The sequence below is a fragment of the Lissotriton vulgaris genome, chromosome 7, assembly GCF_964263255.1.
Source record: "Lissotriton vulgaris chromosome 7, aLisVul1.2, whole genome shotgun sequence".
Lineage (NCBI taxonomy): Eukaryota > Metazoa > Chordata > Amphibia > Caudata > Salamandridae > Lissotriton > Lissotriton vulgaris.
The window spans coordinates 153206284-153350462 of NC_141695.1; the positions used below are offsets into that span (position 1 = coordinate 153206284).

General features: G+C 45.2%; 1 protein-coding gene across 1 annotated transcript; it reads right to left on the minus strand.

The window, feature by feature from the left end:
• Positions 1-7802: 7802 nt before the first annotated feature.
• On the minus strand, positions 7803-116030 carry LOC147701037 (phospholipase A2 inhibitor and Ly6/PLAUR domain-containing protein-like). Its single transcript, XM_086929297.1, has 5 exons — positions 115964-116030; positions 102768-102887; positions 100917-101072; positions 93597-93746; positions 7803-7933 (listed from the first exon to the last, which is right to left on the minus strand). The coding sequence occupies exons 1-5, from the start codon at positions 116028-116030 to the stop codon at positions 7803-7805; spliced, it is 624 nt and encodes a 207-aa protein (XP_086785423.1).
• Between the last annotated feature and the right edge of the window lie 28149 nt (positions 116031-144179).

The window sequence follows — 144179 nt, forward strand, 5'->3', positions numbered from 1 at the left end:
GTTCATTATGTGAATACGAAAAGTAGTAAGTGCAATCTGTGAATACCAAAACAGTAGTAAGTTTAGGATTGAGTTTTAAGTTCATTCTGTGAATCGGGCCCAGTGTGTATTAGGATTGAAATGTTACTATCTCCCTACTTTAAAGAAACACATGACTGCTTTCCCATCACACACACCTGTGTGTGTCTATATCAGAGAAATTAAGGCAGTGGCCCAACATCTCACCTTATTGATGCACTTTACTAGACTCACAACAGCATGCCTCATCCGTCTTGGTGCAAAATGGGGGGTGAGTCCACAGACCTCAGTCCCTCAAGCTCACTCTCCCCGGGTTCAAGCACAGCCAAACTCTGGTCCTTGCTTTGTGAGCATTCGTGCTCCTTGGGTGCTTTTATTTTTTTATTAGTGTGCCTGCCCCACTTTGTGTGTTTATTTCACCTTATTGTGCCTGCTGCTGTTAGTTTTCCTCTTGTTGTTCCCTCATCTTGTTTTATTTTTCTGCTGACCCGTGACTCCTCTCCCTACTGCCTAGCTCCCGCCTCCCAGCTACACATCCCTCCCCTTCAAATGGCAGCTGCTGCGCGATAGTGCCACTGGTGCTCCAAAGGCACGCCTAAAGCATGCCTGTCTGCACCTGTCGGCTCCTGGACCGTGCCCAGCACCAGACCCCCTTGCCCCCGCGAACACCAAGGTGCCAGACGGTGCTACAACACCAACACACTCTGCGCACTCAACGCCGGCCGATCCCTCACCAGCCTCCAGGCCACCCCGAAGTTCATCAATGTACCCTTCACCTGCCGAAGCTGCAGCAACACCTGCCAGTACACACTGACACATCCCGCACACCCCACCAAAGCAGACCACAACCACCTCAGATGCATACTGCTAAACACTAGCGTCATCCACAGGCACATGGTCGAACTCTGGGACCTACTTGACACATCCTCCCCGGATGTTGCCTTCCTGATGGAGACCTGGATGAACCCCTCATCGGCACCCAACGCTGCCATAGCCATCCCGGTTGGCTACAAGATCACCTGGAGGGACCGCACCAACAGACCAGGAGGAGGAATCGCCATCGTCCATAGAAACACCGAAGATGCCCTCAGCACCAACGAACACATGCTCTTCCAGATCCACATAGATCCCAACACCACACTCAGAGGACCCTCATGTACAGACCCGGATGAAGATCAATGTTTATCGACTACATCACAGACACCGTCAGCACACACGCCCTGGCCTCCACAGATTACATCCTCCTCGGAGACCTGGACTTCCACCTCGAGAACACCAACGACAGCAACTCCACCACACTATTAGACAACCTTGGCAACATCGGGCCACATGCAAATTGCCACAACACCCACCCACTCTGCTGGACACACGCTCGACCCCACCTTCGCCGCCAGCAGCCATGACTCCATCAGCCATACCACTGAACTCCACTGCACCGACCACCGATGCATCCACTTCTCCTTCAAGAAAACCACTGCACATAACTACCAGCAAAGAATCCCCGGCCGCAGCTGGAACAAGGTCACTGAAGAACAGCTAATCACCACCCTCACCCGAGACCCACCAACACAGCCGCCCACAACCTCAAGAAATGGATTGATGACTGCACCAACACTCTCGCCCGATCAAAAAACCCACAAACAGATGCACTGACAGAAGAGCCATCTGGTTCACCGCCGACCTTCAAACATCCAAGCAGACCCGCTGGAGACTAGAGAAGAAATGGCGCCACGAGCAAAACCCAGACAACCATGCAGCCTTCATGAACCCCAGCCACAGACACCACCAACTCATTCATACGGCCAAAACGACCTCCTTCAAAGAACGCATAAACAAAATGCACACAATAGCAAAGAGTTCTTCAACATAGTGAAGGAACTTGCCAATCATGGCTCCAAAGACATCCTGCCACACAAGACCTCTGCGACTGTCTATCTACCTTCTTCCACTGCAAGATCTCAGACATCCATGACAGCTTCAATACCCACACCTCTCCGACAGCTGCCGACACCCCAGACTCACCTCCCCCCAGTCACACAGGCCGCCTGACCTCCTGGAACTAATTCAACGACGAAGACACCATCAAGACCATAAACACCATCCACTCCGGCTCAACATCTGCCCCCTGCCTCCACTACATCTTCAACAAAGCGAGCTCCATCATCACACCCCAACTCCGCAAGATCTTCAACAACTCATTCGAGACCGCCACCTTCCTGGAAAGCTGGAAACACGCAGAGATCAAGCCCTGCTCAAGAAACCCAAGGCCGACCCAAAGGACCTCAAGAACCTCCGGCCCATCTCCTTGCTCCCGTTCCCAGAAAGAATCATCGAAAAAATTGTCAACAGACAACTGATCCAATTCCTCGAAGAAAACAACATGCTGGACTCATCCCGATCTCGATTCCGCACCAACCATAGCACTGAAACCGTTCTCATCGCCGTCACCAACGACATCAGGGCCCTGCTGGACAACGGCAAAACTGCGGCTCTCATCCTCCTGGACCTCTCGGCTGCCTTTGGCACTGTCTGCCATCACACCCTTCGCACATGCCTCTACAATGCAGGGATCCACAACAAAGCCCTGGACTGGATCACCTCCTTCTTCACCGACAGAACCCAGAGAGTCCGGATCCCTCCACTCCGATCCAAAGCCACCATGATCACCTGTGACGTACCCCAAGGATCATCCTTCAGCCCGACCAGCTTCAACGTCACCGCTCGCTAACATTGTCCGATCGCACAACCTCAAAATAATCTCCTACACTGATGACACCCAGCTGATCCTCTCCTTCACCAAAGACCCCGCCACCTCCAAAACCAACTACCATGCAGGGATGAAGGCTGTTGCCAAATGGATGAAGAGCAGTTGCTTGAATCTGCGCCTGGACAAAACAGAGGTCCTCATCCTCTGCTCCACCCCTTCTGCCTGGGAGAACTCCAGGTGGCCAGCCTCGCTGGGAGCTTCACCGACACCCACCAACCAGGCACGCAACCTGGAGTTCCTCCTCTATCATTGACCCAACAAGCCAACACCGTCTCCTCCTCCTGCTTCAACACCCTCCGCATGCTTCGCATGATCTACAGATGGATCCCCACCGAAACCAGACAGATGGCCACCCAGGCCCTCCTCACCGGCAGGTTGGACTACGGAAACACCTTCTACGCAGGAACCACAACCAAACTCCAGAAGAGACTCCAATGCATACAAAACACCTCAGCAAGCCTCAACCTCAACATCCCCCACCACAGACTCATCACTGCCCACCTGAAGGCCCTACACTGGCTTACCGTCAAAAAAGGATCACCTTCAAGCTCCTCACCCACGCTCACAAAGTACTACACAACGCCGGACCAACATACCTCAATATACTACTCACCTTCTACACCCCCAACTGCCAGCTCCGCTCTGCTGACCTCACCCTCACAACCGTCCCACGCATCCACCCAACAACCACCGGTGGCAGATCCTTCTAGCACCTCACCACCAAGACTCGGAACACCCTCCCTATCCACCTGCAACAGACCGAGGACCTGCTGACCTTCCGGCGACTCCTCAAACCTGGTTGTTTGATCAGTAGCTGCTCCCCTTTACCCCCAGCGCCTTGAGACCCTCACGAGTGAGTAGTGCACTTTAAAAATATCTGATTGATTGAGTGCAAAGTCATTGTACAAAACTGGATACATGTGGTGCTATCTCCTAGGACTTACAAATAAATTAAATGTGCAGCTTAGTGGTATACCAATTCTAACATTTTTAAAGATGAGATCACAAGCACTTTATATGTATCAAAAAGTACTTGCTACGTTTGACTTGTATGGGACTCTGAAAAGTCATGTCCAGTGGCACCGGTTGGGTGTCTTCATGAAGGTGTCAGGTGAAACCCAAAAGTGGACTCAAGATGAAATGTACCTGCAAGCCGAGGGTATAGAGTCTATGCCATTCAGGAGTGACCAGGAAGCACAGAAGACAAATGTCCACCGATGTCAGGAGTTGCAGAAGAATTGACGGTGATCTTGGAGCTTCAGATGTGAGGACAAAGCAGTGCAGTGGAAGACCAGGAGCTGTTCACAAGCTGTCCCATGTCTGATGTTGAGAGCTGAGGGGTCGGTGTGTGTCGGAAGCACCAGCAAGCCTTGGCAGCAGCAAACAATGTGGAAAGCAAAGAAGGTGTAGTGTCGGGACCAGCAAGGTCCAGGTGACTCACCACAAGCAGGGGAGTCAGGACAGACCCTGAGCAATCATTGGAGCCCACAGAAATCAAAGAAGAACCTCAAGAGGACCCAGAGGTCAGAGGCACTGGAGGCGCTGGAGGACCTTGAGCAGCTCACCAAAGATGCAGGCTCACGGTGCAAGTGATGTGGTGAGGATGAAGATCATGGTCACAGGAGATACTTGAGGTTGGGGCTATTTGGAGCCCGTAGGTCGTAAAGGAAGGAAGCCAATATGTCTTTGTAACGGCAAGTCGACACGGAGCACAGGGGTTCCTGCAGCTCCGACAAGGAACACTGGCCTCAAACTTGGTGAGAAGAGAGGGCAGGCCTCAAGGGATGTGAAGGTCTACCACCAGTGTTGCTGAGCCTTTCGGAGTCCAGGGGAGCCCAGGATCAGCAAAAATGTCAGATTAGTTGCAGTGCCTGCAGATAAATGGAAGTAACTCCTTCTCTTCAAGTGAGATCCCTTCAGGTGTCTTGGATGTCTACAGGACTTGTAAGGTTCCTGTATGGAGCACAGGCACAGAGATTACAGCAGACTAGCAAGGTGACAAGACCAGAAGCAGCAGGAGTCGTTCTAGTTGCAGCGAAGTCCAGAGTGCCCAGACGGAAGAAGTGGTGTCTTGAAATTAATCTTGTGTCACGATAAATCTAGGGACCTACCTACAGGTAAGCTCTTAAGTACCCTAAGGAAAGTGCTGCGACGATTTAGGAATCCCTCTCAGGGGAGGGGTAGGACAGTGGCGAGGATAATCCCATGTACTGATCAATAAAGGACTAGCTTTGTTGTGTTTATAGGGAGACTCAGTACGTAAAAAGTACGTAAAAAGTGTCGCACACGCTAAGGTGCTATACGTGTGTGGAGGGGGATTCCCTCCGCTTTAACTCGCTATTAGCTGTTAAAGCCTCATGGGTCACCTGGCAGGGGGAGAGAGGACCGAAATTGTCGGTCTGCGAGCTCTGTAAACCTGTAGTCCTGCTGCGGTGTCTACACTTTTTAAACAACACGTATCACTTAATTTAATTTATAGTTTTTTCACCCACACACTCATTGGTCCTTAGGAAAGCCAGATGTAAATATAAAAGGCCTGGCTGAAACATGTCGACCACATAGGACGTGGGAGTTCATAATTCACTCCACTGCGTCCGTTTGCCTTTTTATTCGCTAGCGTGGGCCCAGATATTAAAGTTTTCTATACACCCTCGGGAACTGGGACCCACTGCATAGCTTTTAAATCACTTTCTTACACACCCCCTCACAGCACACTCAGAGAAGTATACCAGCTCCTCAGTAATCTGGAGTCGAAGCACACCCGGGACACATTCGGTGTCACTGTGGTGGGCCCGATGATGAAGCATGCCACCAACTAGGTTGGTGGGTGAGGGCTTAACAACCAAACCAAATGGTTTGCCATCATACGTACTGAGTCTCCCTATAAACACAACGAAGCTAGTCCTTTATTGATAAGTACATATTAACTTGGGGATCCGGACTGGCTTACCTAGTCCTCTCTCTCCCTTTTGATTTGCTGAGGATAATCCCATGTCATTTGTCCAGTTTCACACCGGAGCGGGAGCCAATGGCTCCCTGAGCTGGTTCGAACTGGGCTATCCAAGGAGGGCACCAAATGAGCCCCTCAAGCAGACTGAGTGGCGCTGGCAAGCTCTCCCACCGGCCCCAATCCACTAAACCCTATCTGGGAGGTGGTCACACCTCCCTGTGACATTGTGGAGAAGTGTGGCTCACTGGTTAGAGCAGGCAGACCCTGAAGCAGAGGTCAGACCCGGGACCAGGGTTCAATTCCCGACGCGGCAGGGTCTTGAGCTCAAATGTCCATGGGCTTGATAATTCTTGCTTCGGTGCCTGACCTAATCATGGGGTTCACTCTGGGCATTAAGCTTGCTTAATCTCCACAACGGCCCCCGTGGCGGGATGCCTGGCTTTCACCTTGAGGATGCCCTGTAGGGGTTATCTCACAGGGAAAAGCCAGGATGGGTTCCCAAGGCAAGCGCGGAGATACCCCTTCGGGGGTCGATTCTGGCACTATATAAGAAACATAATAATAATAATAATACCTATTGTTCTGCCTTCACTTGCTTGAGTTTGACTCAGCAGTAGGAGGTAAAAATTGTTTCTCTGGTCAGCAGCAACCATGATGTGCTATACGGGTCTAGAGACTGGCAATGGGAGCACTGGGGGCCTCCCAGAGGAGCTTCACAGTGCATGGAATCATACGTGGGGGGGTATGATTCCAACATGTTTGATACCAAACATGACAGGGTTTGTTACACCCAATTTAACAATGGTCATCACGTAATGATGCATGGCCACTCTATGTTTTATAATGGCTGATGCACTTACAAACCAGGAAAATGGACTCCAAAGTTTGTAGAGGTGTCCTGCTCATGCAGGGGCACCCTCACACTTAGAACCGAGCACCCTGCCTTCAGGATTGAAAGTACTGCTTTAGGGGTGACTTATAGATTTTAAGTACAGAGACCTCAGATATATGGAAACCTATATCTGTTGTAAGACAATGGCAGGTCTGTAGTTACAGTTTGTGATCCCCCATGGATGGCTTAATGCATGGCTTATTAGGGTACACCATTGTCCAATCTGGGATGTACCTAAGTATTTACCATACCAATTTAGGGGAGAAAGCACAAAGACTGGGGTCCGGATTAGTCCAGTCAAACTAGTCAGAAACAGTATAGCACCAGGCAAAAGGTGGGGGAACCATAAAAGCAGATCCTACTTTCCTACAAGAGTCCTCTCAGAGGTCAGTGGGCCTTTCTTGCTAGTCCTCATAGGGGCTGTTCAATTTTGAGATGATACTGGGAAGAAAGTGATGCATTAGATAGCCATGCAGCCTGCACCATATTGCAAGGATAATCATTATCAGCCATGGCATCCCTCTTTCAAATTCTCATTTGTCTCAGATACAATGTCAGTAGGGAGTTAAACCACTTTGAAGTCTGGTTCATTGGTCAAACCTGCCCCAGGCATCCTGCCTCTGGGACTAATGACATAAAAAATGTTGGACAGTACTAAAATAACTTATACTTAAGTTTTGACTAATCATATAGATGTTCAACATAATGCTCATGGTGGCTATCATCTTTGTAGGTCTTCAAAGTTCACCACTCAGAGCTGTATCCTTGTTCCAAAAATTCCATCTCCTCTATGTCTGCCCGCTCTGTACTGTCAAACTCTATCATCCACATCACTCCATTTCCTCTCTATAAGTGACATACATATATACATAAGGATAATAAATGCTAAATGCGTCAATTTGCCTGCAGGTGGAACCCCTCCTACAGACAAAGCTGGCCCAATGGAAATGGGATTGGCCCACAAACAGCATGGTGTATTTAGAATGTGCTTCACTTTGGCCTAATTAGTCACCAGGATGGTGATAAGGAGATGTGGTTAGTTCAAACTGTGGTCCTGTTCATAAAACCTGACTCTTGGCATCAGATGGTTCCGGTGGCCAGAGTAAATTATCAATGATGCGACGTATGATTAACAAGACTGAGGAAACAATGGATTGTACATTTCAAGGGGTATTTTATTCTTTATTGGAAGGAATACACTTTACATCATAATGATATATTTTAGTTGACGCTATGTTGAAGTGTCCACCATCACAGGCATCCGGGGTAGCACACCCTTTAATGCTGAGCTTTTTCACTGGTTTACCTGAAACACAAAGACAGCACACCTCAGTTTCTCATCCTCTAGTGTATTTTGTAAGTTGGTAACACTGTAGAACTGTGCATAACATGCATTTTTTGACTGGGTGAGATAATGTGTGAGTATGAAAAGCTGTACATCACATAGTTTTCATGTTTGATGATTGAACTGACACTTGTTTCTACATAAAGAAGACACAGAACAATGGACTTATTTCTGTTCAGGTATGATACTAAGAACATAATAAGAGAACATAATGTGCTTTTGACTGCACTTGTTCGGAATCTCATACCCAGATGGGTAAATTTCTAAGGGCGAAAATAACACATCTCTAGAATGAACACTTTTGCTGCAATAAGTCACTTCAGTATTATATTATTTGTTCATTATTTGTTCATTGTAGCTTTCTAAAGGGTGGATTGGGCAATAAAACAAGAAATCAAAAGTTTAAACAAATAAAAACCTCTTTCAAGAGTTTATCCTATATTTTCTCAGGTATGCAGTAAGTATATTAGTGGAATTAAGGCATCATTTGCTTAGCTAACAATACATTTTAAGAGCGCATACTTCCACAGCAATAAGTGCAAAACAGCCAGGACACTGAGATATAAGGATAGCAGTGATGTATATTTTATTGGAAAGACAGCAGGTGCACTTAGAGGGGTAATAACTTGGTATGTGGTTATCAAAGCATAATGTTTCATACATATGTGTTGTAATATCATAGCTGCTGTGGCTGTTCAGGATAGCATTTACTTAACCATTGTGCATTTTTATAACTGTTCCCCCCATTGTACATATGGGGGCTCAACAACTTTTTATCTTTTACAGTTCATGGTAAGAAGAAGCTAATCTTGGGGATATTCACTTTGGTTTTCCAGGCAAACAAAAACATTAGCATCTCACACCGGTCTACTGATGACTACATGTTTGCCATCCCCAGGTCGTCCATGCCAAAGCTGTTCCTACTGGCTATCCCTAGCCATTGAAAATGGTGCAAGTGCAGGTCCTAGTTCTGATTGGGTGAATGCTTCTTAAATCTGATTCTTCAACAACATGATCTTTCAAAAATTCTGTATGGGCATGTTTTCAACCAATTACTAGATATTTCATACAGTTAAGGTGATTCTGATCTGGCTGCTACTGATTGTTTGTGACTGGGTGCAAAACCTGCATTGTCTACCTTTCTCTAGTCTGCTCTTGGGGCGTATTTTTTTGCAGTTTTATACCCTGTGATCTTGGTTCACAAGGAGGGTTCTACATTAGACTACGTTAGATATATACATGGGTCTTGTAGGGAAGCCTAATGTAAAGATCTACATTGGTGGTCTCTAGTTGGGGGATAGGTTCAGAAAAGAGAAGCCAAGTAACTGTCAGTGGTGAGGTCTATATGGCCCAGAAACATAAGATCTTCAATAACCAACACTTGCTCATATGGAGCCAGTAAAGGAGAGTAAGATGGACAGGAATGCTAGTTTTTCCTGCTCAGCCCCAGAATCAGTACTCTGGTTAAGTTGTATTTTTTAGCGGAGCTAGATGACAGTTCTACAAAAGAGAATTGCAATAGTCCAACCTAGTGATGATGAGGGCCTGAAATTGGTTTTTTCTAGAGCAGTTCTCCAAGAACTGAGTAATTTTCCTGATTACTTTAAGCATAAGGAAGCAGGTGGTAAGCTTCTCAATATGTAACATAAAAGAGTTTGTCATAAAAAATATTGAACGGAATTATTAGACTTACCTGTGAAAAGTAATTCTGTAGACCCTAAAAACAAATCACTGCGCCCATTATCCCCTACCTATGTAAAACAGTCAAATAGATCCTGGAGAGAAACACATACTGCATTTTTTTAGGGCAATGCATTTGTCAAATTTTTTAGGCTAATGCATTTCGTCACATTTTTAGATGATCTACTTGAAACAAATGCCTTTTCTTTCAAATGGCTGCAAGTGCTGTAGTATTAAACTAGACAAGATGTATCACAGAATTTCACACCTCCATTATTCTCCCACATTTAAAGGTAAAGCATCATAAGAGTTTGCACCCAAGTGACTTATAGTAAATGTGATACAGTGTTCATCACTTGTATACAGAATATGTCACATACATCAGCATTCGGGTACACTACTCTACTCACAAAACCTCAATACCTCACTTCCACCACATTTATAAAAACTGTACAAAACGGCAGACACAATAGGCAACCTTCAAAAACTGAACACACACTAGGCAACCTTCAAAAACGGTACACACTATCGGAAATCTTCTTAGGACAACTACAAGAAGATATCACCACCGGAACATTACTTTCAGCGATGTTCTTGTGGTGATATGCCCTTCTCCATACTTACAAAGTAACAATAAGCCACTTCTTTTGGCTTAACACCGCCTTGTAAATACTACCCCTTTACAGTTAGCGTGAAAGGGGCATGCAGTGGGTGTATCTGTGAGCTTTCCACTGCAACATCCATTGCTTTTGACGCTGCATGAGATTTATAAGAACAGGCATTAGAATGGCGAAATGAGGAGAAATAGCCTCCAGGTGTACATCAAGAATCATGAGGAAGAGAACACTGCATTATCTGGTAACACTTCTTACAATTCAGTATGCAGTCCTAAAATTCCCAATCCGCAAGTTGCAGAAAATCCTATTTCTTCTGATGCTTAGGTATGTTGAAGAGAGAAATATGACATGCTCAGTCGATTCTACCACCTTAGGGCAGAACAGGCAGAATATGTTACAATTGCTAGAGTGACAATTCCATTTGACTGTAAAAGAGCAAATAGGCAAGATCCCCTTGCAGAAGTTAACATAGGAAGGCTTTACAAAGTGGAATTTGATCTCATCCAAGAATGTTTCCAGGTGGTAATCTACTTTGAACTCTGAAAAAGAAACAGTACGATAAGTGGCCATAAGAGGGTATAGAGTTTGTTGTCCGTATACCCGCCAATAGGTGCCTTTTAGCTCAGATTTCAAATGAACTAAGCATCTGTCGGGAAAACCAAAGATTCTTGTACCCAGTCCGGCCCAGCCGATCTTTCCTTTTCTGAAGCCAAGCAATCTTACAGGTCCTCTATGGCCATATGAAATGTCATGAGCTCTGGGGTAACTCAGTCTCAACCTGCACAAAAGTGGCACTCTCCCAGCAGACCCTTGTGTTCTTCGCTCCAAATGCAACTGGTTGTACTAAGAACCAAGAAGAAGTGATGGGAGAGAGCATTCTCAGTGGCAGCAAGCAAACTCTGGAACTCCCTACCCCTTGCTCTCAGATCTATCTCCCTTCTGCTCCCCTTCAGAAAAGCTCTTAAAACCTGGCTTTTTGTGTCTAGCATCTAGCTGGAGAATCTATCTCTTTCTATTTCCTGTGTGTGGATGACTGGTATCTAGCACCTTGATGCCTTAGGGTAATTGCTGCGCTTTCTAACTCTCAAATCAAAAGCAGTATTAACCCAGCTGTGACACTGATGCATCTAAGACCATAATCTGAATGTAGGGGGACAAGCGGGGTTCTAGCTGGCAAGCTACTTAGGTTCCTCATAAAAACTATTATCTATATTCTCTAAGGGTCTAGTGCCCCCAAAGACTATATGTTCTCCACTGTACAGAGTGGCTCCTAGTGCCTGATTTATCAAGGACTGAAGTCACCAGATGAAAAAAAAGGAGCCGCGGTGAGCCCTCAATATAACCCCACAATGTAGTTTGCGTCCACACATCTGCATAATCAATCAGATCATTATGTGAGTGAAACCCCCAGATCATGGAATATCTGAACACTCTTAAGAAGAGCCACTCCACTGAGAGTCGGTTTTGCATGGGTAGTTGGGCAGGTGTTGAAAGCCATGTATTTTGTAATGCTGAGGTTAATCATCAGCCTCTGCTGCTGTCAGAAGGACCGATAACAATCTATGAGAATTTAGAGTTTTATCGGAAATTTTGTTAATAAAAGGGTGTTGTCCGCAAACAATACGGTTGGGATGTTAACCCAGGCACAACGACGGGCGTCACTCTCACATTTCTCAAGCTGTGATACTAAATATATATATATAAAAACAAAAGTATGCCTTTTTGTCCTTTATGCATTACTAAACCATTCATCCGATTGGCATGAAACTTTGGGAAGTTGTTGAGTACACTCCCGCAAAGGTTTCTGGCAAAATAATAATAAAAAAAAAAAAAGTGTTAAAAGTTGATGACAACTGTATATGGCCAGCACACGTGTCGGAAAACCTTCTGATTTATTTGTGTATGCACCAGACAGAAAAACAAAAAATACCGTGCATCCACAAGCACTTGAATAATAAACAGAATTAAAACAACACTTTAAAATGTTTTCCATATTAAAATGAATACGTTTCAATAAAAATGACACATTGTAAATTAAATGTTATCATAACAAGTTTCCTTAAATTTCCTTTCTTCTGAGATCGCAGCAAAGCGCGACGGGTAAGCTAGTCATTAATATATAAGAGAAAGAGGATAGGAGCCAGCACACACCCCTGCCTTACTCCCTGATTATATGGGATGGGATGTGTTAGTTCACCCTGGGGCCCGCATCTGACCTGGGCATAATTGGTTGAATGTAGTTTAGTTAAAACTTCTATGAGATACTCAGGGACCTCCATCTCTGCCAATACCTTCCACAGAGATTCTCTGGGGGCTAGATCAAAAGCAGACTGAAGGTCCAAAAATATAACATAAATTCTGCCACCTCCCCCAAGTGAATGTATATTCATCTCAAAATGCAGCTTTTGGAAAGGTAATTTGAGGACTTGAGGCAGCTTTGTAAACTAAAGAAAATGAAAGAAAATTTGCCTGTACTGTGCTGTTTAAAAGAAAGGAAGGGATGAAGGAAGGAATACATTAAAGAAGTCAGCAAAAAATAAATGCAGGCAGGAAGGGGAGCACAGGAGAGAGGAAATCAATACGTAATGGATGAAATAAGAAAAGAATGTGAAAGAAAGAAATTATGGGGTAGAGGTTGAAAGGAAGTGAACAAAGTGTGATGGATGAATTGAAAGGAGGTAGAAAAGCACAGGGAAGGGTTAAGGATAAGAAAGGAAGAAATTAAAGAAGGGTCGAATGAAGGAGCAGGAAAAAAGAAAGTAAGTAACAGATGAAGGAAGAAGGAAATATTACACTGAGGGAGGAAGAATAGAGAATGAATGAGGAAAGAATAATGGAAAGAAGAAAGTAGGCACGGAGGTACTGGGTCACTGAGGGACAGAGAGAATAAAAACAGTGTAATAATGCAAATAATATTAGAAAACAAAAGATTAAAAAACATTTCTGTGTCCTTAACATGCCATGTATGCTTGTAAAGCACATATATCTTGACACCAAAATAAAAATGCTCTTATCCAACTCAAAAACAACAGTTGATGGACAGAATGCAGAGCAATGTCATACATTCACCCCAGTACAGAGATCTGGGCCTAAATCCATCGTTTTTGTGCACTTCACACCACCCCAGTTCAGACATGGCCATATGCAAATCAGCCTTGACCCTGTGCCTCATGGGAACAGTCCAGTCCGAACTGCGAAGCCATGTCTTTCTTGGATCGGAATCAAGCATCCTAGGTGGGAGTTCTAAAACTCCCGCAAAGATTTTCGGCATATGCGGCATTAAAAGTTATTCACTGGCCTCTGCTGCCAAAGAGAATTCTTAATCCTCCTAATCATCTATAGAGCCGGGCTTAAATTGGGACCTAAGTATCTCTCGGCACGGTTCACGGTCCTCATCAGCCAATCTCCTTAAACCACCCATTTTTAGATGTAAAACTAAAGGAGGAAAACACTGCTGCCTTGGGGACCAAAGCCTGGAACCTGCTACCACCTCAACTAAGATTGCTAAAAACAGAAACACAATTCAGGAAGGCTCTGAAGACTTGGGTATTTAGCACCCCAGACAAATTATGCCTTTCTCTTATTTAGTATCCTTGGGGCCCCTCCTACCTCCAACCAACCAGTGCCAGGATGCTCCTTGCGGAGTGGCAGTCAGCGCTTTACGAATACCAACTTACATTACATTACAAATGAGCCAGGAGGTACAGGGATGGAAAATGACCAAGAGGAGACCAGGGACTAAAACATCCTCTATTTAAAACCAACACTGTGAGAACGCCATCTATAGAGACTCAAGCCCGTCTCAAGTCCACCCCGGTCATACATTCAAACTCCAGTGTCATGACAATCTGCAAATACTTCAGGCCAACACCTGCTGCACTGAGAACATTAGTTAAAGGGGAGCCACACAGTAAGACTACTCCTAGCGAGCCATCCTTAGCAAATCAGGTCAGAGTCTGGAACCTAACTCGCACCATTGTGAGAAGCCGGCCAATGGAAGTACTTCCTGCCCCTTGAAAAGTGGCGCTAATTGCCTCTTGATCCAGCAATCCCCGCAGGGCGAGACCGGGCAAGGACAACCCAAAGTCCTAGGAATATCAACAGCACTGGACTCCCCGAAAGGTAAAATGCAAAAACCCAGAAGGGAAAAAGCAAGGTGACCCAATGGATGAGTGGCAGTGGCCCTCATTACGATCTGTCACTTTCAGAAATTATGGGCCTCATTAGGATTGCGGTGAATCCGCATCCTCCGGGCCGGCGGAAGCCACCGTCGGCCCAGAGGATGCGGATTCACCGCTGCGGTGAAAGGAAAGACCCCCCGCCTGATTAGGATGGCAGGATGGTCATCCGCGGACGTGAAGACCGTCCGACGCTTTTCTGCCGCGGTCCCGCGGCGGAAAAGCTCTAATATGGTGGCGGTGTCTATCAGACACCGCCAGCCATATTAAGATGCATGCGGGAACATTCTTTTCCATGGCGGGTGTTCCGCTGTGGAAAAGCATGTGGTCTTTGGCGTTTGGGGGCCCGTTGCGGGCCCCCAGGGTGTTGGGGGTGGGGGTGCACATGGGGGGTACCTATGGTACCAACCAGCATTTACATGCACAAAGCGGCAGGCACCGCGCGTTGCCTGCCGCTTTGTGCATGTAAATGTAAAACTTGCATTTTAAACCTTGCAGCGGGTGCTGCTTCAAGCACAATTAAATATACAGGATGTGACCGCCAGGGTGGTGGTCACATCCTAATTCGCAGGGAGGGACCGCCACTGCCCCTGCGGACGGTCCCTCCACCTCGGGGGTGGCAGACGGACGCAGGTCCATCCGCCATCCCAATGAAGCCCTACACTCTCAACCAAAGTTCATCTCTTTTTGGACTGGGAAACAATAGTCCCTTGGGGGACCAGAACGCTTACCATCTACTTGACGAGAAATAGCTCACAACTCAATCTGACTGCTCCCACCAAAGTTCTCTCTTATCCTCAATGCTCTCACTCGGCAAACACAGAAACTTGAAATTCAAATGGACACCAATGCAGGCAAAAGCAACAGCTATAAAGAACATAGCAGCCAAAATTGATAACTTAGAAGGAAAGCTGGAAATGTCGAAGAAGCGGTGTTCATGCCTTCCAATCGATGACAAGCTCAGCTCTCTGCCAGACTTTTTTACATCAGTAGTCACAGAATTAAAACAAAGACAAATAGTGATCACAGACAATCATGATCATCGCATAGAGAACAGGGCTCCAACCAAATTAAACACCAACCATCCCACAGTCGATAACAATGAAGATCCCAAATCATGCTCCACATAATCAATGAGTAAAAGGCAAGTCTCCTACCCACGTTAAAAACCAAGCTAGTTACCTTATTGCAGGCACAGACACCCCTCCTACCTCTTCGCAGCAGGCAACTGCAATGACTCAAAATAAAATCCCTTATAACTCAACAGCAACGGGCAAAGCCACGCTTAGGAGCAAAGATCAGACGGACAACCTTGAAGAGAAAGCAGAACCTATTAAATTGCTTTCCAGAAGGGCAAACAAAAACCTCAAGAAGCATTCAAAAAACAATAAACGCTGTCATTGTGTAAAGGAACTACAATTGCGCCTGGAAGCATTAGACGTGGACCCTGGTGCAAAACAGACCCAAAGGTTGACCAAACATGCAATAAGGGACTTTGGGAGATCAATGCAGCCCAAGCAGACATCAGAGCAAATGTAAGAAATAGATACTGGCCGGAAACATACGCCGTTACAATATGGCCAAGGGTCCACACCGGAAAGGATTCAGAAAACAACATCATAGTGCTTATACCTGAATATACATCTCACAGAGGTTTAGATATATTAAATAGGGCTAATATTTTACATGTTCTCAAATATATTCCAGAGTTAATACATCGCACAACAGAAGATCTTATCCGCGTTCAATTCAAGGCCCTGAACAACAATACAACAAGAGAATCAACAATAGCAACATGAAAAAACCAGCACAATAGCCCAAATGATTATGACAGAAAAGGCCTGATTTGCAAAATGGGGCATCAATGTACATGAACCCGAAGAGGAAAAATACCCACACATGCTAACAGGCAGGCGCAGCAACAGAAATACACAGTCACAGAGAAAGTTCATTTTAAGAGGCACAACTCAAGCTGCTTATCCTAAATCATTCTCCAACTTGAGAATACATTTCTCATCTATCTCCTCTGCAACAGGCTGCAAAATAATCAAAAGTGGAAAAGCTGAGCTGCATATATATGATCAGGATGGAGCAGTATTTACACTGTCAGATCGACTATGAAACTGCTCCTAGCCGAAAGAGATCCAACTCGCCTGCGAGCAGACCGAACAAGACCATAAAAATTATTTAATCGAACATGTATAGGCTGAAAACTATGCTACAGAACAGAACTGCCTTAGAATTTTTACAGACAGCGGACCTTGCTGTGTATCGAGGAAACCTGGCTTCTCGCCCTGTGAGGAATTTCAACAACCAGGCTAAAAAGGCATGATGTATTCCGAAGACCATAGGGGGCCTATCATTCTAAGTAAGCTTGGGTACTACCATAACGTCAGCAAAATCCCCAATAAGCACCGACATGGTCCAAGCCTAACACTTGCAAGGCCTGAAATTGAATGTGACCCCAATAACAATCCTGCTCTTGAATGTTTACTTCAATTGCAAAGATCACCCGAGACATGTCAAGATGAGGCAACTGGTTGACACACTTGAAGAGATATTCTGCAACTACCTGAATTGTGGAATAATAATGTTAGGCATCTTCAATACTCATAACCTGGGAACAGAAATAGACATCCTACCACAAAGGAATTGAGCTAGTAATTTGCCTACTAAATTTCTAAACACTTACAGACTAAGGTAGGTACAAGAGGCACAAGCCGCAAACCACGGTACAATTAAAGATTCCAAGGGAAAACCCAAATCAACTATTGATCACATTTTTATGAGCTATTGCCTTCAAGTAAAAGTGGTAGAATTTTCAAAACTAGTACAGCAGACCAGTGATCATATCCCACTGTTCACAGCTATTTCTTTGCAAACAGTTAGCCTGCAGCACATTATTCCCCTGTGCGCATCTAATGGGGAGGAAATACACACATTCCTAAGTCGACTAAAGTAAAAATTGGACAATACTCAACATCGACTACACTAAGGTGAATATATCTGCAAATTGGTCAAAACCGGTGCCCGAGCTGTACCACTTTCTACTAGGCACAAAACCAAACCATTGGTCAGAATACAAAGAAAGGGTGTACTGCCAATTTCAGACAATTGTAAAAAAATCCAACAAAGCAAGACGGCACTGAGAGAAGCCAACTGCAACTACAAACGTGTAAGAGATGAAACTCCAAAAACCGCTGTCAGCCAGGAATACGCACAGAAGAAACATATGGAACTTTAGAAGATTCCCAATGGCTGTATATCCACAGTCTTTCAATGCCAAGTAGACAAGCAGAATTTTGGCTTTACATCAACACGCTGTTCAGGCACAGTGACAACCGGCAAAACGGAGTTTCAAGTCACACATAGATTACCATGTGGAAACACTCTACTGCAAGACTTCTTACTATCCTTTCCAAAGTCTCCTCTTACAAGATCTAATAATGATGAGCGAACACAACCAGTTTACCAATCTGGCTTGAGGGTAGGAGAATCAAAATTGGATAATATTCTAGTCCTAGCCTACCTGGTTGAACAGTCCACCTGGGAAAAACAGCGCTCACTTTTTGCATGCTTCATTGACTATTCTGCGGCATTCGACTGTGTCAGTAAGAATTTTTTTGTCAAAAACTACAAAACTGGGGGATCCCAACCATGCAGTTAAATGGCATAATTTCCTTCTACACCAGAACCTGGGTACGCGTTAAACTAACACCGGACACAGCAACAAAGAAGGTGTACACGGACCGAGGGCTGAAAACAAGGTTGGGTATTGGCATCTTTAATTTTATCTTATATACTGCATGCCTTGGCAAATCAATATCAAAAGCATATTGTTAGCACCATAAATTGGGCTGACCCAACAGTTCTTAATGTTATACGCTGATGGCATGGATTTGATGGACCACACGAAGATGGGCCTGCAAAGAGCACAGGACACAGTAACCACCTACAATGAAAAAAATGAATTGACAGCAACTGCTAGTAAAACAAAGGTAGTGATCTTTGGAAAATATGCTAACAAACTCAAATACCAATGGAGAATGAGCAACCTTAAAATAACTACAGCAACTAAGTATAACTATCTGATTGTTTCGATCATGTGCAATGGCAAGCGTACAGCACATATTGCCTCCATAGAATCAAAAGCCAAGGTAGAGACGTACGCCCTCTGCAAACTCACCTCCAAACTGCGCAGCCCAACAACCGAGCGTATCCAAAAGGTTATAAAAGCCAAGTTACTTCCCTCAATTTCTTACAGGCAATTAGTCTTTCCTGGGTCACTAATTAACACCATGAAGTATGGTTTAGTGTTGCTGGAATTCAGACTAAGCAAACAATCTTATGAACACTGGGCATTGATCATCCGTTACTACCAAGGGACATGTGCAGCCCCTTTAACACAAAGAAAGCAACCCTGAAAGAAATGTTCACCAAAGGCAAAAATACTTAGTCAGACTCTCTATCTACTGGGTCCAAGTCACAAGAATCACAATAAATCTCCAGCAGCAGCTTCTACTAATAAATGTTTACATACATCCCTATCGAAAAGCAAAAATTGAAAAAATGGGAATGCTAACCACACTAATCAAAACTCTGCAAAAAACCAACAAACAAAGCTCGTTGATAATATCAGGAGATTTCAACTGTAACCTACTGATCTCTGACAAGGGTAGATCTAATAAGGTGAAAAGAGCTGCGAATGGGTCCAAACAAGCTCCACTGCGCAATTTACAATCAATGGGCTTAACAATTCTAAACAGTAAAAAAAAACGGTTATTCTTTGCCAGCACCTACCTATACGAGTGGCAAAGTTAAGTCTACTATACACTTTACAATTGTAGGTACCAGCATAATAAACTCTATTGAGGAATACTCAATAGTTCAGCGCATAGAAAGTGACCACTTCCCCCAAATCATACGGATGATCATCGCAGTTCCCAGGGCTGAAAAATTGTGCTCGTTATTGCAAAAACCAGAAAAATTCAATCTCCAGAAAATAAAGTGGAAGGGAGGAGAAACAAAGAACATCCAGTCCACAGATAGCAACTTTGTGACAAAACTCTGGAGTTTAGAACACGGAGACCGTGTAAAAAGCTGGGAAAACCTAATAGAGGACCAGAAGGAAAAGCACTCTGTTCTACTAGGGGCAAAAAGAAACATAAAAGTAAAGCCTGCACCTTGGTTTAACTCCGACTTAAGACTTGAAAAGAGAAAAATAGCCAGGGCGTTAAAGTTCCAACAAAGAATGGTCGCACAGGGAAAAAAATCAAACAATAACATCATCAGAAGTATGAGGAAAAAATACTGGAAAAAGCTGTGGACGGCAAAGGCACTACACAAAAAATCGATCTGGGAAAAACTGTTATTTACGAGTAAAAAATTTAACTCTCGAGACTTTTGGGGCATCATTAACGATTTAAACATAGGTGTAGCACTGCAACAGGAATCCGGAATTGGGGATAGAGTTTGGGGAGACTATGTGAGGTACCTCATTTAAAAAAGGAACCACATAGAAACAAAAAGAACCGAGGTCCATCAATCAATATCGAACAAGACAATTTAAAAGTCATACGCGCCAGCGAAAGAACGCACGAAGACATGAACCTCGAAAAAGATGTTTCCCAACAATATACTCTGACTACCCGCCATATTTAAAAAAGCTAATTCAAAAACTCAAAGCAGAGGGGGCTCCTGGACCAAACGGTCTTCCAACCGCAGTATTTTAAAACTAACGAAGAGTTCTGGACCGAACATTTAACAGTGCTATTTAATCACATTTTTTTAAAAGGAAATATACCTGCTTCTTGGAAAGGAAACATCATCCACCCGATTTATAAGAAAGGAGTTCCAAAACATCCGGGGAATTACAAGTTGATTTCCTTAATTGAAACCAAGATCTACACCTCATGCCTCTTGGAAGAGCTGCAAGATTGGGCAAAATCCAATAACATAATCTCTAGTTACCAAATTGGATTCAGACAAGGGATGTGGACGTTAGCAAATCTGTCCATCTTGGGACTGCTAACGGAGAACGCCCCAAAAAAAACGTCTATACGGGTGCTTTGTTGATATAAAAGCAGCCTTTGACCACGTAAGTAGGACAAGACTATGGGGAAAGTTAAGAAAATGGGGGATGCCGGATAACCTACTAAATGCTATAATTTGTCTGTACAGCGACACATGGGCAAAGGTAAAACATGGGAACGAGTCCAGCCTAACAGAAAAAATTGAAACCCAGGACGGACTAAAACAAGGCTGTGTCCTAGCCCTCAGTCTATTTAACCTATATTTAGCAGACATTGGAAGTAACCTAGAAAAAATTGAGAGTCACGCCCCGAAACTTGGCAATGTTTCAGTTCCAATTCTGCAGTATGAAGACGACATAGTACTACTAAGCAAAACACCAATAGGTCTGCAACGCCTAATGAACATGTTATCATCTTACTTAGCACAAGAAAATTTGGAACTGAACAAAGAAAAAACAAAAGTGCTCCGGCTATTGGAGGGGAAGAAATTAAAATGTAAATTGTCAATCTACGACTCAGTCTTAGAAGAACAGGACTCATACAAGTATTTGGGGATAACCCTTGGAAAAGGCAATTCAAAAAAGAAGCACTCTCTGGCACTTAAAGGAAAGGCACAATCATTAACCTACGCGTATAGGCAACTACAATAAAAAATGGCCGGCCCGAATTACGCCCACCTACTAAAAGTAATGGCGTCACAAATTTTACCTACTCTGTCATACGGGTTAACTACGTGGATAGGAGGGGAGGCAAAAACTTTAAACAACCTACAAAACAAAATCTACAAAGTAGTGTACAATCTGCCACACTCAGCCTCGCCCGCACAAGTCCGCCTTGAATTTGGCCTACAAAACCAAAAATTCCGGTCAATGTCCAACTTTGCCAAACTATGTCATAAAATTCATTCCACCCCAAGTGAGTCAATGGATAAAATCTGCTGGAAGGAAATACATCATCAGGCAAATCAGCCAAATACCAACTCATGGGGAAGCTACCTCAGTACCTGCTTGACCAAATTGGACCTACTAGAAGTATGGAAAAAATAGACCAGGTATCCTTCTGTAAGGTAGCCAACGGTTCAGCGAAAAGGAAATCTCTGTTAGAGGACAAAATATCTCTAATGAAACGGCACCACGCACGGACAGTAATCAGTCACCTCCTATACCCATCAAAAACCATAGGGATACTTAGCCTCACATTTTAGTCTACATTTAAAGAAAGCTTTTGTTGCTTACTGAATGGGCTTGCACTATTCAAAGGATTTAAGACCTTCTTGGAAACATCAAAATGAAAGCCCCCACTGTAGACTGTGTGGTTATCAGAAGGAAACTTTAATGCACTTGTTATGTGCATGTCCAGCTCTATTGGCTTTAAGAAGACAATACCTACGGGCCATCTTTATCACGTTAAAGATCCGCACTTGCCGGCAAGTAATAACAAGCTGGCTAGGAGGCATCTCCTCCATCTTGGCATGTCTTAGACTCAAATTTATGACCAAGGTAACAAAACGGCAACAAGAAATTTAACTGACAAAGGGCTTTTAAAGTCTAACACAAAGAGCGGATCGAGGCTTGAAGGCCGCTGCGGCATAAACAACATTATCAAAGTCTTGCTAAAGTACTTGACATTAACAATATACTGGATTGGACTAAATAAGATTGGTGTTGTCTCTTTTACCAGCGACAGAATATTTATTCTTTTATATTGCACAAAACTTTGTAATTTTAATCTGTTCGAAGATTATAACGATTTTTATTAATCACACAATAAAATTAACTTGAAGACTCTCTATCTACTGCCCCCACTGAATTTCACTTTGACTTGTCACTTGGGGAATTTTATTAATCAACCGGGATTTCTAAAAAACAGTTTAAGGAAATGAAAAACACCATTATCCAAGCGAGATGACTTGGGGTTTATAGAGTCCTTTAGTAGCAACATTGGGATTTTAGCCAGTTCCTACAAGGATAAATTGAGGCAGCCATATCTTGAATCCGTTCTGAATGAATCAATTCTAAAGAAATCCTGCCAGTCAGACTAATGGTCATGCCAATAAAAAACATAAATATTCACTGGAAATACCTAGAGGCAGTCACCTATTGCAGATTGTGTCATCGCTACGAGGAGTTTTTGGCCCACCTAGTTTGTATTTGCCCTCGACTGAGTCATGCATGCTGTACTTTATTGAAACCTTTGTTTTATTATAGGGCACCTGTAACTGCCTAGACACAATGAAACTCCTTTTTAACTTTGAGATCCCTGTGGAACGGGCCAAATGAGCACAATTTGCATTTAAACTTAAAGAACTTAAGCCTTGGTCTAAAGGCAGACCTTAGGCCCAATTTTGCTGCATGTATTACATTTTCTGGATTCCTATTTTTTTTGCCCTATGTAACTGGTCGAAATTTACTAAATGAAATGATACAAGGTTGTTTTTATTAACGACCGAAGATTCAGGCTTGTGTGGACGAGATGATCCTTTATCATCGAATAGTACTCCCAGATATTTGAAAGTTCTTACCTGTTCTAATGGCAAGTTTTGGAGGAACCATTTATGCTGATACTTTGATTTTAGGTTTTTGTTAACCTCCATAATTTCTGTCTTGGCCTCGCTTATAACCATACCATTGTCTTGGGAGTAACTTGAGATCTTATTTATCAGGCATGTGTAGCCCAGCCTTTGTTAGGCTTAATAGGATAACATTGTCTGCATATAACAGATTTGATATATGAGTACCAGCTAATGTTGGTGGATAGGTATTCATTACATCCATTGCTTGTGTTAGGTCCAATAGAAACAGATTAAAAAGCAATAGGGCCAGACACACTCATGCTTTAGGCCACTGGAAGTTGGAATTTCCTTAGATACATACAAGCTATCACCCATCCGAACTCTTACCCAGGTCTCTGAACAGAGTAGTTGGACCGATTTTAAGAGGGAATTGGAATTCTTTGCTCTTTCAACTTCTGCCACACTAGTTGCCTTTGGACAGAATCAAAAGCCAATTTAAAGTTCACATAGCACAGATACAACGGTTGTTTTATTTTTTGCAGCATATTTATTCATTAATACGAATAACACCAATATGTTTGTTGTGGTTCCTAATCCTTGTATGAACCCCGTTTGTTTCAGAGGGATTTTCTGTTTCTCCATTGTCCATGTGGTTAATTCTGCGAGTAGGACTCCAGAAAATAATTTAGCTTCAGTATCCTGTAAGGCAATTAATCAGTAAATACCAGGGTGTGCCCAATCTCCTTTTTTATATATTGGTGATATTAACAAGCCCTGCCTTATCTTCAGATATTGTTGATGTTTCGACATTTTCCTTAAACACCTTTGTGAGATATTCTGCCTATAAAGCCGGACTTTTTGGTATAATGCGAATGGATTGCCATTGGGACCAGAGGCACCATCTTCATGTTTTTCAATTACTTTGCGTACTTGATTGGGTGTTATATCAATTTTGTAGTCAAGATCCTTTATTAACACATCAATTACCTTCATAGTGTAGTCCTTTTGGTGATTTCACAGTTGGAGCTAAGGTGTGTTGTCAAAAATCTGATCTAATCTTGTTTACTTAATGTAGATGCCACAGCTTTTTCGGAGGTTTGTGATAAACCATTTATCATTTTCCCAAAATCCCTGGACTTTGCTTTGTTTTGTTCCTCCCAGATTAGCTTTTGCAGGTTACAATTAATACTTTTAAAACGTAGAACCATAACATTTAGGCGTTTTTTTTATCTGTCTCCGAAGTCTATTACTAGATCTTCTCAGTATCCGCGTCAAGTGTAATAACTTGATTTTATATCTCGGTTCGCCATGTCTATTTTGGAACTTCTTATAATGAGGTTTACATTCATATGTATTTACTTGTTTTTTATGAAGTTCACCCATCTTTCCATTGCAGTCAAACGTTCTTTTTCAAAGCATTCTTTAACCAAATTTCGAGCCAGCTTGTAAGTTTGTTCCTTGGAGTCTTTTTTCCAGTATAGTCTCCTGTAATTAGTTGTTCCCATCTTGCCAGGGACCGTTGCACACATTTTATGTTGCATATAATGCAGCTTTATAACAAATATTTGCTGGCTATGGTTGCTATCAATCACTTTTTCCATATGGAAAGATGAAAATTTGTTAAAAATATTCAAAGATGGGGGCGTGGCTTGGAGAGCCAGCATGGCGGACGTGCTCTCGACGAGCTCCCTCCGGCCCGCCGATTATCCGCCGATTATCCTGGTCCCCACAGCCATTTTCGGCTCGAAGTGTTGCCTGACCCTTGCTGTTTCCCGGCCCGGGGCTCCAGTGGTGTTTTTCGGTGCCCGTACTTGTTTCCTGGAGCCTGGTGACCCGGGTGCGGAGGGGCCTGTCCGCGGCTAGTGACGCCGGGGCCTGGAGTATTGCGGCTGCCCGGCCTTGTGAGAGGGCAGACCTTGCCTCGGGGTGACTTCTGGGGCCCAGTCTATTTTGGCTGCAAGCGGAGGGGGGAAGCCTCGGCTCTGCTGCTGCTGACTGGCGGTGACGGTGAGCGGAGTGGCTGCCTCGTCAAGGAGCGGGCAGCCGGTGGAGTTTGGAGGCCCCACTGACAGCGGTGGTGACTGGGCCTGGAGAGAAATGGGCTGGCGGCCGAGGCGCGCCGGGCCCAGTGAGCGGAGGCCCCCGCTTCACTTGCAGTGCGTGTTGGGACCCCCGGCTCACTTTCTCCTGTTGGGAGTGGGCAGCATGGGCAACAGGGTAAGTAGAGGCCCAGGAGCCGAGAGCTGTGGCACCGGTGCGCCTGGTGAGGCAGTGTTGCCGAGCGGCCTGCTATGATCATCGGCCCCTGCGGCGGTCGCGCTGGGAGTGCCGCCGCCTGGCGGAGACAACGGACACGGGGCGCGACGAGTCCTTGGGGCCATTTGGTGGATTGTGGCACCGGTCTGCCGGGTGAAACGGTGTGGTGGAGTGGCCTGCCCTGAACTTCGGCCCCCGCGGCGGGCGCGCTGGGAGCACAGTCGCCTTGAGGAGACCACGGACATGGTATGTGGTGGATCCCTGGGGCCTTTTGGTGGATTAGCAGTGGAGCCAGGATCGGCATGGGAAAGCCGGCTGGGGCCCAATGACTCTCCTGAAAATACCTAGGGCCGTCCCTGGGAGGCCTTCCATTCCTTGGCGGGGGGTGCGTTGGTGCCTGGCTGTGGTGGGCCCTTCCCCGGCTCGGCTAGACTCTCAGTTGCACCTGCTGCGTGGCCACTGGTGCTGGTGGTGGCGGTAGAGTGGGTGCCCCCTCTCCAGGTGAGTGTTGGTTGGAACAGTGCCTAGTGGAGTGGCCGGCCTGAGACCAGTGGCCATGATGAGAGGGAAGGGTGGCACGGCGCTCCATGGGCCCATTGACAAATACACTGAGCCTGGTGGGGGAGCTGGGGCACCTGGGGGATGGCAGGAACCCGGGCCGGACAATGTGGCCCTAATGGCGGCGAGCACGCAGTCCCGGGACATGCTTCAGGCGGGGATCGGAGCAGTGGGGGCTGATGTGTCGTTCCTGCGTAATGCAGTTTCCCGCATCTCTGAGGCGAAGGGGAGAATCTCAGGAGTTGAGGACAACGTCGGTGCCCTGAAACGGCAGGTAGCCAAGATGGAGGGGGTCCAGCAGGGGCTGGCCCTGCGGGTCGAGGATGCAGAAGGGCGCTCGCGGCGCAATAATTTGTGCTTTGTTGGCTTTCCGGAGGGCTGCGAGAAGGGGGACATGGAAGCCTTTTTGACCCGCTGGTTGGAGAGCTGGCTTCCCCCTGAGGCTCTGTCCCGTTGCTTTGTAGTGGAGCGGGCTCACCGGGCTCCCATCCAGAAACCACCGTAGGGGTCCCGCACGCGAACGGTCATTGTGAAGCTGCTGAACTACCATGACCGCGATGTCATCTTGAAGCAGGCTAGGCTTCGGGAACCGATCTTATTTGAGAACACTCGCATTATGGTTTTCCCGGATTACACACGTCTAGTTCAGCAGCAGCGTCAGTCCTTCCAGGCAGCTAAGGCCCGTCTTCGTGAACTTAAGCTCCCCTATGCTCTCTTCTTCCCGGCCCGACTGAGAGTGGTGTTCCAAACTTGCACACATTTCTTTGATACACTGGAGGAGGTTTTTCAGTGGACTGATGAGACCGTGCAGGTACGGCCACATACACCGCCTGGACTGCATGCTGACTCCTCAGCTAGGGGAGCTCCATCTGGGAACGCTAGGGGCTCCCGCCGAGAAGGGAACTGTCGGTCCAGATCGTGGCAGCGCTCCGGCCCTGGTGGGGCAGATGATCCGTGACCCCCGGCATCCAAACATTGAGCAGTGACTTTGGGATTGGCTTGCTATATATGCTCTGTGCTGCTCTGCTTAGGCCCTTCTGCTGATATGGTTTGGCTCTGACTTTGAGTGGTTGGCTGTGGGGAAAGGTTTCTGATGTGGGCCGCTCTCATTCCCCCCCTTTCTTAGGGTTTGGTGGTGGAAGGGGGTAGGTCTAGGAGGTATGGTTTGTTGGGAGGGGATCCATTGGCGTGGGGGACCCCGGGACCCGCGTTGAGGCTGGGGTACCCACCAAGCCGCGACAGATACTTCAACAGTTTTGAGGTATGGGGGTGGGGGGTGGGGGTTGGGAGTTTCTGGTTGGGGATGGTGTGATTTGCACAGCTTGGGGGGCCCAGAATTTCACTTTTTGTTCTGTCCTTTTGTCCGTATGTAAATGAATTCCTTGAAGCGACTCTCAGATGATGCCTTGTGTTAATACGCCCAGGGGGGCCCGGGCACCCTGCGTGTCCTTAGCTGGAACGTTCGGGGTGTTTTGGATAAAATCAAGCGTGGGGCTGTGTTGCGACAGGCGAAGCGTGTAGGGGCTGACATCCTTCTGCTCCAGGAAACACACCTGTTGGGCACTAAGGTATTGTACCTGCAGAGATTTGGCTACCAACAGGTTTACCATGCTGGGTTTGCGCTGGGGTCCAGGGGCGTTGCTATCCTGGTTGATTGTAGGGTCCCTTACACCCACACAAAGCTCTGGCAGGACATGCAGGGGAGATATGTAGTGGTATAGGGGGTGGTGGGAGGGACTCCCATAGTCTTGGGCTGTGTATATGCCCCGCCGCCTTTGCAATGGTCCCTCATAGAGAAGCTATACACTGTGTGGGCTGATGTCCCTGATATGCTGATGGTGATTGGTGGTGATTGGAATGATGTTATGGATACTGTTAGGGACAGGTTCCAGCGGGGGGCGAGGTGCCGGTGGGCCGCCCCACAAAGCTCCAGGGTTTGGTCGCTGGTATGGACTGGATTGATTCATGGAGGCATACTCATGGCGCTGCGTGCGAATATACATACGTTTTGGCGGTGCATGGGTCCTTCTCAAGACTTGACTACATTTTCATTCCCAGGGCAAGGGTGGGCTGCCTGGAGTCAGCGATGATCCATCCCCGGGGTCTCTCGGATTATTCCCCGGTGTCAGTGGAGCTGCAGCTAGGTTGGGGGAGACAGCCGTTTCGGTGGCGCATGTCAGTGTGGCATTTTCAGCAGGAGGACTATAGGCGACGTATGCGGGAGGCTGCTGTCTGCCTACCTTACATTTAACATGGGCTCTGTTGAGGGGGCCACCACGCTATGGGAAGCCCTGAAACCTACACTGAGGGGAGTGGATATCGCCTGGTGTGTGGAGGCGTGGAAGTGCAAACGAGAGGCATTTGTGCGTGCGGAGGTTGAGGTGGGGGACTTGGAGCGCAGTAGTAGACAGACGGGTGAGGATTGTGATGTGAGTCAACTCCTGATGGCGCAACAGTCTTATGCTGCGTTACTTATGGACGAGGCTCGTCAGATGTGGCTTGCCACATGTAGTAGAATCTGCCAGTGGGGAGATAAGTCCAGCAAAATGTTGCATAGGCTCTGTCAAGGGGTCTTTCATGCGCAGCAGTTACCAGGGCTACTGGATGATGCAGGGGAACCATTGACGGACCCCGGTAGCCTGGCCGACAGCTTCGCGCGGTATTATGCAGAGCTCTATGCCCCGCTGGAGTGTCTCCTGCCTGCCCAGATTGATAAGTTCCTGGCGGATCTGCCTCCCAAGGCTGTGGCGGATGACGTGCGCGACAAGTTAGATCTTCCCCTGTCAGCTGAGGAACTTGGCACTGCACTGGAAGAGCTGAACTCTGGGAAGGCCCCTGGTCCAAATGGCTTCCCCAGTGAATTTTTAAAGAAATATAATACCCAACTGGCTCCTCACTATCGGGGGGCCATGGAGGAGGCTAGGGATCAGCGTAGGCTTCCCCTAGACTGGAGGCATGCGGAGGTAGTGTTATTCCATAAGCCGGGATGGCCCCCAGAGCAGCACTCCTCCTATCGCCCCATCTCGCTTCTCAATGTGGAGGCCAAAGTGCTGGCCAATAGGCTCCTTCCATATATATTAGACCTGGTGAATCCCGATCAGGCTGGCTTTATGCCGCAAAGGGGGACCATAAACAATATTAGATGAGCCCATGTGGCGATGGAGGCGATTAGGGTAATGGGCAGCAGGCGGGGCTTCACCTGGCCGATATTGGCAGAGCATTTGATAGGTGTGGAGGGTATACTTGGCTTGGTAGTTTAGTCATCCCTGTTCCCATGACGCACTGGGAAAGGGACAGACTGATTTGCATATAGCCAGGTTCTGAGCTGGGATGGTGCAGTGAGATAAATAACGGTGATGGATCAAGCCCTGATCTTAGGACTGGGTAAGAGTGGTCTGCTTAATTCAAACACTCTGTTCATCACCACCCCCTTTTCTGAATCATTTACCATTTATGGCAGATCGGCCATCTTTAAGATGGTGGCGCTCCCGCGCCTGCTTTATCAACTCCAGAACCACCCCTATCCGATTTCTCTGAGCTGGTTTCGTCAGGTCAGTTCTCACTTCTGACAGTTCTTGTGGGATGGGGGTGCGGTTCGGGTGGAGCTGTGCATGTCTTTCCTCTCCACTTACTGTGGCGGACTTGCCACGTCAGACGTTCTCTTCTACTATCAGGCCTCTCATTTATTGGTGTTGAATGAATGGTGGTACGGTGACCGTGCGGATCCGGCTTATGCCATGGAGCGCTTCTTGATGGGCTCCAATACGCTTCATACTATCCTTTAATCTGAGCCCCTGCGTAGTGCACTGCCCACAGTTACTCAGGTGGTATTTCTCATCTGGAAACAGGCCCTGCACCGCGTGGGGCGGTGGAGTGTCCTGACAGCAGAGACGCCTTCATGGCACAATGGCCGCTTCCCAACTCTGGTCTCCCTACAGGGTTTTGCGGGGTGGGACAGAGTGGGTATCTCGACCTTAGGGGATGTGATGCGTGACACAACAATGAAATATTTCCAAGAACTCCGAGATGAATTTGAAATTCCCAACTACCAATTTTTTCATTATCTTCAGTTTTGCCATGCCCTATCCCCCAGTTTGGTGGGTTTGGAGACGTTGCCAGACTTCAATCCCCTGGAGGCGAAAGTATTTATGGGAGACCTGATAACAATAAAAAAATTGCGCATATATCAAACACTGGTCATTCATAGTTCTCCTACACTTTAGAAACTCAGGGAACACTGGGAGGGAGATGTGGGGGAATCGGAGGAGGAGGACTGGAGGGAGGCACTGGCTTCACCTAGGGGCGCTGCTGTTGCGATGTGCCTCCGCTTGGTCCAGTTCAAATACCTGCATAGGATCTATTATACAAGAGTTTGTCTGTTTCGGACGGGCCTGATTGCCTCGCCGGTGTGTCTTCGCTGCCAGAGTGAGGAGGGGACATTCCTTCATACTGTATGGAGTTGCGGGATCGTAGCGCGTTTCTGGAGAGGAGTTTTGGCCTGTTTAGCGGAGGTGTTGGGGTGGGAGCTCCCGAACACGCCACAGTTTGCGTTATTGCATGTCATGGATGGGGTGGGGGGGCAACATATACAACAGACACTTGATGTTACTAGGCCTTACCACTGCTAAGAGAGACATAGCCAAAGGGTGGAAAGATCCCTGTGGCCCTAAGATGACAGTCTGGAAGAGGGCCCTAGATTTTTATATGGGCCTGGAGCGCCCGATCTTTGTAGCTAGGGGTTGCCCTCTTACGCATTTTAAAATTTGGAAATGCTGGGTAGATTACAGGGGTGTGTGGTTGGAGCCTCCAGCGGAGCAGGATGATCTCCCACCGGATGGGTGAGGGGGGCTGAGTAAGAGAGTCTGGAGTATGGTGGGGACGGGATGCATGGACTACATGTGTATGATTATATCTATGGTGTAATACATGTTCGGTGTGGTTTTCTTTTCCTAGCTATTTTTCCCTGGTCCTATTGAAATCTGTGCGACTGCGGGGGGAGGGGTGGGGGAGAAGGGGGAAGAGGGAGTTGGGGAATGGGGGGGTTGGGAGGGGGGAGTGGGTGGGGGTAAAGTTGGGTGGGTTGGGGTTAATTCATGTTTTCTTTGTAGTGTTTGTCTATACAGTGGAAAAGTCAAATGCTTATGATATTGTGATGTTTATTGTGACAGGCTCCCCTGGGAGTCAGGGCCATGTGCTGCATCTGCAACTATGACAGTAAAAATTTTGTTTTCAGAAAAAATATTCAAAGATATTATTGTATAATCAATTTGTGATTTAATGCTGTGTGAATGATATGTCCATGCTGGGGGTGTATCTTGTGGAAACCTCACTTTTAAAATTCTTGATCCCAATACTTCTATATCTTTAAAGAAAGTTAGTCCTATTTTACTTTGTGTAATACTCATTTCAGCAGGTAATATTTGTTGAGGAATTGCCCATGATAATCCTGTTTTACGATTGAGTCATCTCTAAAATAGGGCACTAATAGATTTACATTAAAATCCCCTAGAATATATATTCAATAAATGGATCCTCAATTGTTTGCAGCAGTAAGAAACTAATAAGGATAGAACACATGTTCTTACTTGAGGTTACTGTAGGATGTATATATAAGTTTATAAGCAATAATGGCTTTATTTCTTGTTTTCCATGTACCGTAGCCTTACTATTAGCAAGTTGTTATAATTTAAAACAAGTGCTCCATTTTCAGATCTATAGCTATAAATGTTGGTGGCCCAACTAGGGCCACCATATTTTTTTAGTTTAATTGGCTGCTCAAAGTATCCTTTATAGCCTTAAACCATGCGTGAGTTTGTAGCCCAAGTTTCCAGTAAGAATATAATATGATAGTTTTTTAGCACTGAAGTTAGATATGCATTTTTTATTTTTGAGCGTATCACATTTATGTTCCAAGAACAAAGTTGTATAGATTCACTAAATTTATTTATTTCCTCCTTAGGCCTTTTAGAATTATACTGTCAAGGTTGATTTCTCCTGTGAAGTCTGGCTGTAATCCATCCTTAATTTAACCTGATTGCCATTTCTTTTTTGGTTTCATCCTTTTTTCCTATAGAGATTTTCAATATTGAGAAGACCTGTTGATTTATATTTTCCTGTTGATATTTGGGGCTCACTTTTGAATTAAACGGACATGGGTATGATGTTTGGTAAGGCCTACTAGTTTTTGTTCCCCAACTTAGGAGCATGGACAGAATTCCGAGTTATCAATGTAATTTCTTGGGTACTTTCTTTATTTGAAAGAAATTCAATAACATCGATGTTCTCACTTGTGATATTTTCTAGGGAAGGTATAGCTAGGATATTCTCTCAGTTTAATATATCATGTCTTCCCGTTGAGCAATATTCAGGATTAAATATGAGTTGGATATTACCATTGATTGTTGATTTCTCACTTCCATCCTTTACAATGATTACTTAAATGTTTCCCTTTTTGATAAGTTCCAGTGAGCATTTATTGGCTCCATTAATTCCTTTGGTGTCGGCAATATACTCTTATTTGGGCGGTTTTGGTTATGATATTGTTTTGAACTTTGTCTTAGACTTTGGTTTAAATTTTGATGTGCCCGGATTGTTCTTTGTATTGGAAGCATTGGATAACTTTATGTTTCATGATTCTCAGGTTCTTCAGTTTTTACCTGAGTCAATGAATGCTTCAATATTTCAGCCTTTTCTAGCAGTATATCTGCTCTAGCAACTGACATCTTCTCTAGTGGTTTATGATCTTCCAACTACACTACTACTTTTTTCGTTTTGTTTATATGAATCCCTTCTATGTCTGGTTCATAAGGATGTACTCCACTTTTTTCTTCCTTCAAAGGTGAATTCTGTTGATCACATGATTCAGTCTCCACTTTACTCATTTTCTTTAGCTTTTTTTTTTCTTTTTTACCCTTATCCAATAGAGAAAAGTACTTCATGCTTTTTTCTGTTAGATTGAATAGACTTTTTTTCGGTGTGATTCTGTATTCTGATTTCCTGATGGTTCATTACATTGGTTTTTACTGATTGTTCTAGTCTCCTTGCCTTCCAATTTCTTGGTTTTTGTATACTGTTATACGAGTTACATTTAGCCTTGTTTCTCACTGTACGTAGCTTTTTGCTATTTTTTTGGACAATGTAGAAGTTAATTGCTTGTCCTCGATGTTTTCATCCCTATACAATTCTATGGGTTTTTGATGATTGTTTGGCATCAATCCTTCTTGTTGTTGGTCTTGTCCTATTGCCAATATTGTATTATGCGTATTTATTCTTTTTCCCCAGTGAGTTCAATTGCACTACATCACTTTGTAGGTTTATACTTCTGATTGATTCAATATCCTTTATTTTCCTATTTTCCAGTTGTTCATTCGACCTTTCTGTTTAAAAACTTAGGGGCATATTATCAACAACGAGCAATATTTCTCACTAAAGAAGCTTAGTAAAAAAATGTTTATCGTCAAGCATTGCCGGATTTTATTGCAGAGATAAGGTGCTATTAGCAAAGTTTATCTCCAATGCGATAAAATAACCGCCAATAGTGGCGAAATGCGTGAATATCACTGGAAAACCAGCGATATTCACGCATCATCACCAATAGGGTCTTAGCCAGAATATCCACCTCACATTGGATATAATGACTAATAACCGGTCTGAGCAGGCGTTAGTTTTTAGCGATATTTGCGCTTAGCGCAAATTTTTCTATCGCTACTTCTGCCTTGCTAATAGGTGATAGCGACATTAGCGACTGCTTTCAGTCGCTAACTGGTTGGGTACGCCCGCTTTGCATGTCATTAGCGATAAATATCACTCAATCAGCAAAGCGGGCCCCAAACCGCTCGCTAACACCTAAAAGCTATCGCTAACTGATGTTAGTGACAGCATGCTAATAGGGCGATGAAATTATCGCCACATTGCGGCCGAAAGCGGCCGCAAAAGTGGCGATAATTTCATTTCGCCTGCCTTGATAATATGCCCCTTAATTTCAAGACTTTGAGGATAGTATTCATCACATCTGGTAATGTTGCCAATTTATTGATTAGTGGGGCACATGTACATTCTAAATAGGAGGCAGGTGCTTGTGTTTGAGCTCTAATTATCACGCTGTTTAGCATTGCTAGTTTCTGACCTTTTCCGGCCACCGCATTTGCCATGACATTGAGTAAATCAATTTGTACCTCCATTTTATTTTATTGAAGCATAAGAGCTTTTAATGTTAAATGTGAAGTTCTATAAAATATGTCCCATATTGACCCTAAATCCTGTTTACCCAAATTTTTTGAGTTTTGAGTTTGCTGGCATTCAGAGTCACATAGTGCTGTATTTATGGAGTCAACTAGATAATTTAATTGCTCATCCTCTTTCTTTTTTGTCATACTTGGACCCTTGTCTTTGTCCCTGTAGGTATGATTGTTATTTGGAGTACTCGTGAAATGGGTATGCTGTTCCCCGATCTGGTCTTATCTCTAAGCTAAGAACCAAGGAATTCTTACTGCCACTTTTAACTCTGTACTGGAGATCCTGAGACTCCACTAGTATTGGCTCTTGGTTACCCTGTTTTTGTGGACAACATGGCTCCAATGGGATCTTTCATAAACTCAAATTTGTGTGGAATTTTCAAAGATTTTTCAAACATGCGTTCAATTGGATATAGCGATTGATTTCCTCCTAAAGTATTTGCTTTTACTTTTATTGATTTTATTGAATCCTGCAATTTCTTTGTTCTTTTTGTGGGGGGGACAGGAGCTTTTTCTTTACCTGAGCACATGCAACCTACTATCAAAGTGGGTGCACCGATCTGTAATCACATTTTGGAGTCTCTTAAGGTTCGATGAAGTACCGACCGCAGGGAGTACAGTTTGGTGCCTTAAATGACTGGTATGGGCTGTACTTGACTCTCCTCTGGTCACGAGAACATGCGTTCCCAAACACAGCACTGTTGATTGTACCCACAACCATGGTCTTGAGAGTTAAAAAGATAGCAACGATAATAAATAGCAGACAAATGGAGACTCTTTTGTGTTATTGAGAAGCAGTTACGAGTGGAGCGACCTGGGAGAGCCACAGGCTGCACCCGGAACTAACCGGGCCACCTCCGTGGCTCTCTTCGGGCATCACTTCCCAGCCTCTGTCTAATGGCAGCTGCACTCGTGTTCACAAGCCATATCCAACAACGTTTGTGGCAACTAGTGGCAATTGACCTGGCAGAGGTACAGGAGTACCAGAGTCACTGGAAGTCAGCAGAGAGGGGGTGAATACCAAGACCGTACCCCCTGACTCACCGGCTTAGACGCTTCTTCAGTACTTATTCCTTAATCCTTGGGCCATTGTGCCAGAGCTGTTATGCCAAAGCCAACACAAGAATCCCCACCATAAAGGTGCTTGCAGCTCAATGTGATGTTGCCGCAGGTGCGAGATTCTTGGATTGCAGCTGATTTAATTACCCTTCCCCCGCTCCTAAGACCAATTTGCCATGAGCCCCTGCTGACACGGTTAACGCAAATGGAACAGGCTACAGGCTGCAGGAAAGTGGAGCAGCAGGAATGTGGCTGGAATACAGCGGCTTCAATGGTCGGGGGTCCACTGCAGCCTTTTTCCCACTCCCTGCTTCTCTACCACCTCCAGTGTCTCAGGAGCAGCGTGGGAGCTGGTGCAGGTGCGGGTACGGGAGCAGAGCGGCTTCTGCTCTGCCGCTCTCTAACTCGCTCCCTCGCTCGCCCAGCTCAGATCAGAGTCAAGCAGTCGACTGTCAAAAAGCATGAGCTGTGCATTTGTGGAACAACACTGATCATACAAGAGATTTCTATAGACAGTAGAGAGTGTTACACACAAAGTATAGTAGTCTTGGTTTTGAAAGAACAACACTATCCTGCACTAATAGGCAATGACTTTAACTAGCAGGTCTATACCAAGGTAATATAGAATCTACATAGATCGGCTTTGGTATGACACAGAAGCATTATGGCCCACATTTACTAAGGCTTTGGACTTTTGCAATGTGACACAAAGCGATGTATAGGTATTCATTTTCTATTACAAGTTATGTTTTACACAGTGAAGGTGCCCTTTTCTGACAAAAAAGCTTTTGACTGCTTTGCATTGCTTTAGTTATCTGGGTGGATCAGTGCAAATCCCCTCATACGTTTTTACGTGGAACTTCACCTGCCAAGATGCCAAACTTGTCTTCGCATAAAAAAATAACACAAAAAATAACAGCACATTGAAGCAGGTGTTAACAAGGGGAAATGTGTTTATTCCTCAAAACACCCATGCAGGCATGTGCGCTGAAGTGCAGAGCACACATCCAATGCCAGGGGCCTGTTCGAGTTTGTCTAGGAACAGAATTTTGCACTAGAAAGGTATGGTTCTGGTGCAAAAGCTATGCAGGACAATGCTCACACACCCCTACGCCATAGTGTGTCATGCAAGGAAGTTTTATTAGAGTAACAGTGCTGAGCAACAGTCCAATCTTAGTAGATATAGGTCTCTGCTGCTTTTTCTGCATTGTGCGATGCAGCACTGCAAACTGGGTTACTGTGCTATCAGCCTGATTCATGAAAACCGGAATCTGCGATTCTCAATTTGCGAAAAAATGCAAATCGCAATTGAGAAATCGCAGAACGGAATTCATGATGTTTTGTGATAAAAAAGCGATTTGCACGCGGCCGCAAAAGCCGTTTGCGATTATCGATAATCACAGAAAAATCGCAATTTCCGGCTAAATCCATGTCGGAATTGCGATATTGCAAATAGCGATATCGCTAATTGCGAGATTGCAAAAAGCGAGATCGCAAAATCGTGAGATCGGGAAAACGGGAAGTCGCATTTCGAGCACAGTGATGACATCACAACCAGGAAGCAGCCAGTTCCCACCCCCATTCACCACAGTGAGGCAGACCTCGAGTCAGCAACTGGGAGAGCTCCTGCAATTCTGTGTGGATTTGTACTCTGAAACCACAGTGCAGCAATGTCTGAGGATGCAGTTCCTGGGCCCAGCAACACCACAGGGCGGAAGAGAAAGTTAAAATTCTCTGAGCAGGAGCTGGAGCATTTAATAGAAGGGGTGGTGGCCAACCACTCCAAACTGTTTGGGAAGGACTCTAGGAGGGTGCCGGAGCAGGAAAAACGCAGGATCTGGCAGGGTTTAGCGGCCACGGTGAACTCTGTGGGTGTGGCTGATAGGTCACTGGACGAACTCAAAAAACGCTGGTACGACCTCCGAGGTCGTGCCAAAGAGAAGGTGGCTGAGAGGCTCGGAGAGTCATCGGGCACTGGAGGGGGAGGACCTACAGTCCCTCCAAACACCCCCTTGTAGGACCAAGTTGAAGACACACTTGAGACTGAGGCGTGCATCGGAGTGACTCGTCTGGACTCATCCCGCCTCACACAAGATATCCAAGGTAAGTGGCATGCGACTGCGACCCTGTCCCCTATGAATGTCCATGACCATATAGCCTCCCATAGTGTTCCATAGTCATGCCATTGTTGCACATCAGGTAATGCCCTGAAGCATTGTGGGACATGTAGTGTGGCCACAATGTAGAAGTACCACAATGCAGCCAGACAGGTTCCAAAGTACGCAAAGCCATAGCCAGTCAGGGAATGTCACCCAGCATGCATGTAGCAACTGCACGTGTGACAGATACATGCAACTAATGAACGTCCACTTACCCTCACAGGTGGCGCAGACAGCAGCGACAGCGAGAGGCTGCAAATAGATGAGGAGGCCCAGGATGAGGAGGAGGTGCCGCCACATACACAGCCACCAGCCCCTACCGCAGCAACAACACCAGCAGCCAGGTCTACCAGCAGTGTGCCTCCTGCGTCTGGCGCAGCAACCACTGCCGCAGCCAGGCCCACAACTAGTGTGCCCCCAGCCTCAGCCACAACTACTACTGCCGCAGCCAGGCCCACAACTAGTGTGCCCCCAGCCTCAGCTGCAACTACTACTGCCAGGCCCACTACCAGTGTGCCTCCAGCCCCTGCCGCACCAGCAACGCCTGCTGTGACACCACCATCAGCTGGTGCTTCTACATCAGGGCCAGCGACAGCGGCAATACAGCGGCCACCCACTGTGTCAGGCCAGCAGAGCAGGCGTGGCAGGTCTCGCCTGCAGACCAATGCAGCTATCAGCAGGAGGGGGAATGGACAGCGGCTGGCGAGAATGAGCGTGGAAAGACGCATGCTTTGTATACATCAGCTGCAGGCACGCTGGCAAGGTGCCATACAGCTACAGCTGTACAACATTGAGCACAATGTGGCCGGAGTGGGGGACCGGATGGACCGCATGACGGCAGCCATGGCAGGTGTGGGGTAGGGAATGGCCCGCATGACTGCAGCCATGGAGGCCAACACTGCAGCAATTACATCTCAGCGCAACTCAGCACGCCGGTGCCACCATCAGCTATTGACCCGGCTGACGGCCTACACCAGGTCCAATTATGTTATAGGCAATGCCACATCACAGTTATCGCGGCGGTTCCTTGCACAGCAGCAGCAGCTCATCCAGTGCTGCGAGGATGTGGCCAGGGTCCTTGAGCACCTGACCACTGCCTTGACAGCACTACACCCTCCTGCTCTACCTGCCACTGTTGGGGGTGATGATGTCAGTGAGGGGACATTGAGCGTGAGCAGACACTCTGCCTCACAAGTAGGGGCACTCAGGCGCAGCACCAGGCCCACTGCAGGTACACGTGCCTTGGATGAGGATGAGCCGCAGAGGCGCTTGGGTGGTACACGCAGGAGGCGCACTTGACTTCATATGACTATTTTAGGCACAGGCCGAGTATAAGCCTGCTCTGTCCTTTCACACAGCAGTATGCTGAAATACGGTTAGCAATGACAACATTTAAAGTGGTACCATTATTGTGAATGAAACAATAATATTTAATTTTGCAGCACACATTGGCGTTGTGTCATTATTACAGTTTGCATGCATTTGTGATTTGTGGGGTGAGGGTAGAGGGTGCACTAGAAACTGTTCATTGTGATGTGGTTGCGGCGTCTGTGGCCTTCAGCTGGATTCTCCCCGCGTGCATGGCGCGCATGTGCAGGTGGCTGGTCGTCCCCTTCCGATTCACTGCCAGAGATGTCGACAGGTATCCGGCGCTTGGTAGCAATGTTGTGTAGGATAGCACACACAGCCACAATGCGACAGCACACTTCAGGTCTGTAGTACATGGCCCCACCTGTCTTGTGAAGTATGCGGAATCTGCTCTTCAGTAGGCCAAATGTTCTCTCTATGCAATTCCTTGTGCGTATGTGTGATACGTTGTAACGCCATTGCTGTGGTGTATCAGGGTTGAGGTATGGGGTGAGGAGGTATTCACGCAGGGCGGAGCCACTGTCACCTGAATGAGAGGAGCAGAGGGTGAGTGCCTGTGCAGCGCAGCTAGTCATTCACAATGTGTCATTGAGGGCAAAGTGTACTTACCAAGTAGGTGTCCTTCCCCGAAGTCTCCCCTGACCAGTCGTGTGTGGAGGCCGCTGTGCCGGAATATGAATGAGTCATGTGTACTCCCCTGGTACTGTGCCACTATGTCCGTCATGTATGTCTTTGCATTGCAGACCATCTGGATGTTGAGGGAGTGGTAGGACTTGCGATTGCGGTACATGTGCTCCGTTGCAGCAGGTGGGCAAATGTGGACGTGGGTACAGACATAGCATCCTATCACGTGTGGGAAACGGGCAACATTGTAGAATTGTAGCTTGGTCTCATCCAATTCTTGTTGGCTGGTGGGAAATTTGATGTGGTGGTGTAGCTGGGTCAGCATTGCGTCAAGGAAACTACGTAGGCAGCGGGACATGGTGGGCTGGGATATCCCCCCAGCTACCGCAACTATCCCCTGGAAGCTCCCAGAGGCCAGGAGGTGCAGGCTACACAATACCTGGACATGTGTTGGGACGGCATTGGTCCGCCTTGTTGGGTGCTGCATCGGGGGGTCAAGGTCCTGTATTAGCTTGATGATCATAGCCCCATTGAGCCGGTACTTTGCGTATTTTTGCTCTCTGGTCTGGCCCAGCAGGGTGACCCGCTGGCGGAATATCCTCTCCTGGATTCTGCGTCTCCTCCTTGCTGCTCGCTGTAGCCTTCGCCGCCTGACCACCATGTACATTCCTGGCATGGTGAAACTCCTTCTGCTGCTGCTGCTTCCCCTTAAGTGTGTTTGGTCAGGCCTGCACCAGTTACTGATTGGCCAACGGTTTTTCAAAAAAAAAAATCCTATGGGTTTGATGGTTACCACCTGCTTTGTGTTGTCCTTAAATTGCACCTCGCAAAATGCGATCTTTGGCTTTTTCGCTATTAGCGATTTTTCATGAATACCGATTGCGAGTAATGTGCGATTTCGCAATTATTTTCGCAGAATCCGTGCTTTCTCGCTATTTCCGAATCGCAATTGGTATCCTGCCGGCATTCTGCGAATATTTTTGCGATTTCGCAAATCTGTGTTTGCGATTTCGCATATTTAATGGTGAATTGCGATTATGGGAATTGCGCCCGCGATAGCATTTTCGCAGCTATTGCGGGCGCAATTTTGCTTCATGAATCAGGCTGTATGTTGCTTGAAAATAAGCAAATCTGGTCCTGTGTCTCAGGTTACAAGGAACTGGGCCAGTCCCCTTAAAGAGTTGTTGCTCAACAAACAACATAAACCTCCAGGTTTAGACACCAGTCTAACTGTCAGGTGACAGATATGGGGCAATGTAGCTAATCTTCCAGGTACACTGCTCTCATTGCATGAGGGTGAAACCTAACATGCTCCTCCCGAGGAGTACATAAGTAGTCTCTTTATAAAGACAGGCTCTGCTTTCCTGCCTTAGACCCCGTGCGTCATTCCTCATTGGATACTGCACCACTCACTGTGCTGTACCATGCATTCTGGACTCCTTCCCACTTCCTCAGCCAGTGCTGTTTGCCAATACATCTACTTACCCTGAACTCTGTGTTGCCCTCTGCTACTGGAACCTGTGCTCCCAACTCCCAGTGAACCCAGTGTTTCTCTCTGCCCACTCTAAGGTTCCCTGGTCTTTTCAACCTGTGCTCCTCACAACGACTGTTGACTTTGCTCTCTCCAGGCCCTCCTCCTCTAAGCTGCTACCCTCGCTTATGCACCATTCTCATACTTGCCAACATTTTGTGAATCGAAAAGGTTGGATCAATAGGTTTTAAAATTACTAGTGAGAATAATGATCATGTCACCACAAATACATCAATTGATATTATCTCCTGTGATGTCACTACAGAGAAGGAAACACATGGGTTGTGGAGAGAGCTTTACCAACTGACTTCCCAGTACATGCAGCAGGACTCAGTTGATTAACAGGGTGATGCACGACAGTGGTTAGAGACACAAAGGCCCACCATGAGGACACATGGTGAGCACTCAAACACCCATCTTTTAAACGTACTGCTCTCCAACCCTTCTTTACCCTGCAATGCTCTTTTTGCCCATTTTCACCCTGTGCTGGCCTTCCAGCCCTTGGAACCCTTTAGTGTTCTGTCCCCTCCACCGCCCTAGGCCTGGCAGTGTTCTCTATTTTCTTTAGACCCTGTGCTGCTCTTTGCAGCATGCTAGTGTCTGCCCTCTGAGCCTTCTTGGCACCCTGCGGCTCTCTGCCAGTCTCTGCTCTTCTCTGACCCTCTGTGCTGTTCTCTGCTCCTCTTTGTTGCTCTCTGCTCCTTTCTGCCACTCTCTGCTCTTGTCTGCCCTCTGTGCAGCTCTCTCTGCTCCTCTCTGCCCCGTTCTGCCACTCTGTGCTCCTATTTGCCCTCTCTGATCCTCTCTGCTGCCGCTCTCTCTGTTGCCCTCTGCCCCTCTCTGCCAGTCTCTACCCCTCACGCTCCTGTCTGCCCTCTGTGCAGCCCTCTCTACTCCTCCCTGCTCCTTTCTGCCCTCTGTGCTACCACTCTCTATGCTGCTGCACTCTGCTCCTCTCCTGTGCTGCACGTTTGAGTCTGAGCTGCTCCGCCTTTCACTCCTTTGTACACTGCACAGCTCCGTCCATCCTCCTCACACCCTAAACTGCTTTCGACCCAAAGCCTGACTGCAGTACACCCACAGAATGTGGCAGTGAATTAGCCTTTGTATAGTGATGAGATATTTACCAAGCTTCACTAACGGAAAATTCAGGCATTGAATGGGCAGCATCAGTGGCAGTTGCATTATATGAAGATCACAGTGCCTTTACTGCTTCGTGCTGCCTGCCGACGGATCTATCACCCACCATTCACCAACTGCTGCATTCTGAACCCAAGCCTCCCCACCGTAGCGGACTCGCTGGTGTGAGCGTGTCCTGCAATCGGCAGGACCCGATATCGCTCCCAGCTTGAGTCCTGTGGGTTGAAGGCTAGTGGCGAGTCTTTGTGCGATGGGCACCGACCGGGGGACTACGAGGACCAGCATTCCACAGGTAGCCCAGCTGGTGCCTCTTCCCCCGGCGGCCACGCCCACCGCCTACAGGTATTTCATTGACATCACCTCTACCGGGACGCGGGACGCGCGCGGGACGGAGCTCGGGGCGAAGACCGGGCAAAGAGCGGGCCGTTTGAGGCCGTTTGAGAACGTGAGAGATCGGACCGGGCCCTTGCCCTAAGCTTTGCTCAAACGGACCACAACTGTATGTACTCATTTAACTTATCGACTTTGAAATTGCTCATTCATTCTTTAGCTACCCACTAAGTCTTAGTGAAACTCCCTCACCAAAAATGAATACGAGGGGTAGTAAATCTAAGAAGGTAAAAAAAGTTGGGGTCGGCGAGCAGCTGTTAGGGCCCATGGACGACTTCATCACTAAGGCAAACACCTTCATCGACCAAAGTATTAGTCTGATTGAGGGCAGAGTATCTACTGATCTTGCCATTGCAAGGCGATCATCCATGGGGCTATTGGCTGTAGCAAGAACCCCCGTGACAGAGGGTATTTCAGCACAATCATAACAAGGTAATAATAGACTCAGCCTTCCGAATGTCGTAGACCTTTCAGCTTCTCAACTTTCCCTATCAATCTCAAATTCTGACTTAGAAAAACCCCCTGAAATTCTACCTGATCACACCCCAGAGGAAGTAAGACAAGCAAGAGGGAGGAGGGAGGGGGCTGTTAAGAAAAGAAAGGAAAAGGAAAAGGTAGATAAAACCGCAGTCATTGATATGGCTGACTTAACTGATCCCACTATAACTTCAAACCCGGTAGGGTCAACCCTCCAAACAGCTGATATTACTGACCACCACGTATTGATACATCATCCCCACATAATATACCAGATACTATTACTTCAGATTCACCTGCCTTTCTATCTCCTAGTAAAGAACCCGATACTCTGGAGTTGGTAAATAAAATAGCCTCACTATTAAACTCCTTCTTCCTTCCCTTAGAAAGCAGATTATTAAATATTGAGACCCAATTGTCTAAACTTGTAAATCCTATAAAACCTAAGTCAACTCAAGAACCTCAAAAAAAGGGGACAAATAATTTGGATGCACCTATCCCACAGAAGAAAACTACAACCTTAGTCTGCCCATCTCCCAAACAACAAATAGCAGCAAAGGCTCCCATAGTGGTGAAACCCCCCCCCCGAAAGCTACAACGCTTACACTTCAGACCAACATGGCTCCAAAAACACCAGTAACAAAAACACCAGTCCTAAAAACGCCAGCCCCAAAAACTCCTGCTCCCAAAAAAACAAATCCTTTAGCAAATAAAGGAAGCACGAGAGGAGCACATGAGGGCAGATTTCCTGTTAATTTGCCACCTGAGGCATGCCCATTCGTGGTAGTGATGACTGGTGTACCTGAACTAACGGGAGAGACTGTAGAACCTAATTGGTCCTTAAAAAATAAGGTCCAATACTGGTTAAATACAAACCAACCTATTCCCTCCAATTGGTCAAGCAGGATATCAACGGTAAGCAGGACCCCATGGGTGGGACACAGCAAGAAAGTAATACAGGGAGACTGCATTGTGATCACCTTTGAGGATCCAAGAGTAGTTGAGTATATTTGCTCCTGGGAACATCACAGCACAAGCGGTGGGATTGACACAAAGTGTCTCTCCTTTTTCTACCCTAAAAGACATCAGAATAGCCACTTTAGTGAATTCGATAACATCTGGCGCAAAGCAGTCCCACAGCCCTGGGAATTCGACATCCCCAGGCCAAAAATGGCCCCGCGACATAATGATTATGATAGCCTCTGGTAGCCAGTGGATCCCAACTATCAGCATCATGAGGGTTCATGGCAGATCGCGGGAGCTCGGAATAGAGGTAGAGAATGGGAACAGTGGGGCGGACCTCCACAGCGACCATATAGACCTACCTATAGAGAAACGCCACATTGGGAAAACTGGTCGGGTATACCGACCACGAATCGGTTCAGTGGCCTAGAAATGGTCGACTGACCATCAGCTGAAATTCCAACTCCCGAACAAATTACACCAGTCCCAGATCCCTCACGGACGATGACCGCAGGGCCAGAGAATAAAATACAATTTTTGTCTGTTATTTTCTGGAATATCGCAGGCCTCCGCCCAAAAATAGAGGATGGCTCCGCCGCTCTCTTCCTTGAGGAAGGCAAGATAATATGCCTACAAGAGACATGGGCCATGAAGGAGTTACACCTTGTGGGTTATAAAACGCACTTCTCCCCAGCCCTTCCAAGTAATGCGGGTAGGCCTAAGGGGGGTATGGTTACTTACATAGCCAATACAATACTAAACTTGAAGATACTAAAAATAGAATCTGCCCCAAACTTCCAACTGCTTTGCCTTTCGGTAGGGAAAAATGCCACCATCATCCTAATAAATTTCTATAATAACTTAGACGACGACCATTGTACCAACATCCTTTCAATAATCCAGGAAAAAATCGCCCATTACAGACAACTGTACGGAAAAAAGGGTATCGTCCATTTATTATGGGGAGGGGACTTTAATTTACACCCTTGTCCATGCTCGGGCAACCAGAGTTGCGGGATAATGGATGAGTACAATAACCCTCTCGTGCACTTTCCCCACGTACGAACGGGGCAGCTATGAATAATCTTCTCACAGATCTTGAACTGTCAATAATAAATAAGAAAGACCCTATCAAGAACACACTAGAACCAACATACCTAGGGAGGGGGCATGAGACCACCGTCGACTACATTCGATTGGATTGAGACTCCTAATCAGGGATTTCACACTCTTGATAAATACCCTAAGCGATCACTCCGCACTTAGGCTGGATCTCGACCTGAATATTCTAGCAACCCATACAACAATAATTGCACACACCCTATCCCAAAATAGGCTCGAACTGGGCAAAATAAATGGGTTTACTATAAAATGGGAAAAGATCGATCCCATCCAACTAACCAATAAATTAATAAAGATAACATACCCCAACATAATAAAATGTCTAGATCTTTCAATTGACGATGGGACGGTCCTCGAAAACTTTAAGGCTATATTAGAGCAAATAAATGTACTGTTGACTAGAAAATTAAAGCAAACTAAGTCAACTCCAACAGGATGGTTCAACCATGACTGTACTATGATGCAAACCAAGTTAAAAAAGGCCCTTAGACAACCAAATAGAGATCAGCAACAGATCCAGCATCTCAGGCTCCAGTACGATAAGGTTAGGAAACTAAGAAAACAAGAGCTGAAACAGGCCGTATGGGACGACCTTCATAAAAGTGCACTTACGAGAAATAGCGAGTCCTTCTGGCGGATAGTCAAGTCCCCATTTTTTATCCGATTCTAACAGACCTCAGATTGATGTGGCTATAGAAGAGGAAACCTGGGTAAATCATTTTTCAAAAATTTTTAAATTAACATCCCCAGCAGAAGAATTACACCACTTTCTTCCCCCAGTTGAATTCCCAATTACCCTACAATTCGACATACTCGATGTAGTACAGGCATTAAAACTAAGTAAAGGTGGTAAGGCACCTGGACCCGATGGGGCGCCCGTAGATCTGTTCAAACATCTTCCGGATCTTAGGGCCCCCATACTCACAAGAGTATGTACTGCAGCAGCGAAACTGGGACTGACGGAGTCCTGGTCCAACCCCATCATGGTGCCAATCTTCAAAAAGGGGGACCGCCAGGACGTCAAATGTTACCAACCCATTTCATTGTTAGACTTTCTGGGAAAGGTAGTCGGTAGAGTAGTCTTAGAACAACTTCAGCAATGGGCAGACGATAGGAAGATTCTATTGGACCTACAATTCGGATTCAGGGAAGGTTTTGGAACCGTAGAACAGGCCCTCAATTTAAGCATGATTGTATCTAAGTACATTCATGCAAAGCAGGGGACAATGTACATGGTATACATAGACTTGTCCTCTGCGTTTGACTGCGTATCTCATGCGAAGTTATGGACCCTCCTGAGAACCATGGGCGTGGATCTCCCCCTCCTGGATTTTCTAAGAGAGTTATATGCGGAAGCCTCTGCAAGAGTGCGCTATGGGACAAAAGTGGAGCTCACCGCGTCTTTTAGAGTAGAGCGAGGAGTCAGGCAGGGGTGTGTCCTGGCCCCCTTCCTCTTCTCGCTGTATACTAACGGACTGGAGGAGAAGATGCTGAGGGGGGGCAGGACCTCCCCAGACTAAAACAACGCCTAATCCCCGCACTGCTCTACGCGGATGACGCGGTCATCCTGGCTCGCACACCAATAGAACTCCAGAAATCCCTGACCAAATATGCTGAATTTATGAGCGCCTTAGACCTACACATAAATGTTAAAAAAAACGTTTGTCATGTCGGCTGGTGGAGGGCGTAAACGTACAAAGAACATCTATTTAAATGAACAAAAACTTGAGAGTACTCCCCAGTACCCTTACCTGGGTATAATGATAGATGAAAGATTAAATTGGAGGGCAGCCATTGAGTCCAGGAGGCATCTTTTTAAGAGAGCAATTGTTGCATTGATGAACTTCTCACAACGACTTGGAAGGAGACAACCAGTCGAACTGCTAAAAACCTATGCAGCAAAATGTCAAGCTATTGCTATGTATGGGGCCGGGGTATGGGGCATGCTGATGTTGGCTCTCTCCAAATAGCAGAGAACTCCTTCATGAGATTCCTTCTATCTGCTCCAAAGTGTTCTTCCATCTACGCTTGCCATGCGGAATTTGTTATCCCTTACATAGAATATCTGATAAAGGTTCAGCCATTGTTACTTTGGAGACGCATTTGGCTATCGGATAAGAATGTGCTGACCAAAAACATCTTAGAGGATTCCATGGCACTGGCCCGCGTGCACAAAATAGCTTGGCTTACCTATGTTAGGCACTTTTTCTCAGACTTGGGACTAGAAAAGTATTATATTACACCAGAGACCCTAACTGAAATAACTAAGAAAGAGTTGAAGCAAATAGCTATGAACCATCTAGAGTCTCTCAGAATCACCCTGCTATCGACTAAACAATCTGTACTGCATGCAAATATGGTACAGCTCACCCCGCAAATCCAGCCCTACCTTACACTAGAAATCAGCACATACGATAAAATGCTCCTGACAAGGTTTAGACTCAACCTTTTTCATAGACTAGTGGCCTTCCCAAAAAAAAATACTTGGGACTTAAATCTGGCTCATTGCCCATGCAACGACATAACCCCACAGTCATGTATGCATACGATACTGTTTTCTAAATATTTTCATACCCATAGAAAGATTTGGCTATACCCACTGTTAAAGTGTTGGGGTTTTAGACAGTGTCGTTCAGCTATGCTAACTTTGCAGATGTTAGACTCCGAACGCACCTGTTACCATGTACTAAACTTTTTAAAATGCATTGACAGGCACAGGAACAACCTCTAAAAACTGAACTATTTGTATGAATTGATTCCTCTTTCTTTTTAAACCTTGGAATTTTACAAAAGTATATTATTTTGACATATCTGACAATTTTTTAACATATAAATGTATGAATTTTGCTGCTGCTTTTATGGTTTTGCAATGTCAAAAAACCGAATAAAGAAATGTATATATTATATGAAGATCAGAAGTATCCATTACTGCCACCCATGTGCTGCTACCCGTTATAAGTTGGCAATATGTAAAAACCAGAACGATTGGAATCACAATGTGAATTAGTGAAATACTTCTGAGCCTGGCCACGTTCTAGCACTCCGAGCTTTGTTAGATATAAAATCAGAGCTACACTGACACAGTTGACCAGGCAGGAAAACAGAATTCGATAAAGTGGGATCAAGAGCCAGCATCCTTTCCCAGCTTTGTAGATTTCAAAGTTGCGAATGGGATAAAAAAAAACAATCACAATACAAATATTTATAGGTGCGTCTCACACTGGCACTTTTACATAGTAATCTGTACAGCAGTTGAGTGGCAGTACAAATCGCAGTTTTTTCCTATTATTATACAACTTTTAAATACACATGTATTGATCCTAGATGCATGAAAGGCTGTCCTGGCACAACGAGATTCAACCGTGTGACCTTTCGGCTGTCCTCAGCAAGCAGTACAGTGTGCCACACATATGTATCTGTAGAAGACTAGCACAAAGGGTAAAGTCCCATTGCAGCAATTGTACTACTTCTGTATGAAGCAGGTCTCTGCTCTTCTGGTATTATAGCTAGGGTGGTTCATGTGCTTCCTGTATGTACCTGTGTGGAACCTGCTGATCACAGGTTTACAACATCATAAAAAGCCCTGGAATATTAACATGCCGGCTTGTAATAACTGGGACTGTCCACAGTTTACTTGCTTGAAGAAGAAGTTTATTTCCAGAGTAGTTCACCCACGAATAACGGGGCAGATTTATGAGTTCTGGCGCATCTCTGCAAATCAGCATGGATGCGCCAGAACTGATGCGTCACGCAATTCCCTCCTTGCGGCACCACAGATGTGCCGCATTTACAATGCGGCGCACCATGGTGCAAGGAAGGGCAGATGCGTGACGCATCTTGTGGTGTACGGGTGGCGCATTGCTGGAGTAGCGTCGCAAGTGCGACGCAACTCCTGCAATGTACAGAGGCCACCCATACATAACATGGTGCGTCACTCCTTACGCCTGCTTCAAGCAGGCGTAAGGATTTGACGCAGTAGCGTCGTAAAACTGACTCAGTGAAATCTTGTAGATTTCACTGCGTCAGTTTTACGGGGCTTTCCTACGAGGGAACACCCACCCTGCGACAGAACGCCCACATGAAACCTGACGCAGGTTCCATTTGGCGCAGGGCTTTACAACGTGACGCATCTGCCTAGATGCGTCACGTTGTAAATCGGTCGCAGGGATGCGCCACATTTCCGCGCCATTGCGTCACGCAACGGCGGCGTAAACGTGGCGCAAGTCCGACATAAATCTGCCCCATAGTGTCCTCTCAGCCCGGAGTTCACTCAGCAAATGCAGTCACTGAGCGAACCACGAGCCAGGAACACACACATACATTTGAAGGAACACAATAATAATCACGAGCTCATCAGGAGCCCCGAGCAACTAATTACATAACAATCTACTACACTGCTGCTGAGCCGTGTGAAAGATAATGTCACGCGCCATCATCCAAGTATCATATCTTAGCAGGTTCATGTGCTTGCTGCTGGGATTCATACGTAACTTTGAGCTCACAAGGCATACAGTTTAATCTTTGAGGTGCTATGTCAAGCTTTCATTCTTCGATTTAAATGTAAATGCAGTGAGCTGGAAAGCAAATACCAACCCTCCAAAAGTGGAAACAATAGTGTGGCCTGAACATCTACTTCTCCAGACGCACAAACGTGTTCTACTGTTGCCCTACTGACCCTGACTGAGAATTAAAGTAAAGGTAGACAGAAATCCCATGCTAGAATTAGTAGAGACCTTTTCATATGACATTTTTCCTGTCCAGTCCTCTGTAGAATGTTAAAACATGAACTGATGATCTTTACTTTTCTCTGGGAAGGTTGGCAACACTAAGCACAGTCAAGAAACATAAAATAACAAAAAGAGGCCAGCAGGACAGAGCTGCCTTTACTTTGAATTACCTTATTTCAAAGCAGGAAGGGGGGCACAGCGTCTTGCAGCACCTCTGAGTGCAGTGAGGATGGAAAGAGGGTCCATTTGATTTACTAGCACAGCCCAGCTCAACAGGTCACTTCATCCACTGAACCAAGGGAGCCCCAATTCAGTCCTGGAAAGAAAAGTCCTGGCCTCCAGCCTCATGATTAGATTCATTTCTGTTCCAGAAATGACATCACGAGCAGGGTCCAGCCTGGCAGCAGCAGCTGCAAATAGTTTTTCATAATATTGTTGTAATACAGAAGGCAGGCTGAGAGCGACCGCTCTAGGCCCCCGCCACCCCGCACTGCAGGGTTGCGAGCCCTTATGTCATGCCTCTGCATTAACCCCTTCCATGCTGATGACGAACCCCAGCCATCATGCACTACGGTGCTCGTGTGCTGATGACGGCTGGGGTTCGTCATGGCCCGCCCCTGTTCTTTGTTTACCGCACAACGGCGAAAACGGGCCAGCAGGGAAGGGGTTAAAAAAACACTGATGAAATGGACCAAAGCTTTCTCCTCTCCCTCGCCAGTGAGCTTGGCCTGAATTTACAGTGTCCAAGCAGCAGTACTTCTCTTTTCCTCTCAGTCACACTGCAAGTTACCACTCAGCTTCCGCTTCCGTTGTGAAGCGGAGATAATAATGTAGCATGCGAGAGATAGAACGTGGAATATGAAAACATACACCTTAGATGCCGTCAAGCATTGGCAATCACAACCAGTGTCCTGAGATTCAATAGACCCGGCCCTGTGAAATTAGTGCCGGTGCTTAGCACCTGAAACTACTGGCACAAATTAAGCACTGTACCCAACCAAGTTGAAGGCATAGATGCACAGATTACCATAGATCCAAAGAACAGAGAAAAATAGGGACCCCATACATCTCTATAAGTCTTGAAAAGATCACCTGGCATATTTTCCAAACCTCTGCCTTTATTTGGTATGATCCGATCTAATGCTTTAGAGATCTCAATGTTGGAAATACTGTAGGCTGTTTGCGCCACCGACTCAATGAAATGGTCAGCCATGAAATTACGAAAGGGGTTTATACTTGCCACCCCGGTGGCTTGGGTATAAAGGGCGGCCTGGGACATTCCCTGGGCAACAGCTCTCGAATATAAATGGGATAAATGCTAAACCCAAGCAGCAGCAAATTGTTACTATCCAATGGGGCATGGATGCCAGAGTACACATTGGGGATGATGGACCAAAAAGAACGATAATACTTGCATTTGATGGTACATAAGTAGTTATTTTTTATTTTATTTTAAAGGTTTTATATAGCGCTGGATAGACCCAGAGGTATCAGGGCGCTTTACATGAGTATCAGACCATAGTTGCAGGTTACATTGCTATAAAGGTTACACAGTTGTTAGAGCATGCAACATAGTTACATGTAAGTTTGAGACAGACAAAAAGGACAAAGACGTAAGGGAAAAAGCAGGCAAGGGGAGAGATTCAGGGGAGGGGTGGGAAGAAGCAGGGGATGTAGACAGAGAAGTAAGGAGGGAAAGAGGAGGGGAGGGTGAGAGACACAGCATAGAAAGAGGAGGGGGATGGTGACGGGGACACAAACCGTTAGACGAGTCAAAGCTGCGTCCAAAGTCCAGTAAGCTGTGATCCCAGGCGAAGTGGTATCATTTTTCCATCTCTTTTGCGAGAGGTTCCGTTTACGCAGTGGACTCTCTCAGAGGGGTCTCTGAGACTCCAAGGCCTACATACTGGATCCTTCCCCACACAGGGGAGAGGGAGTGCTTTGTCAAGGGGTGCCATACCATACCTAAGCTGAGAGTGGCTCCCTTGGCGCTGTGGACTATCTCAGCGGGTTCGCTGAGACTCCAGAGTGTAAATATTGGATCTTTCCCCAACAAGGGGAGGAGTGTTTAGTCAAAGGGCACAAAAAGACAGGGGGCTAGGCGTTGTAGCAGGCAAGGGGAGAGATTCAGGGGGGAAGGAATAGGAGCAAAGAAAGTAGACAAAGAAAAGAGTACTAAATGGGAACAAACAGCATCAGTTTGGGGAACAGACTGTTTTCTCTCATTGGTCATGAGTTTGCCTCATCTCTAGGTAAAAGCCTAGCACAGGACATCCCAAAAGCTTTGCCATGCAGGACATGAAGCACACAGTTTGTAATTTAAATTATTTTTCACAATTCACAGAAGTTTATAGTACGCTGCACATCAGCAATCCAGATGTTTTCAGATTAAGTTCTTGGATGCAGAGGATGATGCTCAGAACTAATAGTGTTTAACTCAATCATCATCCAGGGGAGATAGTTCAGAATCATGAGGCTGAGGGAGAAGATCACAAACCTGATGAAGGCCAAGTACCATGTAGAAGGTTCCCAATCTCTTTTAGAATTAACAATTGATTTTTGTTGAGTGGCCTGGCCATCCAGATGGGGACTTACACCCAGTTTTGATGGATCTGGAAAGGGCACACTTGGCCGCTCAGCAGGTGTGGCAGGGGGCCTCTTTCTTCCTCGTGGGAATGGGCCTAGCTTTTATCAAGAATAAGTTCCTTAGTGAGGAAAACATAAGCTTTCAAAATTCACATAATCTCAACAGGGAAGTTGAGTCATGGGGGGTCCTAAAATCTGCTGCAAAAGCATCTAAGTTAACAGACACAAAGATTTATTCCAATGCTACTTCTGATTCTGTCAGAGAGCTCCACTTGAGTCTACACCAATTATTGGTTGGAACAAACCTTTTGTCTTGTGGCTCATAAAAAAGAATTCAGAAGGTTGTTGCCCAGAGCACCCAACATCATCCCTAGAGAATTATGATCACTATCCTGCCTAGGGAATACTGACAGAATAACGACAGTCAGAATATCTTAGTACAGAAATATCGACACAAGAATATCGATGTCCAGAATATCGAAGTCCAATCTATCATTGTAAGTAAAAAAATATTGGAAAACAAATATCGATGTAAAAAATATCATTGTTAAAAATATCGTTTTTTTATGTTAAAAAATTAATGTAAAATAAAGTAAATAATACATATAATTAAAAGAAACTTAGTTAAAAATATTTTCAAATGTTCCAAAATTATAACTACTACATACAAAGTAAAAATAAATTTAACATATACCTATAAAATGTAATATATATACACTATCTTAATAATATTCATAAATACATATTTTAATAACGTATACATTGTAAAAAACATTTTATAAATTATAAATACATATTCACACATACAACAATAATAAAAATAAAAATATAAAAAAATATATAAAACAAACAACAGTAGGGAAAGTGTTGGATAGCGTAGGGGTAAAAATTACTATTCCCACTCCAGATATTGCAACAGTAGGTAAAGTGTTAGATAGCGTATGTCAAGGAACCTGTTCCTCGTGGCAGAAGAACCAATATCCTCAGGAGCAAAGAGCTGGCCCCCACGCTCCACTAACGTATAGTAACCGCCAACCAATAAAAAGTGCACAAAAGGTATGACTACTACCCCCCAGGAGAGAAGAGATGACTCAGAACCACCAGGAAGATTTCCAACAGGGCAAGCAAAAGGAAGTAGCAAAAACCAGGAGGGTGAGTTCGTGCACTGCAGAGTTCAAGAAAATAATTAAACGAAAGGAGAAAAGAGACAAGAATGAAAGAAGTTATTCCCCAGCAATCGCGCGATGGGCATGACACGGTTTTACAAAGGTCAGTGAATGTGAGTTGTGTGCTCTCCCATACCCACCTGTATTTGAGAGTGTGTCCCAGGTGAGCAGAGGTCTCCTCAGTATGATGGAAGAAACTGATATCAGTCTTATTACCCCTTAACGTGTAAGTGGTAGTGAAACAAAAGTCCACAGGCATACGCCTGCCAATAGAAAACAATTACTATGGTGCCGTAGAATCCCTAGGTTGCAGGATTTTCCAAATAAAAAATAAGATTTGTGGAAGACTTAATAACATAAAAAATAAAAGGCTCCACTGCCTCTACCCTAAGCATTCCACGCAGTGGAGCAGAGTAGCAACCAATTCTATGGATACACAATAGAGTTATCAAAGGGCTGACAAAAGAGTTTACATTGTAACGTTCACTTTAGAGCCTGTGAGTGCAAAAACAAAAGAAAAGGCAATCGCACAGTAGCAGCCTTGCCGAAAAAGAAACGCTAGTAGCACAGCCTTGCGCTTAATTTAAAGTCTTCCCAACAGGGTTCTGCCGCAATCAGTCCCGGGAGCAAAAACAAAAGCAGCGCGTCCTCGGGCTGCCAAAGCACGTCCCAACCGGAATCTGTGTCAGTTTCCTCGCTGCGCTTAAACCAAAGACGCAGGAGGTTGAAACGAAAAGCAAAGTCTGTAGGGAGGGGCTGTAAATGCAGCGAATGGAGGCGTGAGGGAGAAAGGAGCTTTACGAAGAACAAAAGAGGGAAGCAAACTTGAATCAGCTGACAAAACAGTATTAACAAGGTTCTCAGTCGCAGGCAAGGGTTCAAGGGTGTTGCAGGAATCTCCAAACACAAACGATGCAGCACAGAGGGGCGTGGTCTACCGGAAGAAGGAAGCCAAGCATCTGCGAACGGGGGCAGGCTGCTTATAAGCCATAGAGGTCATCTGACTGTCTTCTCAGTGCAGTATGGGACAGCACACAACCCACCCACCATTCCAATGCATTATGGGAGAGGTTTTACCCTATTGGGGAACAGAGATAAGATGCAGGAAGCCTGGCACGTATGTGCAGAAACAAGGACCCCCTGATATGGATCAAATTCCTGGGTCAGGGTAAACAATATGTGTAAATAAAACACCCAGGCAAAATCACACTACCTACTGGCACATAAATAGTGGCGTACACCACAAAAAAATATTCGACTACTGTTTTAACACATAAAATACATTTTAATTCCTTATAGAAAATATTATTTGATAAAATCAATACATGATTACTGACATTTGATAACACATTTTTGCATTATAACATATGCATACATTCATACAAAAAACACTTTTTATATTTAAAAATAATGGATGCTTTCCTGTCTACGCGTTTCGACAGCTATCCGTGTCTTCCTCAGGACTGTACCATTGTGATGCTGTAAAAAGATATTTAAGAATTCTTTACAATTTCGTATTTTAGTGCACAAACAGCATATATTTCAAAAATAATACTTTGTGCCAGATAACGGTTATAAACATATGATGATACCGCCTAACGATATATTTTACTATTTGAATATATTCACACAAGACAAATAGAAACCCAATTCTGTTTAGATTCATACATTTTTTGACATATTCATGATATAAACATATATATACATATATGCATAGTGATAACATCCAATTTAGTGTGTTTTTCATAATTTGACAATTTTTTAAGACATACTACTGCCATTCGTCCTTTGAAGTATTCCTATAGGTACATTCATATTTGGTGGTTTAAATAGGTTTCCTGTCGATCAATTCAGATTAGGAAAAGGATAAAAGAAGGGAAAAATGAAAGGGGTGAAAAAAGGAGAAGAAATTTAATCTAGTGTCCCAAAAAGACTTCCTTGGCTCCTGAAGGAGGGGAAAGGGTATTTTATAACAATTCACAATACTTCATTCTTACCTTGAGAATAAATTTAGCATGGAAGAGAATAAACATAAGAGAACAAATATAGCTATATTATCTCATTACAGATGATGATCCATCTAGACGCATATAAGCAGTGAAAACATACGGTTCAATAGATAAGGGGCATTTCAAAGAATTAGAAACTCCCTCTAAAAGATTATTTTAAACAGGTAAGAATGAAACATTGTGAATAGTTATAAAATACCCTTTCCCCTCCTTCAGGAGCCAAGGAAGTCTTTTTGGGACACTAAGGGCCAGATGTAGGTAGGCATTTACTGGTCGGTAACGGCCGAATTCGGCCGTTACCGACCGGTAAATGCAATTTGAGATGTAGGGCCCTGTATTTTACAGAATCGGTAAATTTACCGATCGGTAAATTTACCGATTCTGTAAAATACCGAATCGGTATTTTTTCCGATTCGGTAAAATTGATATGTAGGTGGGACTCTTCTGAGTCCCACAAGCATTACAGAATCGGTATTTTACCATCAAATACTATTTGATGGTAAAATACCGATTCTGGTGTGCATGCACATGTGTGCATGCACACCTGTGCCAGATGACAGGCAGACCTGCCCTTAGGGCAGGTCTGCCTGCCACATGGCCCCCGAACCTTTTTTGGGGGTGCTAGAGGGTGTCAAAGTGACACCCCCTGCACCTTTGTGAAATTCGGTATTTACCGATTCGGTAAATACCGAATCGGTAAAGCCTATTGCTTCCTATGGGCTTTGAAGCCCATAGGAATCAATAGGCTTTACCGATTCGGTATTTACCGAATCGGTAAATACCGAATTTTACCGATTCGGTAAAAGGGAACATCTGGATTCCCTACATACCAACCCCTCACATTTACCAAATCTTAATTACCGAATCGGTAAAATTCGGTAATTTTCGGTAATTAAGATTCGGTAAATGTTACTTACCTACATCTGGCCCTAGATTACATATCCTCTCCTTTTTTTCACCCCTTTCATTTTTCATTTCTTTTATCCTTTTCCTAATCTGAATTGATCGACAGGAAACCTATGTAAACCACCAAATATGAATGTACCTATAGGAATACTTCAAAGGACGAATGGCAGTAGTATGTCTTAAAAAATTGTCAAATTATGAAAAACACACTAAATTGGATGTTATCACTATGTATATATGTATATATATGTTTTTATCATGGATATGTCCAAAATGTATGAATCTCAACAGAATTGGGTTTCTATTTGTCTTGTGTGAATATATTCAAATAGTAAAATATATTGTTAGGCGGTATCATCATCATATGTTTATAACCGTTATCTGGCACAAAGTATTATTTTTAAAATATATGCTGTTTTTGCACTAAAATACGAAATTGTAAAGAATTCTTAAATATCTTTTCACAGCATCACAATGGTACAGTCCTGAGGAAGACACGGATAGGTGTCGAAACGGGTAGACAGGAAACCATCCATTATTTTTAAATATAAAAAGTGTTTTTTGTATGAATGTATGCATATGTTATAATGCAAAAATGTTTTATCAAATGTCAGTAATCATGTATTGATTTTATCAAATAATATTTTCTATAAGGAATTAAAATGTATTTTATGTGTTAAAACAGTAGTCGAATATTTTTTTGTGGTGTATGCCACTTTTCATGTGCCAGTAGGTAGTGTGATTTTGCCTGCGTGTTTTATTTACACATATTGGAAGCCTGGCGCGTGACAGTGTAGGGGTAAATATTACTATTCCCACTCCAGAGAGTGCAACAGTAGGGAAAGTGTTGGATAGGGAAAGGGTTAACATTACTATTTCACTCCACTGATTGCAACAGTAGGGAAAGTGTTGGATAGCAAAGATGTAAAAATTACTATTCCCACTCCAGTGACTGCAACAGTAGGGAAAGTGTTGGATAGCGTAGGGGTAAACATTATTATCCCCACTCCAGAGAGTACAACAGTAGGGAAAATTTTGGATAGCGTAGGGGTAAAAACTACTATTCCCACTCCAGAAAATGCAACAGTAGGGAAAGTGTTGTATAGTGAAGGGGTTAAAATTACTATTTCCACTCCAGAGAGTGCAACAGTAGGTAAAGTGTTAGATAGCATAGAGGTTAAAATTACTACTCCAGAGAGTGCAACAGTAGGGAAAGTGTTGGATAGCGTAGGAGTAATAATCACTATTCCCACTCCAAAGAGTGCAACAGTAGGGAAAGTGTTAGATAGCGAAAGGGTTAAAATCACTATTCCCATTCCAGATAGTGCAACTGTAGGGAAAGTGTTGGATAGCAGAGGGTTAAAATTCACATGCTTATCAATTAAATAATGTTTTAATTAAATAAGCAATTAATAATTATTTAAAAATATATTAATTATGAATACCAATAAATTAAAATTATATTTACTTTAATACAATTAAATTACTTCCCACCCTATTCTCCTATAAACCCACGACCTACTCCTAAAATAAATTAACACATTTAATATAATAAACGATACATTAATACAAATCAATTACCAATTATTAATTAATCAACAATACATTAATTATCAATAACAATAAATAACAATTCATAATGACTTTATTATAATTAATTTACTTCCCACCCAATTCCCTCATAAACCCCCAAAAAAGGTAACACAATTCATATAATTATCAATTATTCAATTCATAATTAATGACCAATTAATAATTAATTAACAATAAATCAATATTCAATACCAATAAATACAAATGTATAATTAATTCATTAATATTTACTTCTCACCCTATTCCCCTATAAATCCACAAAAAACGCCCTCTAAAAATTAACATAATTCATATAATTATCAATTAATAAATTAAAAATAAATAATTAATAATTAATCAACAATGAATTAATTATAAATGCCATTAAATAAAAATTTAGAATTAATTAATTATAATAAATTACTTCCCACTCTAGTCCCCCAAAAACCCACAACCCGCTCCTAAACTAAATGAACCCAATTAAAAAGTAATCAATAGGAGGGGGAGCACGCGACGCGGCAGCTAAGATGGCCGCTCCTTCGTGAGCTCCGCAACCTTGGCGGCACTTCAAATACGGAGGACTTGCTTTTGGGTGGCGTATCCTTCTGCAAATGGTGGATTCAGATGTCGGTAATCCCCTAGCGACCCAGCGTATGCTTGCTGCACTCGGCGCTTATCTTTTCACGGCATAAAATGTGAAAAACTGATTTCTCCGAGAATGGCCGCAATTTTATTTTTTCTGTTTTCATTTCTGTAATCTTGACTGCTTTTTAAATACGGAGGACTCGCTTTAGAATGGCTTTTCCTTCAGGCAATGGGGGTCTCAGATGTCGGAAATACCTCTGTGAGCCTTCTGCTCTCTGTGCTTACTTTTTCGCAGAGTAACATGTGAAGAAGTGATTTCTCAGACAATGGCCGCCATTTTGTTTTTCTGCCCTTATTTTCACTCGTTTTAAAAAAAAAAAGAATCAAGTGACTTTCTACTTCCATTCTCACTGCTGTGGACTTTGTGACCTCCTTGCTCCTCTTCGCTGCGCCTATATCTCTGCAAGTCCTGTTTTTTGTCTCCAGCGGCTAATGAACTGCTCATACTTGTTTTGCCTTAACCTCTTGTGGTGCTCTTTGTCAGCAGACTTACGGAACAGCATTTGACTCTACCATTTTCACGGCCCTGTGGGAGCTGCTGCTCGCTTTACATGTTTACTGCTTTTTTGGCTGTTTTTCAACTTTTTGCAGTGGCTTTCTTGGATTCTTCTGTCATTGGTGCATTTGCGTGAGGTGCTCGCTCATTACTCTGCATTGAGCCCCCTGCTTCACCCACAATGGAGCCTACACAGAATTCTAAGGCTTCTTCTGTGACCCCTGCAGCGCGCAAGGACTCTACCTCTTCTGGTAAGCGCTTAAAAAAAGACCCTCCTTCACCTTCAAAGTCTCCACCTCCTGTAACGCTTGATGACATTATGGAGGAACTTTGCCATATACGCCCCTTCATGGCGGATACCACCACAACTCTGCAGAGACATGACGAAAAATGGTCTACCTTAGACAAAAGGGTAACTGATGTTGAACAACAGATTAGTGATGTTCGGGATGTTGCCGCCAAGGTCATCAGTCTCACCAAAGAAGTTGAAATGCTTAAAAAAACCTCTGAGGACTTGGAAAATCGAAATAGGCGCAATAACCTGTGCATTTATTGTCTTCCAGAAAATTCGGAGGGGTCTGATTTCATCCACTTCTTGAAGTCTCAAGTCCTGCCTATCACTGGTATCCCTAAGCATTTGGACGTTAACATTCAGAGGGCGCACCGCCTTGGCCCTGAAAATTCTTCTGCCTCCTCGAAACCCAGGGGTATCATTGCATACTTTCTCCTCTACTCAGATCTAATGACTATTCTTCATTCGGCTAAGCAGCATAAGCAGTTACTATGGTCTGGTCACATGTTATTTTTCACTCAAGATGTATTGAAGCTGACTGCTGCTTGTCGTAAAGAATTTTTGGACTTAAGACCCACGCTTCGTGCCATGAATGCTAGATATGGGCTCATCCATCCGTGTTTCTTCAAGGTCACGTATAAAGAAAGGTCGTTCAGCTTCGACGATCCAGCAGATCTTCACAAGTTCATCAACACTCATAAGGAGGACACAATGGAACACAGTGGCTCTTAATGTTTAACTGTTTTTATTCTGTTGTCCTATGAATTTTTGCTGCACCTTTTCTTGTTATAACGTGCTGTTGTTCTCTTCCCTTGTATTTTAGACATATATTCCAAATGTTTGATCCCACTTCTCCTTCGTTGTGTTGTCCCATCGTGCATTTTTTCTGTTACATCCCAGTACGCCGTCTCTCCTCATGGTTGTCTGGTAAGTCTCCTTCATTTGTATTATATTGTCAGGCTTAGTCTCATGTTATTCGTCTTCTTTTCCTTTATTCCTATGCTTCTTTTTTATGGGCTTTGCTTTCGACTTTCCTTTTTGTTGTGCGGCCGTCTATCCCCGTTGCTCCCGCTCTCACTTCATTGTCTGTTTTGCTCCTGTTGTGTATGGCTAGAACCCTGTGGTTTTTCGCCATCCTGTTTTCTTCGTCTTACCTCAAGGGAGTTGCTGTCTCCCATTCCTTTTTCTTTCTCTTTATCTTTCACCTTCTTTCACATCCTTTTCTCTTACTTAGCCTTTTTAGTACCCTCTTACTGCTCACTTTTTTTCTGACTCTTCGGGTGCGTTTATCGTTGGAGTGTTATCTCCCTCTCTTTTTCGCCCTTGCTCATTTTGGCTTTTTACGTAATTTTTTTCCTGCTCTTTTTCCCTTTCTTCTGTATCTTCCATCAATTTTCTTTTACAATTCTCTTTAATCTTTCAATTTCATTCTGGATGAAAGGTCTTAGAATAATATCCTTGAATGTTAAAGGACTTTGCAATCTGATAAAAAAGCAACGTGTCCTCTCTCACCTAGCGATACTGAAATGCCAGATTGCTCTTTTGCAAGAAACACATTTAACTCTGCAAGATTTATCCTCATTGCGCAAACAATGGGTTGGAACAGCTTTCTGTTCCCCAGCTGTTCATCTTAAAAATGGTGTTATTCTCTTGTTTCATAAATCGTTAAATGTTCAAGTGTTGCAAGAATCACAGGATACTGATGGTAGATGGTTGTTATTGGAATGTATTGTTAACAATGTTAAACTTTCCTTTTGTAATGTTTATGGTCCGACTGGAGTGGACAATGTATTTTGGAATGACTTTTCCTCCCTCCTTTCCTCACACGCCTCTGAAGACCTCATTTCGGGGGGTGATTCTAATCAGCTCATGGATCCTTTTTTAGATAGGAAATCGAAAACTAGGTACATTCCCACTAAAATGCAAAAGTCTTTTCATAGGGCAATTACCTCCCGAGGTCTTATTGACTCCTGGAGAATATCTCACCCCGACTCTCTTGAGTTCTCCTTTTTCTCCCCGGTTCATGCCTCACATTCACCTATTGACTACATATTTCTCACCCAACATGCTTTTCAGTTCATGACTAATTCAGAGATTGGTTCTATCCTTATTTCCGATCATGCCCCTATTATCCTGGATATGGATTATCCCTCTCCTATCTCCACCTCCAAACGCTGGCGCTTCAATTATTCCCTCCTTTTAGTTCCTTTATTTGTAGAGCATTTGTCTTAGTTTATGACGGAATTTTAAGTTTAATAAACACTCATGGGACTCTGCATCTAAAAATCTTCTTAAACTGAATGCAAAAATGTATGGTGGCCGCAACAAGGCGGGAAACGCGCTTGCTAGCTATCTTTAAATTAAAAAGCAAAAGACCAACATTATCTCTATCACGGATTCTCAAGGTGTCTCTCATTCTTCGGATGCCAAAATTCTTGATTGTTTTGTCGAATATTATTCTAATCTGTACACCCCAGAATCCAATCCTTCTTCAGCACAGATGGATTCCTTTTTCCCATCTATCCTTAAATCCCCTTCAGATGCTGTCGATCTCTCCTCTTTGGATGCCCCTATATCCGATATTGAAATACCTAATGCCATTACTCTATTACCCAAGGATAAAACGCCCGGCCCAGACGGTTTTACAGTGCGCTTCTATTTGCATTTTAAATCTATTTTAATACCACACCTACTTTCCTTAATTAATTCTTTTCTTGTCAAAGGTGAATCACAAGGTTCATTTACTCAGGCTATGTTTTGTCTACTTCCCAAAAAAGACAAAGACCCCACCTTATGTAAAAGCTATCGGCCTATCTCCCTTATCAATACTGATAGTAAAATTTATGCAAAAGTCTTAGCTTTGCGGATGAATCAAATCATCCCTGATCTCACCAATATTTATCAGTCTGGCTTTGTTAAGGGACGTTCCATTACGGACAATTCAAAAACTCTTCTTAATATTATTAATCTTGCCTCTAAAGTGAAATCCCCTATTGCGGCTATCACATTGGATGCCGAGAAGGTCTTTGATCATGTTAACTGGGATTTTATGTTTGGGGCTTTAAGATGGCATGGATTTAGTCCTCCTATTATTCGCTATATTCACCTACTTTATTCCGCCCCCTCTACTTCTATCTGGGTCAATGTTGCTGCAACAAGGCGGGGAAAGCGCTTGCTAACTATCTTTAAATTAAAAAGCAAAAGACCAACATTATCTCTATCACGGATTCTCAAGGTGTCGCCCATTCTTCGGATGCCAACATTCTTGATTGTTTTGTCGAATATTATTCTAATCTGTACACCCCAGAATCCAATCCTTTTTCAGCACAGATTGATTCCTTTTTCCAATCTATCCCTAAATCCCCTTCAGATGCTGACGATCTCTCCTCTTTGGATGCCCCTATATCCGATACTGAAATACTTAATGCCATTACTCTATTACCCAAGGATAAAACGCCCGGCCCAGACGGTTTTACAGTGCGCTTCTATTTGCATTTTAAATCTATTTTAATATCACACCTACTTTCCTTAATTAATTCTTTTCTTATCAAAGGTGAATCACAAGGTTCATTTACTCAGGCTATGTTTTGTCTACTTCCCAAAAAAGACAAAGACCCCACCTTATGTAAAAACTATCGTCCTATCTCCCTTATCAATACTGATTGTAAAATTTATGCAAAAGTCTTAGCTTTGCGGATTAATCAAATCATCCCTGATCTCACCAATATTTATCAGTCTGGCTTTGTTAAGGGACGCTCCATTATGGACAATTCAAGAACTCTTCTTAATATTATTAATCTTGCCTCTAAAGTGAAATCCCCTATTGCGGCTATCACATTGGATGCCGAGAAGGCCTTTGATCGTGTTAACTGGGATTTTATGTTTGGGGCTTTAAGATGACATGGATTTAGTCCTCCTATTATTCGCTATATTCATCTACTTTATTCCGCCCTAGTCTACTTCTATCTGGGTCAATGTTGCTCAATCTAATTACTTTTCTCTGCATAGAGGCACTCGTCAAGGTTGCCGTCTCTCACCCCTTTTATTTGTGCTTGCTTTAGAACCGTTTTTACAAACAATTCGTCGCTCCTCTTCCTATACTGCCTTTCTTTATAAGAATGTTGAGATCAAATATACAGCCTATGCAGATGACATCATGCTCTATGTCGCCAAACCATCCACTTCTTTACCTGTTCTTTTTTCCTTTTTACAGGCCTATCATTTAGTTTTAGGATATAAATTGAACATTGACAAATCCAAAGTTTTACCTCTTAATAAATTTTGTCTCTCTCATCTCTTTCACAGCTCTGGTTTTGAATGGAACCCTACTCATATCAAATGTCTTGGTATTCTTTATGCCATCACCATCAGAGAAACTATCAAAATTAATCATGAGGATGTTCTTAACAAACTCACTTCCCATATAAATGGTTGGTCTCCCCTCTTCTTGTTCTGGTGGGGTAGACTTGCAACGGTCAAAATGATGTTACTTCCTATTGTTAATTTTTGTCTTTCAATGCTCCCTATTTCCCTCCCACTTTACTTTTTTAAATCCATAAACAGTTTGCTAACCAGATTCTTATGGAATAATCGTAAAGCTTGTTTATCTCTTTCTTGCCTGACTCTGACTCTCGCCGGGAGTCAGGGTCTGCGGGTAGGGGAGTTGATTGGGCATCTCAGTGTCCCCAGCAGCAGTCTCTGCAAGATGTTAGTGCCATGCTCCACCCTTCTCCTCTGCTACCATTGCCGCCGCCCTCCATGGGCAAACATATCTCGGGGGGGCTGGTTGTCACCCCCTTTATTGAGTCAGCTACGGCTTCAGGAGGGTGTTGTAGCTCAATTCTGGGTCTCTCTCTTTTGGCGGCAGTCCTGTCGCACAATTCCAGGCCTGGGATAAAAAGACCCCCACAGCTCCGGGTTCTCTCCCTCTGCTCCTTCACTCGTTTTCACTCGTTTTTCTACCCTTTCCATCTTTCACCTTTCTGCACTTTTCTGTATCTCTGCTCTTTTGTGCCTTATTTCTGCTTATTTTCCCTTTTTCTTTATCCCTTCTTTCCTCCCTTTACCTTTCCCTGCCGCTGCTGCCCCCGCAGCCCCTCCCCCCCAGCGCGACCGGCCCAATCCAGCTTCTCTCCCCGCTCCCGCCTCAGAGCTGTCCAGCCCTCCCCGACCCCTACTTAATGGCAGCCACTGCGCGGGCTGCGGGTGCGCCGCTGGTGCACCGAAGGCGCGTCAAAGGCAAGCACGTCTGTGCCCGTCCGGGACCCGTCCGCGACCAGCACCAGGAACCCTGGTCCTCCGCCCCGGCAATGCTATGACCCAGCAGCACTCCACGCACTCAACCCAGGCTGCAACAACAACTGCAAGCTAGCATCACCAGCCCACACCCATGGACCCTTCAGCTGTCACCACTGCCAGCACACCTGCAGCACCGCCAAGAACATGGATCCAGCACAACCCGCCCACAACAACACAACCAAACCGAAGACCCTGCAATGCATCCTCCTCAACGTCCGATCTCTCCACAAACACTCCACAGAAATCTGGGACCTCCTCGACAGCACCACCCCGGACGTAGCATTCTTCACTGAAACCTGGACCAACGCCACCTCAGGACCGGACATCGCCATTGCCATCCCCCAAGGATACAAGATCTACAGGAAGGACCGCCCCACCCACCCAGGAGGAGGAATCGCCATCATCCACAAATCCAGCCTCCGCCTGAGCACACTCCCTGACGAGTCCACAGAACTGATGGAACACCTTCACTTCAAGATACTGGCCAGCCCCACTGCAGCCCTCCGAGGAACCCTCTTCTACTGACCCCCTGGACCCCGCGGACCCTTCGCCAACTCCATCACGGACATTATCTCCCCGCAGGCCATCGCATCCACCAACTACACCCTGCTGGGAGACCTCAACTTCCACCTCGGCAATCAACTGGACCCCAACACCACATGCCTCCTGGACAACCTCCACAAAATTGGACTCTGCCAGATCGTAACCAAGCCCACGCACTCAGCAGAACACACCCTCGACCCCCTCTTCACTACAGGAAGCTCCATCACCTTCAGCCACACCACCGAACTCTCATGGACTGACCATTGTTGCGTCCACTTCATCTTCAGAACACCCACCATCCACAGACACCAGCACCTGCTTCCACAAAGAAACTGGGCCAAAATCACCGATGACCAGCTCATCTCCTCACTCAACAACTCCACCCCAACCATTGCGGAAAACGACGACCCGAACACCGCAGCCCGAACCCTGCAGAGATGGATCTCGGACAGCACCAACACCATAGCCCCCCTCAAGAAAAACAACAATACCCGTGCCAAGAAAGCCAGATGGTTTACCACCGAACTTCGAGAGTCCAGGCGCACATGCCGCCGCCTCGAAAAGGCCTGGAGAAACACCAAATCCACAGAAGCCCACAACAACTTCAGAACCGCCACCAACGCTCACCATCAACTCATCAGAGAAACGAGGAAAAAAGCGATTGAAGACAGAATCTCCACCCACGCACACAACAGCAAGGAACTCTTCAGCATCATCAAGGAGTTCGGCCAACCCACCAGCGAGTCTACTGACATCCCTCCCTCACAAGACCTCTGCGACAAACTCAGCACCTTTTTCCACCAAAAAATCAAGAGCATCTACGACAACTTCGACGAAGCCAACCAACACACTGAACCCTCACCAACCACCCCCGACATCCAGAAACCAGCGATTGATGACTGGACAGCCCTCACCACCAAAGACACACTAAAGACAATGAAGTCAATCCACTCAGGGGCCCCCACGGACCCCTGCCCCCACCACATCTTCAACGGAGCCGCTGACACCATCGCGCCCATGCTCCGCCACACCATCAACCACTCCCTGGCGACCGTCTTGTTCCCTGACGACTGGAAACACGCCGAGGTCAACCCCCTCCGGAAGAAACCCTCAGTGGACCCCACTGACCATAAAAACTACAGACCAATCTCCCTGCTCCCTTTACCAGCGAAAGTCATTGAGAAAGCCATCAACAGCCAACTCACCACATTCATTAAAGAACACAACATCCTCGACTCCTCCCAATCCGGCTTCAGAAAAAACCACAGTACGGAAACCGCCCTCCTCGCCGCAACAGACGACCCTACTGGACAAAGGAGAAACAGTAGCCCTCATCCTCCTAGACCTATGAGCGGCGTTCGACACAGTCCCCCACCACACCCTAATACGGAGACTCTACGACGCAGGAATCCAGGACAAGGCCCTCGACTGGATCTGCTCCTTCCTCTCCAGCAGGACGCAACAGGTCAGACTCCCCCCTTTCCTCTCAGACCCCACACCTACCACCTGCGGAGTCCCCCAGGGCTCCTCCCTCAGCCCGACGCTCTTCAACGTCTACATGGCTCCACTTGCCCCCATCGTCAGAACCTACGAACTCAACATCGTGTCTTACGCAGACAACACCCAGTTCATCCTCTCCCTATCCAACGAGCCCAACACCGCCAGACGCAACTTTCGAGAAGGAATGGAAGCCGTCGCCAAATGGATGAAAAACAGCTGCCTACAACTAAACACCAACAAAACAGAAGTACTCATCATGGGCCCAAACCCCGACGCCTGGAGCGACACCTGGTGGCCCACCGCCCTCGGAAACCCGCCAACCCCCACAGACCACGCACGCAACCTGGGAATCATCCTGGACTCCAAGCTCAAAATGGACCGCCAGATCAACTCTGTCTCATCTTCCTGCTTCCACACCCTCCGCCTCCTTCGTAAGACCTTCAAATGGATCCCCCTCAAACACTGAAAGACAGTCACTCACGCCCTGGTCACCAGCAGACTCGACTACGGCAACGCACTCTACGTCAGAATAAACAAAAACCTCATCCGCAAGCTACAGAACATCCAAAACGCCCCAACAAACACTGGTCTTCAACCTGCCAAAACACTGCCACATCTCCCAGCACCTGCACACACTCCACTGGCTCCCCGTCGAGGTGAGAATCACCTTTAAGATGCTCACCCACGCACACAAGGCCCTCCACGGCACCGGACCAGCATACCTGAACAGCCGGCTCAAATTCCACGCACCCCAAAGGACCCTACGATCAGCCCAGCTCTCCTACGCCGAGGTCCCCCGCACCAGAAAGACCAGATAGGGAGGCCGCTCCTTCTCCTTCCTCGCGGCCAAAGCATGGAACGCCCTTCCGCTCCACCTCAGACAGACAACATCGCTCCCCATCTTTGCAAGAAACCTCAAAACCTGGCTCTTCGACAGACCCCCTCCTTGATGGAATGGAACCTGCATCCCCCCACCCCTAGTGCCTTGAGACCCTTACGGGTGAGTAGTTGTGGTTTAACAAACTCCTAATTGATTGATTGATTGACACCTAGGCGCAGGCGGTCCTCCTCCAGCTTCAGTCTCCTGTGTACGGCAGACAGGGACATACAGTTCCGGAGAGTGGCGTGGCTCAAAGCCAGGTCTCCCGCTTGTGGTGGTGTCCTTACTCCACTGCAGCATGTCCTGGCAGAGGCCACCCACAGCACTGGATGCAGGCACTCAGGCGTGGGTGGCCATTCCCTAGCACCAGGCATCCGCGTTCAGCCTCACAGTGTATAGGGCCGTGGAGCTCCGGGAGGTGGCACGGCCAAGTACCGGGTCCCCTCCTTCCATGCGGCGCCAGGTTCTGGCGAAGGTTCCCCACAGCACCAGTCTCAGGCAGTCAGGCGCAGACGGCCATCTTCTAGCACCAGGCGCCCGCGCGCGTCCACACTACAGGCAGGGACAGATGTTTGTTGCTTACATATTCATGGCATCAATGGGTCAGTTAGCCCAGTAGCAGGCTCAGCAGGTGCCGCTGGGTTTCAGGGGTCCAGTCCTAATCAGCATTCGTTGGATTGGATTGGATTGGATTTCGTTTTTGTATAGCGCGATAGCTACCCGCAGGCGTCCTTGCGCTTTAAAGAAAAACAGGTGCGTGTGGCAGGGGCTGAGTTATATACTGAAGAGAAGGGTTTTTAGTTTTTTCCGGAAAAGCAGAATGTTAGGTTCTGATTGGAGAGAGATTGGAAGAGAGTTCCAGAGCTTTGCCGCATTTACTGAAAACATTCTGCCTCCACTACTTTCTCTTTTGATCCTAGGATTGAGGACTTGGAAGGTATGGGCCGACCTAAGCTGTCTGTTGGGATGGTAGGGGGTAATCAGGGTGTGATTCAGAATTGCTCCTTTCCTCCAATAGGCACGGTGGGCAATACACATGCTTTTAAAATCGATTCTTTCCCTCACTGGCAACCAGTGGAGATCTTTTAGTTCAGATCTCAAGGATTGGCGGCGCTTGTGCAGGATAAATATATTGGAGTTTTAGGGGATGGTCAATGGAGCTTAAGATTTGTGTCCGCCATTTTGGCTAGCTAGCCACACCCCATAAAAAACATTATTTCTTTTAAAGGAATACTTTTGTGTTCCGGAACCCTGGGACTTGTTATGGTTCCTTCTCCACTTTTTTTCAGTTCTTAGATTTAGAAATTGAGTCACCAGATTTTACAATTCTAGGTGATTTTAATATGCACCTAGAAAACTCTGTGAATACGGACTCGACATGTCTCATGCTGCTTAGTCTAGGGTTGGAACAACAGGTAAATGAACCAAAGCATCAGGCAGGTCATCTTTTTGATGGGATCTTTTCTGACTGACTCACTTATCCACACCAACAGTCCTACCCTTGCTATGGTGTGATCATAGAGCAGCTATGTTTATTTTAATGTAGCCTATTTGAAGACACCTCAGAACAAAATGGATCCAGCAAGGCACTCACGTAACTGGCATCTGATAAAGCAGATAGAACTAGAAGCTACCTTATCAGAAACACAGCTTGCATAAACACGGAACCCGACAAAGCAGCTAACCTATTAGGGTTGGCTGGAGAACGCCACGGATAAAATTGCACCTATCAAACTCCATAGGAGAAACCAGGACATCCCCTCCAAACCTTAGTTCACAGAAAACCTAAGACTGCTTAAACAAGCATGTTGCAGGCAGGAAAGGAAATGGGGACGTCATTATGAGGATTCACTGGCCTTAAGATAAGGTTAAGTCGGTCTTAATTCTTTTTTCCTCTTATCCTTTGAATGATCATAACGACTACCCAATGTAAGACAATTGAATGTCATGTTGACTCCCAACTCATTAATAATGAATGCAAATCTCATTTAATCTCTTTTCCTGAACTTTCCCAGGGCCAAATTAAAACCATCCTCCTGCAAACTAAATCAGGCTCTCCACAGGATCCATGCCCACCAAAAACCACACATTTAATGGCTGACACTATTTCAGACTACCTAACAGATATTTTTTTATCTTATGGTTAGGTCATGAAAATTCTCTAGAAGCTGGAAGATAGCGCATATTCTCCCTTTAATCAAAAAAGGCAACATAAATCCTCTAGATCCTTGGAATTATTGTCCTGTTTCGAGATTGCCTGTTCTGGCAAAAAAATATTGAGAAAGCTCTTAAATCACAGATCACAGCGTTCATCGAGGACCAGATCCTTGCCAAATCGTATTTAGGAAGCATCATAGCACTGAATTGGCTTTGATAAGTGCCTCAGGACAGATTACATCAACACTGGATGTAGGGGGCAGTGCAGTGCTGGCCCTACAGGATCTCTCAGTGGCATTTGACCCCGTAAACCGCCAAATCCTGCTGAAGAGACTGGATGATATTGGGGTAAAGGATAAAGCCATTGCTTTAGTTAAATCATTTCTGTCAGACAATATTCAGCTTGTTGCAGTTGACAATTTTAAATCCCCATCCTTGCCACTCCCCTGTGGCGTCTCTCAGTCCGACTCTTTTTAACATCTAGGTGACCCCTTTGGCCAAGTTAATTAGATTATTTGGGTTCCCAGCAGTTACCTATGCAGACGACACACATCTAGTGATCTCTGCATCATCTAATATCTCACAGACAACAAAGTGTTTTTACAACTGTATGCAGAGATCGGAAAATGGATGGCCCTAAATTGCTTAAACCTGAACTCAGGTAAGACCGAGTTGATGGTCTTTGGAAAAGAGACTTCCTTCTGGTCCCAAGACTGGTGGCCAGACCTGAACTTGGACAAAACCTCCGCTGCCAGTCACAAAGGTAAACATTCTTGGAGTTATCTTTGATTACCAGTTAACCTTCGAGGGCGTATGAATACTATTAAGTCTGCCTCCTTTTTTATGATGAAACTCAGAAATTCTTTCCTTTCATTCCAAAGGACCTGCAAAAAACAGTAGTTTCTGCTTGATACTTTTAAAGATTGGCTACTGAAATGCTCTTTTTGTAAGTGTAAGAAAAAAAGGCTGAATAAGCTGCAGATCCTACAATCTCAGCTGCTCGCCTGTTATTCGGCATACCCAAAAGAGAATCTGTCTCAGCTGCCATTTAACCTTCTCCATTGGTTACCTATTGAGCAGCGTATACAGTTTAAGGCCCTATGCATTGCTTTCAGTGCTCTCCATGGAGAAGGCCCACACGTTTTTAAGTTTGTATTTCAATGGTACCTTCCGCCACGATCCCTTCGCTCAGAAACAGCCTGTAATATCATTGTTCCCAGAGTAAAAAAGAAAAATGGGGCGGGAGAAGTTCTACTAGCAGCACCTCCTTTGTCTGGAACAGCCTCCCTTTATTCTTGAAAAAGGAATCAGACCTTCTCTGCTTTAGAGAAAAACTAAAAACATGGCTTTTTAATCCCTAGGAGCCTATATCCCTTGGCCACATACCTGGTACTGCCCAGTTTGCAAGGTTGCGAGCCTAGACACCTCAGGTTAGTAGAGTGTGTTTATTATAAATTTTTATTTAATTTCACTACTTGTAGGAAAGGAAAGGGAAATGCACTGTCCATCCGCACTACCCAATGCAAACTCCCTAGATGTGCAGCAAACAGTAGTTTTGATCCAAAGTGACAACGCTCCCGAGGGTCTTCCCTTCCCTGTGGTGGTAGCAGTCAGGTTAAAATTGACAAACCCTGCTCGGCATCTGGGGCAACTGACCAAAAGGCAGATTTACTAAGATTTTATGCTGTGAATGTGTCACAAAATCGAAGCATATCAGCGCCAAATCTTTTTGTCCAATTTTCATTCCAGCTCTAGACCTGTTAAGCACTGGAAATAACATGAAAGTATCTTGAAGCATCACATAGCACTGCTTTGCATTACTTAGCGCAAATGTGACAACCATGGGTAGTGCATGGGCATTCCAATGCAGCCATCCAAAGTTTATGACACTAAACTCAATTTCCTAAATAAAGTAGACAGAGTTTAACATCAGAAAATAGTGCACCCTTCAACTAAGGGCCATGAAGGAGAAATTATTTGTTTCTTCTTTATTTTCTAACTTTGCATGCATGATACACTATACAGCACACATACAAAGGGGGAATGTTTAAAATGAGTCTAAGCATAGTATTTTGAACTTAAAGGGTATACTTCCAGTACAAAACCTCTGCTTGACTCACAGAGATACTTTTGCACACTATGGCGCAAAGGCATCTCCATGGCATATGGCAGCTAATGTCAGCGCCGCAAAAGGGAGAGGGTAGGAGATTGCCATATTTCAGTAAATGTGGTGCTCTAAAGCTCTCTCCTTCTCACGCAGTGCAGAATTTGCAGCTGCTGCACTTCTCTGCAGGAGAAATTGGTAAATCTGGCCGAAAGTCTCTTGGAAGAGGCAGATGTCAAATGAATCTGTGGAAAGACCCTCAAGTTTTGACAGCAAACCAGCAACATTCCAGGAGATGATATTAGTATGGGAGTGCAGGTGCAGCTCAGTGTTGCCCAAAACATGAGACTCCAAGGCTATAGGGGGATAAAAGAGGAGGCCTAACACAACTACAGGAGAGGATACACACTCCAGAAGGAATGGGGGCAGAACATTGGGGATTAGTGGGAGACAGCTGCACCTTGGTGGGAAGGAATTTAGAGATTAGTTTCCAGAATATCACTATTGCTGGTAGACAGACCAGGACGTCAGTGTAAAATATCCAGGTCACAGAGAGGGAGAAATTTGTTGGAGGGCGAGACTGACAACCTATCCCCAGCAGCAACTCAGAAGGGCAAGGCCCTGGATCCCACCCTTTCCTTGGGTGGCAAATGCTTATTAAAAAAATGCCAGGTGGACGAGGTTAACGTTGTCTCCCACTAAACAGGCTCTAGTCCCACTCTTGACCAACCACTCATCCAGACCAAGAATCCTACAACTGATAAGAAAAAGTGCCCTCAATTGTTCTTAAGTGATGGGCACACCCAACTTGGGCCCAACCAACCAACCCTCCTTACCATTAGGATGTTGTCATATTCAGGGATTTTCAAATCTGTATGATTAATCAACCAATGACAAACATTATTTTTAAGGTGCCTATAAGACTCTCCACTGCATCCCTGGGGTGGGGGAACTCCAGTTAAAATGACCACATAGGAACAGCTGACAGGGGAGAGGGTCAGGTAAGGAATGAGGCTGCGGGGCGTTGCTTGAATCTGCGAGTTGGGCCTTTATCAATGTGTCCTATACAAGGCACCCAATCCTAAAGTTTGCACCCCTTAACCATATACCCCACTTGCGCCTGACTTTGGGGGGCACAGATCACCTCAAACTTGGGAGAACTGGTAAGGACCTATACTATCCAGTAACATTGAGGAGACAGCTGAAGCAGTACTATTACCAACACTGCTAGTCAACTGTGGCTATTTCGAAACCTGCCGATCTGAGGCAGCATTTAATGAAGAAATCAACAGGCTAACAGAATGTTCAAAGTAACAAATCTTATACAACAAGAGAGAAACACATGCATGCACAGAATCTGAGCATCTATCCAATATCCCATTTCAGTCAATAGGTGGTTGTACACAATCATCAGCTGTAGGTCTATTTGAAGCCTGCCCAGACAGCAGCAAAGGGCGGTCTCCAGACTCCATAATATCAGTACTATGATTGAAACTGCATTGTAATTTAGAATGTCACCCATGCTTCGTTTTATGCTTCCTTTTGGAGCTAGGTTCACTTTCACTGATTTGCCTAACCTCAGGATTGCCGAAAGATGTAGGATATGTCAAGGCAGCCATGTGGTCTTTAGCCATATGCGGCATTAATCCAGTGGTGCTAGATGGGACTGAAATGATGGGCAAGCATACTGAGCTCATGCACACAAGAGCACGCAAACAAGGTTCCTTAACCAAGCTACTCGGCCAAGTAAACAATAAAGGTGCCACACAGAGCCATGTAGTCACATTTCCCGAATGCGTTCCAGATGGTCCAGCGGGGTCATGTATTTACATGGGCCAAGTTTAAAAAATCAAGAGGCAGGACCCAGCCTAACCTTCTCTGGGCTCCGATGGGCATGGATGGACCAGCCCTTGGCCCAGGCTTTGCCCAGGCACAACCCAAGCATGTCCAACACCATAGTCTCAGGTGCGACACTTTGTAACGCTAATGATCAGGCAATCCAGCCCCTCTCTGAGTGTTGGTGCTCTGAAAGCAAGGGGATCTCTGGGACTGAAGGTCCCTGCCAGGAATGTAGAGATGTTCAATATGGTACAGGGTTCTGTACCCCCACACATAGCAGCAGTAGTGCTCTTCTACTATTACCACTACTCCTAGGTACATTTAGTTTCCTTCTGACATATGGGCCTTTACCACTACCACGCTTTTATCACCACCAAAGCCATGCATACAATCCTAAATCTTTTTAAAATGCTTTCTAATTCCACTTCGGCTGAGAGATTCGCTTCTGCGCAGAGGTCCCCCTTCTGTACAGTCATGGTTGTAATTAACTCATTCGTTATCAGGAATGTGGGCTACAGCATTAGTACTTTTGTGACCCTTCCATATCACTTAATCACCACTAGAGCACTATGGGCCCGATGTACGACCCTTAAAACTTGCAAGTCGCAAATTGCATAATTTTTTATATTAAGCAGGTTTTTTTTTTTAAATGCCGCCTATTTTCCTAAGAAAGGAAAACAAACTCCATTTAAAAGAGAAAAATGTAACGTTTATGTTTCATTTTTTAAGAGTAGGCAGTGGTCCATGGGACCTCTGCCTGTTCTCAAAAAATATTTATGCATACATTCACAAAGGGGAAGGGGTGCCCTGGGGACCTTTTCCCATTTGCCAGTGGCTTACTTCCTACTTGAAGTAGGTGGAAAACTGCGAGTGTATTGTGACCGCTATTTGGAAGGGAAGCCCTTGGCATGGCCCTTTCTAATGGTGAGTGGCAGATCCTATTTTTTGAGTTGGTAATAGGTTGCTGGCTTGCAAAATAGGGTTTGTACATGGGGCAAACCAATCCCCAACCGCCAGCTACGCTACGCTGACCTCTCACTCGCCACAGTACAGCGCATCCAAAGAACAAGCACCGGTGGGAGATCCTTCGCCGACCTCGCCGCCAAGATATGGAACACCCTCCCACTGAGCCTTCGACAGACTCAAGACTTGCTGACCTTCAGGAGGATACTCAAGACCTGGCTGTTCGATCAGTAGCGCCCCCCCCCCCCTCCCCAGCACATTGAGATCCTCGCAGGTATCTAGTGCGCTTTACAAATTATTGATTGATTGAATATTGGGGTCGCAAACAGGCAGATTTCCAGTTTGCAACAGCAAAACACTGTCACACATCTGGTCCTAAGCCCTCTGTCCTGAACACCCCAGGATGGATTCCAGAAAGATTGATGTATAAGCATGGGTGAGTTACTAATATAGTAATTTAGCTTACTCATGAATTTCTCAAGTGCACCAGGAGTGCACCTGGCATTTTCTTGGTATTAAGGGGTGCAACAAGTATAAACACATCAACATCTTTGTGAATGGGGCACCACTACCTTCCCATTATTGCCAAGCTGACTGGCTCTTCGTTAATAACAGGGCCCGCCCCCTACAAACTACTTGCACTAGTCCTCAAAGCCTTTTATGCTAATCCCAAAATTGTCTTTATGATGACAAACATTTCTCTTCCTGCAACTTAATTTCAGCTACTCTTTGCCTCTTAAATGCAGCTAGACTTCCCCCTGCACTTCTGAATCCAGTCCTTCTGGGACCAAAACACCAGAACCCTCATCCACTGGCTACCAGAGTCAGAAGTACAGGATAGGAATGCAAAGGTCATTTGCTTAACTGTCAGTCAGGGCATTTAAATGGGCCGGGTCCTTCCGGCTCTCAGACCCGATAGTATTTTAGAACAGACATCAAAACGAATGAATGAATGAATGAGGATTTATAGAGCGCATAGTTACCCGGAAGCATCCCAGCACTAAACCAGAACAGAGAGACCAGTGCGAATACCAGAGAAGTAGTTAGAAATGATTAGGGAAAGAGGTGGGTTTTCAAGAGTTTCCAAAACCGCAGATGGCAGGATTCTGCACGTAGTTTCAAGGGGAGGGAATTCCACAGTTTAGCTGTATTTACCGAGAATCGCCGTCCTCCTGTGCGTGCCTTTTTTACTCTGGGCACAGTGACCAGGCATTCATGATCTGAACGGAGTAGTCTGTTGGCTTTATAGGGTACGACTAAGTTCTTCAGAATGGGGGGCCCCTTACCCTGGAACAGTTTGTGTGCAATACATAAGGATTTGAATTTTACCCTTTCGCGTATCGGAAGACAGTGCAGCAGATTAAGTGCTTGTTTAGCTGACATTCTGACTGAAGTGCCCGTGAGAAACCTTGCTGCAGCATTCTGGATCTGTTGGAGTTTGTTAAATGTGGTTTCCGGTGCACCAAGGAAGATAGCGTTACTGTAATCCAATCTGGACAGGATCAGTCCTTGGATCAGCAGCTTCGTAGAAGGCTGCGGAAGAAGTGGCAGAACTTTTCGAGCCGATCGGAGGAGGCCAAAACAGGCTCCCGCCATTTTTTTAGCTTGGGTCTTGAATGAAAGATCCTGTTCCATCCAGACCCCCAGGCTTTTGATCTCATTTTTTGGGGAGGGGGGTTCGCCTAGACATGTGGGCCAGATGTTCGAAGGCAGTGTGGACCCTTTATGCCCTAGTGGCATAATTTTGGTCTTAGACCCATTCAGTTTGAGAGAGGATTCAGACATCCAGGTATACATTTTTGATAGGCAGGAGTGGTGTTGGACCCGGCCTCGTGGCGTGGTCCTCGCTGATCTCCGCAGCCTCAGATCTACGAGTGGAACTGATTCCCGTCCACCCAGAACTGTACATGACACTCCTACACTGGACCTGAGATGATCCCCAGACCGCGTGCCTGCACCCATGCATGTGACCATCAGACTCCATGTTTGGCCACCTCGGCCGGCCGGCCACCTTCTTTCCTTTCGGCAGCCCTGGCCTCTCCTGGCTGCAGCTAAGCCTGCGCGTCCGGCGCGCCCAGATTTGCCCGGGGGGGGAACAACTCACCAAGAACCTGAAACCAAGACTTCCATCACACCTCCGGCCCCCTTCCGAGGAACTGGTTTCCCTCACACCTCTGAACTATCCCTGGGGGCTGGTTTCGATTGCACCTTGGGCCTCCTAGTGAGCTGGCTCCAGGCCCTGATGGGTGTCTGGGATTCCATGGGCGCATGGTCCAAAGCATCAAAGAACCAACCGCCCAGACGATCAGGCGCCTGGCCCTCGGACCTCCGGCCTCCTGCCTATGAGGGTCCGGACATCAAAGAGCTTGACGACTATAAGACAGCCTGCCTTCTACCTAATCGGCAGTTGTATCTTGGACAAGAAATCCCTGCTGATCTGAACGCGGCTGACTTTGAGGAGAACAGACTCTGACCCACCGAGCCCTGCTGACGTCGTCGCGGCTCATCCTAGAACCTACGGAACTGAACCATCGGAGCCCTGCTGACGCTGTCGCGACTCCCTCTCGAGAGCAAGAACTGAACCATCGGAGCCCTGCTGACACTGTCGCGGCTCCCTCTCGAAGCACCAGAACTGAACCATCGGAGCCCTGCTGACGCTGTCGCGGCTCCCTCTCAAAGCACAAGACCTGAACATCGGAGCCCTGCTGACGCTGTCGCGGCTCCACCTGCTTACGAGTACGACGGAGTACTCCTGACCAAGCCCTGCTGACCTTGTCGCGGCTTGACGAACTCTCTGGTCCGGCTGGACCATCGACGCTACCCTCACGATCAACTTGAACCCGAAGTGAGTAGGACAGCAAGTTCCATCGCCACCCCCGTACCCCCTAGTTCGAGGATTGATAACTGTGCGCAGGGTGCGTGGCATGCCAGCTGGCCTCCTAAGACTGTCCCGCTTCCCCGATCCCTCGTTATGAGACTTTCGCGATCTCTCAATCGCTGTGTATTGCCCCTTACTTTTAATCTTGATAAAGTCTTTCTTGATAAAGAATCACGGTGTGGTGTCCGTTCATAAGTGTCGTGTTTCGACAGTGTGTACGATCAGTCCTCCCCGGCGGAGACTCCCCCCTCGATAAGACTCGGCAGTAATTGTGGGAGAGGAGGTTCCAGGCGGTTAGGAGAGTCCTCTTGACCCCTGGGGTCACCGCTTTCCAACATTGGTGGCAGCGACGCGATGCGAACCTACGTCTAAAAGATCGTACCACTGACACACTACCTGAACCCACACGCAGCAAACGCACAAGAAGAGAAGAGCAACCATGACGACTACTGAATCTGGTGTAAAGACAACCTTTGACAAGGACCTCCTGGAAGATTACACACATAGAGAGTTGAAGTAGTTCTGCAAGGAACTGAGTATCCCGAGTACCGGACTAAGTCCTAAGGAAGATTTCCAGAAAGCGCTGACCGCCTGGGTAGAGTCCGGAGCATCTCTTCCCCCGATCGAAGACGAGGGAGGGAGGCCACAGACCGAACCCGGTACACCAACCAGTGAGAGAATCCAGCAACCAACCCGGAGCCCAGCAACCGGGAGAGAGCGGTGTTATGGCAGAGTTTTTGGCTCTATTTAGCAGTGATATAGATCATTAGTCTTGCTCACATCTAGTATAGGTATTCTTAGCCTGTGTTGGCCCTTTTAAGCCCTTTCTTCCAGACCTAGAAGAGGATAGCTGCTTATAGATCCTTTATTCTTGACTTTAACCTGTCTATTGCCTATTGGCTTTGACATACTTGACACATTGGTATGGTTTATTTAGGTATTCTGGCAGAGCTATGGGGCATTTCATCCCTTTCAGGCCTACAGGCCTAGAGCTAGAGGGACTCCATCTTGATGAAGCTGAGAGGCTTTTCAGGGTAAAGGTAATGTTTATAGTTAAGACTGTTGTGTGCTAGAGGAAAATCCAGTTAGGACTGCTTCTTATCCGAGAAATGTGTTTTTCTCTTGGGCCCAGACGTAACAAGCAGATGGCCACTGCGGTTGCGTGGAAGCCTGGGAGCTGGCACAGGAATTCGGTAGGAGGCAGCCCTCTGGTGGAAATTTCCATGAGGGGAGAGGAATCCATATTAGTGAGCTACAGGAGAGGAGGAGTGGTCAGTTCAGTTTGGTGTTCAGTTCAGCGTGGAGTTCATTCCAGCTTGTGTGCAGTTCAGCCTGGAGCTCAGAACAGCTTGGAGCTCAGAACAGCTTGGAGAGAGAGAGAGAATGTCTGCTGGAGCTGCAGAATAGAGTGCAGTTCTTAAATGGAGAAAGAAGGCAGACGATTGCTGAAGATGAGGAGAGAGAGAGAGCAGTGCAGAGGGCATCAAAGAAGGCTGTCAGCTGGAGCAACTGAACCAGAGGCGTGGTGATGTGGTGAAGGAGGGAGAGACAGAGAGAGCCCTAATCCCACCAGAGGCAGAGAGAGAAATCTTCCTTCTAATAGGTGAGGTAGTCTGAATTAGTTACACTTACACTTCTATTGTATGTCTAATCTTTTCCCTTTCAGCGGAGTGTTCCTGTTATGTTTAATCTCTTCTCTTTCAGCGGTGTGTTAAAGTTACTGCTAGTTATAGAGACCCCATAGTTTTGTATATGTATACTTTATTATTGTTACAATAAACATCCCCATTAATAGTGTGCATGAGTTTTTTTATGATAAAGCTAACCTGGCTTCTAGCCAGTTGCCGTTGAGCCACTGATGAATCAGAAGGGAGTAGGAGCGCTTAAATCAAGGAATAACTCAATCACATAGTGTGTATATCTTTGTCCCCATACAGTGAGGGTAATCCCCTTTCCTAGTAGTATTACTGTTTGAACAGATGCTACCCCTGATCAGGTAAGTAATAGTGAGGGAGAGAGGAGACCTGCAACTAAGGGACTAAGTTAGTACACCCTCCCATAATCCTGTAAACAGCGTCTTCTGTTCCAAAGCATAGGTAACCTTTTTCCTCCTAGTCAGATGTTATAGCCAGAACAGATGCTGCCCCTGATCCGGTAAGTCTGAATGAATAGGGAGAACAGGGAGCCCTTGAGCTAGGGAATTGTTGACACTAAGTAATTCGGCCATCCCATAATATTATTGTAGTAGCAGACCCTTAGTGAATATCTGAAGGTGTTCATAGGAATGTGGTCGTCGTTGATATACGGCGTTAGTGAGAACGCTGGGGAGGATTACCAGCGTGGAGGGCTGCCGGATTGCGGCCCGTGTGTAAGTGAGAGCGTCAGGGGGGATGACTGGCGTGGAGGTTTGCCGGATTGCGAACCGTTTGGAAATAAGGGAGAGCACTGGGGCTGCAGACCCACGTGTGTAGACGCACCGGATTGTGTGTCATATCTGCCCCAGGGTAGATTAGTCTGGGTCTGAGTGGCCGCGAGACTATAAGTTATCCTTAGTAATCAGTGAGTATTCTTAGTATCCCTATAGATTTAGTGGTGTTTTTAATAATATGAGCTTGTATATTGCGAGTTCCCCATCCTCAGGTAGGTACCCAGGTGCCTGGATAGTTGGTCCTGAGGAGGGATGTGATTACGTTCTGGCTGGGTTGGAGGGGCCCCTAGGGGCTGATCCCATCTAATCAGAAAATCCAGCCATAACATCTGGCGTCTACGAACAGTTTACGAAACCTGTGTGTCCTGGCCATGTGCTTAGAGAGTTTCCCATGTGTTCTGAGGGAGTGCCCTGAACGCCGGTTCCATCTGGCGTAATGTTGCAGTTTATGTAGCATGTGTGACCTATGGGCTTGAACAGTTGCAGCTTGAGGAGATTGCATTACATCATGGCATTTGGCTTATTCAGGGTGGAAGGAATGGTTTTCATCTTGGTGTTTAAACTGTCAGGGTTGAAGGATGGCATTACATGAGGAAGCCAGTTACATCTTTGTGATGGTCCAATTGTATAAATGTGTGTAAAAAATGCTTTTAAATTGCCCATTAAATTGCTTGCTGCATCTGCTTATGCTGTGCAATGTGAAATGTGTTCATTGTTATATGATCTGTGGAGTTCTTTGCATATAGCTCCTTGTAAATATGGCTTGTGAATAGCGCCATGTTAATGTGGCTTGTGAGGTGCATGTTCTCATGTTGATCTGCTGTGTTCCTTGTGAATTGCGCCTTGGATATATTGTTTGTGAAGAGTTTGTCTTGTAAATATGGCTTGTGAATAGCGCCATGTGGTCATGGCTTGGACAGGGCATGTTATCATTAGGTTAGGCAGGAGAGAGCTGGATCTCTCTCGGGTGCTTGGGGATAACGTTTTGAAAATGTGTGTACGTGTTATCTGTAAACGTGAAGAGATGTGTTCATGATTTTCCCATGTATCTGCAGTCATTGGGAATTGATTGTGCTTGAGCTGCCAAAGGGTTAATATCTTGAGTTGAGATGGCAGTCTTTATTTTTAACATGCTGTTAACACGCATGGTTATCTGACCTGACTATAAAAGTCAGTGGATTATTTGATGGTTTGATTTTGACTTTTATTGATTCCTTGGTCTGCTTATGTGCTTTGTCAGCTTCTTGACGGAAAGGTAACATCTTGGGCTTTGCGAAGGGTTCTGTTCATTTCACATTCTTTTTGAAATGCGTCTACGAATTTGTGTGGGTTTGCCTTGGAACTGATGCGGTTATAAATCAACCAGTCGGATTGAGATAAGGGTTTGCACGGAGAGAGCTGTGTTCTTTTAAATGCGCTTCTTAATATGCATCCACTGACATGTAGTGAATTATTTTTGAATGCATGATTTAAAATGAGTGAAATGTTAAAAAGATGGCCCTGTTAGAGTGCACGCTACGGGGCTGTTTTCATTAATTATTTCTTTGAGGGTTTTCCATCTAGAAAGGAATGTGCTGGTTGCAATGATCACAGGTTGAGAATAATCAATCTTGCCCGACAGTGCATGGTAACATGTGCTTTTAATTAGTGAAAGGCAACCGTGTGCTTTTGAAAAAAAAAATGACATGTATTCTTATTATTATTTTCCCAAATGCAAACTGAAACTTTTTTAATGTATGAATGTGGCCCTTTTATTAGGTTGGATTAAATAGCTTGCATGTTAAATTACATTGTAATGCACAATTACATGATGCCCCTGGTTGAACTAAACACAATGGTGAAATGTGTCTGCATTTTATGTTGTTTTAAAATTATTTCTCTTTCAACAGCTGACAATGGTCCATGAAGATTCGTTTTTTCTTCAAATGCAGAATGCATAATTTTGTGTGCAGATGTCAAATTGCCCCTTTTTGTATGTTGATCTGCATGTTGCATAAATGCTGAATTAGTTAGACAAAAGTCTTTTTAGAAACTGGAGCTTTTAAGTAGCAGTACATTGTAACAGAATTGTTTTTTTTTAAAATGCTGGCTTTCGATAGTTAGAAAAATCAGGCCTGGGAACAAGCTTACAAGGAATTTGTTTGTCGACCTTGGCAGACCAGCTGGTTTGTGAAGACGAGTTTTTTTTCTTCCTCTGCAGGCTCCGAACACGGCCCTGTCTCGTTATGATTGGCTATAATCCAATTTTGTTCCGCGGACGGCTTGTTTATGTAAGGGTGGGGTTAACTGGCTCTTCCTGGCTGTTGACGCAGGCAGCTTCATTGCCTGCTGATAAGGGACTCTTGCACACTCTTGGCCCTTGGCAGTAGGCCTGGGCGGGCTTCTCTGATCAGGGAAACGGAGGCTTGCAGTGCCCTGCTCCTGCTGTGAGATCATCATTTGGCAGTGATTCAAATTACTTCATACTGTAGCCTGGCTCCTGCTCTGAAGGGAGGGGTGTCTCACAGAGGATTAGGGTATGTTAGGCCCTGCTAAATTTACTTAAAAGTTAGATTTTGAATGTTTTTAATTAATTAGGATATTTTCTTTTCAATAATGAAAGGCACCTGGGGTGCTTTTTTAAATGGAAAATTTTGTCATGCAAGATTAATGATACTTGTTTTCTTGTCCCTAGGATTGCTGGGTTGTGGTGTTGGTGCGTGGGCCCCCCCCCTCCCACTTCCTTTTATTGTTTTAGTTTTTTACTTTCATGTTTTTATGTTAGTTTATTATTTTTGGATGATGGAACCAGACCAGACCAGACCGGAAGGGTGGTGGATGGCCGCATCGGAGGAAGTGTCCGGATACCGAAGATGCAGGGTGGTGACCTACACTGATCAACAAAATTGACATTGGACTTTTTTTTTTGAAGAACACAATTACACTTTTTTTTAATTTGTGACAGAATCATAAAAGGATTTGGTTACTTAATTCCTTGGCCTGCATTATTCCCATGTTTTCTATCACTACAAGCAGGCCCCACTTTAAAAAAACAAAAAAAAACACAAACATGTCACCTATTATAAGTTTTCCTGTTTTCTTCAAAACAGTTTTTGCCAATGAAGGACTTTTTTTTTTTGAATGATGGTGCACACATGTGTTCCACAGTGTGAAGAAACTAAGTGATATATATATACACCAGCTATCTTGTAGAAATGGGGTTGTATTTTACTGTTATTACAATTTCACCTTGATTGATCAAAGGGTGGTTACCTTAGACTTTGGGTTGTCCTGGGAGGTGTGTCTTTTAGTATGATTATGTATTGATGTTTGCCCAGACCTTGAAAACAGTTTGTCATGTTTACTTTTCAGATTTCACCAAAATGTTTTCTTAAGTTAACTATAGTAGGTAGGCCTCATTTAGGCCCATTGTTATTTTTATTCCACAAACAAGCCCCTACACCATTAAATTTCATGAGTCATCATTAGCTTAAGTTGACAATAGTAGGTAGGCCTCATTTAGGCCCTTTGTTGTTTTCTCATTAGAAGTTGAAACACATTTAGTTCTTAAGTTGTCCGAAGTAGGTAGGCCTCATTTAGGCTTAAGTTGTCCGAAGTAGGTAGGCCCCATTTAGGCCCTTTGCTGTTTTCATTCAACACATAAGTCCCTACATCACTAGATTTCACCAGTTATCACTAGAAGTTGAGGCACATTTAGTTTGAGGATGCTTTGGTTAGTTTCTGTTGTTATCAGATCCAATCTCAGATATGTTTCAGCATTCGAATTAAGGGTGCTTTGATTTGTTTTCAGTTGGTTGTTAAGTTTGTATTCCCTACAATTGAGTTTCAGGTGGAATTTCCTTAAGTTGTCATTCTTTTTAGAGAGTTTTTTAGTTTTTGATTTGTTGATAGATTGTGTTGATGTTTGTTTATATGGATGTTGTTGTTTATTGATGTTCGCAAGATAAGGATCTAAGGGTGGAATGTTATGGCAGAGTTTTTGGCTCTATTTAGCAGTGATATAGATCATTAGTCTTGCTCACATCTAGTATAGGTATTCTTAGCCTGTGTTGGCCCTTTTAAGCCCTTTCTTCCAGACCTAGAAGAGGATAGCTGCTTATAGATCCTTTATTCTTGACTTTAACCTGTCTATTGCCTATTGGCTTTGACATACTTGACACATTGGTATGGTTTATGTAGGTATTCTGGCAGAGCTAAGGGGCATTTCATCCCTTTCAGGCCTACAGGCCTAGAGCTAGAGGGACTCCATCTTGATGAAGCTGAGAGGCTTTTCAGGGTAAAGGTAATGTTTATAGTTAAGACTGTTGTGTGCTAGAGGAAAATCCAGTTAGGACTGCTTCTTATCCGAGAAATGTGTTTTTCTCTTGGGCCCAGACGTAGCAAGCAGATGGCCACTGCGGTTGCGTGGAAGCCTGGGAGCTGGCACAGGAATTCGGTAGGAGGCAGCCCTCTGGTGGAAATTTCCATGAGGGGAGAGGAATCCATATTAGTGAGCTACAGGAGAGGAGGAGTGGTCAGTTCAGTTTGGTGTTCAGTTCAGCGTGGAGTTCATTCCAGCTTGTGTGCAGTTCAGCCTGGAGCTCAGAACAGCTTGGAGCTCAGAACAGCTTGGAGAGAGAGAGAGAATGTCTGCTGGAGCTGCAGAATAGAGTGCAGTTCTTAAATGGAGAAAGAAGGCAGACGATTGCTGAAGATGAGGAGAGAGAGAGAGCAGTGCAGAGGGCATCAAAGAAGGCTGTCAGCTGGAGCAACTGAACCAGAGGCGTGGTGATGTGGTGAAGGAGGGAGAGACAGAGAGAGCCCTAATCCCACCAGAGGCAGAGAGAGAAATCTTCCTTCTAATAGGTGAGGTAGTCTGAATTAGTTACACTTACACTTCTATTGTATGTCTAATCTTTTCCCTTTCAGCGGAGTGTTCCTGTTATGTTTAATCTCTTCTCTTTCAGCGGTGTGTTAAAGTTACTGCTAGTTATAGAGACCCCATAGTTTTGTATATGTATACTTTATTATTGTTACAATAAACATCCCCATTAATAGTGTGCATGAGTTTTTTTATGATAAAGCTAACCTGGCTTCTAGCCAGTTGCCGTTAAGCCACTGATGAATCAGAAGGGAGTAGGAGCGCTTAAATCAAGGAATAACTCAATCACATAGTGTGTATATCTTTGTCCCCATACAGTGAGGGTAATCCCCTTTCCTAGTAGTATTACTGTTTGAACAGATGCTACCCCTGATCAGGTAAGTAATAGTGAGGGAGAGAGGAGACCTGCAACTAAGGGACTAAGTTAGTACACCCTCCCATAATCCTGAAAACAGCGTCTTCTGTTCCAAAGCATAGGTAACCTTTTTCCTCCTAGTCAGATGTTATAGCCAGAACAGATGCTGCCCCTGATCCGGTAAGTCTGAATGAATAGGGAGAACAGGGAGCCCTTGAGCTAGGGAATTGTTGACACTAAGTAATTCGGCCATCCCATAATATTATTGTAGTAGCAGACCCTTAGTGAATATCTGAAGGTGTTCATAGGAATGTGGTCATCGTTGATATACGGCGTTAGTGAGAACGCTGGGGAGGATTACCAGCGTGGAGGGCTGCCGGATTGCGGCGCGTGTGTAAGTGAGAGCGTCAGGGGGGATGACTGGCGTGGAGGTTTGCCGGATTGCGAACCGTTTGGAAATAAGGGAGAGCACTGGGGCTGCAGACCCACGTGTATAGACGCACCGGATTGTGTGTCATATCTGCCCCAGGGTAGATTAGTCTGGGTCTGAGTGGCCGCGAGACTATAAGTTATCCTTAGTAATCAGTGAGTATTCTTAGTATCCCTGTAGATTTAGTGGTGTTTTTAATAATATGAGCTTGTATATTGCGAGTTCCCCATCCTCAGGTAGGTACCCAGGTGCCTGGATAGTTGGTCCTGAGGAGGGATGTGATTACGTTCTGGCCGGGTTGGAGGGGCCCCTAGGGGCTGATCCCATCTAATCAGAAAATCCAGCCATAACAGCGGTCATCGGAGGAGATGGCCGATCGAGAACGTGACCGAAGCCATGAGCTCGAACTGGCACGCCTCAAATTAGAGGGTGAACTCAAACTCGCAGAAAAAAAGTTGGCGGTGGAGCAGTTGCGACTCCAGGGAGAGCTAGAGGAGAAGAAGCTCCAGAGGGAGCATGAAGGACGGAAACTTCAGCTCGAGCACGAGCGCAGCCTCAAAGAAATGGAATTGAAAGCCAGAAAAGAAGCAGCCGGATCACCGGGCCTTGGGGAGCAGGTGGTCCCCAAAGAAATGAAGGTGCATATCCCCAAGGACGTTGTAAAGGAAATCTACAAAGGAGACGACATCCAGCAATGGTTTAAAGCATACGAGGTAGCCATGTCCGCTCACCGGGTCCCGGAGAAGGACTGGGGGTCCGGCCTGTGGAGCCACTTCCTCAGCGAGGGGAGAGACACCCTGCTGGACCTACCAACGGCACACATGAACGCCTACCCACACATGAAAGACGCTCTCTTATTCCGCTACGGCCTAACGCCAGAAATGTATCGCCAGCGCTTTAGGGAATGCAAGAAGATTCCTGGCACCATATGGGTGGACTATGTGAACTACTACACCCGGGCTCTAGAGGGGTGGATCAAGGGTAGTAATGTGACCACCTTCGAGGGCCTAGTCAACCTAGTGGCTTACGAGCACCTGTCCGCAAATTGCTTTGTGGAACTAAGACAGCATCTCCTGGACAGCAAGCTCGCCAACCCACGGAAACTGGCTGTGGAAGCCGATCGATGGGTGGCCACCCGAGTCCAGAAGGCGCCCGGGGGAGACCCCCCACGGAACGACCAAGGATCTTCCCGCCAGCGAGGTGGAGGAGGTTGGGGCAAGCAGCAAAATTCCCAGTCAGGGCCTCAGCGTAGTCCCCCCAGAAACCAGACCCCGCGCTCTCCTCCCGTGACGAGAGCCGCCCGAGTGCAGGACCCCCGGGGCTCCGCCCCAGCTCCACGTGCTTCAAGTGTCAGCAACCCGGGCACTATGCCGGTGACCCCCGATGTCCCCTGAATCCAAAATCCACTCCCACTGGGCCCTCCAGTTGACAGATATCCTCAGTAGCCTTAGAAGAGGAAGAGATAGAAGAACAGGGGGAGTGGGAACCCGCAGCCATGGTCCTAGCCTCCCTGGGGAATAGTGAGATGATCCCCGGAGATTATCTGCCCGACAACACCAAAAAGTACCGCCAAACAGTGAAGGTTAACGGGCACAGCATAGGAGCCCTTCGGGATACAGGAGCCAGCATCACGTCTGTTAGGTACATGCTAGTTCCTGAGTCCATGATCATCCCCCACACCTCCTGTCGGGTGATAGCAGCCGATAATTCTGTCCGCACCTGCAGGATAGCCCAGGTCCCGTTTGAGTGGGAGGGGGTTTCTGGCGATCTGCGGGTCGCAGTTCGCACGGACATGCCTGTAGACTGCCTCCTGGGGAGAGTTCCCAGTGGAAAGAGGTAGAGAGAAGGACCCATTTAGCCATGTTAGGACTGCCCCAATGGGCTTGTGTGAGCACCCGGGCCATGACCGCCAGAATGCCCAACCCCGAGAACGAAGAGCCTGAGTTCTCCAGTTCAGCCCCTGATGTCCCCGAGAGCGGCAAGCACCCTACGGTCCTCGACCAGCCCTCCCTCGAAGAAAACGCATCAGACGAAGGTCCCCTGGGACCAGCTGTCGAACCAGTCCCGACCTTAGCAGATCTCCCCGAGCTGGCCCAGTGGCGCCAAGAGGGAGGAGCGTCCCGAGAGGAGTTCTGCCAAGAGCAGACCTCCTGCCCTGCCCTAGAGGGGCTCCGGCGACAGGCCGCAGCCCAGGCCACTGGAGACCAGTCCGGCTCCCATTACCTTTACTAGGAAAACGGCCTACTGTACAGTGAACAGAAGACCGCCGAACTAGGGTCAGCCCGTGTGCTGGTGGTACCCCTACGTTTCCGCGGACTCCTCCTCAACCTGGCCGACGATGTGCCCCTGGAAGGGCTTCTGGGCCAAGATAAGACCTTCCAACGACTAGTGACCCATTTCTACTGGCCCCACATGCGGGCTGATGTGGAACACCACTGCAAGTCCTGCCCTACGTGCCAGGCTAGCGGCAAAAGCGGAGGCAAGCGCAAGGCTCCCCTCCAGCCCTTTCCAGTTGTCAGTACCCCCTTTGAGAGGGTGGGGATCGACATCGTCGGACCTCTGGACCTCCTTTGGCCACCGGTTCATTCTGGTGCTGGTCGATCACGCCACCCGATACCCCGAAGCCATCCCCCTCCGGACCGTGACGGCCCCAGTCGTGGGCCGGGCCCTCATGGGGATCTTCTCCCGGGTGGGATTCCCCCGAGAATTGGTAAGCGATCGAGGGACGAACTTCATATCCCGGTACATGAAGTCCCTCTGGCAACAGTGTGGGGTGTCCTACCGGTTCACCACCCCCTACCATCCCCAGGGCAACGGCCTGGTTGAGCGGTTCAACCGCACCCTGAAAGGGATGATCATGGGTCTTGAGGAGCCCTTGCGACGTAAGTGGGACGTCCTCCTACCCTGCCTCCTGTTCGCCTACCGAGAGGTACCCCAGAAATCCTTGGGTTTTAGCCCTTTCGAGCTGCTCTATGGGCACCCCGTCCGGGGTCCCCTCAGCCTGGTCAAGGAAGGCTGGGAGGCAGCCCCCCCGAGCACACCCCCGACGTATTCTCCTACGTCCTGGCCCTCCGGAACCAGACGCGGACGTTTCGCAAACTGGCCGAGGCCAACCTGGAAGCCAGCCAAGAGGAGATGAAACGCTGGTACAACCAGAATGCCACTCTGGTCGAGTTTCAACCAGGCCAACAGGTTTTGGTCATGTCCCCAGTGGAACCTTGTGCCTTGCAGGACAAGTGGACTGGACCCTTTAAGGTGATAGAGCGCAAGAGCCAGGTCACCTACCTCGTTGATACGAAATCAGCCAGGAACGCCCTGAAAGTGTTACACGTGAACCGGCTCAAACCCCATTTTGTGCGGTCTGAGTTGGGGTTACTCTTTGCCACCGACGACGGGGAGGAAGAGGAAACGGACCCTCTACCCGATCTCCTGTGTGCAAAGGATCAAGATGGCTCCGTAGAGGGAGTGAGTCTCTCCTCCTCCCACACCCCCTTGCAGCGTGAGGAATGTCGCCACTTGCTGGGACAATTCTCAGACCTCTTCTCCCTCACTCCGGGCGTCACCAGTTGGTGCGTCCACGACGTGGACACCGGGGACAGCCCTCCAGTACAGCACAGAGCCTACCGAGTCCCGGACCGAGTCCGAGCCTGCATCAAGGCTGAGGTCGACAAAATGTTGGACCTAGGAGTGGTGGAAGCCTCCGACAGCCCATGGGCTAGCCCGTGGTCCTGGTTCCGAAGGCGGCCGCCCCCGGCACCGTTCCTGAGCTTAGGTTCTGCGTCGACTACCGCAGACTCAACGCAGTCACCCGAACCGACGCACACCCCATCCCCCGAGCTGACGAAGTGATTGACCGCCTAGGGTCGGCTCAGTACCTCAGTACCTCTCTACTGGCAGATCGGCCTCATGGAGAGGGCCCAAGAAAGGTCTGCTTTCTCCACTCCGGATGGCCATTTCCACTTCCGAGTCATGCCCTTCACAATGAAAAACGCCCCGCCACCTTCCAGCGACTGGTCAATCAGGTCCTGGCTGGGTTGGAAAGTTTCAGTGCAGCCTACCTAGACGACATTGCGGTGTTCAGTGCTCACTGGCCCGAGCACCTGCACCACCTCTTGGAGGTGTTGGACGCCCTGCGTCGAGCCGGGCTCACCATTAAAGCTAGTAAATGCCAAATAGGACAAAGCTCAGTGGTATACCTAGGGCACCAGGTCGGCAGCGGCCTCGTGGCCACCCTCCAACCCAAGATAGATGCGATCAATGCCTGGGAGACCCCTACGACCCAGACCGAGGTGCGGGCTTTCCTAGGGCTCACAGGGTACTACCGTAGATTCATCAAGGGGTACGGGAGTATTGTAGGCCCCCTCACCAAGTTGACAGCCAAGGCCAACCCCAAGAAGGTTATCTGGACCCCCGCCTGTCAGAAAGCCTTCGAAGAATTGAAACAGGCCATGTGCACCGCTCCAGTCCTACAGGCCTCTGACTACTCCCAAGAGTTTGTGGTTCAGACCGACGCCTCCGAACACGGCATCGGGGTCGTGCTCTCCCAAGTGGACGACAGGGGGATTGATCATCCGGTAGCCTTCATCAGCCGGAGGCTACTACCCCGGGAGCAGAGATGGAGCACCATCGAGCGAGAGGCCTTCGCAGTAGTCTGGGCCTTGAAGAAACTGAGGCCCTACCTGTTCGGGACCCACTTCCGGGTCCAGACCGACCACCGTCCTCTCCGGTGGCTCATGCAAATGAGAGGAGAGAACCCTAAACTGCTACGCTGGTCCATCTCCCTCCAAGGGATGGATTTTACTGTGGAACACAGGCCTGATGCCGACCACGCCAACGCCGACGGCCTGTCCCGCTTTTTCCGCCTCAGCGAAGAGAACCCCCTAGAAGATGGGTAGTTCTCCTTGTCTTTCAGCTGGAGGGGACGCATGTTGGACCCGGCCTCGTGGTGTGGTCCTCGCTGATCTCCGCAGCCCCAGATCTACGGGTGGAACTGATTCCCGTCCACCCAGAACTGTACATGACACTTCTACACTGGACCTGAGACGATCCTCAGACCGCGTGCCTGCACCCATGCACGTGACCATCAGACTCCATGTTTGGCAACCCCGGCCGGCCAGCCACCTTCTTTCCTTTCGGCAGCCCTGGCCTCTCCTGGCTGCAGCTAAGCCTGCGTGTCCGGCGCGCCCAGATCCGCCCGGGGGGTGAACAACTCACCAAGTACCCGAAACCAAGGCTTCCATCACACCTCCAGCCCCCTTCCGAGGAACTGGTTTCCCTCACACCTCTGAACTATCCCTTGGGGGCTGGTTTTGATTGCACCTTGGGCCTCCTAGTGAGCTGGCTCCAGGTCCTGATGGGCGTCTGGGATTCCATGGGCGCATGGTCCAAAGCATCAAAGAACCAACCGCCCAGACGATCAGGCGCCTGGCCCTCGGACCTCCGGCCTCCTGCCTATGAGGGTCCGGACATCAAAGAGCTCGACGACTATAAGACAGCCTGCCTTCCACCTAATCGGCAGTTGTATCTTGGACAAGAAAGCCCTGCTGATCTGATCGCGGCTGACTTTGAGGAGAACAGACTCTGACCCACCGAGCCCTGCTGACGTTGTCGCGGCTCATCCTAGAACCTACGGAACGGAACCATCGGAGCCCTGCTGATGCTGTCGCGGCTCCCACTCGAGAGCAAGAACTGAACCATCGGAGCCCTGCTGAAACTGTCGCGGCTCCCTCTCGAAGCACCAGAACTGAACCATCGTAGCCCTGCTGATGCTGTCGCGGCTCCCTCTCAAAGCACAAGACCTGAACATCGGAGCCCTGCTGACGCTGTCGCGGCTCCACCTGCTTACGAGTACGACGGAGTACTCCTGACCAAACCCTGCTGACCTCGTCGCGGCTTGACGAACTCTCTGGTCCGGCTGGACCATCGACGCTACCCTCACGATCAACTTGAACCCGAAGTGAGTAGGACAGCAAGTCCCATCGCCAGCCCCTGTATCCCCCAGTTCGTGGATTGAGAACTGTGCGCAGGGTGCGTGGCGTGCCAGCTGGCCTCCTAAGACTGTCCCGCTTCCCTGATCCCTCGTTATGAGACTTTCGCGATCTCTCGATCGCTGTGTATTGCCCCTTACTTTTAATCTTGATAAAGTCTTTCTTGATAAAGAATCACGGTGTGGTGTCCGTTCATAAGTGTGGTGTGTCGACAGTGTGTACGATCAGTTCTCCCCGGCGGGGACTCCCCCCTCGATAAGACTCGGCAGTAATTGTGGGAGAGGAGGTTCCAGGCGGTTAGGAGAGTCCTCTTGACCCCTGGGGTCACCGCCTTCCAACAAGTGGAGGGTGTCCGGACACTGGGCAAGTTGGGATAAGGAGACGACCAGTTGGGTGTCCTCAGCGTAGCTCACGATTTTGATTCCAAACGGGGCAACTACCTCCTCCAGTGGGGCCATGTACACATTAAATAATGTGGGGCTTAAGGATGAGCCTTGTGGCACCCCACACTGGAGGGAAATTGCCGCCAATCGTGAGTTACTCTCCCAGACCTGGAAAGTGCAGTTGCTAAGGAATGAAGTAAGCCAGGACAAGGCTGTCCCTACCACACCTATGTCTGTCAGTCGCTGAATTAGAACCTGATGATTAACAGTATTGAAAGCTGCACTTAGGTCCAGGAGGATCGCTGCCACTGATCCTCCTGAATCCAAAATGCATCTGGCCTCCTCAATGACTGCCAGAAGGGCGGTATCCGTACCCTGGCCAGGGCGAAAGCCAGTTTGCGAGTTCCGGAGAAGGCCATTGGACTCTAGGAAATGGGAAACTTGTTGATTAACTAGTCTTTCCATGGCCTTGCTAAGTCCAGGGAGTAGTGAAATCGGCCTATAATTGGCCAATTCCTCCGGGTCTAGGAGAGGCTTTTTAAGAAGGGCTTTCACAATAGCTCCCTTCCAGCCAGGTGGAACCACTCCCTGCGAAAGAGAGACATTAATAAGATCAGTAACTGGTGTAGCAATGGTGGTTGCAATCTGTTTCAGGATCCGCATGGGTACCGGATCGCTAGGGGAACCGCTTTTGATGACGGCCAGAGTTTTGAGAACCTCATCCATTGATACTGGACCAAAGGCATCGAGCTGAATGTCGGGTGTTGCTAGCCGACTGCTTATATCTATTCCATGATCGACTTGGGGCAGGGTAGCTAAGATGTTATGAATTTTGGCGTCAAAATAGTTCGCCAATTTGTTGCATTTGGCTCCTGAGATGTCTTGAGCTAGAGGGGGTTCAGGCACCTTGAGCAGTTCCATGATGATTAGGAAAGTTTCTCCGATCCTTTTTGGGGCATATATTCATGCCCTTGATTTTCATCAGATTTCTGAGCAATAATTAGAGTTTTAGGTAATCAATGTCAGGGATTCAGTTCAGATTTCATATTGTGTTCCGAATCTTCCACTCCATTAGAGTGTTGGCTACTTCCGGGATGTTGCTTTTTGTGTATTTCTTTTAGCATATTACTCTTCTACGATGCATACTTTGTACTAAGCCATCTTCAGGTGTTTATAACAGCTGCGCCTAAGAGCTCTCACACAGAAACTGTTTGTGTTTAAGTCACAGCTATAACTGCAAAGGCCACACCCATTTCAGAGATCCCCCATATTTTAACCCATTTGAGCTCTGCATGCAGTTCTTCTTAAGAGCACAGCTATGTCAGTTGTACCTATCTACCTCAAGCAAGGAGTCATTTGCCCATTACATTGACCTGTTAACATGTTTCACGTTCAACGGTACTCACATATCTATGACCATGTTGTTTCTGTTCCACGCTACCCGTTTACACTCCCATGAAATAAGAGTATTCTTTCTTTAATGTACAACACTGTTTTTCAAAATGTAAAATGCTGCTGCATTTGAATAAATGCATATTTTATTTTATTTGATAAATAAAAGCTTATTTTATGTTAGCATTCTTGTCTAGTGCTCTTAGACACAGCATATCAGTTCGCTGTACAATTACACATCATTATGCACAGCTTTTTACTGGGACCTGTTAATAAGTAACCTTAAGAAATAACTGATAACAATGATGCATCATCCATGAGTGTTACCTTTTTTTTGGCTTGTTTTAGTGTAGGTGGCACACTGGTCCGCCATGCCTAGACAGAGAATGTCCTCCGCAGGTGTACATTCTTTAGGGGACTTGTTCAAGGTGCAAGTTGGACACTTATATCCGTTCTCTGTGTCATTTACAAGAGGCACTAAAGGGACAAGGAATATACATCTTAGTATTTTTTCCACTACATTTGAGGAATTGAAAACATCATAAAAGGTGTTGATGTCTGACCCAACGTCAATGGGATATGAGGACCTGTCTTAACATGGACCACATCACTCCCTGTAAGACTGTCCCAGTTAGCCACCTCCATTACGTAGCTACTCACTTCTCAAATCTCCCATAGAGTGGGAACCCCAGTGTACACTCCTGGACCAACATACATAATTCAGACTGGGAAATAGGCAAGTCCATCAATACATCTCCTCTACTGTGGACGTGCAGCACCAAAGGTCCTGCCAGTCTCACCTGCAATGCAAGCTGTCTCAGCATCATTATGAATGAATAAATTAACATTTTCCCCAGAACCTCTGACCACAACACTGTTGCCCATGGACTCCACAGGATAAACTTTGGAGCCAACACCATAGACTTCATAGAATGTCGACTGTGAGGCCTATTCACTCTCCACTGGGATAGTGAAGCCCCACCATCAAGGCTTATTCTTGGAGAAGTATTTAATAGAGACTAAGATATAGCACGATAAACTAAATAACACTCAACAAACTCAAGATGGCAAAGTCTTTTATTTACATGTGTGTCAAATAGTAAATTAAACACAATACATAGAGAACCCTGAAAAGCCCCAACACCTTCTTGGGTTAAGAAATTACCTAGAGCACTCATATAGTGTTCATGCATGTGGCTGCTAAAACTTTGGTGTCCCAATGGGCTATGATTGAGTTGAGTCAGGGAACTTTGGGACTTTTTACAGTGATGCAATGTTACATTATTGCAACAATCTTATGATTTTTCCGAATCTGTTTTAAAGGCTCTGGCCTGGGTGGACTAGTCTGCTAGTAGAAGCTTTAGCTACTCAGTTTTTAGTCAGTACCCTTTTTTAAAACCTATTAAGGCTGTCATCTCTGCACAGCCTCTCTTTCTAATGTACTTTATTTTGTTTTATAGCACCTCTCATACCAGTGTAGGTTGTTGGAACACTATACACACACACACATACAGAGACAATTTACCATACATGTGTATTAAGAGTATAGAAACTGTTACATAAGGCAAAGGGGACTATAAGATGTAGGATTCACATGCTACTTATGCTGGTAGGCAGGTTTTAAGAGTGCTTGGTCTGGAGAAGCACACATCTAGGATTCAGAACACAACACAGTGGTTAGGGTTGACTTTATTAATAAGAATGAATTTCTACCCAAACAAACCTTTTTTCTTAGCAAAATCAGGATAAAGAAAGATTGGGAAAAACATAACTTTCTAACCTATACCATCCAGATTGCATACAGCTCTTAGTTGGCAGTTCATAGCTCACTGTGCTAGGTTACCATTGCAACTTATGACCTGCACAGTTACAAAAGAATCGCTGTGACAAAAGAAGTAGCCAACTGAGCTATGCACATAAAATACTGTTGTGAGGAAATGCATAGTGCATGTTCTTTGCAGCAGGCATATTAATCCTCTGGACTACCTTCGGTGAGTCAAAACTGGCACTAGACAAAACTCCCATCTCTTGCCAGCAGGTACTTTAATCACTAGAGTAATCTTGACACTTTTATTGTTGCCTGAAAACTGCTGAATACAGAGGAAACTTGCTGTGCTTTTTTTCAGTAAATTCCACTTTGCCGGCACTTTCAACTTACAGCAATGACTTACATTCTTGTAGGATCTACTGCTGGTATTTCTCTTCCTCAACCATATACGAAGGCACCTAAGATAGCACTCCTGTCATACTTAGACCTACCAAGACACTGTGACCTAGCCTGACCTCGTCAGTGCCGATCGCTCTACCCGCCGCGTGGCCCCTCCAGGAAGTCACTGGTTCCCTGCTGCCGCCGCCGCTCGAATCGCTGCCCTGATTGTGCCCACACTGTGGTTTGTAGGATCGCCGTAATATTGCCCTGATTTGTACTGTTCTGTCTGCTCCTGTTGCCTTGTGCTGTGTACTGTTCTGCCCCCTGTTTCGCTGTAGTCTTGCCCTGATTTGTACTCTTCTGTTCCTGTTGCCCTAGCGCTTCTGTCCCCGTTGTTGCCCACCCCGCTCCCTGCCGCGGCTCCCCCGTGGCCCCGCCCCCGCTCCTGCTGGTTTCGCTCGACCCTCCCATTTGCCACGCCGCTCCCACCTCCCAGCTGCTCCTCCCTCGCTCCGCCCCCCCCCACTCTCTCCATTTATGGCAGAGTCTGTGCGTGCGCGCAGAGTTCACGTGCAGCGGGCGCGCCAATGGTGCGCCGAATGCGCGCCAAAGGTAAGCCCGTCTGCGCCCGTCTGCGCCTGGACCGCGCCCAGAGCCAGAACCCCTGGCACCCGCAGAAGCAAGCCTACCCGCCGGACCTACGACGCAGCCACCCTCAACGCACTCAACACCGGCCGGATCCCGTGCTGCCACCGAGCCACCCCACGACGCACCCACGGACCCTTCACCTGCCAATCCTGCAAGTTCTCCTGCAACCAGGCCTGCACCGCACCCGCCAAGCCAAGCACCAGCAGCAACCACCTGAAGTGCATCCTGCTCAATACCCGCTCCGTCCACAGACACGCTGTGGAACTCTGGAACCTCCTCGACTCCACATCCCCAGACGTCGCCTTCCTCACGGAAACATGGATGAACCCCTCCTCAGCGCCCGACATCGCCATCGCCATCCCAGACGGATACAAAATCCCCCGGAGGGACCGCGTCAACCAGATCGGAGGAGGCATTGCCATCGTCCACAAGAACACCATCCGCATCACGACCGACTCCGACGACACCCTCACAACTGCCGAACACCTGCACTTCCAGATTCACACCGACCCCAAGACCACCCTCAGAGGCACCCTCGTCTACAGACCCCCGGGACCTCGCACACATTTCAGCGAAGACATCGCCGACTTCATCAGCCCGCACGCCCTCCCCTCCGCTGACTACATCCTAGTGGACCTCAACTTCCACCTAGAGAACAACAATGACAGCAACACCATCACCCTGCTGGACAACCTCGCCAACCTCGGACTCAAGCAACTGGTGACCACCCCCACCCACTACGCCGGCCACACGTTTGACCACGTCTTCTCCTCCAGCAAGGACATCTCCTTCAGCCACAACACCGGGCTCCACTGGACAGACCACAGCTGCGTCCACTTCAGCTTCAGAAGGACCACCACTCCCCATCACCCGCGACAGGTTCCCTGCAGAAGCTGGAACAAGATCACCACCGACCAGCTCACCACATCCCTGAGCCAGAACCCTCCCGCCAGGAAGGCGGTCACCCAGGCCCTCGTCACCAGCCGACTGGACTACGGGAACTCCCTCTACGCCGGTACCACAGCCAAACTTCAGAAAAGACTCCAGCGCATTCAGAACGCCTCGGCACGACTCATCCTGGACATCCATGACACAGCCACATCTCCGGACACCTGAGAGACCTGCACTGGCTACCCGTCAGCAAGAGAATCACGTTCCGACTCCTCACCCACGCATACAAAGCTCTCCACAACCAAGGCCCCAGATGCCTCAACGACCGCCTGACCTTCTACACTCCCACCTTCCAGCTACGATCGACCGGCCACGCCCTCGCCGCCGTTCCCTGCATCCGAAGAGCCACAGCGGGAGGAAGATCCTTCTCCTACCTGGCTGCCAAGACGTGGAACTCCCTCCCCATCCACCTCTGCCTGACTCAAGACCACCTCTTCTTCGGCAGCTCAAGACCTGGCTGTTCGAGTAGTAGCGGACCCCCCTCCTCAAGCGCCTTGAGACCCTCCGGGTGAGTAGCGCGCTATACAAATGCTGTGATTGATTGATTGATTGATTGACTTCCATGTCACACGGTGGAAACATACTCCAAGTAGTTTTCGTGTGGCAGCGTGTGCTCAGATTTTGTTCCAGGAGTTTTATTTAGCAGAAACTTGACCCGAAGCTACCAGGTATCAGAGCGCTTTACATGAGCACCAGTTGCATTACACAAGGACACATTCATTTTTTGTTAGGCACGGGGAGTTTACGTGATTTGCCCAGAATTACAGGATGTTGGGATTCATTGCAGAGACTCGAATCTGGTCCCCCAGATTTGAAGTCGACCGCCCTTGCCTTTAGACTACGTCCTCTCTCTAGAAGGTTACACTGCCTCCACTTCTAAGACCCTAGCTCACCAGGTATTCTATACCTAGACATTATTTTAGGGCAGCAGTACCTGGCCTGGTCTCACCATTCATCTTCAGTTAGACATTGCTGATAGCCTCATCAGTTGCAATGATTATGTATGTGCCAGGGGATTGTGAGGAATTTTTTGACTGGCCTACTGTTTCTGAAAGAGACATAGTTGAACAGGGAGTGGTGGTGTTACAAGTGAGCCAACCTGATGCGGTTTACAGACACAGGCTCCAGGTATTCCTGGCTGTTGGTTGTTACCTCCTATCCAATCCACCCACAGCAAGATCTATTACCTCAGAGGGGCTTCTAAAGTTACTCCGAATAATCTGCTGGACTGAAACCTGTGATTATTTGGGACATTACACTTTAAGTGACCATGTGCCCCACAGCAATATTGCCTATACCTATTGACCTGAGGTGCCTCCTTCCTTCCTCCGCCATTCACATTTTTGAGAAACTTAAAGAAGGGAATTTCTGTTTTTATTCTTGACATTTTGATCTTTTGCCACATGTTCTTGCCACCAAGGTTGCTTCTTCTGGTCTCCCTGTTCACAACTCACTTATTAGAACGTGCTGTAAATAGTGTATTGCCAATGCTCAGTGAATCAATCATGACAAAGAGTTTCTGAACTAAGTAGCAAAATTCATTTATGCACATCAGATTTAGCAATCCATGGAAGATTGTCATTTTATTTCCCTTTGCATACCGCCCAAACTCTCTCAATAAATGTTTGCCAATTCACATTCAGTATCTTCTTAGGACCTTTAAATAGTTTTAATACTGATTGGAACATTGGGATGATGGATGCTACATTGAAAACAATGGAGTGCTCGGGGCTTCTCAAGGCCGGTAGAAGCACTGGGCATCAACATTCTAATGTTTAATAAAGACCTCATGATGCCCAAGGGGATTTCAACCCCCTGGGCTCCGTGTAACAGATTAGAACATTTAGTCCTCTATTGGAGGAATGTTCTAATAGCCTTAGAGCCCTCCGTAGTCGGATCTACTGGCCATTAAAGGCCTACGTCCTCGTTAAAGGCCCTTGACTTTGGCTTGGGCCTTTAACACTGCAGGAGGCCTTTAATGGCCAAGTAGAGTCTGTTATTGCGGGCTCTAAGGCCATATTAATGTTCCACCCAATTCCGAAAATGATAGAAACCTTCAGGCGGGTCTACTATGCTCCGTTGGATCTATGTTGCCTTCTAAAGAAAGTGCTTAGTAAAGCAACTATATTTTCTCATCTACACATTATGGAAACAGGCTAGCTGCCAGTTAAAAAATAGTCACCCATGAACTTACTGGACATGGAGGGGTACTAGTCTGAGATGCATCTCTCCCCGTAAGGCACTACAGTGGCAGTTGGAAGCTCATACTGTCTCAATTCATCTCCTGTATCTTCCTATTTCTGCTAAATGTCTTCCACTCTGTCCATTTCATTCTGTTTTATCCTGTGTGCCTTTTATTTTTTTTCACTAGTAAGCCTTTGTTTCTTGATTTGAAACTCTACATCCCACTTGCGTGCTTTGAACCTCCACCTTTCCCTTTATCTTTTAAAGTGGGCAACCCTATCTATAGGGTAAAGCAATGCTGCGGGATTAGGTATGTACCCAGTGGGGGGAACCAGGGCACAGGAATAGCAAAGGTGGAGAGTCAGAATCTCGAGAGACTATACCTACTGCTATTTCTATGCTTGTGATGACGATATTTTCACTAATAAATCTTTTAAAATTCATACTGATATTAACATTTAACACGCAGATTTACTAGGTGTATACTATTCACGTTTAGACTGACAACAGCTAATGTAGGCCTTTCAAAATGGCTAGTGCAGTGTCTGGCTGCCATCTTTTTCCATCTTGTGTATCTTTCTTTATTTCAGGAGAAAATGAACCAGCAATCGCAAATGGTGTCACTTTTGTTTTCTGTTCCTATGTGTAAAGTTGTGTTTACACATTCTCTTCAGAACACACTAACAATCATGTGCAGAGCACTTCTTGGATCAAGCATATATAATTATGTTCCGGAAAACCGTAAGTAGAAAGTATGTTTAGAGTTGGATCATTGTGCAGTAGCTTGTGAAAATAATGCATTTGTGTTATCTTCATGTCCCCTAAAGTGATTGATCCTTCCTGTGGGAATCAAGGGCAGGTGTATCAAGTGTTAGAATTGTGTGATTTAAACTAATGCAATGTAGACGGAGATGCAGGTGCATACCACAGATGCCCTTTCACCTGCCTTTACAGCAGAATCCTTTTTACTGGCATCCTAACAGAACCTTTCCATGACTTAGCAAGGTAGGGTGGTCTCTTTATGGTAGAACTGACCTTGCTTAGTTTGCCTTTGAGACTTATGATAGTGTTTATTCATGATCTTTGATTTGCTTTGAATATATTGACTAGCACATTTATCTATTGAATAAAAACAGATTAGATGATTTGAGTTTAAAACTTTGCTAAACCTTAATGGTTTTAAAACTTAACCACTCTCTGTCTTACTTGTGGAGCCAAATGGGTTTTATGGTATTGACTTGTATTGATGGCTGATGCCAACCTCAGTCTTTTCTTAAGATTCGTCAGAGTGCTTTCCAACTCTGAATTCGTACAGGATTTTGCAAGGAGCAAAGCACTCTATCACTGGTCACATTATGGACATACTATCACATCAAAAATACAGTCACAAAAATCTGCCTTATGCAGCCCTGCTTATGTCAGCCGCATTCTGTACAAACTGCTTTCAGCTGATTGCTTGTCCTTTAATTGGTGCATGTGCAGTTCTTCTTTGGCAGTCCGATTAAGATTTGCCAAATAACTGAAAATGTATCCAATAATGAGTCTGCAGATTGAACTACCTGCTGGGTTCTAAAAGTATGTGTTGGTAACACTACTATGGTGGATTTATAAGTACACATTTTACAAACTGAGGTTCCCTTTAAACATTTTTAAACCTTATTCATTTTCAAAACCCCGGTTACATGTTGGATGACAAGATCAGTCATGTTCCTTACCCTCAAATTCGACCTGGTTGCATTTGTCAGAGTCACAGCACTTTCGTGTGATCTGCATGAAACCATCGGCACTTGTGACCACAACGTCTTTATCACAGGAGGCCTGTTTGGCAGGCTTCACGCAACCCTTGAACGCAGTTATTTTGACTTTTGGCCCTACGTGAAAATAAAACATTTTCTGGTTAAAAGAAAAGGGAACAGCAGCAACAAGCAGCCTAATATCTAACACCTACACAAGCACATGCACTCTATCGCCGAATGACACTGTGGCAACTTGGCCCATTTTTTGACTATTTTTAGCATATTTTCATTCCTTTTTCTAGCCCTTCAGTACATTATAAACTTGCTCCTCTCAGTGCAATGTGTGTTGTTGAGACCAACAGCTACTTTTCTGAGTTCTAACAGCAGCAAAAGTTGCTTCTGGCATGGCAATAAAGTTCTATAAATGTTCCAGAAGTTAAAATATGTCATAATAAGTGTAAGAGGGCGCAACTGATTGATGTGGAATACAAACAAAGTGACATACAATTACATTTAAATATTGAGCTAGTAGTGTGTGGGTGAGTAACACACACTTCTCTCCCCCATAAATCCTAAACATTTTTAGAAAAGTTCAAGACCCTTAGCTGTTCTCCATCTGCACTGTGTACCAACTTCTTTCAGCATTTTGTAAATGGTCTCTCTAACCTAATTTCATCTCAGCAATGCTCTTTAAACCAAGTTCAAATGCATTTTGGTTTAATTGCTGTTATCAGACCAGTCCATCCATAAGTTTAGTCTGACTGTCTCACCAATGTTCCAGTACTTTACCTTCCGTAAATGCTATACCGAAGGAGCGCAAAATCTCATAATTTTTAACCCAAAATTATGTAAAATGTCAGAAAATTGTGAAAAAGTACATGTAAAGTACACAAAATGCACTTTGGGTGATCTCGAGTGAACACTGAACACAGGTGCATTCCTCATTTTCAAAAAGGCTCCTAGAAGGGGAATGGTTCATATTGGAAATTTCTCATATGGCACATTTTCTGCCAGCATCTGTCTCCCGCAAGACTTTTTATGCTTGAACAGCTTCCACTTCAGGAAATGTGATAAATTACACAAGGGCGTTCCTCTGACATTTTGTGAAGCATACATAATGGGAAATTACACAAGCTTTCCGAAAAATTAGCATGGTCGTACTTATCACAAGCTGAGCTGAACTGTGCCCTGAGAAAATGAGGAAAGTCCAGAATATTTGAATGAATGTTCTGCCCCAGAACAGCCGCCAGGGACTCGCATTCATTGAAATACGGATCAGCTGTTTTAAAGTTGCTTCGTGTTTCACAGTGCAGGCGGCAACCCACCTTCACTTTTAAGGGAGATTAGAGATCCCCTTGCAGTCAGGTGCAGTGACTGCACCCGTATGCTGGGTAACATCAGAAGAGGTCATCAGGACCCGTTTTTTCTCCCTCGAGAGGGCTGCTGTTAGGAAGCGCACTGAAAGTGCACTACCTTTTTAGGCGCACTTTCAGAACACCTCTTAAAGGCATGTTTGTGTCTGTGCCCACGTTGGAAATAGGGCAGGGACGCAGACGCAAAGTGATTCCCTCATTTAGAGGGAGCCACGCCCCCATGCAAATGTGGAAACGCCCTCTCATGACAGCACTGGAGCAACTTGTGCACCAGCGCTACCTGTATTACAGAAGGGCCCACTCAAGCATCGTTGGCTCCTTCTGTAGTACCATTGTGCGCTAGGGGGGAGCTCGAAGCAGGTGCACATGCCTGGTAAGCCCCCTGGGCACAATGTATAAAATGACCATAGGTCGGAAATGAAGACTCAATTCATCCATGCATCCATGAAACACATACCTGTTGTTTTATTCCGCAGGCCACTGACGCAATGAGTCACTTTTTTACTGCACTGTTTAAGAGTGCCAGAGCAACTGGTAGTGTCGGCGCTCAAGCAACGCTCGCAAGTGAGGGAACTCCCTGAAAAGAAAAGAACATTTATTTTGTCAGATTTTGTGTGCATTTAGATTTTTGATTATGCAACTATTTTACTACTGGGCCCATCATGTTTGTCAGAAACTAATATTTATGATATATGTTGGCTCCGAGAACATTGTCAAAGGTACAGTCTGGTTCTACTGTATCACATATTGCACTATATATATTGGTATTCGATTAAACCGCGCCTACATTTCTCTTTTTGAGACTATTGTCCAATCTGGGAACTGTGTACATTAAATGATGCTGAGCCACAGGCTGGTGAATCATTTTCTATATTTTATGCACCTAAGAATTGGTGTGACAAGGACATTACTTAAAATAAACAAGCAGTGGCAGTGCAAATAAGTCTGGCTTATAACTGAGACTTCCTTTTCTGTCATTGATGTACTTTAGGAACTCACGAAGGGGCCTATTATGATGACAGGCACTGGCAGTGTCCTTGGCATGTGATCAAAACCTTGAAATCCGCAGGTCAGATTATGATGGCAGTGGTGGCCACTGCGGTGTGAAAATACGTCCACCGCTTTCCCACCGGTAGCAATCCACTTGCTGGCCTGGCGGGCAGAGCTAGACCACTAAAATGGTGCTGGTGCCTAGCCGTTTCAGCCGTCCGGATTAGGATACATGCGGAAGCCAGGTTTTCTGCGGAGGTCTCTCCGCTATGGAAATGCTGCGTTTGGGGGCCTGTTGCGGGCCTCTGCATGTTGGGGGGTGTGGGTGCATTGGAGCTACTTTCCACTGTACCATTTAGCCAAATATACACCCACAATAAAACATACTGACAAATGCCCACATGTACGATAAATTAAAAAAGTGCACATAGAAAAATGAAAACATACCACCTCCTAAATTTGATGAGAAAAAGCTAATATAATATTAAACATTAGAAGAGACAGTCATCTTTCAATGGTATTGTACACGGTTTACAACTGTTTTACATTCAACATAGATGCCTCATTAAGTAGCAATGTGTTAGCCACAGTAAAAGCAATGACACAGGGTGCAAAATAAAATCTGAAAATGAAATTCTAAAGCCATATTAAGCCAAGGTGGCCGACATAACACTTCTAAATATGTTGACCATCTTGGAACTAGAAAACAATGATATACTATGGACAATACCATTTCAAGATGGGTAGCTGGTTTAGAAATAGTGATTTGCAGCAAATGGAATTTGGGGCACTCGAGCGGCCGGTATGAGTGTGTGTGTGAGATGCATGACGCTCATGAAAAAGAGGTAAATAAATTAAAGCTGACATATGAAATGAAAGCATCAAAACTAATGGATTGGCCACCAGCCCTGACAAAGAAGTACCCTTGTTTTCAGATGGAGGTACACATATGATCTGGACAAATGCTGTTACTCACTGCAAATTGCAGAAATGGGTGAAACGAATGCCCCATGCAGTATGCTGTCATGGAGAGACGCAGAATACGAGTGTCACTTGAACAGATTGAAGAGGCCTGGCCCAAATGCCCTTAATGTATGTATGTAAGGAGAGTTTTTTTTACAAGGACCTGGCAGACACCACCCCACTTAAGAAGGCCTAACAAGGATTAGTACAATTCCAGTCTTCTACTCAAAGGGTTATCCAAGGTATCTGTGAGATTCCACGTAACAAAATAGATATCAGTCTAGAGCCTTCAATACAGAGTCAAAACAATCCACCCATAAAGGCCTATTGGAGTTAGTAAATCTATTTCATAATAAGTAGGCCAGGCCTACTCCCTTTGTAACATTTAATAATAAACATATCACACCTTTGGCATCTGACATAATGTTTCCCAATGAACCAAACAAGACTATAATCTTCATTATTGAGTTATCGCTAAAACAAACTGAGGCCTTCTGTTTTGCACATAAGCCAGCAACAATCATCAACAGTTGTAGAATAACAAATATATACAAACTTACCCTTAGCAAAGCAATAGACAACCCAGTGAAATCAAACTAACAAGGATTATCACATAGCAAATCTTCAACTACAAGGGGGTAACAAAACTACACCCCTTGAGTACAATGTACATATGTGATATTCCTTGTAATAAAATATCTGTCTGCAGCCTTTATCTAGGTGTAGTGGCTATCCACACTTAAAGGCCAATTGGCATTAACCAACACTTTTCACAATAAATTAGTCATCCTTACTGCCTTTGTCATAACTTTTCATAATAAGTATATGAAAGGCATATGGATGGATTGCTGATGTGCAGATAACGTTGTGGCAACACTATCCCACCCACTCAAGGTGCTGCTGGCGCTGCCACTGGAGTGTGCGCTGCAAGCACTGGTAGTACATGGAGATCATGAGGGCCTTCATGATCAAGGCCGCCTCATTGCCCTATCATTTTGGCTCTTTGTGACCTCTCTAGGGGGCAACTAGAATCCTATTGTCCCACGGGATAGACAACTGCCTACAGGCCGCAGGATAGTTGTAAGTCGGTCCATCTGAAGACCCACATCAGCGCCAATGCCAAGGAAGAAGAAGCAGTGCAAGATATAGTGCCAGCACCAGTGGCTGGAGATTAGATCCTAATGGGGCACAAGAAGTCAGATGGCAGATATAGGCAGCATTACTCCTTGTGGAGCTAGGTACCTTGGAGCATGTGTTGGATCACTGTGCACTGGATTCAAGCTATCCTGATTAGGGGAGAAACCCCGAAACCGGACGTAGGATGCTTGTTTCCAGGCTGGAGAGGACCTGGCTTGGCAGTTCGGGTTGGACTGTTCGCATGAGGCACAGGGTCAAGACTTAGGGCCAGGTCTAAACTGGGGTGGTATTGTGAGCAAAAGAATGATGGATTTAAGCCAGATCTCTTGACTGGGGAGAAGTTCTGCATTCTGTCCATCAACTGTGTGTCTTTTGGATATACTGTCTGCTTTGAAGATTGGATTTAATTTTCACTCCTAAATACAAGTCCTTGGAACAGCATGATGTAATTAATAAAGGTTTCATGTTATTTATTACCCAGGATCACCTTTCTCTACAACACATCACTACCACTGACATTTTAATAGTTGCATTCCGGTGACCAGCGCATAATAACATGGAAGTAGCTACCATTATTACAAATAATCAAATCGCACAGCAGGTATGGAAGAAGAAAACAACAAATAAGAGAGCGAGACCCTTCACACACAAAATGGAACTGGGTTACGGCAAATAACAGTAAGATGTTCCCTGTTGTATTCTGTCTATTGAAGCTGTTCTTTTACATACACAGCCGATCATGTGTCCCCCATATTCAAACGAAACGCCTTGTTGGTACTATTTCCTCTTTTACAAAAAATAAACATTTTACAAGATGTTTTTTCATTTTGCACACCATAAAAAATTCAAAAAAGCAATTTCACTTTCATCACAAACATATGCAATTCCTTAAATTGAAGAAGCAAACTTAGATACCACAGTCTCATTGACATATATATGACTTCAACTTATATGACACAAAATGTAAGACATTTCCTTATGTATCAAGTCATTACTATTGCTGCATCACAATTTATGAACTTATATAATTTAAATATGTGTTTCTCAATATCACAGAAATACAAAATATAAAAACAATACTCAAAGAGAAAAAAGTTGTCGACGTGGCGTTTCAGTGGTATGAAATTGGTTGACACCCCCTTCTTCAGGACAGACTCATGGGTTAAAAAAGCAGTTTTGTTGAATCTCTGAATATAAATGAAATATTCAATTAAAGGAGGTATTCTAATGACATACAAACAAGGCATCAGAATTGTTGTGACCAAGTTATGTATTAAAAGGGGAAAATTGTCAATACAAAAATCGACCCTGTTGTGCGAAAAAGGATCCCAATTTCGATAGCCAGGAATAAGATAGGGCCATAACCCATCCCATGTTATACATACTTCCATACACCATCATAATGGACAGTAACATACCTAAAATAGAATTGTAGTATATGTATAATCACATGTATATCTTCTTGTTGATTTGATTCAATGTATCTCCTGGGGTCTGGTTATACCTCCGGTTATCTAAAATATTATATAATTTATTCAATGGAAGATGGGGAGTAAGTATTGTACCCTCAAACTATTCGAATAACTGACTAGGATTTATGCTTGCCATAAGATTCATGACGGAATAAGCAAATCTTTAATTACAGGATGTCTAGATGTTTCAAAGTTTCATGATGATATTCATCAATCTCTCTACAATGTAATCTAAGTTAGGGATATATATCCTTTTTAAGTCCCAATGATTGTTCTATCCACAAGGGAAAAAAAGACAAAAGGATTTTATACATTATTATTCTATATATTCACAGTTCTATCAAGATTAAATGTCTAAAAGAAAAGGTATTTAAGTTCACCCTTCGGTTTTTATAGGTTTATCATAAAATTTCGTTGAGGACCACAATTAATTTTGCAGGGATAAAAAATGCAATTCTGGTTTATTTTACTTCTGTCCTAACATCCTACTTTGAAGGCCCCAATATTTACTAAAAAGTAATGGCTGTTGGCTGCGTAAATCAGAAAATAAAAATGAAAAACAAATGCTTGCTAGATAGACTAAATCTATTCTAGTGTACCTTTTCTCCCAACTGGTCTTTTGTTACTTTAGTACCCATCCGAGAGAGAATGAGCTATTGTCTTAAGCTATTACATTTCAAGCGAGTCATGAAATTTAACATTTAAGTTAAATAGAGGGTTTCATATAACGAATGAATGAAGTAACTTCCGCCTTGCTTACTCCTTACAAGCCACCAACAATGCTGGAATTACAAATGGAAAGGTACTCTAGGAAATTCTGCAGTCCGGAAAGATTACGTATATGTTTCAAATTACATGTTTTAGTCTTTGTTTACTTTATGTCCTTAGAAATATTATTCCCATTAAAAGAAGATTCAGTCAACGCATTTTGTTTGAACAGGATTTTGCACTTCGCCGGTCTGTAAGTAACAAACAAAAAACAAGAGTAAGACAATTCTTGGTGGCACATTGGGACAATATAACACTACTCAAATACATGAAGGTAAACAGAACACACAATTCCTTTACTACCATACATATATTAAAACTTAATACAAAACAATTATATAACAACACAAATTAAATATGACAATACTTTCAAATGAATCTAAATTAAGAAAACAAGAATTACAAAACAACAAAAAAATATCAAATTACACAATTTTAAAAATCATAAAGTTTAATTAACTTGTGTACATGTTCAATGAACATGTAGAATCGCATGTGTATTGAGGGAGATTCAAACACGTGAAAATAATATGTGCACTCCCATCATCCAGTGCTTAGTTCTCAGTAACTCAAGCAAAGTAATACACTAATAATGTATCTTGTACAAACAGTTCTCGGATAGTTTATGAGTTACTGAATCCCCAGTCATCATGTTTTGAGTACCTTCATTACCTATTATTCTCAACCACAGAGGGTTCGGCCACATTATATCTACTTTTCCCCATATGAGGTTTAAATGGAACATACCTCATAAACATGTGTTTACTTTATACTTCAGGTCTGGAGACCATTTACGTACTTTGTGAAATCCTTGCAAGTGTGTTGGAAAAATGTCTAATGTAAGAAACAGCTCTCATATTCATGGATGAGATCATGAGATCCATCCAGGGAAACAACTTAGTTCTATCAGAAAATATTTTGGGAGGAATCCCTCCAGGGATGATACCTATAAGGATTATACAAATGTTATATAAATGAATGATGAAACACCAACATAAGAAATGAATATCCTGCAAATAGCACACAATATCAGAAGGATTACACAGGTGAAAAGCACAAAATCTATATTATGAAAACCTCATGTGGTAACCTCAATAGGGCTCTTAAAATCCTTACTTCATGAAGACTCGCAAAATTCAGTAACATAAGAGTAAACTGTCTGCTCTTTTGCGTTTCTAGTTTTCTAAAGTTAGATTAATTTCTAAGTATTGTCATGTTTTATTTGTGCTGATATATCATTATCTTGTATTATCTTTTGATATATGTATGGTAGTGGACAAATCTCTTGTTCTGTTTCCCTTCTTGTATTTGTACATTGTGTTGTATTGTCGTAAATAGCCAGTAAATATTGTCTTACTCTTCTTTTTTTTGTATTACTTATAGCCCTGATGAAGTTCAAAATTATGTTTGAACAAAACACGTTGTCTGGATGTTCTTTGCATGAGAAAATATTTGGTATGGACATAAAGTAAATACAGAATAAAGCATACTTTGAAACATATATGTGATCTTTATAGATAACAGTTTTTCCAGGTGCATATTTCCATTTGTAATTCTCATCTATTTCTACTGGACAAAGGTACTGAATGAGGGTGGGTACTGGAAAAGTAGTGCACGGGCCACAATATTTTGGAGTTTTGAGTGAGGAGCGGTATCTTTAGTCTGCATTTAAAGCATGATTTTGGTTACTAAAGATGCAATGTTGAACTGCAAGCCAGTAGAAGATGTCACTTATTAGAAATCTGTCCCAAAGCCAATGGAGGAAGGGGCTCCTACAACATCAGTGCTCAAAGAAGCAAGAAGGCACTCAGTTTCATCATCAGCTGAAGCTGGCTGCAACTTTTGCAGCAACTGGGAAGGTAAGTGCAAACTAAGTGTAGTTCCACTGGATTAGGCATTGCTTCTGCGGTTATATCACTGCAGTTCTAAGCACAGTGCTAGCCACTGACCTGAGAACAATAGTTCCCTTATCCCAGTCAAAGGAAAAATGGAAAATGTGATCATGGAATTTAGTGGAAATACAGACCAAAATTGAAGATCGATAATTCCTGTATTACCTAAAGGCTTCCATTTATTAGCAATGCAGCAAAGATGGGCACTAACTCCGTCACACATTCTGGCATAAATAGGATTTATCAAGTTGGCAGTAAAAACTGACATACTGGTCCACCCAGCTGGTGGCCTAGCCCTCTACATATCAGCTGATATTACCAGAAAAATAACAGAGATGCAAGATAAACATCCAAACTTACAAGCTGTGTAGCTGTTGAAGTGCTTTCAAGACAATGTTAACCACTGCCAATAATAAACACATATTCACCCATTGTCAAAAAAAGAAAATAGCAACAATTGAAACCTCAAATGCCTTTATCATTGGATATACAACAAATACGCCCACATCATACATCCTCTTGACGGGATTTTAACATGGACCTGTTACAGGAATCCTAGCTGATCAAGCACTGGGTATCTAAAACCAAATTAGGCAAATACAACATTTCAAAACCTCGGCTTCCAAGAAAGGATAATTGGGGCCTGGCCTTAAGGGAAGTTATGGATCACCTGGGCCTGGGGATCCTAAACAGAAGAAATAGCAGTGAGGTATCAGCAGAATACACTTTCTATCCGGGCAAGGAACATTTAAACCTTGATTACACTTTGGTTGGCTTACATCTCTACCAAATGTTAACACATTTTAAGATGAAAACTTGCCTTGAAGGTGATCACCAACCAAAAGGAATCCAGCTTAATTTAAGCTTTTGACAGAATGCCAAATCATAGCTGGAAATCAGCATGGTCACCCCCGCATGAAACAAAAAAGCTCAAATGGACACGAAGCTCAATTATTCACACTTAAGCTTAGGCAAGAACTGTATGGGAAAATATAAGGTAGGTCAACATAGATCCAATAGCACAATGAACCCAATTTCCAGCTGCAATACTGCCTGCAAAAACATACGACCGCATAGGCACACGTTTGCCTATATAGCCGCCTAAGAAACGAACAACTGAGATTGCAGCTGCAAAACATTACTGAATCATGGCCTGAGTATATCGCGAGGCAGGCACTTACCACTGGCCCATACAACGAGCTGTAGCAAGCTGAGAAGCTTGTACAAATTCAGGTTGGGCATAGTTCGCGAAGTAGCGCTACGCGAAGCTACGCAAAGTGCACTTCGCACTACGCAAACTTCACGTAGCACTACGCGAGCTGCATAGTAGCATGTTCACACTCTGCAAGATGCATTTTAAATGATTGCACAGTGCGGACAAGCATCCGGCACTGTGCAATCATTGAAAACGGCATCTTGCACAGGGCGAGCTGTAGTTTTCTGCTGCTCGAGTTGATTTTTTCTCGAGCGGCAGCTTTCTCAACGCGAACTGGTAGTTTCTCAGTGCGAGCGGTTGCGAGCATGCGCAACCACTCGCAATGAGAAACCTGACCTCCCCGCGTTGAGAATCTTGCTGGGATGTCATTTTGCTTGCTCGCGGTCGCGAACATGTCGTTGAGGACCGCGAACAAGCAAAAATGACCGCTGCACTACGCGTGTTCGCTCTGTGCTACGTGCAGCTCACGTAGTGCGAAGTTGCGCAAACTTCGCAAACTACGCGAGCGTAGCGTAGTCCTTTGCCCAGGCTTAATCAATATATGAAAACTATGGGAAAGAGAGAGATCAATACTGGAAGAAACTGTTGGTAGCAACAAGTAGGAAAAATGCAAAAGAGATCTTGAGACGTGTGAACAAGACTATGGGACTCATACCGCCTCCAGCATCATTCAACAAAGCTGATGAAATGTAGGCAGTCTACCTGCAGGAAACAGTAGTAATGTAAAGGTGCCATTTCTAAAACCATACAGGTGGGAGATAAACATGGCTATCGCCCATTCAGGGCCAGAACGCTACTCTGCTCAAGAATCAATCACCCTGATAGCTGTCTCAAAAGCAATCATGTCAGGGTGTTGAGACAGGGTCCCAATGGCCTACCACAGGCCATCTTTAAAGAAAATTTGCAATACTCTGCAAAATATCTATGCTCACTCTTTAATCATGTTCTTTTCCATCAGGCAAAACCCGCCAGCTGGCAGGGTTTGATAATAACCTCAGTTTACAAACCTCAGAAAAACAAGTTCCAACCATCAAATTAAATGCTGATTGCCTTAGTGGATGGAGAGACAAAATATTTTGCACCAGTGCTATTCGCTAATGAAAAAAAATCCCTATTGCCTCCGAGCCAAACTGGCTTTATCAGGGATACAGGAATGTCAACTAATAATTTGATGCTTTCCCAAATAATTAAGGGAGTGGGACTGGAACTACACTTTTGTGGAAAATGCACATTGGCATTGGCTTGAGACAAGGATGTGTCATTGTGCTGTTATTTTTCAATTTATTTCTGGCAGAACTCGCATCTACACTGAAGAAGGTAAACTCTCACACCCTAAAGGTGGCAGGTTTTAATTCTTCAAACATGATACATTCTGATTGCATTGATTGTTAAGCCATACATAGGTGGGCATCCAGAGGTTAATAAACTTCATGGTGAAGTTCTGAGAGTGAGTGTCTGAGAAGGTTCAGTGCCCCGTCCATCTTCTCCTTGTGTTTGCTTTGTTCGCCCTAAGTTGGCAGGGTATGCCCAGACGTGGGTCCCTTGCTTACTTTGCCACTGGATTCAAGCTAGCCTGGCTGATGAAGGGTGTTACCCAGAAACCAGTGCCAGGATGCTTGTTTTCAGTTCAGGGAAGACTTGGCTAGGCAGTTCGGGCTGGACTGTTCCTATGACGCACAGGGTCAAGACTGATTTACATATAGTTGGGTCTAAACTGAGGTGGCAAAGTGAGCTAAAGAATGATGATGGTTTGAACCCATATCTGTGACTTGGGGTGAGTGTCTGAAAAGTTTCAGCACTCCATCCATCATCTCCTTGTGTTTGTGAAGTTCTCAGAAACACACAGTCTAGAAGTCAATCTCCAAAAAACAAAAACAATGTCGATCAGAACAGAGAGGTTTCCAGGACCAGTATACTATTGGAACAGGGATATGCTGGACTCAGAACAAGAGTACAAGTACCTGGGTATAATGTTTGCTGCAAGAGGGACATTTGCAGCACGTAAATGTTCATGGCAAAAAAGAGAATTACCCTGTTAGCTGTGTTCTACACATTAAGGAACTCTCTAAATGGCCAATCTCTTCAACGTCTGGCTGAGGTCGTCTCTACGAAGCTAGCCCCAACCTTAGAATATTGTGGGGCAGCACTCGACGGGGAGGGTAGTAGGAATCATTGAAAAATCCATTATAGACACCTACCTACACGTGTTTCTAGTTGCTGCGCCATACATCCATTGCACAACTAAAGCTATAATTCAGACTGTGCAGACAAGACCTTGCAAGCTTGGTTACTTACTTGAAAATGTTTTATAAAATAAAAAGAGCAAGGAAGGCACACTAAACAACATCTTGTGGAAAGCAGTACCTGGCGCAGGCAAAACCCAAGCAGGTGAATACATGATTTTAGCCATGCAAAGGCTGCAGAGTGAACCACTTTCTGTCATTCAGGTTTTTTTTTTTAACAGAGCACTGAACTCAGGGGTCAAAAAGTCCTCTATGTTGATGGACAAGGATTTGCTTACTAAAAGATCACGCTCATGTACGACGATTGCTCCATATATTGGGCTGCCTGAAACCACAGAGCCATTTGTGGAAACCTTTGACCTTAAAGTGAATCTGAAATTGAAGGGCTATATATTTAGCTGCTTTACCTTTTTACTTAACTCCCCTTCTTGACTTTCTGTTGAGCCTGCCTGTTGTCTGTACAACTGAATGAGGGAGAACCTATTGCACTTTTGATGCATATACCCAACACTGAAAGAAGAAAAAATGACTACTAAAGTATCATTCTAAAAGAAAAAGCATTGGCACATGTAGGCAGGTTGATGTGGCAGGGATATGACTCAATAAAAGATATTTGAAATTCAAGTCATTAGCCAGTAAAAAACTGCTAACGATATAGTCCTTGCTTATCCGGATGACCTAAGAGTGGACAGTGTTGTCGAAATAGAATACAGTAGGGGATGACCCTTAAACCTCAACTTGTACATTATTGTAATTAGTTAGGTCTAAATGGCGAACTGTAGATGGAAATTGGCACAACTCAACTTTAGAAAGTTTCAATCTATGCCGAAACTAGTAAGGATGCATTTACTGTGTACAATTTAGCACTTTTGAGATCTCTTTTATTGTTGAAAAGATCTGCAATAAAATGTTGTATATGTTTTGTTCTTATTTAATGAAACCCACTTTCTTTGCACAATCAGCACTTTAAACACATAAGAATTGTGTTTTTTTTTATTGGTATAAATAACTTTGGTTAATAGTGGATTTGCACAAAATGTATGTATAGAGTGTCATATCTGCTATTTTCATTTTTTATGTGTTAAAACTTGATAAGCTTCTATTTGCATCTGATGCACTGCCCCATGTTGTTTTATTGTTTGATAGATATACAAGATGCTCCCAGTTGATGTTTCTGTTGCACTGATCATTTATTTGTAAAGGTTTTTATTAGGTGACTGTGGTCACCCCTCCTTTTCCTCTGATGGACTTGGTGGCACTGCTGGTACAATAGTCGTCCTGTTCCTTGGGCTCGCCATGTTCCGCCTCAGTCTCCCCTACATACACATCCACTACCCGACGGTCCTCAGTGTCTCCTCCCTTGTTACCATACAGACAGCGTCCATCTTATGTCACCTTTCTTTCTGCACACACACCAGGGTCTTCTTCTCTGTACTACTGCTGTCTTTCCAGAACCAATGTGGTCCTTCCTTCATGGTGCCTACTCACTCAAGGGGCCATGTGATGCCCTCATGAGCCACAGGAGGACTGCAACTCCCTTTTCCTGGGTTGATGGTGTCGGCAATCTAGGACGTCCCGGGCACAGTAGTCTCCTGACTACACTTCCTTCCCAACAAGAATGGACGTGTGGGGCATTCAGTGATGGGGCAATGGGAACGGAAATCCACATTATTCTGCAGCCTCCCGGAAACATGATAAAGACTGTTAGGACAGGAACCAACGGAGCACCTTAGAGTCAGAATCGCTATGCAGCACTAGCTAGGTGAGGGGGGAATGATCTGTCAAAAAGATAAATTTACCACCCGATAGGTCATACTGCAGGGTTTCTGCAGCCCTCTTGATGGTGAGGCATTCCTTCTCTATGGTGGCATAATGTACTTCCCTGGAGAACAACTTAGAGCTGAGATACAAGATTGGGCACCGGTCACCCTACTATCGAGTTGTGATGAAACAGCACCCAAATCCTGACTAGAGATGTCGGTCTGAAGCACAAAAGTCCTGTCAATGCTAAGACATGTAAGAACGAGGGCTTGACAAAGTGCCAAATTCAATTTCTGGAAGCTATGCTCCTGAACCCCAGTCCATGGCACATATTTCCCTGTATACTTGTGAGAGAGAAGGTCTGTGATTTCAGAAAACTGCGGAACAAACCTGCGATAGTCCCAAGAAGGAGAATGTGTCCTTTTTTGTTGTGTGTCATGGAATCCTTTGCATGGCCTTGAGCTTGATCAGCTTTGGTCAGATGACCCCGTGCATGTATGGTGAACGCTAACTACTTGATGTATTCCATGGCAAGGGTAGTCTCCTTCGTATTCAAAGTGAGCCCCGCTTGATTCAGGGTATGTAAAACCTGCATTAGGTGTTGCAGGTGTGTTCCCCAAACAGGCCTATAAACCATTATATCGTCTTAGTATGCTAATGCGCAGGCATGTGCCTATAACAATACATCCATGAGTCTCTGGAAGGTTGAAGGGCCCCATGAATGCCTAATGGCAGAACCTTGAAGTGCCAAATCCCTGAATGGGTTGCAAAGGCAGTCTTCTCTGTTGCTTCAGGCATACAGGGTATCTGCCTCTACCCCTTTGTGAGGTCAATGGTGGACATGATACCCACTACTCCCAGCCTCTCCACCAGTTCATCCAAATGCGGCATGGTACAGGTATCGAACTGCAAGATGGCATTTAATTGGCGAACGTTAATACAGAAATAAAGACTCCCATCCCCAGTTGGTACCAAAACCATGGGTGAGCACCAAGCACTCTAGGACGTTTCTATTATGTCAGCTCTTAACATGCCTTCGTGTTCCACTGCCTGTCTTCTTTCTGCTGGTATGAGGGATGGTTTAAGGGATGGTTTAAGCTTAACCACACAGGTCCCCTCATGTTCTGGAACACCTGAAATGATGATCTAATAATGTAGCTAGGTGTTGTTTTGGCTCGGGATTAAAGTAATTCTCATTTTAACTAACTCACCTTTGTTGTCATGGTTGAATGTGGGGTTACTGGTTTTCACGTAGCTTACAGAGACTACCAGGTCCATTTGAGCAGAAGGTTGATCCTCCCATGCTTTCCATAGATTTACGTGATACATTTGTCCCACCCACCCTCTGTGAGGGATGAATACCATGTACATCACTGGGGTCACTTTTTCCAAAACCTCATAAGGACCTTGCCAAGTGGCTAGGAGTTTATTTTCAGTCATGGGTAGTAATATCTGAACCTTCTCCCTCACAGCAAACCCCCTTAAAATTCAGATTGTACAGGCAAAACACCATAGAAATTCAGCAGCTATAGATATAGTTATCTCAAGTAACTCTAACTCTTATCCTAAGGTAACTAGAACGTGCACCCTGCCATGCACAGTTTTCTCACCAATAATTTCACTCAAATTGTTTCAGCGAAATTATCAATGATGTTGTAGAAGATGTTAGGTGTAATGTAATATGTAAGTAAATTAGCACTACATGGTGAAGGCATGCATTATAGTTGCCTTAGTGCACTAGTTAGTTTTTTTATACTATTTTCTACCAATAACGTCTCTGTAACCTTTTTCTTTTTCAGTGAATTTATTTGGTTTTTCAATGCTATTTACTAACTATAATATGTCACTGAAACCACATGAGGATTTTGCAACAAGGCCTTTTTCTTCTCCTCTGTTGGTTCTTTCTGCATTTCTCTTGCCTCTTTCTGCACCTTTCTTTCTCTTTCTTCACATGTCATACCTCTGTAGGCATAGTTATAAATTAGCATTTAAAAAACCTTAGTAATTCACTGAAAAAACCATAGGTTTCAAGGATGTTACAGTTAAAAATTATCATTTAAAAAACCTTTGAAATTCACTGAAAAAAACCATAAGTTTCAGAGACTTTATTTATTTATTTATTTATTTTTTACATTTCTAGAGTGCTCTGTTACCCGGAGGTGTCCTGGCGCTAACGGATTAAAGCTGGTGCGTGTGGGTAAGAGATTTAATGAGTGAAGAGCCAGGTCTTCAATGCCCTCCTAAAGGATAAAAGATCTGGCAATTGTCTAATGTGAAGGGGAAGCTTATTCCAGGCTACTGCAGCTTCTAAGGAAAAGCTCCTCCCACCCCATCTTGCGCTCCTGATTCTGGGGACTGATACCAGTGCCTGCTGACCCGATCTGAGAGATCTTGCCGGTTTGTACCAGAAGAATAATTGCTTCATGCAAATAGGGCCCAGATTATGTAGTGCTTTGAAGACCACACAGAGTGACTTAAAGGTGATTCGTTTCCGCACCGGTAACCAATGAAGATTTGCCAGGTCCTGAGCCACCGATGCGAACTTGGGTGTATCAGTTATCAGGCGAGCGGCAGCATTCTGCAATGTCTGTAATTTATTTAGTAAGCCGGTTTGGGCGTTCAGCATAAGGCTATTACAGTAGTCTAACTGAGAAAGAACTAGACCGGTGACTACTGTTTTCCTATGTTCGTGATCCAAGAATGGTAGCACTTTCCTAATAGTTTTAAGAACAAAGTGGATGGATGAAACCAGGGCATTAGTCTGATGTTTAAAGAACAATAAATCATCCATCAGGATGCCGAGATTTTTCACTTTGGACACAGGGGCGGGCAAGGCTCCCATTTCTTCGGACCACCATCTAGGTGACCAGAAGTTGCCTTTGGAGCCAAAGAGTAGCACCTCTGTCTTTGATGAGTTTAACTTAAGACAGTTTGGGGCCATCCAAATGCCCACTTCGCGCATACAGCCTTTACACCTGTCCGCAGTGCTATCTATATCCCCCGGCATCAGAGACACCACAATCTTTGTGTCGTCCGCATATGCTGTAAGGTTGAATCCAAAGGTTCGAATTATCGGGGCTAGCATGGAAACGTAGACATTAAAAAGAGTAGGACTCAGGGAAGAGTTAGTTGGACATTTCACTCATACAAAACCAGAAAATGTGAGCTAACTATAACTTGCTACCCCACAATGCACTTCTGATGATGTCAAATATTACATCATTCATTACATGGTGAGTGGCATCACTGATGACATCTAAAAATGACATCACTGATGAGATCACTGGTGACATCCAGTGACTATGTGTTTTTGAAAAGTTTAAATACCTTGGCGAATATATATTGAATTGAATTGATATATATATATATATATATATATATATATATATATATATATATATATATATATATATATATATATATATATATATATATATATATATATATATTTCCGCACTCGCGCCTTTACTGCGACAGACTTGAATTCTTGGCCATCTGACAGGAAAAACACGGAAGACCCAGAGTGCAGGTGAGTTTCTTTATTCCTCAGCACACCACGCCAGCATAACGTTTCGGCCTACACAGAGGCCTTGGTCACATGACGCACTGAGAGATTTGCAAGAAATTTAAAGTGCTCATGCAACAACGACGGACACATTTGATTGGTTACATTTGAAGCAGTGGGAGTGTTTAACCGCGTTTGATACTGATTTGCTTGCAATTGCAAAGGCGGGGAACCAAACATGTTTACGCAATTGCCCTTCACTTTGATAACTGTTTAAATACATTTATAATATCCGATAATTAAAGTGAGTTGTTTTAGTTAATTCATGGGCACACAAGGTATTTACAAACTTCATACGAAAGTTCATATAATTACAAATGTGCAAAGAGAAACCCTCAAACGAAGTCAAAAATACATTGAGAGCAAAAATGTCTGAGAGCTGCCGGCATAAATGCCTTAAATGTTGCAAAAATCAGTGCACAACATACCTAAAAGTCCCACATATATAAAATATATACACAAAATTTCATATATTTACATCTATATACATCATAAATACTCCAAACTACTACCATCTAGATAATTAAATGCGGTGTAGTAGTATAACAACCGGATAAGAAGGGCACAAATATGCGTACATTTTGACCTATCCCCTACCTAACCCAATATTAGGTGTTTACAAATAATCATACCAAAAAACCATCGCTGTTGAAAGTGCTAAATAGAATAAGTGCAATTATTCTAGTATCCCACCTGGGGCCAGCCGAACTCGCGGCGGGTGCAACTGGGAAGCGGTGGTGGAAACCGCTTGTAACACAGCAAAAAAAAGGAGTTCATGGTACTCCCAAGGTCCGGTGCACGCTCAGGTTGTGTGTCGGCTAGAAAGTATCCGCTGACGCGTTTCTGGCTCTTGCCGCCATCAGTGCGGAAAGCCGTCAGTAAAGCGGCACAGTTATTTAAACGGAACTGCCATGTGGTTGGTGGATAATTGGCCAATGAAAGGCCGATGGCGCTCCCATAGCAAAAAACTTTATTGGCAGCAGTAACAACTGTGTCTGCACATCCCCTCGCCTGCCACTAATAGAAGGAAGACGCTGTGGGTGTCACACAATGGTGGAGCACTCTAGCTTTGTATAAGCCACAACCTGCATGGGTCAACTGCGTCAGTAAGCAGCGTTTCGGCAGCCCAAATTGAATCCAAAACACAGTATCCCACCTGGGGCCAGCCGAACTCGCGGCGGGTGCAACCGGGAAGCGGTGGTGGAAACCGCTTGTAACACAGCAAAAACAAGGAGTTCATGGTACTCCCAAGGTCCGGTGCACGCTCGGGTTGTGTGTCGGCTAGAAAGTATCCGCAGATGTGTTTCTGGCTCTTGCCGTCATCAGTGCGGAAAGCCGTCAGTAAAGCGGCACAGTTATTTAAACGGAACTGCCCTATAGACTATGTGTTTTTGCCAGCATGGAATTTTGAGTTAGTGAAAGATTTTAGCATTAACCCCATGGAGTGTAGTAATCACAATCTAATAAAGTTGGAATTGAGAATAGCAGAATATATGGTTTGCGACAGAGTTATCTGGCAAGAGACAGAGTACCCGAAGCGGATGACTACGAGGTTATCTGAAAAATCTATAGAGAAGTTAGTAAGCCTGCAACATAAGATTCAGTTAGGTTGTTTGGAAAAAATAAAACAAATAGTAGAAAGTATAAGCATAGAATTAAGGCCCCCAGTAAAAGACCAGAATAAGAACGGAAATACCCAAAATAAGAAAGGAACATGGTTTAATCAAGATTGTTTAATGAAAAAAAGAGAAATTAAGAGAGAAGAGCGTAGCCTGCGCAAAAAATGTACACGAGCAAAAGCGGAATACTTAATAAAAGTAAAGAGAGAATATAATATGTTAATCCGCGATGTAAAAAGGATCTATAAAGAATCTTGCTGGAGCAAATTATTGGAAACCATTGAAAAGAAGAACCTACGGCAATTCTGGAAGTTAAAATAGTCAGCCAGGGAACCTTTGAATGCCCCAATGACTTGTGTAGTAGAGGAAGAGGCATGGGCTGAGTATATTCAGAAATTGTATGACCCGGGGAGGTTGTCTGATGATTTGGTACCAAAGCAGTGGAGAGACCTAGTAGATGATCTCAAATAGGATTGCTCAGTAACAAACGTCCTTAGGATAATCAGGACTTTAAATTTAACTAGAGCAGCTGGCCCGGATGATATGCTGGCCCTGATATTAAATTCAAACCAGTCCTGGTGGGCGGAATTCTTCTCAAAAATGTTTACTTTAATACTAGAGCAAGGAGTAATACCTGCAAACTGGAAGGGTGCAATAATAAGGCCTCTGCATAAGAAAGGAGATGTACATGCCCCTAAAACTTACAGGCTAATTAAATTATTAGACATAGGAGAAAAGATTTTTGCTAAGATGATACTCGGTAAATTAAAAGAGTGGGCGGAAATTCAGTCAATCGTACCAGTGGAACAGGGTGGGTTTAAAAAAGGCCACTCCACGATTGATCATTGTTTTGCCCTATGGGCTTTAGCTAGGAAATCGATTGAACAAAACGGCAAACTATGTTGCTGTTTCGTCGATTTCCGAGCGGCCTTTGATTCAATTGATAGAAGCAGCCTTTGGGAAGCGCTAGAAAATTATGCATTGCCGGAGGGCATATTAAATATTCTAAAAGAACTACATAGCTACAACTGGGCCCAGGTTATTAGAGATTTAAAGGGCTCATTAACGCAGAAAATTCCTCTGAAGAATGGCTTGAGACAAGGGTGCGTCTTGGCACCTTTGCTCTTCTCAATCTTCCTAGCAGATCTTCCCGTGGTTTTGGAAGTTGAAAAGAGTGCGAGCCCGCGCATGAATAATAATAAAGTTGCATGTCTTTTATATGCTGATGATCTAGTGATCGTGGACCAAACTGAAATGGGCCTCCAAAGGAAATTAAATGCCTTTAAAATATATTGTGATGAAAAGTTTCCACTGGTGAATATGGAGAAAACAAAGATCCTATGTTTCGGGAAGAGGGTAACATTTTTTTAATGGTTTTTAGGTTTAGACAAATAAGAGGTAGTAAATGAATATAAATATTTAGGCCTTTGGTTTGACAGTGCATTAAAGTGGAATACCCATGTGGCGGCACAAACTTCAAAGGCGGCCTCATCGGTCTGTGGATTGAAAAAAATTAACAAGGACTATAGTGATATGTCTCACGGTCCGTTACTAAAGGCATTTGAAGCTATGGTACCCCCACAAGTTCTTTACGGCGCTGAAGTGCTCTATCTGAGTGGTAAAAGGGGTTGGGACCGGGAGGAGGGAAAGATAATTAAAATGATGTTGTCCCTACCGCACGGTTCCATGTTACAAGCTATTAGATTGGAGGCAGGCTTGATGGCATGGGAGGTAAAGGCACAAATGTCATTATTAAGATTTTGGAACCGCCAGATGCCCGGTGATGAACAGAAGGCGTCAATTTGGTGCAGAAAGGAAATACAAGCAAGCAGCTCACATTGGGCACGAGAAGTGAGGAAAATCCTCCAGCTAGTAACTGCACAATTAAAGTTGACCCCCGAACAACCTTTATTGGACTTAGACTTTACTAAGAAAATGCTTAGGGACCGAGGGTATGGATATTCCAGATCACAAGATCTGGAGTACCTGAAGTCGAAAAAATCAGTGAACTGGGTAAGCAATGAATGGGAAAAGGAATTCTGGTTTCCATATTTGGATGCGCTACCCAGTAAATGGTTGAGGTGCGAAATCATGAAGGTTCGGGTAGGCTTAAATCCATGGAAGATTGATAGTAAATTAAAAGCAACCCTGATCCAACCTGATGGTATTTGTAAATGTGGCCTAGGTGTGAAGAATGATATTTTACATATACTACTGGATTGTAAATGGATTTTAAAAGTGCGTAAAATGTTCTTACGTCCAATATTTTTAAAGTATAAGGTAAACAGACGATCAGAGGCTGTCGTTCTCCTTAAAGAAATGTCGTTTTTAGATATTACAATTGCGTTGGGGAAATTTTTGAAAGCAATAAGAGAAGCTGTAATGCAGACAACCAAGGAAAACGGGAAAATGTAAGATATTAAGATTTTAAAATATGAAAGTTTGTAAATTTAGTGTTTTTAGGGTTTTAAATGTGTATTGAGTGTTAAATTGAACTATGGTGTAAAAATTACTATTGTTAAGTGGATCCATGGTCGTGTGTATGGTTTATAGACTATTGTCTAAATAAACTTTGATTTTTACTTCTACTACTACTACACTTTACATATATTTAAAATACTGAATAACTACCAACTTGTAATTGCAACTAATGTGTGAACAGGGTTTCGCACTGGTTGGAATATAATACAAGGTGCCTACGATCACTTCACCAAGCCCAAGCTAGGGTAAAGAGCATAAAGAAAATGAGGACAGGCGGACGTTCATTCTCATAGCTGGCAGCAAAAAAGTGGATTGATCTACCTCAAGATTTACGCCTTACATCAGATTATCTGGTTTTTAGGAAAAAATGTAAAACCCATCTATTTCCTAGATCCTAGTGCCATAACTCCCGTCAATAACTGTACAATGAATTCCTGCTACCCAGCGCCGTGATATCCTTCAGGATGATTGTTAGCGCTCTATAAATAAATGAAATAATGATCACCATAATCAGAGCCTTAGGATCCCTATTAAAACAAAAACATGATGTAATGGAACTGTCAATGTACCTCCCGCCATCAGTGCTTAGAGCAGTCTATAATATAGTAAGTAACTTCCAGGCAAATGCTATCCTTAGTTAATCATGGCAATTGATACATCTACCAAAATGGGTTTGTACCATGGAGGAGCACCTTCCTCAACAGCTGACAGCACTTTCACATTCTGTAGACAACCCCTATTTCAGACCTCCAATCGTTGGTGGTGTCAAACTTTGAGAAATCCTTCAACACCATTAGCTAGACATACCTGTTTGTGCTGTTTTAGAGAAGAAGCTATGAAATGGAATCAAGCAGCAAGAGAGGGACAAATTATGCAGCATGGTTGAGTAAAGTATGCATCACGTAAAGGCAAATTATGTGGCACAATGAAGCCCATTTTGTAATTAAACTTGGTAACATTATCTGGTCATTGGTTGCACCTCATTAGTACTAGTTTGACATCCAAATATAGTAGAAGCAACAGAAAGGTGACCAGTACAGCTTTAAAAGAGCCTTCCACTGTGCGTCAACATGTGTCATCCCATTTTAGTAACTTTTAAACCATTTGAGCTAAAAACAAATCTTTTTTGTTAAAATCTGCAGAATATGCTGCAGATGAAGGATTGTGTAGCAAATGCAGAAAATCTATAATTATGGGAAAAGTTCTGCAGCTGTGCAATTGCATAATTTCTGTGGCAATCCTACGAGGAAGGTATGCACAGAATATATATGATAGAAGTTGTTGGAAATTGGGCTATTCGTTATGTGGACATTACAAGTAATATGTCCACAATTGTCCTAACCTCATTGTAGCACTTGACTCTTACAGGGTAGCGAAGCTTAACAGTCCGAGGCCTACTGTAGGTTAGTAAGCACCAATCACTGGTGCGCAGTAATAACACTGAGTAAATCATTGTTTAGTCAGTACATTTTCTTTAGAAAAGGGAGATGTACATTTATTACACAAACACACATCAGATAATTATCAAATGTGTTAAATACCTCAACCTTTGTTACATTTTAAGCAGGTCACACCTGCCAAAAGATTACGGGCAAAAAGTATATAATTTTTACTGTATCATGAAAATTTTGGTGAGTTAAACACCAAAATCATATGTTATTTCCCACCCACTTGAACAGGTTTTAATTCTCGCACCCAATAAATAACGCACCTCAGGTATTGTTTTTTATCAGGTTTGTTGAATAGCACATGCACTCTTAATCAGGCCCTTAGGGATGCTAAAAACTGGGCCAGATCCTATCAGAGGGCCCACCCAAATTCTCCATTCTCCTTCAGACTATGAGCACCCACTTTCTACAATCACCTTCGGTCTATGGGCACCCACATTCTACATTCTCCTTCAGACTATGAGCACTCTCATTCTACAATCACCTTCAGACTATGAGCACCCAAATTCTACAGTCACCTTCAGACTACAAGAACCCACATTCTACAGTCAGTTTCAAACTAGGAGTACCCACTTTTTACAGTCACCTTCGGATTAGAGTGAAGTTCATTACGTCATCCTGCCTACTTTGGGTCTCATTTTCACCACATTTACTGTGAAAATTTTAGTCTGACAATCCAGGTTCAAGCTACATTATATATCCTCTTTCAATGTGATTAGAAGGCCTGGGCGGTGAACTACGCTCCATTCGTGGAGTGTATGTGGAGCGGAGTTTTTTTCTCGCTCACAGACGGTAATTTGGCGAGCAAGGAAAATGCAACCCTAGACCGCTTCCCTTTGAGATTTCTCAACACTGGCGGTTGCGGATTGTCAGTACTGCTCACGTTGTGAAATCTTCCCTTTGCATTGAGGAAGCTGTTGCTTGAGTAGAACTTCTACACAAGCTGCTGAAAGAAGTAGCTCCCTCTTGCTCTGCACGTGATGCAGTTTGCGCTTATTTAACAGCGTGGGACAAAATCCGGGTGCTAAAAATCAGTGCGAGCGGCGTGAGGTAACGCACTCTGTAGCTTGCAGAAGTCTGCCTAGCTTGGCAAGGTTTTTTTGTCACTTCCTGGAGTTTTACACCGTCCAGGCCAGCTGATTAGTCACTGATTTGACTCCCCTTTCAATGTTTTTTATTTTATGAAAGTTCCACCTGCATTTATATTATTACCATTTTCTATGAATTTGTCAACATTTATTTTTTGTTCCATGCAAAAACATTAACTCGTATTCTTTTGTCCTGTTATGTACAATGGCACAAGAATAGCCGCAAGGGGGTTGTTTTAATTAAGTAGCCAATTATAATGCATTAGTTATTCATTTATTGTTCTTTTGTAAAGTACCAAAAGCCCCGACAGTGTGATGACAAACAGACTAACACTGCAAAGGAGATACCATATAGTTGGGCACGGATGAACACCTGACGTAGGAAAGGTGAAATATTAATTATGTCTAAAGTGATAGAAAAAACCTTTGACTGATGACTGTAGGCATCAGTCTGACAAAATTGTGTCTAAATGTCCCATGTTTTCCATCCAGTGAAACTGCATAGCTACTGGAAGGCATAAGAGCTAGCATTTTAAAAATCTAGTTTCCATGTTTGCCATTTTAATAGATATAAGCAAGCAGAGAAAATCATTTATTTCTGTAAATAGGTAAAAGAAATCAGCAAAATTGGAAAACGGTCAGTTAGTTCAGATGCATGAGTATTGGAAGTAACTGTCCATTAAAAAACATCAATGTCAAAAGTTGGAAAGCAATTAGTTCGTTGAAATACTATTTTTGTACTCACCCCCTCGTTTGCCTGTACCCACACAGAAGCCATGTTGTCTATAAGAAACAGCTTGTACACGAAACTGCTCCAACCCCATTATTCCCCAGTAATTGAATGTATTCTTAGTGCATTCTCATCATCAAACATACACAAGGAGAGGGTCTCCTGCCCATTTCTCAAATGTTGGTAGCATGATTTGGCATGTACCTCACTGGTCGGGTTCTTTATCACTCTGGTACATGGCGTAAGCATGTACTGTTTTGCCTTTTCTTGTGTGCAAGTTAGAGTTGTTTTCTGGCAGAAGTCTTTAAAGTTTGTGTTTTGGACTATGTGATCCTGACTTCTACAAGGTGAACTAAAAATATTGAGAAGCTTCTGAGGTCTCACCTTCGGTTATCAGAGAAGCTAGAAAGATGACGGTGGTGAAGAACACCCACATGGTGTTGGAGGAAGGATGGAGCTGGGCAGTGCAGAATATCAGGGTCTGAGCAGTTCTTCAGGCCTTCTCCACATCTGATTATCTGGCCAATGTATTTATTCAGTTGCATGGAGGGGAGGTCCTGCCTGAGCACCTCATGAGGAGACAGACGCTGATGTGGCAGTCTTGTTATTTTCTGCTGGTCAGTGATTGGGTATGACTCTCAGGCCTCTGAACTATCACTCCACCCAATACATTATTGAAAGAACAGGCTGTCCTGATGTAATGTACTTTTCTCTACCAACAGCTTCTATTATCAGCATAATGTATTATGTATAATGACACACCTTTTCTGAGATGAGAATTAGTTTTGGGCATCTTGCCTGTGGTCAACTTCTAATGCAGTCTCTGAACAGCTCAGGCAGGCCTCTCGGTCTACCCAGCAGGTATTTGACCGTAGGCGGCACTTCTTTTGGTGAGAAGAGTACTAAAAATGGCTGAAGCCAAGTGATAGTTGCTGTGTCTTGGGGGCCATTTCAGTAATGTGCTTGACTACACCTTGAATTTTCGAGGAACATAGCACTTCTTGTTGTGAAGGCAGCAACTCGAGTGATTGATGTCACTTGTGATAGTTCAGGATGATAAGGATGGTATTCGCACCGCACAAACTAGGCACAGTTTCCTGTCCTTGCTGCACTTACTCAGATGGACCGTAATCTCAAACGGAGGGTTAGAGTCATCTGTTTGAAAATTTAAATCACAGTTGTAGGAAATTGAGTTACTAGTTGAGTGGGGTAAAACACTATTCAAGCAGCAACCACAATTCTTGTGAAGGTGAAAAATAAGTGGACCTCAATTTAACCTGTGCTTAACACTCTAGTAGCTTGGAACAAAAGCTGTCATGCTTGACTTAGAAGCAATGTACAGTGTTTTTCTGCAGCAGTTCAATTATTAATAAAGTGAAAATACAACACAATAAAAATCCCACACCAATTTAGAACGTAGTTACATTTAATTAATTATTTGTAACCAAAAGAGCAAAAATTCAACCGGTAGAACCAATTATATGCAATTTTAAAGATTTAGATAACAATAGGGTTGAAAAGCACAAATCGCCAACTGTGGATATCTGTTCACACTGCACTAGGACAAACTCATAAGTTTGGATTGACCACAATGGACCACTGACCAGACACAGGAACCAGGGTAGGCCTGCTGAACAAAGTACCTTAGATCACAGAGGTTTGCGATGTCCCACGTAGAGGATGGGGAAATCTACGATGGATCGCACACCGCTAGCCTCTCCTCCGGATCGCCCCTGAGCACTCTGGTATATGAAGTGCAAGTAGTTTGAAGACTTGAAACAAAAGTTAATGAGTGGTTCACGAAAGTTGGTGCAAGTAAGTACTTGTGGTTCCCAGGATCTCTAGACCCGGGGCATGGCCTGGGTTTTGGGATAGTTTCCCTCATCAGTAGAGACAGGATTTGGGGTGAATGAGAAGGCCGCCAAGTAACCGTCACAGGCCTCATGCACTTCATATACCAGAGTGCTCAGGGGCGATCCGGAGGGGAGGCTAGCGGTGTGCGATCCATCGCAGATTTCTGTTAAAGGTCTTCTATGAGCCTATGAGCTGACGAGCTTTTGGATATGCACCTGCGCGCCAGAGAGGCATCGAGGCCTGTGACGGTTTCTTGGCGGCCTTCTCATCCACCCCAAATCCTGTCTCTACTGATGAGGGAAACTATCCCGAAACCCGGACCATGCCTCGGGTCTAGAGATCCTGGGAACTACAAGTACTTACTTGCACCAACTTTGGTGAACCACTCATGAACTTTTGTTTCAAATCTTCAAAGTACATGTACTTCATATACCTGAGTGCTCAGGGGCGATCCGGAGGAGAGGCTAGTGGTGTGCGATCCATCGTAGATTTCTGTTAAAGGGCTTCCATTAGCCTATAAGCTGATGAGCTTTTGGAGATGCACCTGTGCGCCGGAGAGGCATCGAGGCCTGTGACGGTTACTTGGCGGCCATCTCATCCACCCCAAATCCTGTCTCTACTGATGAGGGAAACTATCCCAAAACCAGGGCCATGCCCCGGGTCTAGAGATCCTGGGAACTACAAGTACTTACTTGCACCAACTTTGGTGACCCACTCATGAACTTTTGTTTCGACTTTTCAAACTACATGCACTTCATATACCAGAGTGCTCAGGGGCGATCCGGAGTAGAGGCTAGCGGTGTGCGATCCATCGTAGATTTCTGTTAAAGGGCTTCCATTAGCCTATAAGCTGACGAGCTTTTGGAGACGCACCTGTGCGCCAGAGAGGCATCGAGCCCTGTGACGGTTACTTGGCGGCCTTCTCATCCACCCCAAATCCTGTCTCTACTGAGGAGGGAAACTATCCCGAAACCTGGGCCATGCCCTGGGTCTAGAGATCCTGGGAACTACAAGTACTTATTTGCACCAACTTTGGTGAGCCACTCATGAACTTTTGTCTCTACTGATGATGGAAACTAAGCTGTAACCCGGGTCATGACCCGGGTCTAGAGATCCTGGGAACTACAAGTACTTACTTGCACCAACTTTGGTGAACCACTCATGAACTTTTGTTACAACTCTTCAAACTACATGCACTTCATATATCAGAGTGCTGAGGTTCCGTGACGATTTGAACCCGTGTTTTCAACATTGTCGTAAATACATAATTTTGGTATCAGTGAACCGCAAATGATCCATTTAGTATATCCTGGTGTTTCCGCTATGCTACGAGCAAGAGCACTCCTGGTACAAGCACATTTCTGATCTACCCATGGCATCCATCTTAGATCACGGAAGCCATTTTGTGTTTCTTGCCCTCACATAGACAATGGACACGCAGTGACCTCTTTCACTTAAGGACACGTAGGCTTTAGCCGGAGATTCACCTTGCTAGTGACACGTGCACCTTAGAACAGAACACGCCATGCCTACATGACTCGACAGAAACTGCCTCCTCTGCCCGAGGCCAGTCCTGCTATACTGGTTCTCGTGTTCGTTGGCCTGATAATGATTAGGCGGCTGAAGCTGGTAGCCTTGCCCATTTACGACCCACAAACATCTCTTATCCTGCTTTTCTATCTTCTGCACCTGGCTCTGCTCCTTTCCTTCTGGGCCTTTATTAGGGGGAGGTAACGAAATTTACGATGAGGCGGTCCGGCTCTTGAATGTAAAGTTGACATAAGATTATGATGGAACAGTGGGAACCCCTCGTCCGTAATGTTTTGACATCAGATATTGTTGACGATTCCTGTGCAACGCCAAATATTTATTGTTTAAGATACAAAGGTTTAGGAATGTACTAACATGTAAAGAATTTGCCCGAAGCCCAATATTTAGTATATAAGGAGCAACCCTCTTTGTACAAATCGAACAGGCTCCTAGATTCTGCCCGTGTGTAGTATCTGTGACTTCTGTGTCCCTGCAGTAATAAACCTTTGGTCTTTGACGCCACCATCGAGAAGCCCGTGTTTCTGTTTATTTGTGCACCGAGACAGGTAGAACTCCGGGGTCTTCGGGTGTTATCCCTGACACCTCTGGACGGAACCAAAAAGTCCAGAACTCCAATTGGCGCCCAACGTGGGGCGACGTCATTCGGTACCGGTCCAAAAGCCTGAAGAGTTCGAGAAGCTTCGTGTGAAGATTCCTGAGGGAGGCGCCCCACTTCATCGATCCCGGCATATCGCAAAAGTGGCCCGACGTTCTCTTCCACGAGGGTTCCCGTTCGGACGGCTGCAGTGGTCCGTTGCCTTGACCGTCGCCCTGTCTTGGACCCGAGGTGCAGTCCTTAGTACGGCGAGACGTGACGGGTTTCTCCTTGGTGACGTCTTCAGTGCCTCAGTTAAGTATTAAGTGGTTGCTAGTTGGTTACTTCGTAAGGGTTGCTCCTGTTTGGATAACCTTTTTCAGTTCTTGGTTTGGTTTGGTTTCGTAAGATTATCACTGGTTGTTCTAGTTACGATAATCATTTGGTTTAGTTTGGGTATCGATACATTGTTCGCTTTGGTAGGCCTAGGTTCTTGGTTCGAGTGCGCACCTTTGTTTGTGTTTTTGTCTGTTCTGTGCTCCTGGTTATAAAATGGTAAGTCGGAAAAATTGTATGTTGTCGTGTTTTGGTTGCAACAGTGATTTCCGGTTGGAGGACTCATGTCTGGTTCCTCCGATTGGAACTCCTCTTTATGATCTGTATTGTAAGTTTGGAGTGGGTCCTATATCTTATAATGAGGTGTGGGTCCGATATACGCAGAAAGACGGTGTCCTTAGTTGGCCACTGCATGGTAGTTTTGAACCCCAAGTTCTAGATAATTTGGAAATGAAATTGTTTAAGAAGAAAGCCCGTCCGGCAATGTTTGATTCTCTTCGTTATTGGCGAAAAGAATCTAAACAGAGAGAAATTAAAAAGTTGAAGAAAGAACAGAAAGAGCAAGAGTTGACCTTAGAACAGTCTGCTAAGCAGCTGCAACTCAACGAGTCTGAGAAAGCGATGGAGGTGGCCAATAGAGAGCGTAATTTAGCGATAGACAAGTGCTATCCTGCCTTGCCATCAAGTACAGCTAAGATAGTAGAGGACCCCGAAAACGATCCTCTGTTGTCTTACTTGTTGAGGTCACCCCCACCGTATGCACAGGGTACTACGGCTCCACCTTTACCGAATGTTCAATTACCGGTTGCTGGACAACCTGGTACTCCTGCTCCTGCTCCCCTGAATCAAGCTCCTGTACCTCCTGTGGTCAATGTTAATGTTCCTTCGGCACCCCCTCTTCCAGGGTTGGCAGCTTCTTTACCTATACCTGTATCGCTTACACCTGCTATTTCACAGGCTACTTTGCCTGCTACTCCTACTGTTCCTGTTCTATCCGTCCCAACCGCTACTTTATTTTCTGCCTCTGCTAGTGTTATGACTCCGCTTTCTGTTCGTCGGAGAATCACTGATTCTGTCTCTAATATTCTATCTCCCTTCTATAAAACTTTGATTACAACTCCTGCCTCTGACTCCGTGCAGAGACGTAGTCAGCTTCCCAGTACTGAAGAAAGGGGAATATTAGATTCTACAGCTCTTAGATGGATTTCGAAAAGTGGAAGATATAGTACTAGAGATGTATTAGATACATTTATGCAATGGAAGGAACCGACACAACGATATGTGTTCGATGAAATGTGCTCCCTTTTGCGTGAGGAATTGGAAGAAGATGACTCTGAATCAAATCTAGAAGAATTAATTAATGTTCAGAAAGAGTTTGCTGCTGGTATGATAGTTGGTCAAAATATAAAAGAAGCGATGGAACTGATTTTAGGTTATAGGAATGATCCATCACTTCGTTCACCGAGGGAGTTAGAGAAACGTAGTATGAAGCAGAATCGCCAATATCCAATGAGGGAGGTTCCTCCAATTTGGCGCGAAGCTGTGCAAGCTGATGTACCGAATGGTATTGCTGCCGCTCCGGCGCAATTCCAGAGAGTGTGGATACACATTCCGTGGAAGCGAGCTGAAGTGTTAGCAGTGAAACAGGCCTTGCCTGATCCACGTAAGAATCCAGCCGGATATTACAAGGAGTTAGCACAGACAGTTGAGGCTTGTGTGATGAATTTAGCGGACATTGACATGTTATTTGGGAATGTAGTTCCGCAACCAATTTGGGCTAAAATTCGTAAAGAGAATCATCCAGTTGCCCTAGGTGGTGATTGGGCAGCTATAATTGCAGCGGATGGTCAACAAATAGGTGGTTCCAAACCCGAACCTCTAATTGCTGATTTACCAGGTAGAATAATCGAATTAATGAAGACTTTGATGCCAGCATTGCGCGTTAACTGGGACAAGTTGTCCGCATGCAAGCAAAAGAAGGACGAAAGTGTTTCCGACTTTTTCACAAGGTTTGAAGAGACTTTCGTAGATCATAGTGGTCAGGATATGAGTACGGAAGGGGGACAGAGACTATTTGTTGACAAATTCGTGCACAATCTGTTGCCTGAGCTTAGTAATAAATTGAAAGATTCCGAGAGTGCGTGGGCTGTCTCTACGACTGCGCAAATACTTGCAACTGCTCAGTACTATGAAAATAGGGATAAAGAAGAGAAGGAAAAGTCAGATAAGAAGACAAAAGATTTAAAAACTAAAGTTCTTTTACAGCAAGCGTATCCGCCACGCACGAATCAGACTAATACACAGCAAGGGTCATATCAAAGGACAGATTATGGTCCTCAGAGACCGCAATACCAGTGGAATCAGTGTGGATATTGTAAGAAGGAAGGCCATTATAAGAATGAGTGTCCAGTCTTAGCGCAAAATAATGCCGCGGCAGCTCAGAGAGGTCGTGGTGGTTATATGCAAAATTCTAGGGGTCGAGGACGAGGTGCTATGCCTCCACAAACGAACGATTGCCCTTCTAATCATTTTGATCAGCGAAATGGACAGTCTGCTCAACAAAATAGATCTCAGCAGTATCATGTTGAAGACTATTGTGAAAATGGTGAAGGATTTCAGCAGAGTGAATACTAGGACAGCCATGGACAAGGAGAGGGAGTAGTATCAGTTCCAGTAGATCAGAGTGGGCCTTATGTTGCAGTAGCAACATCAGGTGTGGTCGAACCGTTTCTGTTGGATACTGGTGCAGCAAAAAGTTCTATCATACATGAGAAACTCCCTGGCGCACCTTTGTCTGGCTTAACAAATGTTTCTGTAGGTTTTTCAGGCGCCCCTGTTTACAACCCCGTATCTGGTCCTTTGTCTATTTCTGTTGGACCCCGTCAATTAAAAGCACCCTTGATTCTGACGACGGGTTGTAATGAAAATCTGCTTGGTTTAGACTTGTTAAAACGCCTATATGCGACATTGTACTGTTCTCCGGAAGGAGTACAGCTTACGTTGGGTAAAAGAATCACCTCCCCGATGTACTTGTCGATGGATGCGCTCCCACCAGAGCTGCGTTCTCTCCCTGATACTCTTTGGGCGACTGGTCCTAACGATGTAGGTCTTTTAGAAATTCCACCATATGTAGTCACTTTGAAAGCGAATGTCAAATTTCCACGAATCCCACAATACAAAATCTCTAGTGAAGGTGAACGCGCACTTTTATTGATTGTGCAAGATTTGATCAAGAAAGGCGTAGTAGAAGAAACTAGAGGAAATGTCTGTAACAGTCCTGTATTGCCAATTCTAAAACGTACTGATCCTTCAAAGCCTCCAGTTTATAGGTTTGTAATTGATCTTAGAGAGGTTAACAAAATTGTGATTCCACAGTTTCCTGTGGTTCCAGACATTACTGCATTGTTAACGTTGATTCCTGCAACAGCCACATGGTTTTCAGTTATCGACTTAAAGAACGCATTTTTCAGCATTCCGATAGCCGAGGAAAGCAGGGATATTTTCGGCTTCTCTCTAGGAGGTCGAAGCTTCAGGTTTAAACGTGCTCCACAAGGGTATTGTGAGAGTCCGTCCATTTACAGCCAGGCATTAAAAAGTCAGCTAGATTCCTTTGTACTTCCTTCTGGTTCCGCTTTAGTGCAATATGTCGATGATCTTCTACTGGCTGCCGATGACAAGGAAACTTGCAAAGCAGCTACGATTTCGTTATTGCATCATTTGTCTAATTTGAATCACAAGGTGTCACCTTCGAAAATGCAATACTGTTGCCAAGAAGTGACCTACCTAGGTCATCTCTTGTCAAAGGAGGGAAGGAAGTTGACCCCAGAGAGAATCAAAGCAATTACGCAGATGAGTGTTCCTAGCACACAGAGAGAAGTACGTGCCTTTTTAGGTATTACCTCATACTGTAGGCAGTGGATCCCAAATTTTTCTCTTTTAGCAAAACCATTGGTAGCTTTGACTGGGAAAAATGTTCCGAGTCCAGTACCATGGTCTGCCGAATGTCAGGAGAGTTTTTCTGAGTTACGAAATGCATTGTGTTCAGCTCCTGTGTTGGGTACACCTGACTACAGTAAGCCGTTCACGCTCTATGTTCACGAGAGAGAAGGTTGCGCGTTGAGTGTTCTGACACAGAGATTTGGTGACAAACAACGCCCTTGTGCGTATTTTTCATCAACATTAGATCCGGTAGCTAGAGCGTTGCCTAGTTGTTTGAGAGCTACAGCGGCAGCTGCAGCTTCCATTCGACAATCTGCTGGTTTGGTGATGAACAACATGCTAGTGGTTATGGTTCCTCATGCTGTGGACACACTCATGAACCGAACTAAGACGCAACACCTTACCAGTGCTAGATTATCTGGCTATGAGCTGACATTGCTAGCGAGTCATATTCAGATCAAAAGATGCAATGTATTGAATCCAGCAACATTGTTGCCGACTAGTCAAGAGTCGAGTGATTCCGAACCACATGACCGTTGCTTCAGAACCGAGGAAGAGACAAAAGGACGAATTGATCTTAAAGACACTCCGTTGTCAGATCCGGATGGCACGTTGTATGTTGATGGGTCATGTTTTAAATTGGAGAATGGTGATGTGACTGCTGCCTACGCAGTAACGACTTTGAGTACGATTGTGGAGACTGCAAGAGTGAGTCAGAATTCTGCCCAAGCTGCGGAATTAATTGCCCTAACGAGAGCGTGTGTTTTAGCTAAGGGAAAGAGAGTGAATGTGTTCACAGATAGTCAGTACGCGTTCGGCGTGGCCCATAGTTTTGGCCGTTTGTGGAAAGAAAGAGGTTTCATTACGTCCCATGGGACTAAGATTCAACATGGTCAGCTAGTTAACGACTTGTTGGAATCTCTAACCTTGCCGACTGAAGTTGCGATTGTGAAGTGCAGTGCTCATAAAGCAATCACGGATGATGTTGGTCGTGGGAATGCTTTTGCTGATGAGACCGCTAAACAGACAGCTAGGAATATGATGAGTAGAATGTATGTTGCAACGTCTGCAAGTTGGATTTCTGAGTCTGGAATGTGTGAGGACACAGTGGAAAGTGTGAAAGAAATTCAGAAAGAGGCGACTGAGGAGGAAAAGCTTGCATGGAAAGAGAGCACGGGTAAATTGGACTCGAGTGGGTGTTGGATTGATTTGTCGGAACAGCAACGTTGGATGCTGCCTGATGCGTTTGTGCTTGCAGTAGTAACGATGGCACATGGAGCAGCGCATATCAGTTCTAAAGGAATTTGTAAGATGTTGGCTCCAGTCTGGAAGAATGATGGGATTAGTAATATAAAACAGCTAAAAAAAAAAAATAAAAAAAAAAAAATAAGTGTGCAGAAAGAGTGGTGAGAAATTGCATGGTATGCCTGATGCATAATCCTGGCAAGGGAATCCCCACACCTGCTGGTCATTCCGCTCCTCCTTCTTGCCCCTTTGAAGTGATTCAGTTAGACTTCATTCACATGGATCGTTGCAACAATTTAAAGTACGTCCTAGTGGTAGTTTGTGCTTTTTCCAGATGGATCGAAGCATATCCACTGAAGGACAATACTGCCTTGTCCACTGCCAAAATCCTTCTCAAAGAATATTTCCCCAGGTATGGCATGCCACGGATTGTATGGTCAGATAACGGAAGTGAGTTCGTAGGGAAAGTTATGCAGAGTGTGTGTGCCGGTTTAGGGATCAAACAAAAGTTCCACAGTGCGAACCATCCCCAGTCTGCTGGTTTAGTTGAGGGTTATAATGGCACCCTCAAGCTGAAACTTGCTAAAATACAAGCATCCACGGGTTTGCCCTGGCCAGATGCACTACCTTTGGCCCTGTTATCCACGAGAGCGACTGTACATTCTAGAGTAGGGCTTAGTCCATATGAAATAGTGTTCGGTCGTCCCGCCAATGTTTAGGGGGTGCCTAGGCCAAAGGAATTCAGACAGCTTGAATACCCAATGTTCATTGATTACCTTTTCGACTTGACTGCTAAATTGAGTCTTATTCACCAACAGGTTTTCGATGCATTGCCAAAGCCACCGGAGAGTCCAGGTCATCAGCTGAAACCAGGGGACCAAGTAGTAATTCGTAATTTTGCAAGGACGAAAAATCTTCAACCCAGATTCGTCGGCCCATACCAGGTGTTGTTAGCGACGAGAACTGCTATTCGTGTGGCTGGACGGAAAAACTGGATTCACACAACGCACGTCAAACGTGTGCCCCTGCCACTTCCTTACGACAACTGGGTGAAGAAAGGAATCGGTGCCTCTGAAACGGAACAAACACCCAGGTTTATCCCTTTCAGCGATGCAGAACTAATCACTGACACATCGAACTCTGACTCTCCTCCTGAAACTGCTCTTTTGAACTCTGAACATTTGCCATCTGCATCAAAAGAACATTTTCCATCTGCGAACGTGAACATTGCAACGTCGGCTGAAAATACATTGTTTCCAGATCAAACAGCTCCTGCAAAACTGAGATACAATTTACGATCTCGCAATATGGACAAATAAAGCAGGAAACTGCCTATTTTACACATTTGAATTTTGATACATTGCCTCCAGCCAGGAAGTTTGCTAAATACTTTGTATTGTTTTGTTGTTTTAAAATTGCCTTGCCGTCTGGGTAGCCGTAGGGTCGTGGCTGTGTGCCTAGTTGAATCTGCGGGGGTCAGACACAAGGTCGATCTTTCTGTTAGTTCTGGGAACTCCCAGGGCTGATAGAGGCATTTTCACCTACGTACACATCATCAGTGGTCGCGAGCGGATTGTAGAAGATGGAGCTTCCTGAGCTGCAACGAGAGAATGTAATTTATGTTCGCAGAAATAGACTGTACAAAATTCTTCATAGCAAATGCTTTCTAATGCAATGTGCAGTTACGTTTTTGATTGTTTTGATAACGTTGGTGGGTGGAATCGTCTTTGGTGTGCATTTGATTTTTACGCCGGTAACAACTACAGCACCTCCCCTTGATCCTGCTACTTCTACTGTTTCTTCTATGCATTCTTTTCACTCGTTTCCTGAACACGAGCAAGCTCGACGCTCAGAATTCATTAATAACACTTTTGTACAGCTCTTGCATCAACACCAACTGGTAGTTAACACTACAGACTGCTGGGTGTGTGGCTTGATAGCCCACACTATGGATAAAGGTATTCCCTATCTAGTCTTGCCTTTTAGCTATAATGGATCATTTCAGGCCTTTCAGACCATTTTTGCCTATGCCCTTGAGACCTATCCTCCGCGTCCACCACGTTCCACTAAATACAACTCAGCCAACAAAGCTTTAGTCCAGGGAATTATTGACATGATTAAGGACGTCAATAATACTCCATCTTACCCTAGAGATGAATTACGGGTATATTTGAGTTGGAACTCCACAGAGTATCGCCTTAGTTTGGGAGAAAGCAAGCGTAAAAGCTCCACTCCAGTCTGGTTCGTGCCTCACCGAGGTCAAGTCTGTTTGCAAGGAAATGGGAGAAATCCGAGAGCTCAGCTAGGGAGGAGTGAGTGCGTTGAGACTTACGTGTTTCCGTCTAACTCTTCCCCTGCCTTCCTTACTGCTAGGGGTACCTACTTCATCTGTCAAGACAGAGCGTATACATGGCTGCCTGCTGACTTTTCAGGTTCATGTTATATTGCTCGATTGTTGCCTCCAACGTACACTGCTTCTTCAGATTATCACAAGATCAGAGTAGCAAGAGGTGTCTTCAGCAAGGAAGATACCGCTGGTCAGGAAGCTGGAGACTTCTTCAAAGGTTTCCTTCCGTTTTGGGGGCCTATGGCCAATAGTAGAAACCTACGTCAGCTAACACGGGTAGTTGAATCTACTATTACAGAAACTGCTGGTGCCCTTAGTAACTTAACAGCTGAGCTTCATCCGGATCGTCTCATGACGTTGCAGAACCGTATGGTTCTAGACGTAATACTTGCAGATCGAGGTGGGGTATGCAGAATGATCCAATCGAGCTGCTGTGTTTTTATTCCCAATAATGCTCCGACTGTCTATGAAGCGATCTCTAAGCTACACAAGATTTCCGACTCTATACACGTAGACAAGGGAAACTGGTCCTTCATGGAGTGGTTTTGGACTCTGCTATCAGCGTGGGGATGGAAGGTTCTGATGGTCATTGGTGTCATCCTAGAGTTTCTGTTCTCATGCTGCCTTATTATCCAGTGTGGTCCCGCTTTGTGTAGTCTCTGTGCTGCAACATGTTTCAGAAAACCACCTGCGTTTGGAGAAAAGGCGCGAGAAAGAATGATGATGCAACAACATGTCACTGACCTGATGAGCATAGAGATAGACTCGGACATAGAGTAATTGCCTACGTAAGGGCAAAAGGAGGGTCTGAGGTTCCGTGACGATTTGAACCCGTGTTTTCAACATTGTCGTAAATACATAATTTTGGTATCAGTGAACCGCAAATGATCCATTTAGTATATCCTGGTGTTTCCGCTATGCTACGAGCAAGAGCACTCCTGGTACAAGCACATTTCTGATCTACCCATGGCATCCATCTTAGATCACGGAAGCCATTTTGTGTTTCTTGCCCTCACATAGACAATGGACACGCAGTGACCTCTTTCACTTAAGGACACGTAGGCTTTAGCCGGAGATTCACCTTGCTAGTGACACGTGCACCTTAGAACAGAACACGCCATGGCTACATGACTCGACAGAAACTGCCTCCTCTGCCCGAGGCCAGTCCTGCTATACTGGTTCTCGTGTTCGTTGGCCTGATCATGATTAGGCGGCTGAAGCTGGTAGCCTTGCCCATTTACGACCCACAAGCATCTCTTATCCTGCTTTTCTATCTTCTGCACCTGGCTCTGCTCCTTTCCTTCTGGGCCTTTATTAGGGGGAGGTAACGAAATTTACGATGAGGCGGTCCGGCTCTTGAATGTAAAGTTGGCATAAGATTATGATGGAACAGTGGGAACCCCTCGTCCGTAATGTTTTGACATCAGATATTGTTGACGATTCCTGTGCAACGCCAAATATTTATTGTTTAAGATACAAAGGTTTAGGAATGTACTAACATGTAAAGAATTTGCCCGAAACCCAATATTTAGTATATAAGGAGCAACCCTCTTTGTACAAATCGAACAGGCTCCTAGATTCTGCCCGTGTGTAGTATCTGTGACTTCTGTGTCCCTGCAGTAATAAACCTTTGGTCTTTGACGCCACCATCGAGAAGCCCGTGTTTCTGTTTATTTGTGCACCGAGACAGGTAGAACTCTGGGGTCTTCGGGTGTTATCCCTGACACCTCTGGACGGAACCAAAAAGTCCAGAACTCCAGTGCTCAGGGGCGATCCGGAGGAGAGGCTAGCGGTGTGCGATCCATTGTAGATTTCTGTTAAAGGGCTTCCATTAGCCTATAAGCTGATGAGCTTTTGGAAACGCACCTGCGCGCCGGAGAGGCATGGAGGCCTGTGATGGTTACTTGGCGGCCTTCTCATCCACCCCAAAACCTGTCTCTACTGAGGAGGGAAACTATCCCGAAACCCGGGCCATGCCCCGGGTCTAGAGATCCTGGGAACTACAAGTACTTACTTGCACCAACTTTGGTGAACCACTCATGAACTTTTGTTTCGACTCTTCAAACTACATGCACTTCATATACCAGAGTGCTCAGGGGCGATCCGGAGTAGAGGCTAGCGGTGTGCGATCCATCGTAGATTTCTGGTAAAGGGCTTCCATTAGCCTATAAGCTGACGAGCTTTTGGAGACACACCTGTGTGCCAGAGAGGCATCGAGGCCTGTGACGGTTACTTGGCGGCCTTCTCATCCACCCCAAATCCTGTCTCTACTGAGGAGGGAAACTATCCCGAAACCCGGGCCATGCCCCGGGTCTAGAGATCTTGGGAACTACAAGTACTTATTTGCACCAACTTTGGTGAGCCACTCATGAACTTTTGTTTCAACTCTATTAATTACATGCACTTCATATACCAGAGGGCTCAGGGGAAATCCGGAGGGAAGGCTAGCGGTGTGCGATCCATCGTAGATTTCTGGTAAAGGGCTTCCATTAGCCTATAAGCTGACGAGCTTTTGGAGACACACCTGTGTGCCAGAGAGGCATCGAGGCCTGTGACGGTTACTTGGCGGCCTTCTCATCCACCCCAAATCCTGTCTCTACTGAGGAGGGAAACTATCCCGAAACCCGGGCCATGCCCCGGGTCTAGAGATCCTGGGAACTACAAGTACTTATTTGCACCAACTTTGGTGAGCCACTCATGAACTTTTGTTTCAACTCTATTAATTACATGCACTTCATATACCAGAGGGCTCAGGGGCAATCCGGAGGGAAGGCTAGCGGTGTGCGATCCATCATAGATTTCTGTTAAAGGGCTTCTATGAGCCTGTAAGCTGACGAGCTTTTGGAGACGCACCTGCGTGCCGGAGAGGCATCGAGGCCTGTGACGGCTACTTGGCGGCCTTCTCATCCACCCCAAATCCTGTCTCTAATGATGGGGGAAACTATCCCGAAACCCGGGCCATGCCCCGGGTCTAGAGATCCTGGGAACTACAAGTACTTACTTGCACCAACTTTGGTGAACCACTCATGAACTTTTGTTTCAACTCTTCAAACTACATGCACTTCATGTACCAGAGTGCTCAGGGGCGATCCGGAGTAGAGGCTAATGGTGTGCGATCCATCGTAGATTTCTGTTAAAGGGCTTCCATTAGCCTATAAGCTGACGAGCTTTTGGAGACGCACCTGTGTGCCGGAGAGGCATCGAGGTCTGTGACGGTTACTTGGCGGCCTTTTCATCCACCCCAAATCCTGTCTCTACTGATGATGGAAACTAAGCTGTAACCCGGGTCATGACCCGGGTCTAGAGATCCTGCGAACTACAAGTACTTACTTGCACCACTTTGGTGAACCACTCATGAACTTTTGTTTCAATTCTTCAAACTACATGCACTTCATATACCAGAGTGCTCAGGGGTGATCCGGAGTAGAGGCTAGCGGTGTGCGATCCATCGTAGATTTCTGTTAAAGGGCTTCCATTAGCCTATAAGCTGATGAGCTTTTGGAGATGCACCTGTGCGCCGGAGAGGCATCGAGGCCTGTGACGGTTACTTGGCGGCCATCTCATCCACCCCAAATCCTGTCTCTACTGATGAGGGAAACTATCCCGAAACCCGGGCCATGCCCCGTGTCTAGAGATCCTGGGAACTACAAGTACTTACTTGCACCAACTTTGGTGACCCACTCATGAACTTTTGTTTCGACTTTTCAAACTACATGCACTTCATATACCAGAGTGCTCAGGGGCGATCCGGAGTAGAGGCTAGCGGTGTGCGATCCATCGTAGATTTCTGTTAAAGGGCTTCCATTAGCCTATAAGCTGACGAGCTTTTGGAGACCCACCTGCGCGCCGGAGAGGCATTGAGGCCTGTGACGGTTACTTGGCGGCCTTCTCATCCACCCCAAATCCTGTCTCTACTGATGATGGAAACTAAGCTGTAACCCGGGTCATGACCCGGGTCTAGAGATCCTGCGAACTACAAGTACTTACTTGCACCAACTTTGGTGAACCACTCATGAACTTTTGTTTCAACTCTTCAAACTACATGCACTTCATATACCAGAGTGCTCAGGGGTGATCCGGAGTAGAGGCTAGCGGTGTGCGATCCATCGTAGATTTCTGTTAAAGGGCTTCCATTAGCCTATAAGCTGATGAGCTTTTGGAGATGCACCTGTGCGCCGGAGAGGCATCGAGGCCTGTGACGGTTACTTGGCGGCCATCTCATCCACCCCAAATCCTGTCTCTATTGATCAGGGAAACTATCCCGAAACCCGGGCCATGCCCCGGGTCTAGAGATCCTGGGAACTACAAGTACTTACTTGCACCAACTTTGGTGACCCACTCATGAACTTTTGTTTCGACTCTTCAAACTACATGCACTTCATATACCAGAGTGCTCAGGGGCGATCCGGAGTAGAGGCTAGCGGTGTGCGATCCATCGTAGATTTCTGTTAAAGGGCTACCATTAGCCTATAAGCTGACGAGCTTTTGGAGACACACCTGTGTGCCAGAGAGGCATCGAGGCCTGTGACGGTTACTTGGCGGCCTTCTCATCCACCCCAAATCCTGTCTCTACTGAGGAGGGAAACTATCCCGAAACCCGGGCCATGCCCCGGGTCTAGAGATCCTGGGAACTACAAGTACTTATTTGCACCAACTTTGGTGAGCCACTCATGAACTTTTGTTTCAACTCTATTAATTACATGCACTTCATATACCAGAGGGCTCAGGGGCAATCCGGAGGGAAGGCTAGCGGTGTGCGATCCATCATAGATTTCTGTTAAAGGGCTTCCATTAGCCTATAAGCTGATGAGCTTTTGGAGATGCACCTGTGCGCCGGAGAGGCATCGAGGCCTGTGACGGTTACTTGGCGGCCATCTCATCCACCCCAAATCCTGTCTCTACTGATGAGGGAAACTATCCCGAAACCCGGGCCATGCCCCGTGTCTAGAGATCCTGGGAACTACAAGTACTTACTTGCACCAACTTTGGTGACCCACTCATGAACTTTTGTTTCGACTTTTCAAACTACATGCACTTCATATACCAGAGTGCTCAGGGGCGATCCGGAGTAGAGGCTAGCGGTGTGCGATCCATCGTAGATTTCTGTTAAAGGGCTTCCATTAGCCTATAAGCTGACAAGCTTTTGGAGACGCACCTGTGCGCCAGAGAGGCATCGAGCCCTGTGACGGTTACTTGGCGGCCTTCTCATCCACCCCAAATCCTGTCTCTACTGAGGAGGGAAACTATCCCGAAACCTGGGCCATGCCCCGGGTCTAGAGATCCTGGGAACTAAAAGTACTTATTTGCACCAACTTTGGTGAGCCACTCATGAACTTTTGTCTCTACTGATGATGGAAACTAAGCTGTAACCCGGGTCATGACCCGGGTCTAGAGATCCTGTGAACTACAAGTACTTACTTGCACCACCTTTGGTGAACCACTCATGAACTTTTGTTTCAACTCTTCAAACTACATGCACTTCATATACCAGAGTGCTCAGGGGTGATCCGGAGTAGAGGCTAGCGGTGTGCGATCCATCGTAGATTTCTGTTAAAGGGCTTCCATTAGCCTATAAGCTGATGAGCTTTTGGAGATGCACCTGTGCGCCGGAGAGGCATCGAGGCCTGTGACGGTTACTTAGCGGCCATCTCATCCACCCCAAATCCTGTCTCTACTGATGAGGGAAACTATCCCGAAACCCGGGCCATGCCCCGGGTCTAGAGATCCTGGGAACTACAAGTACTTACTTGCACCAACTTTGGTGACCCACTCATAAACTTTTGTTTCGACTCTTCAAACTACATGCACTTCATATACCAGAGTGCTCAGGGGCGATCCGGAGTAGAGGCTAGCGGTGTGCGATCCATCGTAGATTTCTGTTAAAGGGCTTCCATTAGCCTATAAGCTGATGAGCTTTTGGAGACGCACCTGTGCGCCAGAGAGGCATCGAGGCCTGTGACGGTTACTTGGCAGCCTTCTCATCCACCCCAAATCCTGTCTCTACTGATGGGGGAAACTATCCCGAAACCCGGGCCATGCTCCGGGTCTAGAGATCCTGGGAACTACAAGTACTTACTTGCACCAACTTTGGTGAACCACTCATGAACTTTTGTTTCAACTCTTCAAACTACATGCACTTCATGTACCAGAGTGCTCAGGGGCGATCCGGAGTAGAGGCTAATGGTGTGCGATCCATCGTAGATTTCTGTTGAAGGGCTTCCATTAGCCTATAAGCTGACGAGCTTTTGGAGACGCACCTGTGTGCCGGAGAGGCATCGAGGCCTGTGACGGTTACTTGGCGGCCTTCTCATCCACCCCAAATCCTGTCTCTACTGATGAGGGAAACTATCCCGAAACCCGGGCCATGCCCCGGGTCTAGAGATCCTGGGAACAACAAGTACTTACTTGCACCAACGTTGGTAAACAACTCATGAACTTTTGTTTCAACTCTTCAAACTACATGCACTTCATATACCAGAGTACTCATTGGCGATCCGGAGTAGAGGCTAGCGGTGTGCGATCCATCATAGATTTCTGTTGAAGGGCTTCCGTTAGTTTTGGACAGGCCTCGTGAAGGGCTCGCTCCCTCCCCGCATGACAGGGCCCGGACACCGGCCCTCCCGGTGCCACCAGAAGAACAACCCTGACGA

Bases quoted from the DNA above. Each gene is read 5' to 3' on its own strand.
- LOC147701037 (XM_086929297.1), bottom strand. From the start codon at position 116,030: ATGGACCTGGTAGTCTCTGTAAGCTACGTGAAAACCAGTAACCCCACA. The intron at 101,073-102,767 runs GTATGTGTTTCA...ATTTTCACGTAG, and splicing joins CCTGCGGAATAAAACAACAG to GGCCAAAAGTCAAAATAACT. The intron at 7,934-93,596 runs GTAACACTCATG...TTTGTGTTTCAG, and splicing joins TAAAACAAGCCAAAAAAAAG to GTAAACCAGTGAAAAAGCTC.